Source organism: Lepus europaeus, chromosome 10 (assembly GCF_033115175.1).
Source record: "Lepus europaeus isolate LE1 chromosome 10, mLepTim1.pri, whole genome shotgun sequence".
Taxonomy (NCBI): domain Eukaryota; kingdom Metazoa; phylum Chordata; class Mammalia; order Lagomorpha; family Leporidae; genus Lepus; species Lepus europaeus.
This window is the reverse complement of record NC_084836.1, coordinates 86,876,918-87,008,390: the sequence shown is the minus strand read 5'-3', so window position 1 is coordinate 87,008,390 and position 131,473 is coordinate 86,876,918. Positions and strand designations below refer to the sequence as shown.

Genomic DNA, 131,473 nt, shown 5'->3' with positions numbered 1-131,473 from the left:
TTCAATCTGCACTGTATACTAAGAAGTAAAAAACAAATAAATAAATAAATAAAATATTGCTTACCTCCCACCTTTTATGTGTACTAATGTAGGAAAAAAAAAAATTCTGATTAAATGTGGTATAGGGATTTTTGTGTTGGCCCTAATTTGGTGTAAGAGTTCTCTGAGAAATCTTACATGTGAATCCCAGAGACCATTTTACCTACCCTTCTGTGGCAGTTGAGAATTTTAAAGTAATTCTGCTATGTTGGTTATAAAAGCACTTATATGTCCTTGGACAATTTGTAATAGGCTTATATTAGAGAGGGAAGGTGTGTCACAATGGGTTGAGAATGAATAAAAGTGGGTATGGACAAGTTTATCACTGGGTATTTATTAAGCACCTACTGTGGACAAGGCACTGGGCACCTGGAGATGGGATGGACCTAATTTCTGCCTTCACTGCCCAACCAGTGACCGAGGTGAAGCTGACATTGTGCATTTTGTTGCAACCCAAAGTACTTTGAAAGAGTCCCCCATGTGAAAAGCATTGTGCAAAATAAGGCATGATGATCCTCCAATAAATAAGACAGGTCCTTGACTTCATTCCAGTGGTGTAGGGTAACATAAGCCCTCAACTGAATAGTTCCAGGTAGGTCTGACCAAGAACCTTTCTTCAGGGGAGAGATTACATGCCCTGTGTGTGGTGGAAGGGGTGATATCAGCAAGTCCATTTTTGTCCATTTTTTTCATTCATCCCACCCAATCCAGCAAGCACCACTTTATCCCTGGCACCATTCTAGGTGCTAAGGGTATAATAAGGAAGGAACCCCAGCTGCAGTCAGTTCTGTCTGATTTTTTAAGGGACCCTATAAGGACAGGTCAGCAATTTTGTTGTTGTTTTATCTAAGAAAACTATTATGGGATAGCAAGTTATATGCAACAAGCAGGCAGATGACTATTATGGGCTATTAGTATGTTAGACAGCTAAGGGTTATTAAGCAAGGAATGAAGAATCCTTTATTGCCCATGGTTTCACACCCGAGTCAAGTTGACCTGTTGGAAAAGATTGGTAGCTCTGTCTGGACACTCCTCAGACAGACCTCAGTAGCTGTTTTCTCTTGAATGTTTTTCAGACCTGTTAGGGGCAGTTTGTTTTTAGTAGGTACCTAGTAGCTTACTAATTTAGTTTCCTCCTTTTAATGGCTTTTATGTGTACTAATGTAGGGAAAAAAAAAAAAAAAAACAGTACAAAGAGAAGCCAGAAACAGAAGGTTGTCACTGCTCTTTTGAAAAATTTCTAGAAGACCTTGTGCTAATAACCCTTCTGGGAACCACCAGCCCAGAGCTAATTAAGAATTACAGGCTGAAAATCAAACTTGTGCTTCTGCTGGTTTCATTTGCTGAGGATGCTACTTCCCTAACAAGTCCTGGGTTCTCAGCCCTCTGCCTGCTGCCTCTTTGTGTCCTGATAGGCAGCATATCAGGAAGACAGTTCACTACTTTCCTAACACCATAGAACTTGTGTCTAGATGAGCTGTGAGTGCTTATCCCCCATGTCAAAAAAAGGCTTTTGTATCCCAGATTGGAAAACAAACAACCAAATGAAAAGTCTACACGTTTCCTCTAATACTTTTATAGTTCACTACTATATTTAAGCCATTGCATGTCTAGAATTAATATAAGTTGTAAAGTAATAACTTGGATTTATTTTTTCCAGTGGGGGTTACTCTGTACTGCAATTTTTAATAACCTACCATTTCTCTGTTGATTTGCAGTGCAGTTTTACTTTATGTTTTGGGTTATTTCTGGATGCTATATTTTTTAAGAGTTTTTATGTATGTTTGTATGTATATATTTATTTATTTTAAAGGCAGAGAAAGAGGAAGAGACAGAGAGGAAGAGATCTATCCACTGGTTCACTCCCCAAATGGTCAAGACAGCAGGCAGGGCTGGCCAGGCTGAGGGAAGGAACCAAGAACTCCATCCTGGTCCCCCACATGGATGGCAAGGCCCCAGGTACTTGGACCATCTTCCACTGCCTTCCCAGGTACATTAGCAAAAAGCTTGATCAGAAGCAGAGTAGCCAGGACTAGAATTGGCATTCTAATATATGATACGTCAGTGTTATAGGCAGCAGCTCAACCTGCTATATCACCACACTGACCCCTGGACGATATATTCTGTAACTCAAATGCTTAGTTATCATAGCTTCATATTTTATTGACTAGTGTAGCTATTTCTCTTTTTACAGAATTTTTTTTTTGCTATTCATGTTTATTTTTCCTTATGAATTTTGGAAGCAGCTGGCATAGTCTAAAAAAAATTCTGTTGATATATTTAATATATTGAGAATATTGTCTCAATCTGTTTTCTGTTGCTTTAACAATGTACCTGAGGCTGGATAATTTCTCACAAAGAGATTTATTTAGCTCACAGTTCTAGAAGTCCAAGAGCATGGTACCCGCATCTGCTCAGTTCTGGTGAGGTTCTTAGGACAGATGGCATCAGCAGCGCATATGAGAATGATCATGTGGCAAGACAGAAGGAGAAAGATTCAGGGACCAGGCAAACTTTTGTTATATCAACTCACTTGGGGCCAGTGTAGTGGTGCAGCAGGTTAAGCTGCTGCCTGCAATGCCAGCATCCCATATGAGCACCTGGCTGTTCAACTTCCAATCCAATTCCCTGCTAATGTGCCTAGGAAAGCAGCAAAAGGTGGCCCAAGTACTTAGATCTCTGACACTCATGTGGGAGACCTGGATGGAGTTCCGGGCTCCTGGCTTCGGCTCGACTCAGCTGCAGCAATTTGGGAAGTGAACTAGCAGATGGAAGATCTCTCTCTCTAAATCTGCCTTTCAAATAAATAAATAAATATTTTTAAAAATTCAAAATACAAATATGACAACTCATTATCACAAGAACTAACTAGGGGCCTTATGATAACAGCTGCCTTTGTCTCTTCTGATGGTGATGTCCCCATGATCAAATTCACTTCCACTAAGCCCTACCTCTCAAAAGTTCCACCACCTTTAAACACAACCACACAGGGGACCAAGCCTCCAGCACATGAAGCCTGGGGAAAAAACTACATCCAAGCCATAGCTACCTTATTACCCTTAAAGACTAATTTAGCAAAAATCATCATCTCTGAATTTTGGCATCTTATTCAAACACAAGATACATGTTTCCGTTTATTCTGATTGTGTAGATGATTATTTTAAATTATTATATCTGGGGGCCAGTGTTGTGGCACAGCTGTGTTAAGTCACTGCCTGCAATGCCGGCATTCCATGAGTGCTATTTTGAGTTCTGGCTGCTCCACTTCTTGTCCAACTCCCTGCTAATGTACCTGGGAAGGCAGCAGAAAACGGAGTTCTGAATTCCTGACTGTGGCCTGGCCCAGCCCTGGCTCATGCAGCCATTTGGTGAGTGAACCAGTGGATGGAAGATCTCCCCACCACCACCTCTGCCTTCTAAATAAATACATAAATCTTTTTTAAAAAAATTACCACATCATGGGCCCGGCGCTGTGGCACAGCGGGTTAATGCCCTGGCCTGAAGCACCGGCATCCCATTAGGGCGCCGGTTCTAGTCCCAGCTGCTCCTCTTCCAATCCAGCTCTCTGCTATGGCCTGGGAAAGCAGTGGAAGATGGCCCAAGTCCTTGGGCCCCTGCACAGATGTGGGAGACCCGGAGGAAGCTCCTGACTCCTGGCTTCGGATCAGCGCAGCTCCGCCCGTTGCGACCAATTGAGGAGTGAACCATTGGGTGGAAGACCTCTCTCTGCCTCTCCTCTCTCTGTGTAGCTCTTTCAAATAAATAAATAAATCTTTAAAAAAATCACTACATCACTTCATATGATACTTCTGTGTAATAAGAAATACCTATTTGGTCATCATCTCTGGTTCCTGACACAGAACTAAACACATAATTTTTTTTTTTGGACAGGCAGAGTGGACAGTGAGAGAGAGAGCGACAGAGAGAAAGGTTTTCCTTTGCCGTTCGTTCACCCTCCAATGGCTGCGGGGGCCAGTGCGCTCGGCGTACCATGCTGATCCGCAGCCAGGAGCCAGTTGCTTCTCCTGGTCTCCCATGCGGGTGCAGGGCCCAAGGACTTGGGCCATCCTCCACTGCCTTCTTGGGCCACAGCAGAGAGCTGGACTGGAAGAGGAGCAACCGGGACAGAATCCGGCGCCCCGACCCGGACTAGAACCTGGTGTGCTGGCGCCGCAGGCGGAGGATTAGCCTATTGAGCTGCAGCACCGGCCCTACATAATTTCTTAAAGGAGCTATGAGTGTCTATGTTTTTGGTCTTTGGTCCCAGATCTGGTTCCAAATCCCATGGAATTTGGGTGATAAAACATCTTTTGTTATGATGAGGTGACTCTTGATGGGTTTCTGGAGAGCTTTAAAATGGGAAGCCATGATTGGGAGCTTGGAACTTTTAACCCCACCCCTTAATCTTCCAGGAAAGGGAGGGGCTGGAGAGTAAGTTAATAATTGATTATACATCTGTGATGAACCTGGATAAAAGTCCCTGAAAGAGGAGGTTCAGAGGGCCTCTGGGATGGTGAACATATCCACATGCTGCGAGGATGTTTCACCTCCATTCCACAGGGACATACACTCTGTTTTTGAGACCCTTCCAGACATCACCCCATGTACCTCTTCGTCTGTATTGAAATCGGACAAGACCCCCTAAAATCTATGCTAAAATGTGGCCCCTTAAAGTTCCCTAGAAGTGCTATCCGGGGTGCCACATGTACCACCGGAATTTGGGGTGCCTTGGGATTTCACCACGGGCTTATTACTAAATCCCCGATATTAATAAGCCCAAGAGGGTTCTTGCCTAATATTTAGAGAAGAATTCTAAATACCGGCACAGATAAACGAAGAACAATGGTACGTTTTAAGCTTTTATTTAGTGAGAAAGATGCATAAGGAGAGTGAGAGCTTTATTTAAGAGAGAGAAGTGAATGGGGGTTCATACCGAGCACCAGGAACCAGCCCCGTGGAAGAGCATCTAGGCCAGGAAGCCTAGAGCACATGGCCCGAAGGCCATGCGCCCTGGAGGCGTGGGGCTACAGCAAGCCCCTTCCTAGCAAGACACCAGGGAAAAAGAGCAGGCCGGGCACACTGTGCCCCAGGCTTTTAACCCACCCCAAAGGGGAGTGGTCAATTAACCTGATTGGCTGGTGGGCACCCCGGTACGGCCAGGTAGGGGAATGAGGCCACACAAGGGCGTGGCAAAAGCATCAGGTAGGAGCATGAGGTCACATAGGGGCGTGGTCTTCCAGTTCACAAATCCGATCAACTCCAACCTGTATGCCTGCCTACTTCAAATCCAGACCTTAATCTTAAGGGGATGTTGATGGGCATCGAGTCACCATCTTCTGTAGCTGCTTCCTACTGATTAGGGGCGCAGACCCCGCCTGTTCTCAGTCTGGAAGTCTCTGCCTATCTCATCTAATGAGTTCACTTCACGAGCTGGATATTTCAGTCACTGCTATCCTCAGTGTCTCCTGCATGGTCATCATTATTCTCAGAAGCTGCTGGGTTCTGCTGGGTTATTTTAGATATAAATGAAGGTCCATTGTCACTCTGGAGTGACTGTGGGAGTCCAAAACGTGGCACAATGTCTTTCAACAAGGCTTTAAACACCTCGTGTGCTTTCTCCGTTCGGGTTGGAAAGGCCTCTGTCCATCCTGTAAAAGTAACAATAAAGACTAGAAGGTAGCTGGCGCTGCGGCTCAATAGGCTAATCCTCCGCCTTGCAGCGCCAGCAAGTTCTAGTCCTGGTCGGGGCGCCAGATTCTGTCCTGGTTGCCCCTCTTCCAGGCCAGCTCTCTGCTATGGCCCAGGAGTACAGTGGAGGATGGCCCAAGTGTTTGGGCCCTGCACCCGCATGGGAGACCAGGAGAAGCAACTGGCTCCTGCCTTCGGATCAGCGCGGTGCGCCGGCCGCAGTGCACCGTCTGCAGCGGCCATTGGAGGGTGAACCAATGGCAAAGGAAGACCTTTCTCTCTGTCTCTCTCCCTCTCACTGTCCACTCTGCTTGTCCAAAAAAAAGACTAGAAGGTGCCTATAATTGCTTGTTGGGGGCATATTGTTAAAATCAACCTGCCAATCTTCAGCTGTTTATGTTCCCGCCTCTGCACAGGAGTCAACAGGGGAAGTGGCCTGATGTGGTGAGGGTTATTCTGTAAACATAGTGGCCAAGAGCGAGTCACTTCCTTTATGACCATATTTGGTCCCTTTCCTCCAAAAGCTCGGGAGACCAGTTGTACTAAGGCATCTCTTCCCAAGTGGGTAGAGTTGTGTAATTTTCCATTAAGTGGCCATTGGTAGCATAATTCTGTGATTTAGCATCCACTATCCATTTGCATTTTTAGTATAGCCTCACTGTTGGGCCCATTCATTTTCAGGCTCCGTATAGTGAGATTCCTTAGCTACTTCCACAGATTGACATAATAGGGCCATTTCCAAACTTTCTTGTGTAACTGCTCTATCTGCTAACGCATTTCCCTGGTTAACATAATTATCTCCCTTCTGATGTCCCTTGCAGTGGATGACGGCCACTTCTACAGGCTCCAGTACTGTCTGAAGTAGAGCCAGTATCTCTTTTCCATATTTAACAGGGGTCAGTAAGCCTCTCTCTTTCCAGATTGCTGCGTGTGCATGTAACACAAGGAAAGCATATCTGTAATCTGTATATATATATATATAAACCATTCAGCATCTGGATTTTCCAGGGTCTCATCTCGTAGGTCTGACCTACTATTGTACACCTGCCTAGTTCATTCCCCCCTCAGAGACTCCATCCCCTTAATCCTAATGGGAGATGATGGCCATAACTGCTTCCTGCTCATGAGGGGTGTAGTGCAGGCCCTGCCTATCCAGTGTCTATAAGTCTCTGTCTATCCTGTCTAACAAATTTGCTTTGTGGGTTGGAGCAGTCTGGATCATTGCCAAGGTCTATGTTCCTGGGTAGTCAGGTACTCCCAGAAGTCAAGTTCTAAGGTTTCTGATTGGCTTATAGGAACAGTCAGAAATGTCTTCCGCATTCACCTGTGAAGACTTAAGAGGTAGAAGTTTAGTCCTAATTTCACAGAAGTAGTCATGTTCACTAGCACCTAGTCAGGTCCCTTTTATCTAAGCTGAAACTGATCTGAAGAGGATCTTATGAATGGCTTGCTCAGGAATTTCTAATGTTGGAGTTTTTGTTAAAAACTCCTTGATTCCTTGAAACACCTTTGCAGCTCCCCTGTCCAGCACAGTGTCTATTTCAGAGGCTTTTAAGCAAACACAAGGCTTAGAATCCAGATCCTGGAATCCATAACTCTTGTAGCGACCCTTTTCAGTACAGAGTCTGCATCAGGGCCTCTTTAAAGCTATATACAAAAGTTCGGAATCCAAATCCTGGAATCCAAGTTCCATAGAATCCTGTCATCAGCAATTCCCAATACTGGAGCTTTTATTTAGAAGCTCTTTAGTTCTCTGGAACAACTTTTGCAACTACCCTTTTCAATACGGACTCTGTCTCAGGGCGTCTTTAAAGCTATACACAAAAGCCTGGAATCCAAATCTTGGAACCCAAAGTCCATAGAACTTTGCCATTCCCAGAAATCTCCTCGGCTGTCTTTAAATATCTGACCCTATGTTAACACATACAAGATAGGAATTTCACAGAGAGACATGTATGCAAGGTTTCCCATTTGAGGCACTTACTAAACCTTAAATAAATATCTAAAAACACAGGCAAAGGAGTCTGACACTTAAACATAACTAGACATAACTAGAACTTACGATGCATAATATCACACCATAGAGCAAAGCAAATCTTTGGGATTAAGTTTTTCCGTTAAAGTTACTACTGTAGCTCTTTTGAGAACAAAGGTCCTACATGGGAAGTTAGTACACAGTGACTCCTGTTGTTAATTTAACAATTAACACTCTTACGTGTGACGTCAGTGATGACCTGAGGCTCTTGACATGAGCTGCCTAGGCCATGGAAGCCTTCCGAGCTCCACAAACTCCCTCAGTATTCAGACAAGGCCATAAGCAAAGTGGAAGTTTTCTCCTCCCTCTGGAGAAAAGTCCATCCTTCTTTGATGGCCACTCTTTTCCACTGGGGTCACACCCAGGGAGATTCTCCACGTAGAGACATTTTCTGCACAAGTGTCCTGCCTGGCTTTCCACGCCTGAAATGCTTTTGTGGGCTTTCCAGCCAGACCAGAATGCCTTTAGGGCTGATCTTTAGGTCACTGAGTGTTACTTAAGGCGATTGCCATTCTATGAGTCTGCTGTATGGACTCCTTCCCATGTTGGAGCATTTACTCCTCTTTAACTTTATTAGTAGTAGTAATAAACACTTAATCCTATTGACATGATCACTCTAACACTTAATCCCAGGTATATGATTGCTTTAAAACTTAAGATGTTAGCATTACCATCTACCCCAAGGGGATTTGCGATCCCATAGCAAGTTTAAACTATACACTTAGAAGTCCATAAGAATGCATGTAGAGCTATATAGCTCAACATTCTCTCTCTAGGACCTGAGGAAATAAAAACAGTTCTTCACGAGCTTAATTATTCTTAAGCATTTTACATGGATACATTGTATTAATTATAATTCCTTAATCCCATCTAGTTGAAGGGTCTTCCAATTAATAAGTGTAGATCTTACAGGGAGTCTCCAAATGAGCAGATGTAGAACTACCCATAGTTAAAGTGCTTTGTAACCTGGGGAGACAGGAGGTAAATAGGGCTAAGCTTTCGGCCCAGTTATATCTCTGATATAACTGATATAACCAATAATCTGACATCTCAGAGCTACTGTGCCTATTATAGAGCTTAATGTATATATCGCTCTATTAATCAGGCATGTAGCATGTGGTGGGCCATGGGGGCCGCCATCTTAGGGCGGAGTCTGTTGCCCATCTTTCTGTGAGGGCAGAAGTTCCACCCTCCACGACAGAAGTAGAGTGTCCTGTTTAAAAGCTCCTGCTTCATGACACTAACATGTTTCTAAGCAACCAGACCAGCTCTCCAATTCGAAATTAGCAATTGAAAGCTTGTATGATAAGGCCCAGGGACAAGGAGAAATGTTTTTCTTAGGAGTTTTTCCTCCGTGTAAATCTTTTACCTTTCTTATTACATTGCACTAGCAACATCACCAAAGTCCTTAAAGCCAGAAACAAAAAACAAAAAACAAAAAACAAAAACCATGCCTTCCTTTTTAAAAAGCTACTAACAAAAGAAAAGTGAAAGAAGGAAAAAAAATCTCGTTTATATAGAGAATAATAGAAGAAATCAGTAGGTAGCTTTATCATCAATAACAGTTCCCAGAGATAATCAAGGAAGGCAGGTACAGTATGTTTGCCTTAAGGAGACAAAGGCAAAAGTTTTACTTATCCTTTTTGCTTTGAAGTACTTAAGGTTTCTGATTGGCTTATAGGAACAGTCAGGCAAGTCTTTCGTATTCACCTGTGAAGACTTAAGAGGTAGAAGTTCAATCCTCATTTCACAGAGGTAGTCGTGCTCAATATTCTGGATAATTAAATGTGTATCATTTAATAGACAGGAATTGTACGCAAATGTTTCCCTGAGTTTTGTGAACAATTTTAGAAAATTACCAAACCTGAAGAGGGGCTTGTGGGAGCTCCCAACTTGTAGCCAAGTCAGAGAGAAATGTAACTTGGGACCCACTTCCTATGTTTGGCTCCTATAGTGCAGCCGGTCTTGTGGAGCTGAGCCCTTTTAAGTTGTGGGTTCTAAAGCTAACTCCATGAGAATTAAACTGAACTGGAGGCCGCACCAGTTGGAATCCGGAGAGTTGGAGAATTGGTTGCTGTGGGAAAACCTATTTGTCACACATTTGATGTTAGAAGTGTTCTGTGATGGCTGAGGAAAACAGAATTTGTCTTCCATGCTTTATTTCATATTCTTTTAAAATCCCGTTCCTTTCTTTGGAATTAATTAAGATAGTTTAATTATCTTGTTTGAAAACTCTTAGGAGAGAACTAGGAGTCCTTATCTAATCATTCATTAGTTTATTCACTCATTTAAAAAGTACTTGTGGGGGACCAGCACTGTGGCGCAGTGGGTTAATCCTTTGCCTATGGCGCTGGCATCCCATATGGGCACAAGTTCCAGTCCTGGCTGTTTCTCTTCCGATTCAGCTCTCTGCTATGGTCTGGGAAAGCAGTAGAAGATAGCCCAAGTGTTTAGGCCCCTGAACCCACGTAGGAGATCCGGAAGAAGCTCCTGGCTCCTGGCTTTGGATCAGCCCAACTCCAGCAGTTGCAGCCATTTGAGAAGGAACCAGCAGATGGAAGACTTTTCTCTCTGTCTTTCCCTCTCTCTCTAACTCTACCTCTCAAATAAATAAATACAATCTTTTTTTTTTTTTTAATAAAAAAGAGCTTTAGGTCTTTAAAAAAAATAAAATACTTGTAGGGGACTGGCACTGTGACATAGCAGGTAAAGTCTCTGCTGGTGCTCCTGGGAAGGCAGCTGATGATAGACCAAGTCCTTGGGCCTCTGTACCTAGGTGGAAGACTCAGAAGCTCCTGGCTTGAGACAAGCCCAGCCCTGGCCATTGCAACCATTTGGGGGGGTGGGGAGTGGTGGAATCAGCAAATGGAAGATTTCTCTCTCTGCCTTTCAAATAAATAAATAATTTTTTTTTTTTTGACAGGCAGAGTGGATAGTGAGAGAGAGAGACAGAGAGAAAGGTCTTCCTTTTTGCCGTTGGTTCACCCTCCAATGGCCGCTGCGGCCAGCACATCTCGCTGATCCGAAGCCAGGAGCCAGGTGCTTCTCCTGGTCTCCCATGTGGGTGCAGGGCCCAAGGACTTGGGCCATCCTCCACTGCCTTCCTGGGCCATAGCAGAGAGCTGGCCTGGAAGAGGGGCAACCGGGATAGAATCCGGCGCCCCGACCGGGACTAGAACCTGGTGTGCTGGCGCCGCAAGGTGGAGGATTAGCCTGTTAAGCCACGGTGCCGGCCTTTTTTTTTTTTTTTTAAAGTACTTTTGGCTGATTGTACGCAGGCACATTGTTGGGTGCTAAAGAGAAAATAATGAGCAAATACAAAAAATAAAAGGCCTCTGCTCCCACAGAATGTGCAGTGAAGGGGTAGATAAATAGGTGTTGATTTTATTTCCATCTTGGTTCTTATTTCTGTGTCTTCTGGTGTATCTACATGATCTTTCCTTACACTCTTTCTTGCTTTGGGCTCCCCTAAAGTCACATCCTGAGACAAGTATTTGAGAGCAAGTAGTTTATTTGGAAGGAATGGGATGGTAAGGAGTAAAAGTGGGAGGGAAGGAAGTCAATAAAAATTCTTAAAATGTTATTTTTCATTTACTTGAAAGAGCAATGGGGACAGAAACAGATCTTCCATCTGCTGATTCACTTGGCAAATGCCCACAACAGCTAGGGATGGCCAGTCTGAAACCAGGAGCCTAGAACTCCATCTAGGTCTTGCACATGGGAGCCAAGGGTTCAAGCACTTGAGCTATCATCTGCTACCTCCCAGATGTATTACCAGGAAGCTGGAACAGAAATAGAGTAGCCAGGACTCAAACCAGCACATTGATATAGAATGCAGGTGTCATAATAGTGCCTTAACCTGCTGAACCACAATGCCCACCCTACCAATAAAATTGTAATGACTCTCTGCTGTGGCCAGGGAGTGCAGTGGAGGATGGCCCAAGCCCTTGGGCCCTGCACCCCATGGGAGACCAGGATAAACACCTGGCTCCTGCCATTGGATCAGCGCGGTGCGCCGGCCGCAGCGCGCTACCGCGGCGGCCATTGGAGGGTGAACCAACGGCAAAAGGAAGACCTTTCTCTCTGTCTCTGTCTCTCACTGTCCACTCTGCCTGTCAAAAATAAAAAATAAATAAATAAATAAGTAAATAAATAAATTGTAATGAGATTTCTGCAGTTGACTACTGGAGCTCAATCCTACTAGGTACCCTCTGAGAAATTCTACAGAATATTCTCTGTGAATCAGCCCAGTAGGGGCAAGGCAACTGAGGACTTTCATTGGTTGAGAGCTGCTCTTAGGAGCATTAACTCCTTAGTACTTCTGATCTGCTTTTCTTGTCACCAACAGTGCTCCTGCAGCCAGAGTACATCTTCAGGCAGAGGAATGCAGGGCTTGAGACAGGAAGCCAAGGACAGCAAGGGAAATGTCCCCAGAAGATGCCAGGGACCTTAGAACTGTGCAGAGGGCACATAGGTAGCACACTGATGGTATTTGCTACAAACACTGTCCATCTGGACCAGGGAGCTATCCTTGGGGGCACATAAAAGTGAGTGGCAGGAAGAGAAAGAATGAGAACATCAGAGAGTGTGGAAAGTGAGCACAGCTCAGAGAACATTCAGAATAGTACTGGTTAATAGTATTGATTGATCACAATGCATTCCATTCTGAGATGTAAGTGAATCGCATGGCAAGATTAATGATGTCTTTCAGGGTTTTGCATGCTGATCAGATTTTCTTTATGAAGGTTTGTAACACGACTTTTAACAATATTTTCCCCCAAAAGTTGTAGTGTGTGTGTGGTGTGTGTGTGTGTGTGTGTACCATTCTCAACCCTATAGTTCAGCTGCTGGATGCAGGAAAACAGGGAATTTTCCATACTTGGATTGGGCAGTGGGAAAAACAGCTCTCGTGGACTGGGCTCTGGATTGGAAAGTACAAACAAATCATCAGACTTCTCTTGCATCATGATGGGTCACTCTTCTACCAATTAGTCTCCTACATATTATTATGCAAAAAGAGCATCTTCTCTTTCCAAGATTGGATTTCTAATATCAAAGTTGCCTTCCTATTTCTTTAGAATTGGGAAATACCGGGCTCAGTAATGTAATACAGGGAAAACCCTTCCAAACCACCCCACTATTCAGGTAATGTTCTAAAAGTCACTGATTGGAGACTTGTGGCCTGGAAAACTAATGGCTTTAAAGTTTTTAAATTTGGGGCCAGTGCTGCGGCATAGTGGGTAAAGCCACCACCTGCAGTGTCGGCATCCCATATGGGTGCCAGTTTGAGTCCCTGCTGCTCCACTTCTGATACAGCTTTCTGCTATGGCCTGGGAAAGCAGTGGAAGATGGCCCATGTCCTTGGGCCATCCGGTGGGAAACTTGGAAGAAACTCCTGGCTCCTGGATTCAGATTGGCTCAGCTCCAGCCATTGTAGCCATTTGGGGAGTGAAGCAGCGGATGGAAGACCTCTCTCTCTCTCTCTCCTTCTCTCTGTGTAACTCTTTCAAGTAAATAAATAAATCTTTAATAAATAAAGTTTTTAAATTTTATATTATGTTTTCCTACTTTAAAATATATGATTAGAAAAACCCATCTTTCCACAAACTTTTGCAAGTTTTCTGGCCATGAATATTATCTTCTTTTTTTAAAAAAAAGATTTACTTATTTACCTGAAAGTCAGAGTTACACAGAGAGAGAAGGAGAGGCAGAGAGAGAGAGGTCTTCCATCCGATGGTTCACTCCCCAGATGGCTGCAACAGCCGGAGCTGTGCCGATCCGAAGCCAGGAGCCAGAAGCCTCCTCCAGGTCTCCCACGAGGGTGCAGGGGCCCAAGGGCTTTGGGGCCATCTTGTACTGCCTTCCCAGGCCATAGCAGAGGGTTGGATTGAAGAGGAGCAGCCGGGACTAGAACCGGCACCCACATGGGATGCCAGCGCTTCAGGCCAGGGCGTTAACCCACTGTGCCACAGCGCTGGCCCCCATGAATATTATCTTGACTTTAATTTTTAACAGCCTCAGTAAGGTTTACCCAAAAATTCCTCCAAGTCATTCCAGGCTCTTCTACCCCCTTGGACTGTTCCCCACATCACTTAGCAAAGAGAATACATTGATCTGCTGCTGATGTACTGAAGGTCTCTAAAGAAATTAACTACTAATACAGATAAAGAAAGGTAATAATATTCAACTGCTATCTTTACTCTAGCAAGCAAATCAGACCAGGACAATGACTCCTGAGCAATCTGAATTAATCTTCATGTCAAGAAAGCAGGAAGACTTGAGTTCCTACAATAGCTATGGGGCTTGGGCCCAGCAAACCAACCAACTAAAGATAATGGCCCTACCAGTACAAGGCAGCTGTGACTTGGTAAGTGCACAGGCCTAGAATGATAATGAGTTAGGCTGAGTAATTTACACGTTACACAAAGATCTGAAACCAAGCAGGAAGAGGGATTGATGCTATGGGAAAGAAAGGGAATTGCTTCTTAAAGCCTCACATACATTTCACAATTAAGTGATGTGATTGTCTTAGTTTAGGTTTCCCCAGAAAATGATCATGAGACAAGAATGTGACTGTAAGGAGTTTATTTGGTGGGCTCTCAAGAAATACAGGTAGGAGAGAAGCTAGTCTAGGGTGGTTGACAAGAAAGTTAGAACCATGGGTCACTGTAGAACACGTACCTCTGAGTTTTTCCACCCAAAGCACAAGGGAGTGGGATATTTATCCACAACTCCCGGCAGTCATTGGTTGAGGAATGCTTTACAGGTGGTGGGCATTAATTCTCTGCCCTTCTAATCTGCCATGTAATAAGTAGAATCAGTAGAGAAACTGCTTGGAGAAACAGATGCAGGTGCTTGTAGTTAGCAACTTTGCATGCCAACAATGAGAAGACCTGAGGGGATTGGGGCAGAGTACCTACAACATCTGCAATGATTAGGGACTTTGTTCTGGATACCCCAGTCTTGAATCCAATAAATAAAGCACTGAGTTCTTACCGTGTCCAAGCAGTTTGCCAAGAACCTGGGAAATACATGGCCTCGATCTCAGGAGCTTGCATTGTGTGAAGAGAGAAGACTCCATCATTAGGGACTCTACCATGTTCCAGGCATTTTCCTGGAGTTAGTGTACCTCATCTTCCCAGACACTGAGAGGGGGGATTTTTTTTTTTTATTTATTTTTAGCATAACATCTGAGAGAGAAAGAAGGAGTCTACTAATTCACTCCCTAAGTGTCTGTAACAGCCAGGGCTGGGCTGGCAAGACCCAAACCATGAGCCAAGAACTCCATGTGGGTCTCCCACGTGGGTGGCAAGGACCCAAGCAACATCTGCTGCCTCTCAGGGTATGCATTAGCAGGAAGCTGGATCAGAAGCAGGGGTGGAACTCTATCCCAGGCACTCCACTGTGGGATTCAGACATCTTAAGCAGTGGCTTAATCCACTGTGCCACAACACTGACCTGAGGGGATTCTTCTGTTTTATAGACTTGTCATGTGGCAATCAGATTACTTCTTCAGAGTGGTATAGCCATTAACAGAGTATGATTGAAAGCAGAATTACAGTATCGTAATGCTAGTTGATGAACAGTATCAGCTTCTACAAGAAATTATTACCGAACAAGGTAGGTTCTTGGCCTGATGGGTATAAAGACTAATCTGTGACCCTTCCTTTTGGGAAAAGGAAAGCTTTATTGTGAGGCTGACCAGGAGGTAAAAACCAAATCTGTCTCTCAGATCAGCCTTGGAAAAGAGTTTATTATAGCAACTTTGGGGATGGAGAAGAGAAGAAATAAATATTTGTTGCCTTAAGCCACAAATTTACTGGTAATTTTTAGAGTAGCAATAAAAAGCCAATACACTGTCTCCTCTCAAGGTCATTCGAGGCCACTTCCTTTCCTTGTGTCCTTTTTCTGGTCCTTGGGAAATGGACATTGTTAGTAGACATGCAGCTCCCTCAAAGAGCAGACTATTTTCTCCTGCTCTTGTTATTACTCTCTCCCAGGCTGTAACCTTCACCTCTTTTCATCAAGTTTGTGTGTAATATCCCAATGCACTATGTCTCCCAAACTCCAAGAGCCATAGGTCAAGTTCCCCAAGAGGCTCCCTTATAGCCCTTCTCCTTTGGCTGAAGTAGGGGGTGGGGTTTGACAGAAGGCCCATACGTGAGGAGGTTGGGTCAGCCTGCCACTCCCATCCCAGGCCCAGGATGCCATGAAGAACTGTTGTTCCTTAGAGCTAAATTACAGCTCACAGGGTCATTCCTACAGAACTGATTTGTGCAATGTTTCTCAGGGATCTGTCTGTATTCCTACCTTCCCCCAATTCTCTGTTCTCACCTTAGTTTCGTCTATAGGAGCCAAGAAACCCAGCTTGTCCTCTTGAAAAGGGAGAGGTTGTTATAAGAACATGAAAATGGGTGCTCTTTATATCTCTACCTGAGGACTAGATCATGAGACAACAAGTTGTACGAGTCTAGGTGACCACTTTGCAGCATCCCTTAAGTGGTCCTCTACTATGCAGGAAGTCTGAAGTGGTTCCTCTAGCATCCTAGGGTTCCAAGTCCTGTTCATGTTCTATCATGGGTCAGTGTGGGAAATCTGCAACAGACTTTTGATTTGGATGAGGAAATTTTTTATTTAACAATGATAGTGTGCAGTAAACTGGTTCCCAGGAGCAGGTTTTCCTATAATCCAGGTCCTACTGGTGGTGATTTCTAAGCAAGAAGATGAGCATGACAATAATTAGGTCAATCACAAAAAAATCCCAGTATGGTCCGAGGGTGTTGTCCAGTTTCATCCATTTCCATTTCATTGTGAACTGCTGGTAAGAGACATTTGGTTAAAAAACAAATCCAAGCCTACCACTTGCCTCAGATCCATCATCTCTTCCCAAGCCCACCATAACCACACATCCTCTCCCCCATTCCCCTTGCTTCCCTCAGTCTAGAAGACATGATCTTTACTTGCTTATACCTCCCACAGGGAGCTTAACCTTTAGAATAACCCCAAAGATTTATGGGTTAAATTTCTACATTTTTCAAACTCCAGCTCTTTGTGATATCACTTACCACCTGTCATCTGCTTACCAGTGTCAGATTTTGATGGCAAGAACTATGAACAAGTATATATAGCACATGTTGCTTGACTTAAAACTTCTAACCTAGTATGCGCTGAAAAGAATATCTGTCAAATGAACTTGGTGGTTGTATTACAAAGCTTCAACACATACTCAATATAACAAGCAAAAAATTGCTCTGTGTGGTAAATCTGAGACTTCGAATTCTACCTATCAAAGAAAAGTAGCTCACAAAAAGACTCCCCTGTTGGGTCTTGTCATTTTGAGCCTCAGTGCTGCTCACTGGAGTTCTCAGAGATTTGGGATCTACTCGAGACAAACTTACGTTAAAAAACAGGATGTCTCGGAGGAAATGCATCGTTTCCAGTTTCATGAGGGCAAAGAACACAGGAATGTGAGCATCTGGACTTGTTTCAGCAGCCATGTCATATAATCTCCTGGCCAAGTGAATGTCCTAGAAGTAGAAGAATAGCCCATAGTCAGGTGTAGATTCTTTAAGAACAAGTAAATAGAGACCATTGTTTGAAATATCACTTATATTTGGTACATAGAGTGACTCCCCAAAGATGCTTATTTCCTTGTCCCTGGAACGCATATAAATATGACATGTTTCATGCCAATGGGAATTTAACAAATTTAATTTAAGTAAAAGCCCTTAAAATAAAGAGATAATCCTTGACCCTATATAATCATATGACCTTTAAACAGAGAGGTATGTCAGGGTTTGAGAACAAAAGAAAGACATCCTACACATGGAAGGAACCTTAATTCACCATTGCTAGAGTAGGCCGCATGGAAAGAGTGAGAAGGAACTCAAACAGCCAGCAAGGAAAGGGAACCACAGCCCTAAAACCTCAAGAAACTGAATTCAGTCACCCTAAAGGAGCCTGCAAGTGAATTCTTCCCCATAGCCGCTGGTAACAAATATGGCCATGATTTTAGACTTGTGACACCCTAAGCAGAGAACCCAGCAAACCACTTGGGTTTTTAACCTACAGAAACTAAGATAATTGTGCTGTTTTAAGCCACTAAATTTGTGGTAATTTGTTATGGCAGTCATAAACTCCTAACACAACCTTCAAAAAGCATATTTGGATATCCCCTGACCAGCTCCTACCTGTGATTCCCATGAAAGGGCAGAGGACATCAGTACTTTATAGTACAGTCCCATAAGACAAAAATGTAGTCACTAATAGTCATTTTCGATTTCTAATTATTTTCATAGTACTCATCATACGTGAAGTTACAAAATTTGTTCATTTGTCTATTTCCAGGTCCTTAAAGACAGGACGTGGACTGTGTGTTCACTCATGAATTCTAGGTGCTTACTGAAGTGCATAGTACTTTAATAAACTGTTTTAGGTCTGTAATAAACTGTTAGTACTTTAATCAACTGTTTTAGTTGGTCATTCCAAATGAAAAATATTACTGTATTTTTAGAAATGTTTAAAATTTCATTCCATTATGCCAAGGCAGATAAAAAAAAAAAAAAACTTAGTTTTTACCTTGAACCAACTTATAGTTCGTTTTGTTTGCTTCATATTTGCTCTGTGCCCAAACAATAGTGAAAAGGCTAAGTAGTATCGCTTTTGAAGTCCAGAGTGGGTCCCAGAACTGTGTTTTGCTTGGGTGCCCATGGATTATTTTCAAAAGAAATAGAAGATAAAAAGAGATTTTTCACACTTGGTGGTCATCTAACTTCCTCTGTCTTTCCTGCTCCATCACCCAGGCTTCAACAGTTGTGAATCCTTGAGGCCTGTACTAAACCTGTTTTCCTAGGTTGTGTCTTCTCTCAGCTGTATTCTGCTTGTCATTGCTTAAAAATTTTCCAAAGCTTTGCATCTTGCAAAGTGATTTGTTGGAGAAAGAGGAATGTCCTACCTTAAAATACTTAAAATTCATAAGATTGTTTGGAACAAATCTTCCTGGCAACAGAGAAAATAGGCATTATAAAAACTCTAATTTGTGGGCCGGCGCCATGGCTCAACAGGATAATCCTCCACCTAGTGGCGCCGGCACACCAGGTTCTAGTCCCGGTCGGGGCGCCAGATTCTGTCCCGGTTGCCAGCTCTCTGCTATGGCCCGGGAGTGCAGTGGAGGATGGCCCAAGTATTTGGGCCCTGCACCCTATGGGAGACCAGGAGAAGCACCTGGCTCCTGCCTTCAGATCAGTGCAGTGCGCCGGCCGTGGCGGCCATTGGAGGGTGAACCAACGGAAAAAGGAAGATCTTTCTCTCTGTCTCTCTCTCACTGTCCACTCTGCCTGTCAAAAAAAAAAACAAAACAAAAAAAAACTCTAATTTGTGTCTCTAATTCCAACAAATTTAGTGGGTGTTCATTTGAAAGCACCCTGTGGATTAACATGGGTGTGTCAACCCCATGCATGAAAGGCATATTGACTTGAACAGGACATTCAGGGAAAAGCAGCTTTTGTCGATATCTTACTCAGTCACTTTTAAATGAATAGTTACTCATTTAAATGAATAGTTCCTGTAGACACAAGCATCACAAATCACTTAGTTTATAATAAAAAATAGTGAGATGTACCATTAAAGTGGGATGAACCCAACCACTTGCCCAGAAGACCTCACAATTTGCAGTGATGTGGGGTCAGATGTGAAAGTCTTTAAGATTCCAAGAGAAACTCATGAATGCTCCTGGCTCATTGGGGAAACATATATGTATATAATATATATATATAAACATATTATATATATATAATTTAATTAAAAGGCAGAGAGAAATAGAAGGAGATCTCCCAAATGCCCACAAAAGTGGGGCTGGGCTGAAGCCAGGAGCTGGCATTAGCAGGAATTTGAAGTTGGGAGCAAAGCTGGGCTTTGCACCCAGGCAGTCCATATGGATTGTTAAGTGGCAGACCTGGGACTCAAATCCAGATAGTCTGATTCTGGCCCACTCACTTAAGTGCTAGGCCATAAAAACATACTACTACACAATAATTTATATAACATGTCAGGGCTGGCACTGTGGCACAGCAGGTGAGGCTGCCGCCTGTAGTGCCGGCATCCCTTGTGGGCACCGGTTTGAGTCCCGGCTACTCCACTTCTGATCCAGCTCTCTACTATGGCCTGGGAAAGCAGTGGAAGATGGTCCAAGTCCTTGGACCCCCTGTACCCACATGGGAGACCAAGAGGAAGCTCCTGGCTCCTGGCTTCTGATTGACTCAGCTCCAGCCATTGTGGCCATCTGGGCCATCTGAACCTGTGGATGGAAGACCTCTCTTTCTCTGCCTCTGCCTCTCTGTAACTCTGCCTTTAAAATGAATAAATCGCAAAAAATATTTATATAACATGTCCCAAGTAGTATCTTAACTGGTATACCAAATGCTTGTCCATAGGGTAACACATAAAAAAGAATTTTATTACCATAGAATTCACATTTTTTTAACTTATTTAGTAAAGCTCCCAAATAAGTCAAATAAAAAATTTACTCCTGTTAGTGTTTTGACAATTCCCAGGATTTATTAATTAGGAAGTTCATTGCACACCTAATTCACTTAGATTTAACTCCTGTTTGGTACATTTGAGTTTATTTTGCTTTAAATTAAGTGATTCAAGGGGTCATGTAAACCAATCTACAGTTTTTTCTTAAAAAAAAAAAAAGAATGCTTCCAACTAAAATGTCAGGTGTGCCTGAGTACTGCTCAATGTTCAGATGTTCAAAATAGTTTCTAAAATTCAAAGATGCAGAATTCTCCATAAATAAAGTAGTTTGTTGATGACAATTGTTCAATTGCACAATGCAGAAGTTTTTGAACCCCAAATCTTTGGGAGGCATTATAATTCTCTTTTACCAAGATAGAGTATGTTAACTAAAATGTAGTTTTAAAAATAATTTATTCTTGGTTTTCTTATTATAAATAAATCATGTTAATTAGAGGAAATTTTTGAACAGACAGAACTGAACAAATGAAGCTAAAACCCACCCACAATCCCACTGCACAGAGAAAATCACTGATAATATTTTATATCCATTCTTCCAACATTTATAATGCATATTCATGTGTATATATACTTATAACAATTTATTTATATATTTATTTATTAGAGACAGAGAGAGAGAGAGCAAGCTCTTGTTCACTTCTCAAATGCCTACAACATCCAGTATGGGCCAGTTGAAGCCAGGAGCCTGGTCTCCCAAGTGGGTGGCAGGAACCCAACTACTTGAGCAAATACTGCTGCCACAGGGGTCTATATTAGCAGGAAACTACAGTCAGGAGCTGGACCTGGGGCCTGGTATGTGGCACAGAAGGTTGAGCTGCCTCTGTGATGCCAGCATCCCATGTCAGAGTGAGTCCTGGCTACTCTGCTTCCCATCCAGCTCCCTGCTAATATATCTGGGAAAGCAACAGAAGATGACCAAGTACCTGGGCCTCTGCTAGCCATCTGAGAGACCCAAATGGACTTTGAGGTTCCAGGCATCATTGTGGCCATCTGGGGGGTGAACCAGCAGATGGAAGATCTCTTTCTATGTCTTTGTTGCTCTGCTTTCAAATAAATAAAATAAATCTTAAAAGAAGAAAAAAAAAAAAAAAAGGGAACTGGAGCCAGAATCAAATGCAGGTACTCTGATATGTAACGCAGGCATCTTGACTGCTAAGCTAAACACCCACCTGCATACTTTCAATTTAGGAAATTTTTACTCTGCATAATATTTTGTTTTCTGCTTTCTCTCTCTCTCTCTCTCTCTCTCTCTCTTTTTTTTTTTTTTTTTTTTTTTGATAGGCAGAGTGGACAGTGAGAGAGAGAGACAGAGAGAAAGGTCTTCCTTTTTCCGTTGGTTCACCCTCCAATGGCCACTGCAGCCGGCATACTGCAGCCGGCACACTGCACTGATCCGAAGCCAGGAGCAGGTGCTTCTCCTGGTCTCCCATGCGGGTGCAGGGCCCAAGCACTTGGGCCATCTTCCACTGCACTCCCGGGCCACAGCAGAGAGCTGGACTGGAAGAGGAGCACCGGGACAGAATCCAGCACCCCAACCGGGACTAGAACCTGGGGTGCCGGTGCCGCAGGCGGAGTTTTAACCTATTGAGCTGTGGCGCCGGCCTGTTTTCTGCTTTCTTAACCCAACAATATGTTTCAAGCAGTATGCTATGACCTAAGATGTTCTTCTAGTGTATTTTTTTAAAAGATTTATTTATTTATTTGAGAGATAGAGTTACAGAGAGAGAGGGAGAGACAGAGAAAAAGGTCTTCCATCCACTGGTTCATTCCCCAAATGGCCGCAACAGCCAGAGCTGGACCCATCCAAAGCCAGGAGCCAGGAGCTTCTTCTGGGTCTCCCATGCTGGTGCAGGGGCCCAAGCATTCAGGCCATCTTCCACTGCTTTCCTAGGCCACAAGCAGAGAGCTGGATTGGAAGAGGAGCAGCTGGGACACAAACCTGTGCCCATATGGGATGCCAGTGCCACAGGTAGAGGCTTAACCCACTACACCACAGTGCTGGCCCCTCTTCCAGTGTATTTTTAATGGTTGCAGAGTGAATTACAATAAAGACTCATTAAATACTTATGTGTGCCAGTCTCCACTATTTCGCTATCATTTAATCCTCATGACAATTCTACAGCGCAATTAATCTTGTTAACTCCACTTTAAAGATGAACCGAGATGCACCACTGAAAGGCTGTCACTTCTCCAAATTCATATGACTTATAAGTGACAAACCTGAAACTCCAATCAAGATAGTCTGATTTTAGCTCACTCTCTAAGCACTAAGCCATATACTACAGAGTAATTTACGTAACATGTCTATTTCATTTTTTTCCTGTAATAAATAAAGCTGTGTGGATACAAAGTATTTTTTTGGCCTCCTTGTATTTCTGATTATTTTATTTCATGAAAGATTATGACCATCTCAAAGAAGTGTGTGTTCTGCCCTGCTGTATTTCAGAGGGCCATTTTAACTATAACTTTAGCCTGTATGTTCCAGAAATATCTTTATTCTGGTGTTTAAAACTTCAGCTTTCATACTCCAAAGGTGGTTATACCAGACAAATGAGAAATAAAAATGCTTTGTTCTATAATTACTTTTATTTTTGACAGGCCTATTTATAATTTAATTAATGGATGCAGCTTAGTCTTCAAGATCAAAACAATTTGTTATCTAGTAAGTCTAAATATAAGTTTGAAACTCGTCTCCAAAGGTCAATTTTTACCCATGTTTTGTCTTACTTTAGCTTTCCTAGTTCTAATCTTCAAATATTCATGGTTTCTTCCACTTAAAAAGATCATCATATGTTCCTCATATTCCATGTTAAAGCATTTCAGACAGGACCTTTAGAGTCCTGAGTCCCTCACTTGAATTAATTGTACCTTCTTAACAAATTTATAATCCTTAAAGATAAAAACAGATTTACTTATTTGAAAATAAAAGAGAGAATCTTCATCATCTGGTTCACTCTCCAAATGCCTGGAACAGCTGGGGCTGGTCTAGGCCTAAGCCAAGAGCCAGGAACTCCATCCAGGTCTTTTATAATGGTGGCAGAAACCGACATACTAGGGCCATCTTTCAGTGCCTTTCCAGGCACATTAACAAGAAGCTGGATTGAAAGTACAGGAGGGGCTGGCGCTGTAGTGGATGCCACCTGCAGTGCTGGCATCCCATATGGGCACCGGGTCCAGTTCCAGCTGCTCCACTTCCAATCCAGCTCCCCGTTATGGTCTAGGAAAGCAGTAGAAGATGGCTCAAGTGCTTAGACCCCTGCACTGCTGTGGGAGACTGGAAGAAGCTCCTGGCTTCAGATTGGCGTAGCTCCGGCCATTGTGGCTATCTGGGGAGTAAACCAGCGGATGGAAGACCTCTCTCTCTCTCTCTCTCTCTCTCTGCGTCTGCCTCTCTGTAACTCTGCCTTTCAAATAAATAAATCTTTTAAAAAATTATATATTAATTAAGGTAATGTTAACATCTGTAACAAATAAATCCCCAAATTTCAGTGGCTTACCAGAATAGAATTTTATTTTTCCCTAATTCAATTTTCCAATGTAGGCATTTCTTGTTGGTAGTAAATTTTCTTCATGAGATGACTGAGGGCTCTAAGCTCCTTCCATCACGTGGTTCTGCAACCCTCTAGCCTCTGTGCCTTCAGATGCGTTCATTTAGTGAAAGAGAAAAGAGACTAAGCAGAAGCTCCATCTACCTCTTAGGGGATTTACTCCAGAAAAGACCCCCTTCACTTTTACTGCCACGCTACTGTTGAGAACAAGTCACATGAGTGCATAGGAAGGTGGACAAATCTACGTCCTGATAAGCAGGTGCACTCCAGTACCATAGGCTAACTGATTAAGGATAGAATATTACAAATCTTTGGTGAAAAGAGCCATCTCTGTCAAACATTTAAAGGGTAAAACTAGAACTGGAGACCTTGAGTAGCCTTCACAACAAGCCTGGGTGAGTGGAAATTCAAAACTGAACTAGGGTTTAGACGGGGGAAATGGCCAGGAGATGATGTACAATAGGTTTGGCTCATGATTAAATTTCTGAAGTACTTCTAAATCAATATAAGTTGAAAGGGAGCTATATAACAACTTCTAGGCTGAATGCTTACATTCCTGAAGTAGTTCAGGTCCTTTCCCAGTTCCTCCCCAGGTATTGCTTTGTGTTCCCAGAACAATGACGCAGTCAGTTCTGGCCTGCAGTTTAAGGAGCTCATTGAACTGACATGGTTCTCAGTGACACTCTCAGGATAACTCATCCTAGTAACAACTCATCACCTTGTAACAACTTCCTTTTCTAAAGACAGAGAGAGCAATGACCCATATTTTTACATTGATTTACCAAGAGTTGACTTATGCCTCACTTTCTTCTGCAGAAGTCTTAAATGGAGAACTTATAAAACATGATTCCATATCATCTTCTTTGATTCTTAGAGAAATGCAAATTATATTACACTCATCCTTCTCCATGGTCTGCCTGAGGATTAACTAATAAAGAGGATACTGAAGAGCTTTGTTGAAGGAATGCTTAATTACTTGCTGACAAATACTGGGGTGGCCTATTCTCCTAACCTCTTTGATTTCATTGAAACAAATTTTGGGCTTTTAATTGTCAGGATATCCATTTTAAGAATTAGAAAAGGCAACACCTTCTTGTTAATTTGACTGTGACACAGCAAGGTTAATAAACGTTGCTCCTGGACACTCCATTATTTTTCTAATTGCTAAACAGAAGGAATTAGTAAAGACCAAGAGCAACAGTCCCTAATTAGCAAAACCTAAAATTCTCATATCCAGATCTGCGATTAGGAGCATTTTTAAATGTAAAGAATTTATGTAGGAAAAAAATATGCTTGCAACTTAGAGACTTATCAAAACTGACTGACTGTCCCTGATTAAGTAGGAACCCTGGCAGAAGAGAATAGGAAGATGACCAGAGAGAAGTTCCAAAGTTTTTTTTTTTTTTTTTTCTGAATGTATGAAATGGATGTTTTAATGACTGCTAGTGAACAAAATGCCTAGAAGACAGAAAGATGGTGACTCCAAGGAGGAACACTAACCTTTCTTACATAAGGGGTCAGCTGGGTGCTGACAGGCTGTGTGTCCTTTCCTGCATTGATGGCCACGTGCCCTGTGAGGATGCCTCTTCCCACACCCAGGGACTCATTGCAGTGAGGATGCAGCTGTCAGGGGGCCCTAATCCTTCTTCCATCACATGGGAGTGGGAGCGCTAATGTGAATTTAACACATGGAATGGAGTCATTGTATCCTTTCTATAGACAATGCTTCTCTCACATTATTACGTTTTGCATGGGGAATGATGAATAAAAGCTTTAATCTTGTTGAAACCTTACTTAGCAGTTACTCAAATTCCCTTCTGATCTAAATAACAATCATTCCACACACTGTTTGACTACAAAGCCTTTCCACAAAGGTTCACTCATTTTATCCTCAAAGGCCGGGGCAGAACAGATATCATTAGTTCTGTTTTACTGATGTGGATGACAGAGGGGTCATGGGGTGGCTAAGAAACATGCAAAGAACTGTCCAATTCTGTCCAGTCCCATTCTCCCACAGATTTTACAAACTCACATAGCTCATACCTGCTAAGAAAGGGGAAAATGGACTGGGGATAACAAAAAAGATCAGCCAAAAGGTAGGCTGCAAGAGAGAAGAGGATAGCAGGGACTTCCACCACGGGATGTTTAGTAACTGAATAAGAAGCCATAGGCTGCAGTGTGCACTATTAGCAACTTTCAGTAATTCTCAATTACTAGCACAATTGGAAGAGAGAAGAGAGCATAAAAAGCCAATAATTTCCACATTATTTGGCTCTAGAAATGCAGCCAGGAGGGGCTGGTGTTGTGGTATACCAGGTTAAGCTGCTGCCTGCAATGATGGCATGCCATATGGGAGGTGGGGGAGGAGGAGAAGAAGAAAGAAGGAGAAGAGGGAGGGGAAGAGGGTGGGAATAGGAAGAGGAAATAGAAGAGGAGGAGGAAGAAATGCAGCCAGGAATACAAACTTTGAAGAGAAACATTTTTGAGCACTAAGAATGACTCAAGCAGAACCTATTCTATGCTTCCATCCCCACAAAACATGAGATAGACAAGCTAGGATAGAAATTTTGGTTCCACCATCGATGAGCACTGCAGACTGGACCCATGACTTCTCTGTACTGTGGTTTCCTGATGCATACACTGAGGACAATTATAGGGTTCATCTCATCTCCTAACAACACCTCATTATTGATATTGAATATACTTTTCTCACCATTTCTCATCCCAATACCATCTTCTGCCTAATTATACTCAGTGCCAAAGGGATTTACCCAATATCACCTTGTAGTGTTAACTTTTTCTTAATCTTCTCAAGATTCATTAAGAGAAAAAGGAGATCCATTCTCTTGGGCCTTTCTAGAGGGCCCAGGATAGTATCATGTATATAGTGGGTGTATCCAGTTCCTCCTTGTTACCAAGAATTTGTGAAAATTTGAAAATGTGGAAATTTTAGTGGAAAAAAAGGCCTGGAGGTAGGGCTCACTGGAAAAAGTATGTGCTAGAAAAAGTAGAAACTTATGAATCAAATTAGATTAGACTAGCAGCCTTCTACTCATTAATTACATCTTTGGCAAAAATGCAGAAAACATTATCTACCTCATAGGGTTTATATGAGTGTAAGTAATATAGGTTTGGAGTAGTAGTATGTGTTGGGACATAAGAGAGACTTCAGAAGATGCTGTCTTTTCCTTCCTTCCTCTTCAGGGTTGTGGACTATTCAGCCCATTGGGTAATATAAGACCCATGAAATTATTCGGTCTGGCCCTGCCACGGCAACCACAGATGGGTCTTGAAATTCAACAAATCTGTACCAGGCTTTCAGTTGATAGCTTTGTATGCCTGTGAATGATGTTATAAATATCCAAGAGACCCTTGGTAGGAAAAAGGTTCCCCACCCATGCTCTACATTGATGACATTAATGAAATTTAAAACATTTATAAATTTTCCCTTCCCACACAAGTTTGAACCACTACCAACACAATTACCTTTGTAATACCCAAGCCATGTTCATACATATAGGCCAGATTGAACATGGCTTGTGCACTGTGGTACTTGTCAGCTGCAATGCTGTAATGTGTGGCTGCTGTTTGATAGTCTTTCTTGGTCCCATAGCCATAGTAATGGTAATCTCCAAGTTTTACTCTAGCAAATGCATTACCTGATGGAAATATTTGAAAAAAAAAGTCATAACTCAAATGATTCTTGTATAGTTCCCTGTAAGTCAACCTAATGACCTTTAAAAATTGTGTGTGTGTGTGTAAAAAAAAAAGCCACTCAGAATCCTAGAATCAGACTAGATGTACTTTATGGATTATAAAGTATAACAATGCTAGATAGCTGCCTTTACTGTGGGATAATACCTGTGATACAATACATATGTTCTTAACAAATAATTAGAAATTCTACCTTTTAAATCCATTTTTTTGAAGGTAAGTCAACTCTTGGGAAGTTGGATCATACCCCTGCCACTCTAAGATTTCATTCCTGAAGCTCTACTCTTCTGCATCACCAGTTTCTCCCTCTTTCCCAGACCAAGCCCATCAGTTATTCAAACATGTTCAGGTATTTCCACATACTCTTCAACCCAACCCACGCCAGCTTAGCTTCTGGCAGCTCCCCTGAACCTACTTCCAAGGTATTTGATGACCTCTATTCACCAAATTCATTGGCTACTTCCCTGTCCTCATTTTTTTTGGACTTCTGAGAAGCATTGGAATATTTGGACCCATCTGCCCAAGCACATTCTTCACTTGACACCAATGGCATTACTTTCTTGTGATGTCCCTCTTACTTCATAGGCTTCTGATTTTTAAACTCTTGTCTGACTCCTCTACACAGTTGCTACTTTAAAAAATATTTGTTTATTCATTTATTTATTTGTTCTCATCAGTTCTAAAGTTTGGAATGCCAAGGGCTTGTTCCTAACTCCTTTTTCCCCTTTCATCTTTCTCTTCTCTCTCTCCTCCTCGCTCTCTCTCTTCCTCTATCACTCTCCTCCATCTCAAGGAGACCTTATCTAGTACCATGGATAGTTTTATGTTAATTATTCCTGAATTTATATCTACTGTCCTATCTCTCCTTGAGGCCCAGACTCTTATTTTATTTCTTTATTTATATCTCAAACCTAAAATACCTAATGAGATTTCTTATCATCCTTTACTCCTTCCCTCAAATAAAATCCTCAGTTTCTTCCCTATTTCAACACTAGTACCACCATTATTCGTATACTAAATCTAGGGGAATTAATTCTTAGTTCTTTTTCTCTCACCTTCACTATCCAATTCATAAGCAAATTCCATTGGGTCTACCTCCAAAATACATCTATCTTGACATCTCCACCATCTATTTCAAGCACAGAATATTAAATACCCTTAGATTTTCTTTTTACTATTTTAAATACCTTTGCTAAACTTTTTAAATTAGTATTTGAAAGGCAGAGTAACACACAGAGAGGAAGAGACAGAACTTCCATCTTTTGGTCCATACCCCAAGTGACTACAACAGCCATAACCAGGTCAGATAGAAGTCAAGAACCAGAAACTCCATCTAGGTCAACCACATGGGTGGCAGAAACCCAAGTACTAGAGTCCTCATCTGCTGCCTTCCAGGGTGCACATTAGCAGGAAGCTGGATCAGTAGTGGTGGAGGGGCTGGCATTGTGGCGTAGTGTGTAAGGAAGAGGAGTGAGGAGGAGGAGGAGCAGGAGGAGGAGAAGAACTGAATCCCAGGCACTCTGATATGAGATGTGTGTATCTTAAGTGGTGGCTTAAACTGCTGTGTCATAGTACCCACTCCATAAACTGTTCTATGTCTACTTTCTTTTTCTAAAGATTTAGTGGGGCCAGCACTGTGGAGTAGCAGTGCAGGCATCCCATATGGGTGCTGGTTGGAGTCCTGGCTGCTCCACTTCTGATCCAGCTCCCTGCTGATGTACCTGGGACAGCAGTGGAGGATGGCCCAAATCCATGGGTCCCTGACCCACGTGGGAGACATGGAAGAAGCTCCTGGCTCCTGGCTTCGGATCGGCTCAGCTCCAGCCATGTGGCCATTTGGGGAGTGAACCAGCAGGTATAAGACCTCTCTCTCTCTCTGTCTCTCCCTCTCTTTCTGTAACTCTTTCAAATAAATAATATAAAAATTATTATAAATAATAAAATATTATTAAATAAATTTATAATAAATAAATTTTATTTTATTTATTTGAAAGAGTTACAGAGAGAGAGGGAGAGACAGAAAGAAACAAAGATATAGAGAGAGGTCTTCCATTTGTTGGTTCACTTCCCAAATGGCCACAACCACTGGGGCTGGGCCAGGCTGAAGCCAAGAGTCAGGAGCTTCTTCTGGGTCTCCCACATGGGTGGCAGGGACCCAAATACTTGGGCCATCTTCTGCTGCTTTCCCAGACTGGGAGCTGGATCGGAAGAGAAGTGGTAGAGACTTGAATCAGTGCTCATATGGGATGCTGTTGCTGCAGGCAGTGGTTCAACATGCTGTGACACAACGCTGGCCCTGTATGTCTATTTTTCAATACATCTTCCACTTAATATCCAGGGTGATAATTTTAAAATGTCAAAATCAAATCCCATTATTGCCCTGTGTAAAATCCCCCAATGGCTTCATTTTGCACTTGAAATAAAATCCAGACTCTTTGCCTGACCTACAAGTCATGTTAATCTGTGTCCTGTCTCTTCAACTAACCTCATTGTATGTGCTTTCTTATTTTGTCAGTTATCTCCTAGAGGTCTTGTCTAACTATGTTATCTAAAGTATCTCCTTGGCCCCCATGCTACTAGTCATCTATTCCATCTCCATGTGTTATTACATATCACTATTATCTTGTTTGCTGACTAGTGTATTTTCTCTCTTCCCCATGATGGCTCCATGAGCTCCCTAGGAGCTGCAATTAGGAAAAGAACTTTGAGGTTCTTAATCATTTATATAGTCCAAAAGCTAACATGGTACTTGATAAATATTTATGGAATGAATGGATAGATATGGTAGGAAACTTGGGAAAATGCTTTCCCATGATGTTACATAGTTTAGAATATTACTTTTTAACAAACATGGATATGTCAAATAGGAAGTCATGAGATGTTTTAAAAATGAGATTTTAGTCTTTGGAGGGCACTTAGAATTACCTCTAAGGAGCTCCTTGGATCTGCAATTCCATTTACTAGGAGAATGATGATTGAAAAGATAAGAGGACATTCATGAACTCATTCATCTCTACTGTAGCCAACCCTTCTAGCACAGTTTAGCCTTACTTAGAAAACACAGAAAGTACCTAGTGAGGTATGGTCTGAAGTGTATCATTAAGTGATACAGGACTCCTTTCAAAATTTTCTCCCAATTTGGGCTAGTTCATCACTTATATTCCTATGGGATTTATTTCTCTAGATACTGAAGTTCTTATAATCTTTTAGAATCTCATATTAAAATGCAGATACTTCTAATAGATGTAGTACTATGAGCCATCTTGAGCCATCTTTAGCTGAGAACTAAATTTTGACATAAAATCCTGAAGCTGAGAAAGATATTGGTTATTGGGATTTGCTTCCCGGATTCCTCAAACTGTACAGGTAACTGGGAGCAAAGACTTATAGGGATGGGTTCCAGGAGAGCATCCTGGAGATGCCTGGTGACGTGGGAGGCATGTAGAGCTCTAGGGAGAAGCCCACTCCATCTCTGATTTTGTCCAAAGCTGCCCTCCTTTGACCCTGGATTCCTTCTGGGTCATAACTACAAATGGAAAGGACATTTCTGTGCATTTTCAAGATTTACAGGCTATAAGCAGAATCCTTGAAGTCTCTAAGATGGAAAGCAGTGAAAAAGCTGGTTCGTGTGAGGATTCAGTTCTAGCCTAATGAGGAGGACTAACTGTGGGGCAGGTGGGGATTCTGACAGGCTCCCGAGGGGATCAATTTATAGGGAAGAGATTTGTATTTCAATTCACAGTCACAGTGTGGTGAATGACTCCTGACCATTCAGCACCCTCTTCACAGCAGCAGCTTCTAAAAGGAGCATGACAGTGAATAACTGGAAATTTTCATTATTAGATTTCCTAATCCCAAGTGAGCCACTCAGTAGCCCTATCTTTGGGGATACTAATGCTTAACCTCTCTGGTGACACATAATTATTTTTAGTGGTCTGACTTTTTTATATTGGGGAATTCTGTTTAATATTAAAATCCTCTCATTTTATATGTCTCTTTTCCTCAGTGTAATTTCTACACCATTTCCTGGCTTGGAATAAACCCGCTTTTGTTGCAGTTGAGCTGATTTTCCATGGCTTAGAGATTGCTGGCATTGTTTCCTCACTCCAAATAAGGTCTTTATTGCATTTTAGAAAACACAGACCTTTTTAAAGGGAATTTCTCACTAAAATCACATTGATGGGTTGCTGCTGCATTACCAGCTCTGCTGGATCTCAGAAGGCACCACTGTGACTATTTCCCCTGCCTCATATTAGCATCAGATGAGAATCATTTTTTATCCTATTCACTTCCTGGGAAAAGGGATGATTTGGCCTCATCATGAGATGATTTTAAGAAACCTAATTGGAAACAAAATTGCTTTCTTATTGCAAGAGAGTTCCTCATATATCCAAATGCCAACTGTGACAGCTTTGCAATATCTCTCTGCTTTTAATAATATAATTTTAGGGGAAAAAATAGAAAAGTTACTCAAATGCCATTTTCCATTGCTTTCCCCACCAATGCTGTTTTATATTCACCACACGTGATCCCAATAAGCAGGGCATGAAAAGTCCAAAAAAGGGAGAGAGTATTATCATTTATCTCATTTATTTTTGATTTTAACACTCTAATATTTACATAAAAACATAAAGTTTGTGGTATTAATCAATGTGATTTTCAAAAGAGAAATAAAGTGAGTCTTAGATACATAAATAATTCTCCTATGGGGTGGCCATGTAGTGGAGTAGTTAGCCAACATACTTCATCTTAGGTAAATGATAAATGAAATCAATCTTGAGCTCCTGCTGACTGGTCAGGCAAGGATTTTAGATCTAAAGCATAGTGTTTGCATTGTTTGGGATTGCTCACATTCCATATCAGAGTGCCTATTCCAGCTACTCTATGCTTCTGATCTAGCTTCCTGCTAATGCAACTGGGAGGCAGCTGATGATGGCCAAGTACTTGGGTTCCTGCCACCCATATGGGAGATTTGAGTGAAGTTCTGACATCCTGGGTTTGGCCTGGTCTACCTTCTGGCAGTTGTGGGCATTTGAGGAGTGAATCAGCAGATGGAATACCTCTCTCTCTCTCTCCCCCACCCCCTCCCCCTCTGCTCCCTCCCCCCCTTGCTGTCACTCTGCCTTTCAAATACATAAATAAATAATTCTGTCTATTAACTAATTGAGATATAGGTCACATTTCAGATTATTTCAGTAAACAACTCAGCAAATAACTTAGTAAAGACAGAAAAAAAACAAACAAACAGGTTTCTTGAGTAAAATTGCTGTGTTTCAAAAAACTCCTGGTGCCATAGAGACACAGCCATAGAATAATTCCTGTGGTTTGCTTAGCCAGGGACCTCAAGAATAATGAAGAAAATAAGTTCTTGGAAATGATGTCTAACATTAGTGTAGTTTCAAATGTCAAATGTCACCTACTTGATATTCTGCCCCTTCGTACCTATCTGCCCAGGAACATAGCTGAATCAAATCAGATGAATAGTTCTGGACAGGGAACCAGGTATGTGCTTATTTTTATCTAGGTTCTATACCTTGAATGGCAGCTCGATTCCACAGGAGAAGTGCCATTGGATACATCTTCTCTTTTTCAAGAATTTTAGCCTTTTCTAAAAAAAGGAGACATTCCATTAGTAAGGCTTAAAATGTCTCTGTAGTAAAGTCACATATGCATATGTATGATTGGAAAATTGTAGAGAATTTTAACTTATCTTACTAGATTCCAAAATGAATGCTGAATTGCTTTGAGCTACTTCATACCCCATTTCTGCAAGCAGTGCATACTGAACAAGAGAAGAATCTATATCACCATCCTTATAGGCAAAGTAAGCTGTCAGGAATGTCTCAGCCCAGTGGCCTAGTTCACAGACACCTTTATAAAGCTGTATGTGGGAAGAGAAATCAAGCAGAGTAGTTAGCCAACATACTTCATCTTAAGTAAATGATAAATGAAATCAATCGTCAGCTCCTGCTAGCTGGTCAGGCAAGGATTTTAGGTCTAAAGCATGGTGTTTGCAAATTATTTAGGGTGATGAGTTCATTTTATTCAGAGGCACAAAAATTTTCAGTGCATTTTTTTTTCTTGTGTGGAATTTCCTCAGCTTATTTTAAAGGTTGTGATAAACTTTCTTGGGTTGGAGGCTATCTGGCAGGACAAAAATGTTATCGACTTACATTTTCTTTTTCTTTTTTTTTTTAAGGGCCTTTCTGGGCATTGCTGCTCTGCAAGGGCAAGTTACAAGGCCACAGCTGATGTGAAAGGAGAAAATGAAGGGAAGACAGCGCCTGAGGGTGTAGGTGACATAACCTCAAGGGAGGTGTGCAGAGCTCTACGGGGACAAATGTCAACTGAGCTGAATAGCCCTTATGTAACCAAAAGAGCTTAGCCATACATAATTCATTAGGAAGTTGGCGAAGGAGCAAATCTAAAGATAGATTATTAGCTGGCAGCTTTTGAAATGAGTTTCAGAAGGACCAGATCCCAACACAGAGGTATTTATATTGGTGTGGCGGATATGTTTAATAAATCAATGAAGGGCATTAAGGTCCTAAAAGCATTCTTTTGAAACATGCATCACTGGCTCATGCTGAAAGAATACACTTTCTCCATTTTCATCCAAATCACCAAAAACATAAGGACCTTGCTTTCTGGGAAATGTGGGCTACATCTTCTAGACTACATCAAACCTTTCCTTTCCCAAGTAGCATCTCTCAGTCCCACTAGAAGTGCCAAATTTCTCTGGTGATTTGATTGAAAGCTAAAACAGAGCTCCTTAACTGAATTCTGAGGCAAGCTCTGCCCTTGATGAAAAGTCAAATGCGGGGATTGCAGGGGGGTGCAGGGCAGGGCGGGGATCATTTCCTTTCTCCTTTTCCCAGAGTTACATCACTGTATATCCTCTCTGGAGGATGTCAGCATTCACATTGCAAGCTGGAAGAAAAGAGGTAATATCTATAAAATCAAAGGCACCATCAGTTTAAGATTACTATTACCTCCGCTGTGTGACAAATGAAAAAAGTACTTTAAAAATGGCCCAGTATTTACCTCCACAGCAGTTCTGCATGATCTTAACACTCCTGTTCCTGTTGCATACATCTCCGCCAGATAATAAATGGCGAGGGGCTGCCCACTCTGAGATGCCAGGTAAAAATATTTGAAGGCGAGTTTATAATCCTTCCAGACTCCAGAGCCAGCTGAAAATTAAAGTTATTTTGAGTCACCCCTTATTCATCTTATTTTTTTATGTTATAATATATGGATATAATAGTCATAGTGAATGCCTACTAGCTTAAATAGGATGGGAAAACCAACCCCTAGTAAAGGTGTTCAAAATCCACTATTAGAGGGTGAAAAGTTAAGTTTTGTTATAAGTAAAAATGTGGAAATGTACAATCTTATTTTTCTAAAGAAGATTTATTTATTTATTTGAGGGACCAATAGTGTGCGGTAGCAGGTATGTTGGCATCCCATATGGGCACCAGTTCAGGTTTCATCTGCTCCACTTCCAAAACAGCTCCCTGCTAATGCACCTGGTAAAGCAGAAGAAGATGGTCCAAGTGCTTGGGTCCCTGTACCCTCGTGGGAGGCCTGGAAGTAACTCCTGGCTCCTGGTTTCGAATCAACCAAGATCTGGCTGTTTTGACCATTTGAGGAGGGAACCAGCAGATGAAAGATCTCTCTCTCTCTGACTTTCTCTCTCTCTCTTTCTCCACCATCCCTCCCTCTCTGTAACTGCATTTTTAAATAAATAGATAGCACTTTATTTTTTAAAAAAATATTTATTTATTTATTTGGAAGGCAGAGTTATAAAGAGAGGCAGAAGCAGATCTTGCAACTGCTATTTCACTCCCCAGATGGCTGCAATGGATAGGGCTGAGTCAGGCCAACACCAGGAGCCAGAAAATTCTTTTGGGTAGCAGGGGCCCATACACTTGGTCATCATTGGCTGCTTTTCTTGAGCCATTAGCAGAGAGCAGGATCAGAAGTAGAGCAGCTGGGAAATTGGAGCCTATATAGATTGCCAGCTTTGCAGGTGGTGACTTTACCTGCTATGCTACAATGCTGGCCCTGAAATATATGATCTTTACCCTTTTGGAAAACTAAGAAAAAAAAAAACACTATTCTCATGAAAACATGAGGTTATGTTGAGAAGTTTATGGAATAATGTAGTTAAAAGATAAGTTGATTCTCGTGCCCAAATTTTTGAAAGACATGCATATCTTCCTCATAATAAATTTACTAAAATTAAAAAAAATTTTTTTGAGTGGAGGACAGAGAGAGGTCCCATGTATTTATTAGTTGACTTCCAAAAGACCTCAATGACCCAGGGTAGGCTAAGCTGAAGCCAGGAATCCAGAATTCATTCTACGTCTCCGATGTTGGTGGCAGAAGTCCAACTACTTGAGCTATTACTGCTGCCTCACAGAGTTTGTCTTAGCAGAAAATTATCGTCAGAAGCTACAGCTGGGTATTGAACCCAGGTACTCTGTTATGACACACAGGTATCTTAATTACTAGGTTAAGTGCCCATCCCCCCACAATTTTTGGCAGTACCTTCATTTCTTCAATATGGCATAACTAAAGTAAATGAAAAAGAGATGAAGTAGTGGTCTCTGAGGACCAAAAGATCCCCACTCCACCCCAGGATCATCTGGCCATCTTTGACATATCTCTACACCAGGAGACCAGTTAAGTTCCTTGTAGCTACAACCATGAAGCAGAGAGCAGGCAATCCTAGCTCCAGGAAACCCAATTCTGACCCAACTCATGCTTGGAGCAAGGAGAGGCATTGGCACTGGGTCAGAGAATCACAGACTCCCAGCAGTAGGGATTCTCATCCTATCTCTTCAATACTCCTTTTGTGAGTGAGGCATGTCAGGCACTTCATTTACAAAAGAAAGAAGCTTTCCCTAGATGGTCTTTAAATTCCTTTCCAGCTCTAACATTTGATAGCCTGTTAGAGACAGTGCCATGTAGTGACTAAGAGTAAAACTTTGGAAGCAGATTGCTTGAATTTAGATCTCACTTCCACCAACTATGTGATCTTGGATAAAATATCTGACATCAACATGGCTCAGTCTGCTCATCTATAACCTCAATGTGTTGAGAGGGCTCAATGACTAAAACACAAAAAGATTTAATACATACTATACAGTACTACAGCTCCTATTCTAGAAGTTTGAGAAATCTGATAGATCCTGAGCCCATGACTTGGAATGAACTTGAGGCCCAAGGCCATCTTGGGCACACCCTAACCCCTATGACAGTACAAAACAGATTCTCCTACTAGTCACAATAAACCTTGTCAGCTGGAAGCTGGTATTGTTGTGCAGTGGATTAAGCTGCTGCCTGCAAGTGCAGGCATCCCATATGAGCACAGGTTCAAGTCTTGGCTGCTCCACTATTAAACCAGCTCCCTGCTAATGTGCCTGGGAAGGTAGTGGAGGATGGCCCAGTGCTTGGGCCCAGCTATTCATGTGGGAGACCCAGATGTAGTTTTCAGGCTCCTGACTTCAGCCTGGCTCAACCCTGGCCATTGTGGCCCTTTGGAAAATGAAATAGCTGATAGAATACCTCTCTCTCTTGTTCTGTCTAACTCTGCCTTTGAAATAAATAAATAAATAAATCTTTAAAAAATTGTCAGCTGACCTCTGGGACCAGATTTGATCTCCTTGATGATGCAGTAGGCTGCTGCCCTGGCTCCACCTCTGACATGAAAGACTTGGTGGGGATACTCACGTATGTTCAGGTATGTCCTGATGCTTGTCTTGGCTACACCTTCTCAGTCACCGCAAAGATTATTACAAACCTACATGACTTGCTGAGACTTCCTACTCCAAGTACTCTACCTTTGCTCTCAGAAAGCAACTTTGTACCTACTTGATCATTGAGGAGAACCCTACACTGCCTTTTCTCACTTGTCTCTCTCCAATCCTTCATATTAACATTTGAAGTATGCCTTCCTCCCTTTCTCCAGTTTTCTAGGGTGAGAAATCTCACCTCTTTCTCAAGACTGTTCTCACCTACCTGGGCCCAGTTATATTCTAATATCTTCAACTTTTCCCAGAGCCTCAACCTCTCTTCCTCAATTATAGTTATGCTCTGGTTTTTCACCATCTTAAAGTGAACTCCCACTTTGTTCTTTATCTTCTTCCAGCAGCAATTCCATCTATCTCCTTTTTGAAATAATATTTTTTAAAGATTTATTATTTATTTGAAAGTCAGAGTTATACAGAGAGAGGAGAGGCAGAGGGAGAGAGAGGTCTTCCAACCAATGGTTCACTCCCTAATTGGCCACAATGGCCTGAGCTGCGCCAATCCAAAGCCAGAAGCCAGGAGCGCCGGCCCTGAAATAATATTTTTTATTCATCTGCTTCCTCACACCCTAACCTACCGTCATATGGCTTGTGAATCTTCCATTCACACCCTAACCCACTGTCATATGGTTTGCACTCTATCCAGTCCAGTAACCTCACCAATATTCTCCATATTGCCAAGTCTCATGGATAATGTATCTTTTTTTTCACCCTCTTTTAAAAACTAAGCAAAACAGGGGCCGGTGCCGTGCAGTAGTGGGTAAAGCCGCTGCCTGTTATGCCAGCATCCCATATGGGTGCCGGTTCTAGTTCCGGCTACTCCACTTCCCATCCAGCTCTCTGCTATGTATGGCCTGGGAAAGCAGTAGAAAATGGCCCAAGTCCTTGGGCCCCTGAACCCACGTGGGAGACCAGGAAGAAGCTCCTGGCTCCTGGCTTCAGATCAGCGCAGCTCCGGCTGTTGCAGCCATTTGGATAATAAACCAGTGGATGGAAGACCTCTCTCTCTCTCTCTCTCTCTCTCTGCCTGTCCTCTCTCTGTGTAACTCTGACTTTCAAATAAATAAACCAAACAAAATAAACAAAAAACTTGTTTCTCACTACATTCACAGGGGGCTCATTCATTCACTCTCTTGAAAGTTCTACTTCCTTTGACATTCTTTTTTTTTTTTTTTTGACAGGCAGAGTGGACAATAAGAGAGAGAGAGACAGAGAGAAAGGTCTTCTTTTTCCGTTGGTTCACCCCCCAATGGCCGCTGCGGCCGGCACACTGTGGCCGGCGCACTGCGCTGATCCAAAGCCTGGAGCCAGGTGCTTGTCCTGGTCTCCCATGCGGGTGCAGGGCCCAAGCACCTGGGCCATCCTCCACTGCACTCCCAGGCCATAGCAGACACTCTTAAGATCATTATTTTTCTTAGTGAAATAAGCCAGTCCCAGAAAGACAGATACCTTATGTTGTCCTTGATCCAATGTAACTAATAGAGTACCTAAAAAATAATGTATTGGAGTGAAATGGACATTTTGAGATTCGATGATTGTTTATAGTTCTTGTCTCTTCTGTTGATAAAGCATTTTTTTCTTCATACTATTTGTTGAACTCTTACTTTGTGTAGGGTTAACTCTACAATCATTGTAAACTGAAAATAGATCTTTGTAAAAATTAAGAGTGGGTATGTAAGAAGGAGGAAGAAGAAGAGTTGGAGCCTGGGTGGGAGGGAGGGTGGGGGGGAAGTATCACTATATTCCTAAATCTGTACACATGTAAGACATGAAACTCACATAACTTAAATAAAATTTTAAAACATTTTGGCCAGTGCCGTGGCTTAACAGGCTAATCCTCCGCCTTGCGGCGCCGGCACACCGGGTTCTAGTCCCGGTTGGGGCGCCGGATTCTACCCTGGTTGCCCCTCTTCCAGGCCAGCTCTCTGCTATGGCCCGGGAGTGCAGTGGAGGATGGCCCAAGTGCTTGGGCCCTGCACCCGCATGGGAGACCAGGACAAGCACCTGGCTCCTGGCTTCAGATCGGCACGATGCGCCAGCTGCAGCGGCCATTGGAGGATGAACCAATGGCAAAAAGGAAGACCTTTCTCTCTCTCTCTCTCACTATCCACTCTGCCTGTCAAAAAAAAAAAAAAAAAAAAAGAAAAAGAAAAGAAAAGAAAAAAACTTTTTTTTTTCATGTATTAAACTTTTATTTAATGAATATAAATTTCCAAAGTACAGCTTATGGGTTACAATGGCTTCCCCCCTCCCATAATTTCCCTCCCGCCCGCAACCCTCCCCTTTCCCGCTCCCTCTCCCCTTCCATTCACATCAAGATTCATTTTCAATTCTCTTTATATACAGAAGATCAGTTTAGTATATATTAGGTAAAGATTTCAACAGTTTGCCCCATATAGCAACACAAAGTGAAAAAACTACCGTTGGAGTACTAGTTATAGCATTAAATAACAGTGTACAGCACATTAAAGACAGAGATACTACATAATATTTTTTTAAAATAAATTAATTTTCTATGCCATTTCCAATTTAACACCAGGTTGTTTTTTTTCATTTCCAATTATCTTTATATACAGAAGATCAATTCAGTATATAATTAGTAAAGACCTCATCAGTTTGTACCCACGCAGAAACACAAAGTATAAAAATACTGTTTCAGTACTAGTTATAGCATCACTTCACATTAGACAACACATTAAGGACAGATCCCACATGGGGTGTAAGTACACAGTGACTCCTATTGCTGACTTAACAATTTGACACTCCTGAACAGAAAAAAACATTTTGTAAAAAGATCATTATTTTTTCCTATTCCTCTCACCATTTTTTTCATTCCTTATGATGACTGCTCTTCCTCCACCTATCCTTTCACTAGGACACTGACCACGGCACACTGTTCCTTCCTCCAACACTCTTTCTCTTTTCTCTTTGCAAGCTCAGCTACTCCTACTAGCACCTATACGTTGATGCCTCCCAAACCTTCCTAAGACTGACCTTGTGAGTTTCATATTTGCTTCCAGTTATGTGCACTGAATATCATAGGTAACAAAAACAATCTTTCTTTAACAAGTAAACTTCCTGATTCTGTACCTCCCCGCCCCCTCCTGTCAACTGCTGTTCTTTCCTTTATTCTTCAAATTCCTCTTCAAATTGCTGCTTGTTTTATCTAAACCACTCACAACAGCCCTTTGATTTTTGTTACCAGAGGAGCAAACTTAATAATATGTATGTTACTCTAAATAAGGCAGTCATATTTGTAGCACTTACAGTAGTACATGAAGCCTAATTGGAACTGTGCATTGGGCCATCCTTTCTCTGCAGCTTTCTGAAAGTACTTAAGTGCTTCAGCATAATTCTGCAAGATAATTACACTGTATTATTCAAAGTTCTATGTATAACTCCATGGTAACAATTACCTTCCTTTTTTTTTCCCCAAAAAAAGAGTGTCATCAATGCCCTATGTGATTCAGGCTAATTAAAACAGTATCAGAAATACTATATATTTTATTTTATTATTATGTTAGGTTCTATTAGGAGATAATTATTTCATTTGCACTGTAGATTATGTCTTTTTCTACATTGACAGGTTTTGTTGCACATAAAGGGAAGGTCACTCAAAAGACAAAGGTTAAACTAAGAAGAAAAAATTCTCTATTAATGAATCTTCAGGGGATAAATGATTTCTAAGGTTACTTAGAATCTATGATTCTAAGATATAATTAGCTTTGCTACTCCTATCATTAGCTTGTTCTGTGTGCCTCTGACAAAGATTTTACTGGATTATTTATTCTCTTATCAGATATAATAGTCTAGCAAACCAGGTAATATAGATTAATTCCTTTAAACTAATGAATTACCATGAATTTTACTTTATAAATTGCAAGAAACACATGGAAAAGAAAATTAAATTATTTAACTTACCACAGGAACCCCTTTTCCATAAAAATAGAGAAGACCAAGTCCATGAAGACCAATTGCATTGCCCTAGAAGAGTTTTTAAAATCCAAATAAAGTTCCAGAAGAAATCATAATAAAGAAAACTCTGCTAAATCATTCAAAATACTTGAAATGTACCCAGTAAGAGATTACTCAAAGTAGTTGGCACATTATTCTGACCCTCTCTTGCTTCTCCTTTCACACTTTCATTAACCTCTCTTGACTGGATAGGAGCAGAAGGAAAGGAAAGTGTTATTTTCATTATTTCATCCAACACTTATTTAGTACTTTACTTGTGTGTGACTCCATTGGGCAAAGGTAGGAGGCAAGAAGTAAAAGATGAGTAAACAATGATCCCTGCTTTGGAGAGGTTTTAGATTTCCTAAAGTCACGGCAACTGTGGTAAGTCCTAAAGCAGAAATAGACTGAGTATTATAAGCACCTAGAGGAGGAACATTCAACTGCCCAGAGAGGTTAGGAACTGAAAGGCTTGAGTTGTCAGGGGTAGTGACACTTGAGTTGGGTCTTGAAGGATGAATAGGTGTTTTCACAGGGGAAAGTTAATTCAGACACTTGTTACTTACCTTGTTGAAAGGAGGTTGACATAAATTACCAAATAATATTTTAGGGATTCTTCGTGGGTTTCAATCCAGACATTACAATTAGTTAAAGCTTTATTGGGAGCCGGAACTATGGCACAGTAAGTTAAAGCCCCAGCCTGTAGTGCAGGCATCCCACATGGGTGGCTGGTTCAGGCCTCAGCTGCTTTTCCGATCCAGTTCTCTGCTATGGCCTGGGAAAGCAGTACAAGATGGCCCAAGTCCTTGGGCCCCTCACCTGCTTGGGAGGCTGAGAGGAGACTCCTGGCTCCTGGCTTCAGATCAGCTCAGCTCTGGCTGTTGTGGTCATTTAGAGAGTGAACCAGTGGGATGGAAGACCTCTCTCTATCTCTGTCACTCTTTCAAATAAATAAAATAGTTTCTTTTACAAAGAAAAGCTTTATTGGTATATATTACTTTATTCCATTTTGACTGTTTATAACATCACCCATGTTTTCTTTTTCAGATGCTAAATTATCATGTTTTTCTTTATTTTATTTATTTATATCCACAGGGAGAGACATAAAAATCTTCCATCTGCTGGTTCACTTTCCAAATGTCTGCAACAGCCAGGATTGGATCAGGCCAAATTAAGGAGTTAAGAATTTAATCCAGGTCTCCCACACAGGTGGCAGGGGCCCAAGTGCTTAAGCCATCATTTGGTGTCTTCCAGGGCACACATTAGCAGGAAGCTGTATTGGAAGTGCAGATGGGACTCCAAAAAAGGTTGTGGGCATCCCAAATGATGGCTTAACCTGCTGTTTTCCATATTAGTATTCTGACTATTCTAAGGAAGAGAGTATTTGGCTTATTTATTATTTAACATATCTTTATATTGATATTTAACATATCAATCCTGGATGAAGAATGAACCTTGAAAGTGATTTCTTCAACTGGGAAACTCACTTAAATTTAAAAATATATTTTTAAAATTTATTTGAGGCTGGCGCCGTGGCTCAATAGGCACCAGCACACTGGATTCTAGTCCCGGTTGTGGCGCCGGATTATGTCCTGGTTGCTCCTCTTCCAGTCCAGCTCTCTGCTGTGGCCCTGGAGTGCAGTGGAGGATGGCCCAAGTGCTTGGGTCCTGCACCCTCATGGGAGACCAGGAGAAGCACCTGGCTCCTGGCTTCGGATCAGCATGGTGTGCCGGCCGCAGCGCACTGGCTGCAGCGGCCATTGAAGGGTGAACCAACGGAAAGGGAAGACCTTTCTCTCTGTCTCTCTCTCTCTCTCTCTCATTGTCCACTCTGTCTATCCAAAAATTAAAAAAAAAATTATTTGAGCGGTATAGAGTGTGTGGGAAGGGAGAGAGAGAGAAGAGAGAGTGCATTCTCATTTACTGGCTCACTTCCCAAATACTTCCAACAGCTGGGGCTGAGCCAGGCCATTGCTAGAAGCCAGCAACTGAATTTGGGTCTCCCACATGAGAGCATGAACTCAATTACTGAGCCATCACCTCCCAGGCTTTCTACTGGCAGGAAGCTGGAGTCAGGAGCCTGAGCTGGGTATTGAACCCAGGCACTCCTAAGTGGGATGCAGGCATCTATAACCACCAGGCTAAATGCTCACTCTGGGAAAACTTACTTTTCCCTTCCACATCCTATCATGCCTTTTACCTTGTAGCCACTGAGTAAGGAACCATACCTGGTCACTTTCATTTAGCAAGTTTTATAGGTTTATAGTATTTCCTCAGGAACTTAAATTCTGATAGAAATTTCTTCAAAATTCCTATCATCTAATTTTAGTTATTGTGGAAACAATCAAAGTACTCTTCAGTGACACACAGAAATATCACATAAATGGAGAATATATATTTCAGACTCTTTTTTCAAGGGGCCAGTGATATGGCATAGCAGGTAACAGGGCTGGCATCCCATATGGGCACTGGTTGATATCCCAGTTATTCCACTTTTTTTTTTTAAATTTATTTGACAGCTATAGACAGTGAGAGAGATAGAGACAGAGAGAAAGGTCTTCTTTCCGTTGGTTCACTCCCCAAATAGTCGCTATGGCCGGCACTGCACCGATCTGAAGCCAGGAACCAGGTACTTCTTCCTGGTCTCCCATGTGGATGCAGGTGCCCAAGCACTTGGGCCATCCTCCTCTGCCCTCCTGGGCCACAGCAGAAAGCTGGACTGGAAGAGGAGCAATCGCGACTAGAACCCAGTGTCCATATGGGATGCTGGCACTGCAGGCAGAGGATTAACCAAGTGAGCCACGGCGCCAGCCCCTGCTCCACTTCTGATGCAGCTCCCTGCTAATGTGCCTCGGAAAGCAGCAGAATATGGCCCAAGTGCTTGGGCCCTGGCACCCCTGTGGGAGACCCAGTAGATGCTCCTGGTTTCTGGCTTCAGGATTGGCCCAGCTCCGGCCATTGTGGACATTTGGGTAGTGAAGCAGCAGATGGAAGATTCTCTCTCTCTCTCTCTCTCTCTCTCTCTCTCTCTCTCTTTCTCTTTCTGTAACTTTGCCTTTCAAATAAATAAATAAATAAATCTTAAAAAAAAAAAAAAAACAAACCTGTTTCAAGACTCCAGCTTTTGAGCCTATGCATAGCCAAGGACGCACTATTGTAAGAGTTCTTAAGGACAGTCCATCTGCATTAAAACAGGTAACATAACTCTGCTATCTTCTCTTTTCTCTCTTGACCACTTCTACCTGGGATTTCTAGGAGCCCTGGGTCACTTTTCTCAGGGAGCCATGAGGCCTAGTGTGATGGCTAGTGAGTCTGTCTTCTTCTAATTAGCCTCATTCAGATGTAGAGAAAAATGGAAGGGAAGAGAAGGTGAATGACAGGAGGCAAGGAAGAAGGGAAAGAAGAAGGAGAAAGTGAGAACAGTGGGCACAAACTGCTTTCTCTCTAAGAGAGTGCCAGGGAAACCAAGGGCTCGTTGGATTACTCACCAGCTGCTTAAGGGCCAGTGATTGCGTTTAGAACTCACTAAGGTAGACATGGCCAACTCAGAAACCTCCAGGAGCCATGCAAGTATTATCAGTACTTTAAGCCAGACAATGGAGACAATGGTGAAGATCCTGGTAAACCAAAGAGCAAATGCCCCATTTAAAGGTAATAGCTGTTCCTCATATGGTCAGCTCTTGCTATTTTCCAAGAAAAAAATGGACATACAGATTTTGATGTGAAGGTTACTAATTTAAGATTCAGGCAATGGAACTGGTTCAAATCAATTGGATCCAACATGGTGTCCACACCTGACTGACCTAGCCACATTATACTTTCATTGAAATGCATTAGTACAGTAAAACAAAAACAAAAACAAAAAACACTCCCTCTTGCCCCATGACAGTTTACAATCGACATGGTAACCTATGACATGACAGTATTAAGGAGAGGAAAGAGATGGATCCCTAATTTCTGGCAGTCACCTTTTCCCAGAAATAAAATAAATATTCTGCCTAGAAACTTATGTTTCCTGGCCCCTATAATGTAGAAATCCAACAGCACATAGTGCTGCTGCTCTGTTTGTGGAGTAGTCTGTTCTTTGCCACTTTCTTTAATAAAACTCTCTTGCTTTCAGTTTATTGGCTTACTGAAGCCAAGGACCTTCCTGAGACTGTGGGGGTGTGGGACATGCAGGGTTCCCAACTGGCCTGTGTCACTGGTACTAATATGAAGGGGTCATCAAAAAGCTCCCATGGATGAAAAAACTATACATGGATTCCAAAAATTTTTGCACCAAAATTAACATAAGCCTTTTGAAGTATCCCTATATAATATTAAAACAAATTCAAAAGGCAGCAGTTTATTTTAAAAAGTAGCGAAAGATTATGCGTGAGAAATCTAACAAACTGTACAGAGGACTCAGAGGCCATGTCCACCTAATAATGATCAGAATAATCACTTCAAATACAATTTCAGGATTCTTTCATAAAGGAAGGTAGGTCAGGCTTAGAACATAGGTAGCCCAGATGACTGCCGGTTGCAGAGCCTGAACAACTTGGGATCTGAGCTAATTTATGCACCCAACTTCCTGATGTTATTCCTTTGGGATGATAAATGTTATTTGCCAGATTATATGAGATCTTCCCCTGTTACCTCTTTTTCTGTCTGCTCTCCCTTATCCTCCTAATCTAGTGGTACTACAGATAATTGTCTTGCCAAGCAACAATTTCATGTAAATTACAAGGGAGAGGAGCTGGGTACTATCCTTCTCAGTAATTTACACCACAATAGCAGCAGCTTTGAGGTGCTAGTCATTTATAAATAGGCTCCTAAAGCAGCATGCAGGCTTTTAAAAACTGAGAACAGCTGAAAATATTCCGATTTGAGCACATCTTTACTGCTAGTGTTGCAGTATGAAATTGCGGGACAACAAAATGCTTCCTGTTGTTCAGGAATAGAGTTTATCAAGGCCATTTGCCAACATCAGGCTGATGGGTGTTGGGTTGAGGACATTCTTTGTGCATTAAAGGGATTCAGAGTAGTCTACTAAGTTTTATCATTGAGCCTAACAACAAAGGCCAAGACTTAGAGCTATTACAATCAATCCTCAGTATCCATAGGATATTGGTTCCAGCACCCCTATAGATACTGACATCTGAAGATGCTCAAGTCCCTTATATATATGGCATACTATTTGCATATACTCTAATGCAGTCCTCCTGTGTACTTTATTAAATTAATTCATTTATATATTTGAGAGGCAGAGAAAGGGGGCGGGAGAGAAAGAGGAAGGGAGAGAGACAGAGACAGAGATAGAGGGAGATAGGGCGAGCCAACTCTAATCTGCTGCTTTACTCTTCAAAAGCCAGGGACAAAGTTGGGACCTAGAAATGCAATCCAGTTCTTTCAAATGGGTGGTAGAAACCCAATTACTTATGCCATCACCACTGCCTCCAAGGTTCTCTGCATTGGCAGGAAGTTGGAATCAGGAGCCAGAGCTGGGAATTGAACCCAGGTACTCTGATGTGGGATTGGTGTCATAACCTCTAGGCTAAATGTCTGCTTCCCTCCTGTACACTTTAAATCAAATCCAGAGTATTTATAATACCTAACACAATGCAAATGCTATGTAAATAACTGTTACACCTGAATATTTTCAGGAAAAATGGCACGGAAAAAAGCCTGGAAACATTTGGTACAAACACATTTCTTATTTTTTAAAAAATATTTTCAATATTCAGTTGGTTGAATCCATGGATATAGAACCTATGGATATGGAGGGCCAAGTGTTGTATCGTATCTGTATTCTCTCATAGTTTCAATCTGTTCTGCCTTGGATATGCTTCAAAGTTCTCTCAACCTAACTGGACCAAGAATGAAAAAGGTAAGAGTTGATAGACAGCATCCACTATGCACCAGGTACTGTTGTAATACTTTCTATTCACATTTTTTTTTTTACAGATCCTAACAATAGCAATATCATGCAAATCTTATAGTCCCATTTGTGAGATGGGAAAATTGAGGCACAGAGAAGTTAAATAGTTGGTCCACGGCCACAATGCAGAGCTGACATTCAAGCCAGAGGTTCTGTCTGGATCCGTGGGCACAAATAAATCTCAAAACTGATAGAACTGTGACTGGTGCTACGGCACAGCAGATTAAAGCCCTGACCTCCAGCGCTGGCATACCGTATGGGTGCCAGTTTGAGTTCTGGCTGCTCCACTTCTGATCCAGCTCCCTGCTAATGCTCCTGGGAAAGTTGTGGAAGATGGCACAAGTCCTTGGGCCCTTGCACCCACATGGGAGACCTGGAAGAAGCTCCTGGCTTTGGATTGGCTCAGCTCCTGCCATTGCAGGCATCTGGGGAGTGAACCAGCAGATAGAAGACCTCCTCTCTACCTCTATCTGTAACTCTGCCTTTCAAATAAATAAAATAAATCTTTAAGAAAAAAAAAAACCTAATAGAACTGGATGCAATGAGATAACCCTAGACTTTGATGTTATTTCACAACCCAGCGTACTACTGGCCTGACACCAATTTTTATGAGTGCCTCTCTTGAGACATACTAAACTGACAGAATCCTATGTTGTAAATCATCAGCTTTGATTAACAACTGCCAACAAGGTTTTCTGCTTATGTGTGCCCACCTTATCATGGGTGATGTGGTATTCTGCATGTCCACATAGCCTTCCTCTAACTAGTAGCTTAAAAAGAGGGCCTGTTCGGCAGGCTGACCCCCTGCTCAGTGTCTGGGAGGCTGAAACCTTACTTCCACCTACCGTGCTGTCCTGAGTATAATAAAAGTCTTTTCTGCTATGATTGGCCGTATCTATACCTTTTTCAGACTCTAAAAACCCTAAACCTAACATTTGGTGCCAAACCTGGGAAGGCAATTTTGAGGGGGTTTATCCATGCGGAAACTCCACTTCTCCAATGCACTTTTTAAAAATTTTTTTGACAGTCAGAGTTAGACAGTGAGAGAGAGAGAGAGACAGATAGAAAGGTCTTCCTTTTTCTGTTGGTTCACCCCACAAAAGGCCGCTACTGCTGGAGTGCTGTGGCCGGCGCACTGCGCCGATCCGAAGCCAGGAGCCAGGTGCTTCCTCCTGGTCTCCCATGAGGGTGCAGGGCCCAAGCACTTGGGCCATCCTCCACTGCCTTCCTGGGCCACAGCAGAGAGCTGGACTGGAAAAGGAGCAACCAGGACAGAATCCAGCGCCCCGACTGGGACTAGAACCCGGGGTGCCAGCGCCGCAGGCGGAGGATTAGCCAAGTGAGTCGTGGCACCGGCCTCCAATGCATTTTCAACATACCACACTGGCTAAATTTCTGGGAGACCAAGTGAGCCCTGAGCCCTTCTGAATCTAGTCTGGAGGGCTTTGTATCACCTATGCACCCATCTGAAGTCCTAGCTTGGTCAGGTCTCTCCTCCAGTCTGAGGCACTGGCCCATTCTGGCCTGACCGCTCTCTCTCTCTCGGGATGCCAGGAAGAGACAGTCTAATCCAAAAGATCTGGGGATGCCTGCTTCTCTCCCTCACTCTCTGGGACTTATCTCCACTCTCCACATGTAAATTCACCTTGTCTCATCTGGGACATATCTTTTTCTGTAACTCAGTTTGGCCACAATATAAATTATATAATAATAGTCAGTGACCCAAAAATAGGACCTTTGAATTCCAAATTCTTTGAGATTTAGACAACTTCATCAATCACAATGGAAAATGGTTCAAGGTTCCCTATGTATGGACATTCTTCTATCTCCATAATCGCCCTTCACTCCGTCAGTCTTGCATCACCTATCACATCTCCTTCTCAGGGAAATGATCAAACCTCTAATGTCTGATCCTGACTTTGATCCTGCCATCATGCCCCTCTCCCTCCTCCTCCTCCTCCTTATGCTACCTCAGCACTCAGCTGAGAAATTTTCCTCACCTTCCAAACCTTCTTCTCAGTCCCCTTCTTTCTCCCCGCACTGTCCATTCAAGCTCATAACAGTGGCCCCCAGCTGCTCACTCCCTACTACCCATCCTTATTTTGTCTCACCATGATGTGGCTGGCACAGAAGTTATTGTTAATGTCCAGGTGTCTTTTTACGGATGTAGCTCAAATTAAAATGCTGGGGCTCCTACAGCATGGGTCCTACCCAATACACCAGGAAATTCCTATGCCTTACCTACTCACATGAACTCACCTACCAGAATGTTTATGTTTTAGTTCCTCTTCCATTATATGTGGGGGGGGGGGGGGGAAGGGCCATATCTGGGATGCCACCACTCTCAGTTCTTTTCTGAGATGCCCACCTTGTCTGTGAGATGTATTCTTTCCATTAAAGTATATAACTTTGCTTACCCCAGTTTTAATGACCATACTCTATCTCTCTGGCTGCATATGGAGAGGTGCCCATCCATTCTGACAGATGCCCTACTCCATTAAACCTCACTGCCTTGCTTACTGCCAGTCTGTCTCACATCTAAATTCTTTTTCATGCAAAGACAAAACTTCCATTTCAGCCCTCTCTGATAATATATTTGACAGAGCCAGTCGTAAGAAAACAAGAGCAGTGATAAGTCCTAAGCAACCTCACCCTGAGGAATGCTGCATGTCTGGCCTACTTCTATCCTTTCTCCTGCCTTATCTAGTGGCAACCAAAGTTTCTTTGCCAAAATGTCATGGAGGCTGAAGCTTGCGCACTTTTTCCTTTAAACTAGTCCCTGTGGCCTTTCTCTCCTTTGTCTGCTTTTCATCTTTTGGTCACACCCACTCAGGCACTCCTTTCTCTCTCTGTCTCTGTCTCTCTCCTTCCCATTTGCTACCTCTCCTCATCCAGTCTCAAAGGTCAGGAGTGGCAAGAGGGAGAAGGGGATGTCATATCTATTAGGAAGCAGTCCTAAAATCTTTACTTATCTCCTACCAAAGAATGCCACGTGCCTCATTTCCCCTACCTCTTTTGCCACAATTAGAAAAAACAAACAAAACAAAACAAAAAACACCGACAAAACTGGTCTTAAATGGTTTGTCTTAAACTACTGTTTTTTTTAATCACTCACTAGACCCCCTTGAGGGTCTTATTTTCCAACTACCTCTTAAGACTTTTCTAGATGAACAAAGAGAAACCTCCTGATCTCTTAGATCCAGAGGCTTTACCTTTTCTTGCTTGCTAAATTATAAAAATTCCTTTACCCACCTATTTCAGATACCTCTGCTCTATGACTGGGGCCACTATGTGCCTTGTTAAACTCAGAGCTCCCCAGTCAGCACTGCCCCTTGCTTTATAGGTCCTGAGACCTAAAAAGATGAAGGTCTGTGAAACCCTGCTGTGCTTTCTTTTCTTTTCTTTTTTTTTCTTTTCTTTTCTTTTTGACAGGCAGAGTTAGAACGTGAGAGAGAGAGACAGTGAGAAAGGTCTTCCTTTCCGTTGGTTCACCCCACAAATGGCCGCTGTGGCTGGCACGCTGCGGCCAGCGCTGCGCCGATCTGAAGCCTGGAGCCAAGTGCTTCCTCCTGGTCTCCCATGCGGGTGCAGGGCCCAAGCACTTGGGCCATTCTCCACTGCCTTCCTGGGCCACAGCAGAGAGCTGGACTGGAAGAGGAGCAACCGGGACAGAATCCGGCGCCCCAACCGGGACTAGAACCCCAGGGTGCTGGTGCCACAGGTGGAGGATTAGCCTAGTGAGCCGTGGCGCTGGCCCCACTATGCTTTCTAACATGCTATAAACTGCTAAGTTGGTATTGTAATCATGACTGTTTTAACTCTTTTGCCATCCACAGTGATTCTCTAAAAATATTTATAGTTAGATTAATGGGGCTATGTCTTTTAACATAAACATTGTTGATACTATGCTTGAATGGTTTGTAAGATTTTCCCAAGATTTCTGGGGCTTATAACACTTTGGTAGAGTATTTTATATACCTGTTTTCTACTCAATTTCTCCAAAATTAAAAAACTGCTTTATATGTTGATATCATTTACCAATCTTTTTAATCGAAGTTGCTCTGTGTTTTCTTTTTTTATTTGACAGGTAGAGTTATAGACAGTGAGAGAAAGACAGAGAGAAAGGTCCTTCCTCCGCCGGTTCACTCCCCCAATGGCCACCGCGGCTGGCGCTGCGCTGATCCAAAGCCAGGAGCCGGGTGCTCCCCCCAACCCCAGTCTCCCATGTGGGTGCAGGGACCCAAGCACCTGGCCTATCCTCCACTGCCCTCACGGGCCACAGCAGAGAGCTGGACTGGAAGAGGAGCAACCAGGACTAGTACCTGGCACCCCAACCGGGACTAGAATCCGGGGTGCCGGCGCCACAGGCGGAGGATTAGTCAAGTGAGCCACAGTGCCGGCCACTCTGTGTTTTCATAACTGACCTAGGTAACAAAATTTTTGTGTGTCTTGGGGAAGGTTTCTCATGTTTTCTGTTTTCGTTATTAGGTCCCAATTACCTGAGTAACTGAGTCTTAAAGGAGTTAACATTATCTGCCTATTTAACTGTTGGAGAGATCACTTTAACTCTGATTAGATTTATTTAAAACACTCAGATTACATGAATTATTACCATTTTTTTGATCAAATGATTTACGCCTCTGACAACAGAAGAACACGCAACTTATGTTGTGCTTATATAAAGATCTGATGCTTTGCACTCTAGGGTCAAAGGGACATGATTCCAGAAGCAGATACTTGCTCACTGCTTTATACCAGACATAGCTTGTCCTGCATGTTATGTTGGTTGTGTGATGTGGGGGACAGTGGGGATAAGCACTCTCTCATGTCCAGTGTTTGACTGCAGCTGAAATGTCACTGGGATAGGGATCTGGCTGCCCTCCCTGACTGCACTTCCATCCTTGCTCACCACACTCCCCTGGCTAGTGTTTCAGAGCAGGGTCTGTCCATGTAGACCTACAAGAAGTCTCTACTCCTGGGCAGCACATCCACATCAGGAGTGCAGTTACCTGGCAGCCATGTGAAAGGTGCACACATATCGTTCTGGCTGCACAGCCTTAGACTGAAGAAGAAAGGAAGAAGGAAGGAAGGAAGGAAGGAAGGAAGGAAGGAAGGAAGGAAGGAAGGAAGGAAGGAAGGGAAGAAAGAAAGGAAGGAAGGAAGGAAGGAAGGAAGGAAGGAAGGAAGGGAAAGAGGGAAAGAGAGAAAGAGAGAAAGAGAGAGAGAGAAAGAAAGAAAGAAAGAAAGAAAGGAAGAAAGAAAGAAAGAAAGGAAGGAAGGTAAATGGGCACTTTTGTTCTGCAAAGCCACCAGCTGCTTTCCCTTGCTTAGAGTCAGCCCTCAGCCCCACACATAAAAGTAACAGGAAAGTAGTCCCTACAGGAAATAGCAGACTGCCGCCTTCAGTATACCAATCCCCTTCACAATGCAAGACCTAAATCAGATAAAAGGAGAGATGGGAAACTTCAGATAAATAAACAGACAGACTGATGGTATAAGGTGACTGACATGTTTGATTTTTACCTGAAAGGACACTGTTCGCCTCATGGACACTGTCTCAACTCAGAGAAAAAGAAAATGTCAAAACATCCCATGAATTTCTAGCTCAGGTTTCCTCTGATACTAAATGCTGCTTTACATGATGATCTGCCATCAAAGAGAACCAACAAGTCCATTCTAACCCCAAATAACACCTGTTTTAGATGCATAAAGTCAGGGCATTTGGCAATCAAAATCCTGACAAAAGCTGGCTTCCAAAGAATCCTTGCCCACTCTGCCAAAAACCTGATCTGAGGGGATGGCCTAGGGTCTTTGTTGCCATTGCAGGTAGAACTGTAATAGAGATACCACTCTTTACTAACCTCCTATCAAGGCCAGGCCTCCTCTCGGTTCATCAAGATGAGAGTCAGTGGGGTGCCTTCCTTAGGGAGATTCCCAGCCTCATCATAATTCACAGGGGATCTTTTCCTTTGTGGGACCAATACTTATCTCTGTCTCCTCACTAACTGGACTCTTGTGCTTCTGACCACCACACACATACACACACACACACACCATGCAAATTTTTTTTAAGATTTTATTTATTTGAGAGGTAGAGTTACAGACAGAGAGATGGAGAGACAGAGAGAAAGGTCCTCCTTCTGCTGGCTTACTCCCCAGATGGCCGCAACAGCTGGCGCCATCTTCTACTGCTTTCCTGGGCCATAGCAGAGAGCTGGACAGGAAGAGGGGCAGCCAGGACTAGAACCGGCTCCCACATGGAATGCTGGCGCCTCAGGCGGAGGATTAACCCACTGCACCATGGCGCTGGCCCCCACTCCACCCAATGTTAATGTGGCTCCCAAGAACCAGTCTCTACCAATTTCTCTAACCACAAATATTCACAGTGAAAGAGCTGTCACCCTAATAACTGTCCTAGCCACCTTAGGAATTGCCGCTGAGTGGACATAGGCATAGGATTTGTTCGGATTTGCTGGGCCTTGGGGGCAAAAATAGTTCATTTCAAAACTGACAGAACTGGGTGCAAGTAGATATCCATAGACATTGGTGTTATTTCACAACTCGGTATTCCACTGGCCCAGTACCAACTTTTATGAGTGCCTCTCCTGGGACATACCAAACTGACAGAACCATATCTTATAAATCATTTTTGGCTTCAATTAACAACTGCCAACAAGGCTTTCTGCACAATCAGGCCTACCTTATCATGAGTGATACTGTACTCTGCACATCCGTGTGAACTTTCTCTAACAAGTAGAATAAAAAGGGGCTACTGCCTGCTGTGTGGCAGGCTGATGTCTCACCTCAGATCCTTCACCCACTGAAAACTTATTTCCCCTTACCATGCTGTCCTATCTACAAGAAAAGTCTTTTCTCCCTTGACCAGTTGTCTGTATGCATTGCTTGGACACTAAAAATCCTAAACTAACAAGTTCTATCTCCAAAATTATGTTCTCAATCACCTTGCTATGGCTGCTTCCTTGAAAACCTCTGGCTTGGGCAAGGGAGATTTTGGCCTGTGGTTAAGATCCGACAGGAGAAAACGATATTTCTTGGCTGTCTTTGCCTTGAACTTATTGTATTTATTGATTGAATTTTCCCCTTTCTCTGTCCTCATCTCTTTTATTCTCTATTTCTAAGCTAGATGGTTTTATCTACCTCAGAGGATGGGGGAAGTCGAGTTTCTAAATGGTTTCCTGCTGGCTCCTACTAGGGTAGCATAAGTCACTGCCATTTTTCATTTACCAGGAAGATAAATCATATCTCCCCCAACCCCACATTTATTGTCAATAATACTGGATTTCTCTAGGACACAAAACTCTCTCCAGTCCTATTATCCAGGCTTGGGACAGCAAAGCCAACTCTCTTGGGCTCCAGTCTGCATGTACTAAAAGCCAATTGGTTTTATGTGTTTACAGCAATGCGTTGAGGACATACCTTACTGGCTGCCATAGCAAAGTACTTGAAGGCAGTAGCATTATTTTGTGGTGCAGCAGCATTCCCCTCTAAATACATCTAGGAAAAAAGGAAAAGAGGATGTAACAAACAGGAATTGGAATGTGATAAAAAATGAATTTTTATAAAAGATTTATTTATTTGAAAAGCAGAGTTACAGAGAGAGAGGGAGAGGCAGAGAAAGAAAGAGAGAGAATCTTTTATCCACTAGTTCACTCCCCCAAATGTCTGCAATGGCCAGGGTTGGGCCAGATCAAAGCCAGGTACCTGGAACTCTATTCAAGTCTCCCTTGTAGGTAGCAGGGGCCCAAACACTAATGCCATCTTCTGCTGCTTTCCCAAGTGCATCAGCAGGGAGCTGGATCAGAAGTGGAGCAGCTGGGACTTGAACTAGTGCTAAAATGGAATTCCAGCATCACAGGGGGTAGCTTACCTTGCTGTGCCTCCAATCTGGCCCTAAAAATGTTTTAAAACTACATGGAAGTAAAGGTTGCATACATTATGAATGTACTAAATGCCATTGAATTGTACACTTGAAAATGGTTAATTTTGCTATTTGAATTTCACTTTAATTAAAACGAAAGCAGAAACTAATCTGCTATATACATTCTGAGTGACCTTGCCTAAGGGCCAAAACATGAATCTTATTTGTATTTTCTCCTGTTCTTTCATCTAGATTTTCTTTATATAGCACTTCCGGAAGCAAGGCACTCATCCCCATGGTTACTAATGCAAATTGGCAGAAGGGAGCCAAGTTGGTACTGAGTGGTCTTTAAGAGAGATTCAACATGTCTTTCTAAAAGAACCGTACACAAAGGCTGCCTAACCACCCTAGGGAACCTCTCATCAGAAGTGACAAAGAACAGACTTTGGTCAGCTTGAAGTTGGTTCTCATTCAAGGGGAGAAGGAGATAGGCATTTGGGTCAAGGCCTACTGTGGATGATCCTGTATCTGGCTGGGAGGCTGCCCATGCAGGAGGTTAGCCTGACTGCTGGCAGGATGCAGGAGCCCTAGGCACATTTCCCCCACTCCCCGCCAATCAGGTAAACTGCTCCCGGATGTGGCCCAGGCCCACCTGGAAAGCTACCCTAGCTAAGTGACCTTCAAGCTGATTGGAGAAGCATAGCAGCGCCAATATCGACCTCACCCTACAGAATTAGTATTGCTCTGAATTAGTTATGTCCCCTCTGCCTGCCCTTTAAAAGATGTGCTTGGTTGTTAATAAAGCAGATATGTTTACTGAAACTTGTCTCCAGTGCTTCTTGTTGAAGAGTGCTGTTGCCCCACCATGCTGACAGTGCATGGGCCTCGCGGGTTGAGTCTGTAGCCTATATCAATTTTCAACATATTACTAGCCTGAATCTCCTATTACCGTTTGGGGTAGGGAAGGAGAGGAGCTCACAGGCTCATAGCTACACTCAGCAGAGGAGTCCTGGGCCACTTTCATGGCTGCTTTTGGTGCTCCACCTAGAAGCTGCTGTTGTATGGGACGTCCCAAACTATCATTTCAAGAATACCACCCTCAGGCTGCAGCCAAGTGCTTCCTGAGCTGCTTCCATGAATGAGGACTGCAGTCCTGTCAACACACATTGAATTCCATTAACTGGCATCACTAATTTCTTAGGTTTTTAATATATTAAAAATATTGATCAAGGTGAAGCATGTACCTTTCCGATGAATGCCATGGCATTTGCACTCCCAGCCTTTGCTGCCTTTAAGAAATAGTATAATGCTTTCTAGAGAGAAAAGGAACAGTATTATTGCCAGTCACAAACAAATCCTCAAAATGGCTCTTTGAACCAAATTTCATCATGCAGTAAGTATTCCAAAATATCTACAAAATGTTCATGGAAAAAAAGTAATTGAAAGATAAATTTAGGGGCAGGGCATGGGGCTGTGGCATAGCAGGTAAAACCACTGCCTGCAGTGCTGGCATCCCATATGGGCGGTGGTTTGATTTTCAACTACTCCAGTTCCAATCCAGCTCTCTGCTGTGGCCTGGGAAAGCAGTGGAAGATGGCCCAAGTGCTTGGGCCCCTGCACCTGCATGGGAGACCAGAAAGAAGCTCCAGGCCTCTGACTTAGGACTGGGGTAACTCTGGCTGTTAGGGCCATCTGGAGAGTGAACCAATGGATGGAAGACTATCCTCTCCCCCCCCCTTTCTCTCTCTCTCTGCCTTTCAAATAAATAAATAAATCTTAAAAAATTTTATTTTAGTGTGAAATTTTTGGAAAACCATGAATACTTTTTTCATAATATAAAATTTCCATGCACTTTTGGAAGACCCTTTATGTGTGTTTGTGTATGTGTGTGTGTGTGTGTGTGAGAGACACATATATAACTTTAGAATATTAAGACTTGTTTCTCACATTTGGAAAGACATGAAAGGCATGTGGATTTATGGAATGAGATGAATCCTTGTATAAAGCTAAATAATACATTATTTTGAAAAAGTAGGCTTCTATGTTGACACTTTGCAAGACAGTTTGTATTAGAGCTGCCAGAATTGGTTATGTGGCATCTTAAGGTTTATAAGACAGGGTAAGATCAGACCTGCCCAGCTGCCTGCTGAGACTAGGTCTTTCTGCACAGGTGAGCTTCAAGATTATGCCAAATTAAATTGCAGGAGACTGGCAAAGCCTCTGACTTTGCCTAGGTCATAACATTAAATGAAGTGCTCAGTCTAGAACACTCATAAGGGCTGCTTTTGTTTTTTACTGCCATATTCCCTAGGCCTTGGGCTGGTCTTCCAGAAAGTCTCCTCAGAAACCACATGGCATAATAAAATAAACCAACTAGAACATAACTCTTGCTCTTTAAAAAATGCTCACTAGGATGATGTGTGTATTGCATATCAGGTTAAGGAGTTTTTTGGTATGTGTGGAAAATAGAGGTCATTGGATATTTATGAGTATTAGGGAAGCTAAAATGTCTGGAAAAGTGTAAGTGTACCTTGTTAGGAGAGAGTTGTAGCGATGTGTTATTTACCAAATTAAAGTACATTAATATAAAAATAAAAGTATTTATTATGACTATCTCTACTGAGCCATGACAGCAAATATGTCCCTAGGTAACTATAATTTATGCAAGTAACATTATCTCCTGGCCTTGGTTTGCTCATTCAGAGTCCTCCCCTCTGTGCTCTCAGTGCACTATGTCCTGTCCCTATCTAGGCATTTATCCACTGATTTAATTATCTACATATGTAGTCTCCTCTGATGTTGAATCCTCTGTAGTTAACATAGTGTCTGCCATGCTTAGAGACTCAGGAAATATTCCATAATTGAATGAATGAATGTTTATACATCTCTAGCATAAGGGGGTTGGACTTTAATACCTATGGACCCTTCAGCTCTAGTATTATGATTCTATGAAATCATTTTCAAAATCCAGCTTAGTAATTTAGTTCTCAAATATCCTGCAATAGAGGGCTGGCGCTTTGGCTCACTAGGTTAATCCTCCACCTGCGGCGCCGGCACCCCAGGTTCCAGTCCTGGTTGGGGTGCTAGATACTGTTTTGGCTGCTCCTCTTCCAGTCCAGCTCTCTGCTTGTGGCCCGGGAACGCAGTGGAGGATGGCCCAAGTCCTTGGGCCCTTCACCCGCATGGGAGACCAGGAAGAAGCACCTGGCTCCTGGCTTTGGATCAGCGCAGCGCAACGGCCGTAGTGGCCATTTGGGGGGTGAACCAACAGAAGGAAAACCTTTCTCTCTGTCTCTCTCACTGTCTAACTCTGCCTATCAAAAAAAAAAAAAAATCTCTTTCTCGTTCTCTCTCTCTCTGCCTCTGTGTAACTCTGCCTTTCAAATAAATAAATAAAATTATCTATTCCCCAGATGCAAATAAAACTTCTGGAGTTTCCCTCATCATTCAATATAATGATTCCATAAAGATAAAAAAGAAGTGAGGCTCTCTGTTACACATCACTCCAATGTCATGGCTTTCTTGGCATTTCAATTTTCTTTTTACATTTGTATTTCCTTAATGCTATTTCTCAATTGTAAAAACATTTTAAAAACACAATTTGAAAATATTGTGTAAGCTAATTTGATGGATATGCATGAATCAATCTAAGGTCTTTCAATTAGTTAAGATCAAGCATCCAGTCATCCATCCATCCATCCACCAATCCTTCAAATATTTACTGATCAGCTACCATCAATGATTCTAAGATGTGCATCTTACCCAATCCCATTTTAATCAGAACATTTCTTATTGTCACTGGCATATTATAAATTATATTGGCATTTTTTCTTTCTCAGTAGAACATAAAATAATGGTATGTTTTACCATTGATGGTGCCTTAGGATGAAATATGATTTGTCTCAGACATTATGCTAAGTGAAGTTTTTATTATTTGAATCCACATCTTTATTCTAATGAGCATGATTTTTTTATTGGCTCTAAGCAAATCCTTAATCAGCTTGTAACATTTCCCATAGAATGAAATGCCAAGAAAAATATACTGTTCTAAAAATATTTATGAACACTTTTTTTAAATCCCAGGCTCTGTAAATCATCATGAAGAGGGATGCTATTAGCTCTTTTCTTTTTAATGGGTGGCAGGATAAATAAAGCAGTTACTCTCACTTATTTGATATTATTCATCTGCCAGGTTTAATTTAATTATGTTCTATCCACTTTACTAATATGCACCCAAACACTCTGCTTTCATAATCCAATCCGTTCTAAGCTTGTATATATTTAGAAATGCAAATGACATTAAAATTTATGTGTAGAAAATTCAAGATAATGCAATCAAGAAATACATACACAATACTTTTTTTTTGTGTGTGTGTGTGACAGGCAGAGTTAGACAGTGAGAGAGAGAGAAGGAGAGAAAGGTCTTCCATCTGTTGGTTCACCCCCCAAATGGTCGCTATGGCCGGCACACTGCACCGATCCGAAGCCAGAAGCCAGGTGCTTCCTCCTGGTCTCCCATGCGGGTGAAGGGCCCAAGCACTTGGGCCATCCTCCACTGCCTTTCCGGGCCACAGCAGAGAGCTGGACTGGAAGAGGAGCAACCAGGACAGAACCGGCGCCCCAACCGGGACTAGAACCCAGAATGTGGGTGCCACAGGTGGAGGATTAGTTAGTGAGCCGCGGCGCCAGTCAATACCTTTCAATAATTAAGAATTTGGTTAGGGTGAGGGCAAAACTGTTGTCTTTGATAACAACATATGATAGGGGCTGGCGCTGTGGCACAGTGTGTTAACGTCCTGGCCTGAAGCCCCAGCATCCCATATGGGCGCTGGTTTGAGACCCGGCTGCTCCACTTCCGATCCAGCTCTCTGCCATGGCCTGGGAAAGAAGTAGAAGATAGCCCAAGTCCTTGGGCCTCTGCACCCGCGTGGGAGACCCGGAAAACGCTTCTGGCTCCTGACTTTGGATGGGCGCAGCTCTGGCTGTTGCGGCCAATTAGGGAGTGAACCCGCAGATGGAAGTCTTCTCTCCCTCTTTCTCTCTCTGCCTCTCCTCTCTGTAACTCTCACTTTCAAACAAATAAATAAATCTTTAAAAAAAAAAAAAAAACACATGATAGAGAGACTGATTCAACCCAACAGTGAGGGAGGAGAAGAGGAGGCAAGATAGTTATTTTTGATATTTATATATATTTTAAAATATTTATTTATTGGGGCCAGCACTGTGGTGTAGCAGGCTAAGCCTCCACCTGTGGTGCCAGCATCCCATATGGGTGCTAGTTCGTGTTCCGGCCTCTCCTCTTCCAAACCAGCTCTTACTATAGCCTGGAAAAGCAGTGGAAGATGGCCCTAGTGCTTGGGATCCTGCACCCTTGTAGGAAACTCAGAAGAAGCTCCTGGCTTCAGATCAGACCAGCTCTGGCTATTGCTGACATCTGGGGATTGAACCAGAGGATGGAAGACCTCTATTTCTCCCTCTCTCTGTCTGTAACTCCACCTCTCAAATAAATAAAAATTTTAAAAAGAGGCTTATACTAATATATTTCTTATTTTTTTATTTTTATTTTATTTTTTTTTTTATTTTTGACAGGCAGAGTGGACAGTGAGAGAGAGACAGAGAGAAAGGTCTTCCTTCTTGCCGTTGGTTCACCCTCCAATGGCCGCCATGGCCGGCATGCTGTGGCCGGCGCACTGCGCTGATCTGAAGGCAGGAGCCAGGTGCTTATTCTGGTCTCCCATGGGGTGCAGGGCCCAAGCACTTGGGTCATCCTCCACTGCACTCCCGGGCCACAGCAGAGGGCTGGCCTGGAAGAGGGGCAACCGGGACAGAATCCGGCGCCCTGACCGGGACTAGAATCCAGTGTGCCTGCTCTGCAAGGCGGAGGATTAGCCTATTGAGCCACGGCGCCGGCCCATATACTAATATATTTCTTTAGTGGACTGAAAAATTAGCAGACAAGCTCAAGTGGTGGTTTGCAGGCTGAGGAGCAACGTATGTTTAGGGCTAGCATTCATTCACTCATTTATTCATTCAACAAATACTGGTACCTCACGTTACCAGGCATTTTTTTGAGTTTGGCATTCCTAGTGAATGCCAGACAGACAAGAACTTATATTCTTTGTGGGGACACAAAGATCAACAAAATTCAGGGAGTTATATGGGCCATGAGGAAAATAAACACAGTGTGATAGGGTAAGTGATGAAAGAGTAGAATTGATCAAGAAAATCCTCTCCAAGGAAGTGACAGCTGAAGGAAGAGAAGTCGGACATCAGAAGAGCTGCTGTAATAACCTTTTAGAAATCAGGCTTATCCTTTTATTTTCCCTCTCTTCTACGTGTTTCCCCTGCCACTTCAAGTTGATTCTGGTGCAACTAAACTATAGTGAGTTGCAAAAATGCCATCATACTTTGCAGCTCTGTCCACTGAGAGGCACCCACTCTGTTCCTTCAGGCTTACTGGCCTTGTGACTTGTTATGACCAAAGAAAGCTACTGAAGTGATTTATGAGTTCTGAGCTATGGACTTAAGAGACTTCTGCTCTGTGTTCTCGAAACTTTCCACTGCCATGTGAAAGGCCTGGGTCAATTGCCTGTAATGTAAGACTACACGGAGAGAGGCCCAGTCATCCTAGTCATCACAGAAGAAGCCATGATAAACCAACCAGCACTGGTCAGCACTCCAGCACATGCATTTAAAGCCCAGCTAATCTGAGTTGAGCCTGCCCAGACCAGACTGGCTCAAGCTGAATCTAGCCAAAATTGTTAACTTAAATCTTGAATCAACTAAATGATTGTCATTTTAAGCCACCTATGTTTGGGAATGGCTTGTGGTGCAGACAAAGCTAACTGATGCCTAGTCACTCAGTCTGAGACTTTGACCACAGACCTCCACATGTGTCCGAAATCATTAGGTTGACATACACAGAAAGAATCAGCTTGTCCTTGCCCCACAGAAGGCCTGATAGACTGAGATGGTTCTGAAATCGAAATCTCCTTTTTAAATGGGAAGTAGGAGGCCCACCCAGAAAGTTAGACCTGAAGGAATCTGAGAGTCATGGCAGCCTTTTTTCTTGCTTTATATATATATATATATATATATATATATATATATATATATATATATATATATTAATTAAAAGAGCACAGGTTTTGAATGCTAAGGGTCTGAGTTCAACTTCTGCTTCTTAAACTACCTTACTTCTCAGCTGTGAGCCTTGAAGCAATTTACTTTCTGACTCTAGCCTCAGTTCCTCCTCTGTAAAAAAACAAACCAAATAACACCTCTACGAATGAGCCTGCTGGAATATCCTGAGTGGGCTGTTTGCTGATGATGCCCAGCTGCTGGCTATTGCCACTGGATCACTGGAATGACTCAGTGCCAGTCCTGGGATTGCATTTGGTGTTCATGCGGGCTGGGGCTGATTAGAAGTATTTTGAGGGGTTTTATTACACTGTACAAAGATTCCTGCGTCTTCCCTACAAGCTAAGGTTTGGGTGCCTTTACATCCAAATTTCATGTTTATGGAAAATGAGGAACTCTTCCCAGCTATGTATCCTACAATTAATATGAGAAACTCATGGCAGGCAGAAATCCAACATTGAAGTAATATTGGGAATCCTGCACTTTCCATTAAAGAAGATATGCTCTTTGTTGTGTTTAGGAACTAAAAAAAATAATCTGAAGACCTTCAATTGAATTGCCTTGGGATGCATATGCTGATTTAAATTACTACCTATTTTATTACATTTTATGAAATTAACTTTGACATTTACTTGATGTTTATTGTATCTCATATAAGCTACAAATTATATTACCAAATACACATTCATAAAATAATAATATAAAGTAAACTGGAAGGCAATAACAGATTACTTTTTAAATGTAACAGCTTTACAATGTAGTTATTTCCACCCCTGAGCCGCTGGGACTGTGCTGAAATAGGGTACATGTTCCTTTGAAACAATGAACACTTGTCTCCTATAAAATGGAAGAGCTGCAAACTCATCTTTTAAAAAGAATGCAGTTATTTCCCCAGTAGGTGGTTATTAGGGCCTTAAAACCACAATCAGAATCTAGATAAGAACCCACACCATGACTCTGGCGTCTTACTGAGGAGGCCACCATGTAGGACAAATTTATTTGCTTTTTTTCTCCACTATAAATATGAATGGTTAATTAATCTTCTAATCTCACTGGGATAAGATAAGGTTAAACAAAATGATGTAGAGAAGCTTAGCAAATTTATAAAGATGTTTAATATGTTTTTTAATTACATTAAAGCAGGCTGTCCTCTGATTTAGCCAAACAGGGATGAGGTTGGTCTTCAGGCTCCTCAACATTAAATTAACTCACAGGTGGACTTTCTATTAGCTGGCCTTTGTGGGAGGGCAATGTTCAAGGCTTGCGCTGAGTGTGAGGGTGGGAAAAGGCTAGGTTCTGTTGGAGTATGGGTACTCCACCTGCCCCAAGTGCCCCTCCCTTTGCACTTGAAGACAAGTAGGAACGTGCGCCTTGACATGAACTTTGTTCTTCCTCACCATCTGAGAAGCAGATTGGCCAAGGTAGCAGGGTTGGGCTTTCTCCTAGGGAATTTTCCCACCTCTTCCACTTCTTCCATCTCTCCCACTCTCCACTTTCAGTGCCCTACCAGCCTCCCTCACCCCAACCCTCCCCACTCCATATGACTGAATCTTAAGATTGACTTACGTAGTAGTCCTGATCTAGACCTTTCCTCCCAATTAGATGTAATTGTCCAAGAGATACCTAGGAATGATGATTTTTGAGAATGATTTTAACAGTAGTGTTAATTTAAATAAAGAAAACATGGTGATTTTACTGTAGGATGTTAATTCAGTTTGATAAAGTTGTCATGAACTTGAAAGAAGCAGGGAAACAATCCAGACTATATCTTTTAGTGGCTAATGGGATGCTGCTGGAGTTATGTCTTCCTCAACAGCAGGAATCCTGTCAAGCTGGTGTGCAGGAACGAACACTCAGGCACATAAACCTAAGGGGCCTTCACTCTGACTCTCGGAGGTCACAGGGATGATGCCCCATTCCTGAGAACAGCATATTAAAACTAGCATTTGATGGGGCATTTAGTCTATAAACAAAATGTAAGTTATTTCTAAAATGAAACTTTCAGTAAGAAATGCAAAGAATTTTGTGATTACTATGGTAACTAGCTCTCCATTAGGGTCAGGGACTGCAAGTGGCAGGGGACAAAACAGGAACAGTGCAAAGAAGAAAGGGTTTCTCTTCCCTTATCAGTCCAGGATGGATCACTGCTAATCCCTCTAGGACTCAGAGTGAATCAAGCATCTTATCATTTGCATATTCTAAAAAGTCAATCTTATCTGTATACATTACTTGTATCTGAACATCTCCTCTTTCTGCCAAAAGTTTATAGTATTGGTATATGTCCCAATCCAAAATTTCACTATTGGAACTCAAATTTTCGGGTCTCTCAGTTAGTCTCACTTTTTCCACTGGAATACCTTCATTTTTTTCCAATTTGTCAGCAACTGCAAATAGAAACAGGCCAGAGAATAGCTAGAAAGAACAGGCTGCAAGAGATTAACATTCAGTATAGAGAAAATGTTGTTAGGCTTATTCTCCTTAAATTGTGCAGAAATCTGGTCTATTAGCACAGAGGGATGATCCATAGGAAGTTAAAATTTGCTGACTTTTATTTAGTTATGAGAAAAGTATATGAAACCTAGTTATTCTTTGCAACCCACATAAACATTATTAACTTCTATGCTTATAAGTCTCTACTCAATTATCTTGGCCAAGCAGGCTTAGATAAACAGGAGAGATTTTAGGAGCAGACAATTCATCCTCTCTACCATTGACTTTTTTCTGGGACTGAAACTACAAAGTAAAAGTAATAATAGCTTTTTAAATTTCTTATGGATAATCTGAAGATAATACAAAAATGAGTATATGTTCAAATGTATCTACTAAAGTGTACAGTTCGAAGTATAAACATAGTGATTCTAGTTTCCTTAAGCACATGAAATGACAGTGTATCTTGAATTCGAAAGTAGGGGCCAGCATTGTGGCATAACAGGCTGAACAGCTGCCTGCAATGCCGACATGCCCACTTCTGGTCTAGCTCCCTGCTTATAAATCTGGGAAAGCAATGGAGGATAGCCCAAGTGCTTGGGCCCCTGCAACTACGTGGGAGACGCAGATGAGGCTTCTGGTCCTTGACTTCTGCCTGGCCAGGCACTAGCCATGTGGCCATTTGGGGAATGAAGCTGCTGATGAAACATCTCTCTCTGTCTTTCCCCCTCTCTCTCTGTAACTCTGCCTTTCAAATAGATAATATTTATCTTAAAAAATTCAAAAGTAGTCTTCTCTTTTTCCTTTCCTTAGAACTTAATGGTGACAAAAATATATGTTTAGGTATTTTTATTTTTTAAAGATTTATTTATTTATTTGAAAGGCAGAGTTAGAGAGAAATAGAGAGAGAGGAAAAGACAAGAGATTCTCCATCTTCTGTTTCACTCCCCAAATGGCTGCAACGGCTGGAGCTGGGTTGATCCAAAGCCAGGAGCCAGGAGCTTCTTCTAGGTCTCCCACGTGGGTGCAGGGGCCCAAGCACTTGGGCCATCCTATGCTGTTTTCCCGGCACATCAGCAGGGAGATGGATCAGAAGTGAAGCAGCTGGGACTCAAACCAACACACACATGGGATGCTAGTGCTGCAGGAGCTGGTTTACCCACTGCGCCACAGCACGGGTCCCTACATATTTTTCTGATCAATTAAGTGGACCTTACATTATTCACTTTTGTAAACCTTCTATTTAAAAATTGCTATGTAGTCTGTTTCAGTGATGCTGAAAGTTGAAATGTTATGCACAACTTTGAATATGATTCTAGGAACATATATTAGCCTCACATTCTGTTTTCTGTAGAGAAAGCATAGGATAATAGATAAATGATTGAATTGTTCTTAAATGTAGAGATAGGTTTCTCATGTGTGTGCTTAATATTTATCACCTTAAGAAATTCTAATAAGTCATCCTGTATTCCAAATGTTAGAGGAAGGAGGGGAACTGCTTAGTGTCTGCTGGTTGTATCTTCAGATTCTCAGTTTAAGTAAACAACATCACAAGAAAAGTAAAATAGAAACATTTGGGATATATATTGACAAAAATAAAAGATGAATGAAATGATTTAAAACATTTTTTAAAAATTAAACTTTTGAAAAGTAACTATGAAGGAAACAGAAACTCTCCCTTATAGTACAGTACTAAAACAATTTTACTATAGTAGATGTTAAAAGGATAAATATTTTTATAAATTTATATTGATCGATGTTTATTTTTCTAAATTGTGTGGCAAATCTGTTTGTCTTAAAATATGAGGATTACTCACTATAATCTGCCACTTTCTTGTAATGACTTAGGGCAACTTCACAATTCTGCAGAACATTGATTCCTGACAAATATCTGTACCCCTAAAACACAAGCATATATATTTTTAATATGCAGACAATGTTGTCTTAGAATATTTTGGTCTTAGAATATTAAATTTACAAACCAAAATCATCTGAGACATCATGCTTCCACCAGCACTTCCAAAGGTATAATAGATGAGTGCCTAAAATTAAAAAAAGAAAAATGAAGAAACACATTGGTCATCTAAATTTGAAAATCAAACAAACATTGCTTTTTCACTCTTAGCCTGGGAATAAATCTGGAAGTACTCCAAAATACATTCCAAATATCGGTCTTTTCCTCTGTTAATGTGGCTATCATTTACTGGGAGTTAACCATGTTCTGGAGTTTGGGATAAGGACGTCATATATAATATTTAACCATCAAAAAATCTCACCTTTAGAGAAGAATCCACAATATGATTTTTAAAGAAACTTCTCTCAGAATAATACTAAATTTTTCTTTCGATCTCGTTATTTAATCACCACCCTAGAGTGAACCTGTTTACTTAAAGAGTAGACTCTATTCAATGTCATTTTAAAGAAATTGATTTTGTGCCAGAAGAAAAAATAGAATGATTTTACCTTGGCTTGATCATATTCCATTCCTATTCCATAAGAAGACAAAAATCCTAATGCCTAAAGTGCAAAAGAAACAATAAGGATCAATAAATCAATTTAGTTCAGAATTATTTTCATTTATATTGGTAAGGGACATTTTAAATGTCTGCTCCTTAATAATTGTCATTGTTAATTTATTTCTTATACTGTAACAAAAATACTTTTGTGAAGGCTATAAGAATTTGGCAAAGATCAAAATAGTGGGAGAATTGCCTAACACATGAAAATAGGACAATTCCTACTAAACTTTAGAATAAATAATAAAAAATTATAAACCAATGATGTTTATATGTTTTCCTTACTTGAAAAAAGTTTTCTCCTTCATTAATTTAAAAATTAAATTTGTTTTTTCCTGTTAATATCTTAAAAAATACAATGTAATTGATATAGAATATTCAAACAGCAAGAAGTACAACGAATAAAAAGTGAAAGCCTGATTTCAAAGTAAGAGGTTCAATAGGAAACCCCAGATACATCTTCCACAGAAACATCACTTAACCACAGCATGTGGTCCAAAAAGCCTTCATGAGAATGTCAGAAACAAATTAAGAAGTCATAATACACAAGACTAATGCAAAGTCAAGAACAGAGCATTGAAGTAGGCAGTAGAAGCCATTTATTTTGCACATGGTCACCCATCTTCCAAGTTAGCACCTCTTGACTGTTATTTGGAGGAAAAAAATTCCAAATGATGATTTCTACTAAGGGAGAGAAAGAAGAGCAGAATGTATGTCCAATGGAGAGTGTTACCTGGGTGACTGTGTGTGCGTGTGTGTGTGTGTGGTTTGATTCTGACACAAGTGTGAGCACTGCAATAAACCAGTGTACTCTGGATGCCTGGTGCCTGCTGAGGACAGATGCCCGGTGGCTTATTACTGTACTAGAGATTCTGCAGTGCTAGAGACAAACTCCAGGGAGAGCAAAAGATGATAAACTCTTTTTTTTTTTAGTTAAATAGGAAAGTGCCTACATAAATAGTGCAGAATGAGTCAGTGGTTTGGAAGAAAATTCTAGTGAAAATAGTGGAGCATTCCCTTAAGAAATGCTGCAACAACAATATCTTAATGGTACAGAAGATATCATATTGGAAAAAATGTATCAACTATTCTAATTTGAACTCTGAGGAAATTTTAGGAACAATAACTAATTGCTTTAATTGCTTTGGTTTGTACATTGCAGTTGAGTGGCATGTCTCTTAAATCTTTCAATATATAAGTTTCTTACCCATTTCTTTTCCCTCTGTATTTTTTAAATGAAAAAAGGCATCACTTGTCTTTTCTTTATTAAAGATTTATTTGTTTATTTGAAAGTCAGAGTTACAGAGAGGTAGAGGCAAAAAGAGAGAGAGAGAGAGAGAGAGAAAGAGAGAGAGGTCTTCCATCTGCTGGTTCACTCCCCAAATGGCTGCAATGGCTGGAGCTGGGCTGATCCAAAGCCAGGAGCCAGGAGCTTCTTGAGTCTCCCACGTGGGTGCAGGGGCCCAAGGACTTGAGTTATTTTCCACTGCTTTCCCAGGCCACAGCAGAGAGCTGGATCAGAAGTGAAGCAGCCAGGACTTGAACTAGTGCCCAAATGGGATGCCAGCACTGCAGGCGAAGGCTTTACCACTACACCACAGTGCTGGCCCCAAGTTATTTGTCTTGTAGAGCTATTCTTAGTCTGGATTTTGTTGATTGTAATACTGTATTTTCCCTAATTTGGCAGGTAGAAGAGGCTTGATCGAACTTAATACACCTTGTTTGACAGACAATGTTATGTTTTCCCTCAGGAGGTGCATAATTTCTTCTTCTGTTTTGTGATGTTAACAGACACTCACAACCTTTCCTTGGTTCCACTGATTTATTAGAGTTGGTAAATGATGACATTCTAATTCTATCATTGCATTCTCATTTAGTAGCTGGAATAATCTAGCCAATTGGGAGCTTATTTGAGTTGGCTCCTCAGTTCCTTGGTCATGATCCTATAGAGTTTTATGTTGGCTTCCTTCCTGTTGTGCATAAGATGTTTAGACATCACCTTGTTCAATTCATGTCCCACACCTGGAATTGGACACTTTTCAAGGATACTGGTTCCATTTTAGTGGGAGAAGACTTCAGTTTTTTAACTTTAAAAATAATTCTTTTGGGAGGAGAGGGTTAATATCTAAATTTAACTTAAAAATATTTTTGTCAAACTAATAGATGCATATGTATTAAAAACAAAAATCTGAATGTTTCTGAAGAGCTTATAATGTAAGCATCAGTGCACTGCTTTTCTTCAGACTATTTCTTATTCTTCTCTTTGGAGATAACCATTTTCAATTAGTTTGGCTGTTTTCTTCTGATAATATCCATCATTACAATTCCAGATAAGTTGCTACTAGTTGTTATTAATTTATATACTTCACAGTGACAGATGGTGATTTAGGTCATTTATATCACTTTGTCTCCTCATTGCTGCTCTCCATAGAGTCAAAACACTATTTTTTTTTTATCAGAAGGTAATTGTAAAAGTTTTAGTGTTTCTATTCTTTTATTTTTAAAAGATTTATTTTAGTTATTTGAAAGACAGAGTTACAGAGATAGGGAGAGACAGAGAGAGAGGTCCTCCACCCGCTGGCTCACTCCCCAGATGTATGCAACAGCCAGAGCTGCGCCGATCCGAAGCCAGGAGCCAGGAGCCTCCTCCGGGTTTCCTACACGGGTGCAAGGTCCAAGGACTTGGGCCATCCTCCACTGCTATCCCAGGCCATAGCAGAAAGCTGGATTGGAAGAGGAGCAGCCGGGACTAGAACCGGGGTCCATATAGGATGCTGGTGTCTCAGGCCAGGGCGTTAACCCGATGCGCCACAGTGTCGGCACGGCCCGTGTTTCTAATATTTTTAAGGCTCTACCAAATACAGCTTTATCACTCCTGTCACCATTCTTATGTATGTATTCTTCTGTCACCATTCTTATGTATTCCATATTTTATGTATGATCCTTGGTAATATGCCTTTGTTTCTATCCTTCATATTACTAACAGTATGGTTTTAGCTACTCAACTTATTAATTGATGAAATGCTTGACGAGTACAGGAGTCATGGGCAGAATCCTGAGGAGTACTGTTAAGAGACGTGCTTTTACCTTGACATAAGCCCTTTACAATTAACAATCTCCATTCACCATTATCAAGCACATATTTCTATTTTTCATCTAGTTCGTGATTCATATGTAAGACCTTGTAAAATGTCTCCATAAAATCAAGACACATCAAGGTTCATAATTCAATCAAAATAGAAAATGAAATTTTCAGGGCCGGCACTGTGGCATGGCTTAATGCCCTGGCTTGAAGCATAGGCATCCCATACAGGTGCTGGTTCTAGTCCCGGCTGCTTCTCTTCCGATACAGCTCTCTGCTATGGCCTAGGAAAGCAGTAGAAGATGGCTCAAGTCCTTGGGCCCCTGCACCAACGTGGGAGACCTGAAAGAAGCTCCTGGCTCCTGGCTTCAGATTGCCGCAGCTCCGGCCGTTGGGGCCATCTGGGGAGTGAACCAGCAGATGGAAGACTGACCTCTCTGTCTCTGCCTCTCTCTGTAACTCTTTCAAATAAATAAAATAAAATTTTAAAAAATTGAAAATTTCTAGAACTTTTATTACAATTTCAAAGACAAACAACCGTGTTACTTTTAAAACTAGGATACTGGGGCCTGCGCTGTTACACAGTGGATTAAAGCCCTGGCCTGAAGCGCCGGCATCCCATATGGGCGTTGGTTCTAGTCCCAGTGCTTCTCTTCCGATCCATCTCTTAAAACAAAAAATAGGATACTGACTGTAGAGTTCATTTTCCAAAAGCATAAGAGCACTAATAGGTATTTGGTTAATAAGTATAATTTGTGTCATTTACTGAATACACACACCCAAAGTAAAACTACACACACACACACACACACACACCCCACACACATAGACCTCATACAACTTTTATGATCCTGCCACTTCCTCTTTGGTCTCCAAGTTTCCCTACTTAAGAAATTTCACCTTTAGTCTGTTATTACAAATAGAAGGTGTCTGAAATCCTGGAACTCTGCTAACTCCTGTGTATTTAAAATGGCTAAATTAGCTCTTTTTTAAGGATCAATTTCCATCCAATATTATATTTTTATTTATCTTGCAACTCTTGGCACTTTTTGATTCTGCTCAATTTAGAATATGGTTTAGTATGCAGAAACTTTGACACGACAATAAACACATATACTGATCTTTATATAAGAAAATGAAGACACTGTTCTCTTGGGTTTGGCTTGTGTTTTAGGATGCTTTCGCCAACAGTGTATCATTTTGTGCAGAGCCTAGAATGCTTTCTGGTCTGATCTTCCTGGAGAAATCTTAGGGCTCGTGAAGTTGTGAAGTGGATTGTGTGGGAGTTAAATTTCACTTTTGTAACTAGAAGTGTTCCTCTATATAAAGCTCATTCTAAAAAATAAAGGCTAAAGCCATGATTTTAACAGCCTTGAAAAACCAACCCAAGGTCATTCTTTCTCGTGCTTCATAGAAAAATAACAATGGGTGATTTTGAATCCTTTGGAGAGCTCAATTTTCATTTTATTTTATTATTAATTTTCTTACATTGCTTAAAGCATGCCAGAGTACTAAAAGAAAGGCAAAAAATGTTTGGGCTGTCATGTAATAAATATGCTGATTATTGTTAGCACTGGACTATTCCTTTACACATGGGCATCATAACCTAACAATTTCACAATAATCAGTTTTTAATTGATCTTGTTCTGAGATAAGGGTGAGATGAAATGAGATGGATTATAGAATGATTAAATCTTAACTTAGAAAAGAGAAATGTTGTGAGTCAAGAGAGAAGCTATACAACAGTGATGACATTAATGGCACTTTCAGTATTTTTTAAAGGTCAAGCTTTTGATTCTAAAGTCAACTGGTGTGCTGTGGCTTTTAAGGAGGCATTGTTGTAGCTGGGATTTGAGTGAAAAGAGTTAAGTGTAAAGGATATTATATTGTACTTAGAAGTAAATTACTTGGGTTTCATAATAATTTAAAATTTAAATATTCCTCCTTTTACTTCTTATATAAGAAATTGTTATTACAAAGGAGAAAAATGATTAAGCAATTTTCCTTTAATTATTGTATGAGGTTTGAAAGCACCTGTGATCATTACTTTCAGCTCAAACTGTATACCAAAGAAAAGTATGAAATCAACCCTAATGAGCAACTCAGATACTGTCTGAACTCTTAATACAAAAACAGCATTAACATCAAGAGAAATTCTCTGCACAAGTAATCCTATAATTATCAAAGTAATCATTAGATTGGTAATAAAAATGATTTTTTTTAGAAGTAGCACAGTGCTAACAATAGACCTTCCTTGAAATAGTTCTATAATTCAAGTCTGAAATAAATGGAAAACATGTGAAATCTTTGGGACAGAATTATTCTAAAATCACAAAGCACAGTAAAACAGGAAGCTATTCATATATTTTTACGTTTTACTCATATCAATTATGGTTATTGTTACATGATAGAATGAGTTTTCTGATTTTAAACTAAAAGGGGCTTCAAAAAGCTTGTGTGAAAACAGAATTAAAAGAAATTTATTTTGGTGCAAAAAATTGAAATATATACAGTTTTTTTCAGAACATGCATTTTTCCATGAACTTTTTGAGGATTCTGCATATGTAACCAATGGAGTGCATGCACCAGAGCTGATAATGTTTTCTGATATCAAGGATAATACATACCCACAAACAGAATCTAACAGAAAAGCATTTTTAAAAGAAAATAATAGCTACAAAGCATACCACTTAGAGTTAATCATCACTAAACTAAACTTTAAGGGCCATATAATATGAATGATCAACTTCTTGATTCTTGGCCAAATGAGGTTTAATCCTATCATTTTATTTGGAAAATTAACAGGCAAATTTCCTACTGAGAACATTGCATCCACATTAAGAACAGTGTAAGTTTATCTAATTCTGAATTTCTGTCTCCTGAATGAGAATTAGAGAAATAAAAAATACATTAATTATCTGCCTTCAGGTTGGTAGAATGCTATATCTCACAGCATAACTTGTAGGGTATAATTGCTTGAAATTTCCTCATTTCCACCATTGTCATGAAGATTACTCCATTAATTAATAGTTCTCTTGTACAGAAAGTGCAGCTTCTTTGGAAATCAGTGCAATGAACTGAGCTCATAATCTTAATTGCTTTTGTTCCCCCTACTGAGATTTCCTTCAATTTACTTGGATTTTTGCCAGGAAAGCAATTCAAGGTGTATGTAAAGAAATAATTGTGTCTCCTTTCCCTCATGTGGCTTCCTTTCGTACATCGCCTAAAATTGTGTTTCTTCCCTCTGTTTCTTCAACATCACATTAAAATGTGAATTTTATCCTTTTTGTTTTTCTTCATTACTTTGGGTTTCTTTTTTTTTTATTTTTTATTTTTGACAGGCAGAGTGGACAGTGAGAAAGGTCTTCCTTTTTGCCATTGGTTCACCCTCCAATGGCCGCCGCGGTAGGCGCGCTGCGGCCGGCGCACCGCGCTGATCCGATGGCAGGAGCCAGGTGCTTATTCTGGTCTCCCATGGGGTGCAGGGCCCAAGCACTTGGGCCATCCTCCACTGCACTCCCTGGCCACAGCAGAGAGCTGGCCTGGAAGAGGGGCAACCGGGACAGGATCGGTGCCCCGACCGGGACTAGAACCCGGTGTGCCGGCGCTGCAAGGTGGAGGATTAGCCTAGTGAGCCGCGGCACCGGCCATTACTTTGGGTTTCTATATGGTCTCTGGTATGCCAGGATCCTCCCATCTATTACACTGCAGTGTATAATATTCAATTCTTCTCCAGGATATATTAGGCACCCTCATTCTTATTCTATTACCATCTCTCTCCATCTATCTATCTATCTATCTATCTATCCATCTATCTATCTATACTGTCTCTCATTGTCATTTTCAGTGACATGCAGGATTCTCATATCAGGCTGGCATGAATAGCCAGAGAAGAAAGGTTGTCATCCAGCAGGCTTATTAGAAGACAATTATCAGTATGGCTGGTGGCCAGCCTGGTCCTAACAACCAGACATTGAAACAAGCATTGTTTGTGGCATGAAATAACCTTAACTAGTTGTTCTTTGCATAAGGAAAAATCAACTGAAAAATGATTTTCCATTGGAAGCAGATTTTCCAGAATGATGACAGAAATGATAGTGAACATATAGAATTGAAGCCAGCAAAACAAGATAATTGAATTCAGCTGCAGTGCTGGAGGTTCCGTGCTTATCTAGACATTAACACCATGGTTGCTGGATCATTGAGAGTTTTAGTGAAGGGGAGTGTGAGTGAGGAATAGGGGTGTCTAGGATGTCAGGGAGGGTAGAAGAGGGGGTTGCAGAGGTTTATTTTTTTAAGTGATATTGTAGCATTATATATTGTAGTATTTAAGCATGTCAATAAATAGCATGACTGATTTTTGCATACCAGTTCAATGTCAGCCTTTTGGGTCATAAGTTTGTCCTTACTCATGTTCTGTCTTTTGGTCTTCATTGAGTCAAAACACACATATACTAGATAAATATACCTATTTTATAGATGAGGAATAGAGACTCAGAGAGGAAAGTCACAGGGGTCTCGGAGCTCAGATATGAAGTCAGGACTGACAGATCCCAAAGACAAAGCTTTTGAAACTGAAATCATAACACAACAATATTCATTACTGTTCTCTAACATTTGCTAAGGGCTCTTGCAGATGTTACTTAATCCTTATAGCAACCTTGTGAAAGGTTGTGTATATTACTGTCAATACCTTCTTTCAGATTTGGGTAATCTGAGTTCAGGAGAACTAATTTCTTCAGGGATATTAAAAAACATGAACAAAAGATGGAAGAGTTATTAGACTGCGGAATCTGGACTCATAGGTGCTCAAATGTTCTGAGTTCAGAACACCTGCTCCCTTACCACATGCCATCCCCAAATCTCCAACTTTACATTTCCTATATCATCTCAGCAAGGCTTGATTTCTTCTACAAAGATGGCTGTGATAATATATGGCCAATGGTCATACATTAGAGTCGTTGCCCTCAGCACTGGCTTAGCACTCAGCCTTGAGAGAGAGAGAGAGAGAGAGAGAGAGAGAGAGAGAGAGAGAAAACCTCACACCTGTTGGTTCACTCCCCAAATGTATAGAACAACCAGAGCTGAGCCAAGGTATAGTCAGGAGCCTGGAACTTCATCCAGGTCTCCCATGTGGGTGGTAGGGACTCAGGTACTTGAACCATCAGCATCTGCTGCCTCCCCAGAAACGTTAAGAGGAGCTGGATCAGAAGCAGAACGACCAATATTTGAACCAGACATTCCAATATGGGATGCAAGTGTCACTAGCACAGCATAACCTGAAAGCCACAATGCCCACCCCTGGATATCTTTATTTTCTTCTTCATACTTACTGCATTCTCAGATTTTACTGTGTTGTTACTGTGCATAACTTTCTTTTGTAATCAGGAAAAGAACTGTTTTCATACAAAAAAAAAATAGCAACATGAAATATGCCCTTGCTATAGCATTAAGTGAAAGTAGCCAGAAATATATGGACTTGCATTGAAATTAAGATGTTGTAAAAAAGAGATGCATACAGAAAGAAGTCAAGCAAAAATACAAAGCAATACTAACAGTCCTGAGTCAGGATGGCTGGCATGTGAATGTTATTTAAAAAATTTTTGTTTCCCATGAAATGGTTCTGTGATTCTCAGAATAAAATACATTTATTAATATAGAAAAGGAAACATATTTAGCTTACAAAATATTGACTTGTAAAAATGAGGCAAACAAATCACCTTAAGATAACACATTTGTTTCCATTTTCTTTGTATAGGTGAATATATTTTATATAACATTTATGTTAGGAGTTCAGAGGTCCCTAAGTTTCTCAAAACACACACATACATGGACATGAAATAAGGAAGGTGGTTTAGGGAACAGTTCCATTTTGTTCCATGGGTTTGGAAGTAGAATAATTTACCCAGGGCTCCTGCTGTATTCCTACCACAGCACCACTGTTTCAACACCTCCCTATGTCTGGGTTGGAATACTATTGCTCAATTCCTTTCACATGTTTCTTGTCTGTAGTTATTTCAGGATGTAGTTATTTAAGCTTTCAATTTCTTTCAAAACTCACATTTTGGGCTTTGTAAGATCCTTCTTTAGCCAAGGACTCATATAATTGGATAGCTGCAGTTATGTTTTGCATGCCAAAATTTCCAAACAGCAAAGCATCAGCCATTTTCTCCATAGCTTTCAAGTTTCCCATGTCAGCTGCTTTTGCAAAGAGTTTGTAGGCTCTGTTTCAAAGACATAAAGTTGGAAATTTTTCAAAAATGATGTTTTCCCTTATTTCCTTCATACTACTTCTACCTGGTAGGATCTATTATACTTGAGACTACAGCACTGATTCTCAAGTTTTATAGCATAATAATTGCTCTCCTATAAGTAGGTTGTAAGTGGTATGAAAATTCAGTGATTAAAAATAGAGATGACTTAGGATTACCTTACACTGCATTTTTTTGAGTCCTCGTCAGAAGTCACCTGGACCTAATTTGCAATTGTATAACAAGTAGTGATGGAGAGTCTTGCAAGGTCAAAACATGCGTGAGAGAAAGAGTACTTTTGGGATTTATTTTCACTTTTGTAACTTCCTTTTTTGGTAGCAAGATCAGAAAACATTAACCTCTAACCTGTAACCTTGACTCAAATACTGGAAAAAAACACACAAATCTATTGCTTGCAATTTAGAATAAGCAGGAGGCTAAACTTTATGCATAGTCTATCCATACCGATGCTAAAACAGGCCCCTCTTGGGCAAAGCTGGAGCAGAATAGTCTGGGCAAGAAGAGCCTCAATCATTCAGGTCCTAGATATCAAAACAGAGGATCAGTACTCTCATGGATAAGAGCCGGTGGAAAAACTGGGAGCCAGAGATCAAGAAAGAAATTAGCTGAGGCCAAAGCAAGCTAAGATTCTGGAAACCAGAAGGAAATAAGCGGAAGGTTTCAAAGGCCAATAAAAGCAAGTGCCTTGCACTCTAGGATAGATATCAGGAAGACAGCCTGACACCAGATACAGACCTCCTTGAGTCCTTCAGTTACATGGCTTCCTGCTGAGATGACATGGGCACCAACACAGACCAGGGCACAGAAAGCTGAGATGGGATGTACAGTTATCCCATAGTATATTCAATATATCTAGCATTATATCCAGTCTCAGGAAGCAGCAACAGGCTGCAGAACAAATCCTTCTAGGTACCTTTGATCCTGGGGGCAGGGTGAGCACATGGGTTCCCAAGTTAGGAAACCCAAGGTGATATAAGGTAAAAATCTAGGGCTGGAGAAAGTCGCTGGTTGTTAGATAAGATTAATATCTGGAATGCGATCCAAGAGAAGGAAAAAAAAAAAAAAAAAAAACAGGAGAAACCGGGAAGCAGGGCCAGTTTTCAAAAAGAAAATTCAGTTACGTGTCTGGATAATTTCTAAAGGATCCAGCATGGGCTATGCTAAGGAGGCCCCCTGAGGAGCACAGGATAAATGCTTTTCTAAGGGCATGTCAGCAACTTATCTCCCAACTTTCTTGGTTGAGGGTCCTTAATGAAGGACCAAACTTGGTTGTCACTGAGGTTTCCTTACTGGCTCAGACATGTTTGTGTGTCTTTGACATATGCTTGCATAACTTCTGTACTTTTAACAGTGCTTGCATATTCAAAACTGTCCCCCATTCATACCTAAGAAGAGGCTAACTGGATGAATGACTCTGTCCAGGATGTGGGTGTTGATGAATCAAAAGGGCTAGTATCATTTCTACATTGGAACTGCCTGTCATGCTGAATCCAGAGGGTCTTTGGACTTGATGAGGCATACCAAGTGGGCCCCTGATTTTTTGGGCTCTCCTACTATAAGCAGAGCTCCTCTGAAACCTCATGGATCAGCCACTTCTCATAACTCCATTGTTCTCTCATATAGCTGGGCTAGTTGAGAATTCTCTATTGTTACTCAGTGGGTGCCCTAGTGTGATGACTTCTGCACTGTACTGGATTGTATTTTGGGGGCCTCATTTTACCCCAGTGCCATCATGACAACCCCTAGGGACATTCAAAAGCTTTGGGAAGAGCCAGGTTTGAATCCAGCTTGGAGCCCTGTAGGAACTTTGTGCCTGGCAAACTAGAGGAAAAAGAGGGGGCATGTTTCTCTCTCTCTGACCACCCAGTACTGGCGTTCTATAACTACCTGAGAGAGGGCAGGCAGCATTTTGGACATATATAACCATTGTGCCAGTTTGTGTCAGAACACCCAGGAACCAGCTGAAACGAGATGCTTGAGTCTGGCTGAGAGAACTGATAGGGGGCTGGGTACATGTGACTGCGGGAGCCTTGTAAGCTGGGATTGTGAAAACACTATGGCTATGTGCTAGGGTATAGGGTGTGGCTGGATCTCTGGGCAGTCACTGTGGGCAGCTCTACATGCTCAGGGCTTCCTGACTGAATGGTGAGGATCATTGCTGTGGGATCTGTGCTAACACCGAGGACTGCATGGATCCTTTGTGTAGTACTTGTGGTAGCACAGTTGAATATTGCACCCACTGGGGCTAGCACCCAGCCAGTGGTCACCTTGGAGGAGAGAAAATGAATGTGAAATTATGCCTACAGAGCTGATAAAAACCTCTCCTCTAATAATAAAAAAAAATAAGAGTATATTTAACATACCCAATTTGGGTATCACCTTGGACATTCTCTTCACCCTGGAGCACTGAACAGAACTTCCTGACCACACCCAGCACATGCCTTTGGGTATTCACTAAAAGTGTAGAAACTCCAATAAGCTACAGAGGCATAGTCCAAAGTTAAAAGCCATCAGAGGGAAAACAAAATATATCCACATCCCCACAAATGTCTGAAAAGAAGTGTAGCAATTCAAGAAACAAGAATAAGGAAGACAACATGATGCCCCCAAAGGAACACAACAACACTTTAATACTAGAATGTGAAGATGAAGAGAGTGATGAAATGCTGAAAATGGAATTCCAAAAATTAATCGTAGGATTACTTAGAAGTAATTAGAAGCAAATGCATGAATTAAAGAAATCCAGATGTCACATGAAAGAAATTTTTTCTCATGAAATTCAAATTTTAAAGAGAAATCAAAATGAAATATTAGAAATGAAGGATTCAATAGATAAAAAACTGCAGTGGAAAGCCTTAACAACAGATTCTGTGAGGCAGAAGAAACAATATCTAGGTTAGAAGACAAATCTCTAGAAATTTCACAGTCAGACCAAAAAACAGAAGAATTTAGAAACTTAAAAACAGTGCTAGAGATTTACAAGATACCATCAGTAAAAGTAACATTAAGAAGAAAGTTTATAGCAATTGGCGCCTACATCAAGAAATTGGAAAGGCACCAAATAAATAAGTTATCGATCCAACTCAAGGACCTGGAAAAACAACAGCAAACCAAATCTAAAATTAGTAGGAGAAAAGAAATAATTAAAATTAGAGAAGAAATAAACAAAATTGAAACCAAAAAACAATACAAAAGATTAGCAAAAAGAAAAAAAAATTGACACACCATTGGCCCAGCTAACCAAAAAAAGAGGAAGAAGACCCAAATCAATAAAATTAGAGATGAAAAAGGAACTATAACAACAGACACCACAGAAATAAAAAGGATCATCAGAAATTACTACAAAGAGCTGTATGCCAACAAATCAGGAAATCTAGAAGAAATGGCTAGACTGCTGGACATGTGTAACCAAACTAACTTGAGCAATGAAGACATAGAAAACCTAAACAGGCTGATAACCAAGACAGAAATTTAATCAGTAATAAAGACCCTCCCAGCAAAGAAAAGCCCAGAACCAGATGGCTTCACTGCTAAATTCTACCAGACATTTAAAGAAGTACTAACTCCAATTCTTCTCAAGCTATTCAAAACAATTGAATGGAAAGGAATCTTCCCGAATTCCTTCTATGAAGCCAGCATCACTTTAATTCCTAAACCTGAAAAAGAAACATCAGAGAAAGAAAGGTACAGATCAATTTCTCTGATGAACATAGATACAAAAATCCTCAACAAAATACTAGCTTATTGAACCCAGCAACACATCAGGTGGATCATTCACCAAAACCAACTGGGATTTATCCCTGGTATGCAGGGCTGGTTCAACATTCCCAAATTAATGTGATATACCACATTAATAAACTGAAGAACAAAAACCATATGATTATCTCAACAGATGCAGAGAAAGCATTTGATAAAATACAATATCCTTTCATGATAAAAAATAAGCAAATTGGGTATAGAAGAAACATTCCTCAACACATTCAAGGCAATTTATGAAAAACCCATGGCCAGCATCCTATTGAATGGGGAAAAGTTTGAAGCATTCCCAGCATTCTCACTAAGATTCAGAACCAGACAAGGATGCCCCACTATCACCAGTACTATTCAATATAGTCCTGGAAGTTTCAGCCAGAGCCATTAGGCAAGAAAAAGAAATAAAAGGGATACAAATTGAGAAGGAGGAAGTCAAACTATCCCTATTTGAAGATGCCATGATCCTATATATAGGGGATTCAAAAGACTCCACTAAGAGACTATTGGAACTCATAGAAGAGTTTGGTAAAGTGGAAGGATACAAAATTAGCACACAAAAATCAATAGCCTTTGTATACACAAACAATGCCTCAGCTGAGAAAGAACTTCTAAGATCAATCCCATTCACAATAGCTACAAAATAATTAAATACCTTGGAATAAATTTAACCAAGGACGTCAAAGATCTCTACGATGAGAGTTACAAAGCATTAAAGAAAGAAATTGAAGACACAAAAAAATGAGAAAATCTTCCATGTTCATGGATTGGAAGAATCAATATCATCAAAATGTCCATACTATTGAAAGCAATTTACAGATTCAATGAATTACCAATCAAAATACCAATGACATTTTTTCTCAGATATAGAAAAAACAATGCTGAAATTCATATGGAAACACAGGAGATCCAGAATAGCTAAAGCAATCTTATGTAACAAAAACAAAGCCAGAGGCATCACAATACCAGATTTCAAGATATACTAGAGCACAATTATAAACAAAACAGCCTGGTATTGGCACAAAAATAGATGGATAGAACAACGGAATAGAATAGGATAGAAACACCAGAAATCAATCCATGCATCCACAACTAACTTATCTTTGACAAAGGAGCTAAAATCAATCCTTGGAGCAAGAACAGCTTCTTCAACAAATGGTGCTGAGAAAACTGGATCTCCACATGCAGAAGTTTGAAGCAAGACCCCTACCCTACACCTTATACAAAAATCCACTCAAAATGGACCAAAGACCTAAATCTACAACCCAATACCATCAAATTATTAGTGAACATTGGGGGTACTCTGAAAGACATTGGCATAAACAAAGACTTCTTGTAAAAGATCCCAGAGGCACAGGCAATCAAAGCCAAAATTGACAAATGAGATTACATTAAATTGAGAAGTTTCTGTACTGCAAAAGAAATACTCAACAAAGTGAAGAGGCAACCGAGAGAATGGGAGAAATTATTTGCAACCTATGCAACTGATAAAGGATTAATACCCAGAATATACAAAGTACTCAATAAATTCTACAACAACAAAACAAAAAACCCAGTTAAGAAATGGATAAAGGACTTAAACAGGCATTTTCCAAAAGAGGAAATCCAAATGGTTAATAGAAGAAAAAATGTTCAGGATCACTAGCCATCAGGAATATGCAAATCAAAACCACAATGAGGTTTCACCTCACCTCCATTAGAATGGCTTTCATACAGAAATCAGCAAAAAACAAATGCTGGTGAAGCTATGGGGAAAAAGGTAATCTAATCTACTGTTGATGGGAATGTAAACTGGTACAGCCACTGTGCAATACAGTATGAAGCTACCTCATAAATTTGAATATAGACCTATGTTATGACCCAGCTAATTTACCCAAGGGAAATGAAATCAGCATAGGAAAGAATTATCTGTACCCCATGTTTATTGTAGCTGAGTTCACAATAGCCAAGATATGGAATCAATCCAAATGTCTGTCAACTGAAGACTGGATAAAAAAATCATGGGATATGTACACCATGGAATACTACAGCAGTAAAAAAAAATGAAATCTTGTCATTTGCAACAAAATGGGTGCAACTGGAAACCATTATACTTAGTGAAATAAGCTAATCCCAAAAGGCTAAATACCATATATTCTCCCTGACCTGTGGTAACTGAGAGTATTTAAAAGGTAATTAGAAGTGAAATTGATACTTTTCGAGATGTGATAACTTTGAACAGTCCTTGTCTCAACTGTTGAGGAACAGTTTTTTTTTTTCAAGAATTTGCTAAACTCTGTACTTATATTGTATATTGTTAATCTTATGCATATAAAATTAATTGAAAATAGATCTTATTAAGCAAATAAAAGATTTCTGCATTAAGAAAAATAAAGTACCTAGAGTAATAACTAGTAAAAAGTAGTTGCTGACATTGTTATAATATGGATGACAGCTGAGTGACCCTTATCCTCTATATTCATACTCAGAGACTTTGGGTTTTAAAAATATTTCATATATTCTGTTGCTGCTGTGTCTAGAACTGGCTACTACTGTTCTATTATGTCTAATGTGCCTACACATTGTGAAAGCAAGAGATGTCTCCCTGCAGGAGGTTTAGGGCCCATTCTTTCTACTATTGGCTCAAAAACTTTTGTTCTCTTTGCTCTCCTATCTTCCACTTATGAATTATGAGATTGGAGATAGAAAAAAAAAACAACTTATTACCTGATCACTATGTCTCAGGAACTGTTCTAAGAGCTTGATTGACTATTGTTTAGAGGGCAAAGAAGTTTAGTAACCTGCCAAGATCACCCAGTTAAGTGATAGAGTTAAGATTCAATCCCATGTTTAACTAGAGCCTTCAAATTGTGCTCCTCTACTGGGTGGGAGAAGATATTTCTGTGTCCCTTTAGACAAAGTAGATGAATGAAAAGAGAAACAACAGACATGGGTTAAGTCCATGTGGCCCCAGTGTGGTCTCCCCTCAGCTGTGTATTCTACTTACCTCACTTTAATATCTTTGAATCTTTGTTTATGACTTTTTAAAGAGAAAAAATGAATTTCTTCTTACCTCAAAAGACTGTTCTGGGAATAAAATGAAACCACATATATGAAAGTGCATTGAAAACCATAAGGTTCTGTACAAATGATCAGTTATGCAGAAGCAGCCTTTTAAATTCAAATAACACTTTTTATTTCATTTAAATTATCTAGGAAATTAAAGCCCGAACAATATTTTTGCTTGAGTGCTCAAGATCAGTACCTCAATTCTGCTTTTCACATAAGATGTAGGGATGCCAATCTCATACACACTTCTCTTTGTTTAGGTTAATATATATCATTTGATCCTTTTAAAAACAAATCTTATGGATGAATAGGGTCATTTATTATACCAATAAACTATTAATAAGAAAAAAAATTAATTTTTCCCCCTCAATGTGGAAGTTTAAGTTGGCTAAGGTAACTTGATAAAGACTTACTCTGCTTTTTGTTTTTGGCTTTTAGACTGCTGGAGAATCTTGATGCCCATCTTAAATAGCTCATCGCCTTCATCTGTGATATTATCCTTTGCTTGATTTCTTACTAAACATGAACAAACAAGGACAATTGTGAACATATTTCTATGTTTTATATTTTCAAAATCATGTGTTGGCATAATATGGTGGAACATTAGTTTGGGTTTTGCTCTACTTATTTTTTAGCCTCTGCATTTCAAGAAGCACATTTGATGTTATTCCCTAGCTCAGGGGCATGGATAGGTCAGAAGGCAGACTTTGCCTTCTCCTGTCTTTTGTGAAACAGTTTGGAGGACAGAGAAAATAAAGAGATGCTTCTCATAGTAGGAGGGAAAGGGATATTCCCAGTTTTGGATAGAGATGCAAAATCTGCAAGCAAAAAGCAAGATGCCTGGTATATCCCAGAAGCAGGATCCTAAGCACCATCCTCTTGGTCCTGAGTGGCAACAACTCCATTGTTTGAGCATGGTTCATAAACCTCAGAACGATAAGATTCTAAGAGCACATAAGGACATGAGCAACAGGCAACTCCAAGATGACCAGTGTGCACTTAGGAGTGAATCAGAGAATGTTCTCGAAAATGTTGTTGTACATAAGGCTTTTCTCCCTCCCTAGAACCTAAGACCTTGGAGAAGACACAGAGAACGCCAATAATAACTTACTTTGTGGGATGAGGGCTCAAAATCTGTTTCACAGGATTTAAGGAAAATAAAGACATGGAAAGGAATTAAAACTGCTACAATACTGATATTTCCCAAACCTTTATAAATACTGCACAATTTTTAAATCACTGCTGTTTGGAGGAAGAGTCAGACTATAGCTTCTCTCCACTCAAAACACACACACACACACACAGAGCCTTGCATATCACAATGACTTTTAAAGTCTATTGTAATACTCAGTGAAATCTCTGAATAGGCAAACCACACCTAAAACCATTTCAAAAGAAAAGCATTATGGATTTAATACCTCATTAAAAACCACAATAACTTTAAGTGGCTCTTGTTTTTCATCTTTCTTCTCAAGCTATCAGGGTTACCCAATTTCTTTTTTTAAATAAATAAAATTTTAGCAGATAAACTTAAAAGTCAACTAAAAATTATTTGAATGTTTCAAGTTATCCAATCAATTTAGTAAAATCAGACACTTTTAACATCTAATTTCTACTTTGAGTTATAAATTATCTATACTTATGATTAAAGGGAGGAGAATAATGTAAAATATCTACCACTAAAATCTGTGTGTGGAATAGCTATTGCTTCTATCAACATGTTTTCAAAAAGTGAAAGCCGGCGCCGCGGCTCACTAGGCTAATCCTCCGCCTAGCGGTGCCGGCACACCGGGTTCTAGTCCTGGTTGGGGCGCCGGTTCTGTCCCGGCTGCCCCTCTTCCAGGCCAGCTCTCTGCTGTGGCCCAGGAGTGCAGTGGAGGATGACCCAAGTCCTTGGGCCCTGCACCCCATGGGAGACCAGGAGAAGCACCTGGCTCCTGCCTTTGGATCAGCGTGGTGCGCCAGCCACAGCGCGCCTACCGCGGCGGCCATTGGAAGGTGAACCAACGGCAAAAGGAAGACCTTTCTCTCTGTCTCTCTCTCACTGTCCACTCTGCCTGTCAAAAAAAAAAAAAAAAAAAGTGAAAATAAATTTTGAAAAGTTATCTTGATATGTATACATGAGTATCAATTTAGCCTACAAATTCCTACTCATAACTTACTTTTATTTGTAGTTTTCTTTTAGATTCCTACATGTATTGAAATAATTTTTTTTACTATTAACAGTTCTCAACTAGCAGATAGTATTATCTGAATGATGATTTAATTTTCTTTTTTATAGTTTAATGATTTCCAAATTTGGGAAAAGCAAAATCAGGAAATGATTTGCAGAGACCACCACTCTGGACTTGAGGAAGAGAGCCTTCTGGAGTCTGGAGCCATTGGAATTCCCAGCCAATGACTGGCCATTCTTAGTTCTGTTCCAATGGGAGCTTTATTTAGTCTCACTTGAGAAAAATATTTGGGGATGAGTCTCAGGAATAAAAGAGTAGGGAGCAGCGATGCCAGATTACTATTTAAGATAGTGGAAAATGCTCCAATTAGATGAATTTATGTTTCACTGTTTGTTTGTCAGATACACAATTTATAGAGAATTCTTGACATTTTGTGACTTTTGTTCTTATTGTTGACTGAAACAATTAGAGGATGTTTGGAAAATCCAAGTTAAAGTTTATTCAGCTAGTCAAATTGAGCATTTAAACCTGTAAACAAAGAGCCAAATGTTTGAGTTGTTCATTCTTCAGCCCTGAGTTTGGTTACAGGTTTTTACAAGGTGAGTCAGTTTTAAAACAATACAAATTGATATGTGGTTATCACACTGAAAATTGAATCCATTATTGGAAACTTAAGAATATCAGGAAGGTTAACAGATTTCATTATTGGTTAAGGAGGTATATTACATTCCCACAATCATTCCCATATTCTATGTGATATCTGTGCAGGTTGGGCAAAAAAAATGGAATCATTAATTTCCCCACAGATGTTGTCCTAACATACAAAGTACTCCTGGTTAAGGCTGAGTAGAAGTTTCCTTGGTCAGGGTTAGAGTTTCTTGAAAGGTCATGTTACCTAGAACCACCTGCAAGACATCTTCACAATATGGACAGTATTCTGGCTGACTCAGCCATCTGTAGTTACCATTCCACTATTAAGTCCACGTTATCATTACTTCAGATATAACTAGATGCTGTTATGATCTGAATTGTTGTCCCCAACCTCCAAAACTGAAATCCCAGCTCTCAGTATTTCAGAATGCAACTTTACTTGGAAATTAAGTTAGTTTTAAAGGGTAATTAAGTTAAAATGATATTGTTTAGTGAGGCCCTAATCCAATACGACCAGTGTCCTTTCAGGAAAAGGAAGCGATACCAGAGATGCACACCCATACAGAAAAAAGACCATGTGAAGATGTAGGGAGGAGGTGGCCATGTACTAGCCAAGAAAAGAGGATTTAGGATGAACCTAAACCTGCCAACACTTTGATCTTAGGCTTCAGAACCGTAAAAAAAAAAATCATGTCTGTTTAAGCAATTCAGTCTGTGATATTTTGTTATAACAGCTTTAGAAAACTAATAGAGATTCACTCTGGATTACATGGAAAAAAATTCTCCCTGCCTCTTCTTCCTGTGGGAAAGAATATGCCTAAACTCAGCTTCCCCTCAGATTAGGGGTACCTTTTAAATGCATGATGGAATGTAATTTCCTGTGAGACCCAAGATCTCCATGTGCTGAATATCTGACTGTCATAAATAGCTGGGTGCTTAAGTAGCCCTCAAGGCCCTTCCTCACGATTATTCTCTAAGCAGTCAGTATAACAAATAGACTTGGACCCAGATATCCTCTCTGTGGGAATACAGAACAACTGGGGATCTATGTCTTCTCTTATTGCTTCTTCAATTGTGAATTTTCCTAATTAAATCTATTCCTTAATACATATCATTTGTCATTGTGTAATTCATGAAGAATTATCTTGTTTAATAATTACTAGAAGGAAATCTTTGGGACAAAAAGGATCCACTTGCTTTTTTTCAGATGCTAGTGAGAAAGAAGAGAGAAAAGGACAACTTGTTTCCTATCATTCATTTACTCATTGACTTATTCACTCAAATCAAAATGTACTGAATACCTTATCATGTATTAGATACAGTTTTAGATACTGTTATTAATGAAATGATCTAGGCATTATTTCAGTCTGGCAGTAGAGACAGATTTGTTTCCAGAAAATTATAATGCCATGGGATAGGCATACATTTGATATGTAATATAATATGATATAGAATGACACTGTAGCATCCTGGCAGGGGAGAAAGACTTGTTTCCATACCATTACAGTACCATGGGATAGGCATGTATATAATATAATATAATATAATATAATATAATATAATATAATATAATATAATATGGAATGGCACTGTGTGAGTACTCTATAAACAACAGAAGCCTAATGTGATTGACTTAAGCAAAGGAACTTATTGAGAGACTTGAAAGCTCACGGAATCTCTGGAGTGAGGCCAGAACTAAGTCATTTTTAGAGGCAGAGAAGCAGATGCTACTATTTAGATGGACTGAAAGTCACTGTGCTCCAGACTCCATGGAGAACAAATCTGATGGACCTGGTTTGGGATAACAGGGCTTCTCATTACATTCCTGTAAGAAAATATAAATTGGGGAAGACCTCATTCCTCAAAAGGAATTTGATGATGAGAAAGGTAAAAGGAATAACGAAAGGCCTCAAACAATAAATGATCAGTGCAGGCACCTTCTTCTAGCTAAGTGAAATGAAGACATCTTTTATTGAAGTGACATTTTAAATAATTCTTCAAATGTAGGTAGAAATTTATTAGATCAAGAAGGTGAAAGTGGCATTCCATTTGGAGAAAACTGCTTATGCGAATGAAACATGGGTGTGAAAGGATGGGCAGTGTGGATTGAGTGAAGAATGAGATTTTTTTTTTTTTTTTACTTTTGACAGGCAGAGTAGATAGTGAGAGAGAGAGACAGAGAGAAAGGTCTTCCTTTTGCCGTTGATTCACCCTCCAATGGCCACTGCGGCTGGCACATCTCACTGATCCGAAGCCAGGAGCCAGGTGCTTCTCCTGGTCTCCCATGCAGGTGCAGGGCCCAAGCACCTGGGCCATCCTCCACTGCACTCCCGGGCCATAGCAGAGAGCTGGCCTGGAAGAGGGGCCACTGGGATAGAATCTGGCACCCCGACCGGGACTAGAACCCGGTGTGCCGGTGCCACTAGGCGGAGGATTAGCCTTTTGAGCCACGGCGCTGGCCAAGAATTTTTTTTTTTTAAAGATTGATTTATTTGAAAGGCAGAGTTACATAGAGGAAGAGGAAGAGGCAGTGAGACAGAGCAAGAGTGAGAGGGAGATATATTTTCCATCCACTGGTTCACTCCCAAAAACCACAATGGCCAGGGCTGAGCCAGGTCAAAGTCAGGAGCGGAACTTCATCAAGGTCTCCCATGTAGGTCAGGGACCCAAGTACTTGGGCTATTGTTGGCTTGCTTTCCCAGTCACAATAGCAGGGAGCTGGATCATAAGTGGAGCAGCCAGGACTCAAACCAGCACCCATATGGGATGCTGGCATTGCCAGTGGTGGCTTAACCCACTGTACTACAGTGGGTTAAGAAGAATGAGAATCTGAGAAACATAGTTGGTCATGCAGTCCAGATTGTCTGTCAAAGTGACTCTAAGTGTACTGAAGCATGGTGAGCGAGTGGGATGAGAAATTATTATAAAGGTGAATACAAGTTTGGTAGAAGAAAGAGAGTGGCAAGAGGGCCCTCTGAGCTGAGATAATTATTTTAGAGCTCAAAATCATATTGGTGAAATGAGTCACTCTGGAGAAACTGAGACAATAGTGATTGATTTGAGAATGTTCAGCAAGGTCTTTAACAGGTAATTTAGCAACTGGACAGGATGGTGGTAGCATGTAGTTTTTGACTAACTGATGTGTAGACATAATAGCCCAGCCCCCTTGCTCCAGAGGACAATCCTCTAGTGCAATCCACTTTTCAAGGTTCTAATTTTCTTCTGAAACCCTATCTCTACTCAGCATTTTCCCTTGCCCTATGCTGCACTGTACTTCATGTTTCATGACAAAATCTAAAACCTTAACATTCAAATTAGACACAAAGAAATAAAGACTATAGAAATCATCCAGAAAAATAAAAGAAAAAGAATAATGAATTCATTAATTTGAATCTTATTATATTTACATCATGAGTTACGTAAGGGACCAATGAGAATAAAAGGAATTAAAAATTGAGCTAGGGGATGATTATCTTTTAGTCTGAATAAACCCAGATGTGATCACCACTAAAATGATACAAACAAATAAAAATAAGAAATTCTTTCCCCCTACAGAAAATATTTCCTACAGACTATTGGATTCCTCACATATAATTTCATATTTAATATAAACCAACTTCCACTTCTGATTTACAGAATAATGTATCAGAAGAGCTCTTCATATTTGCCCTTATGTGTTCTAGGAAGAAGTAATTCTAGATAAAGGGGGAGAAAAACGATCCGTTATAAAAATAACCTTCCTTCCAAGAAAGAATGACTCAGCAAAGGTTTAGTCAAATAAAGATGTGGTCAATTCAAATACACTTGAATAACAGCACAGATACAATAATCAAGTTTATTCATGCTGTCAGCAAATCATTGTTCTCAAACATAAATATCTACAGTGGTATTGCTAGAAAATGGTAGACAAATTGTAATGTAAGTAGAAAAATTTCTCTCTTCAAACATCTACAAAACAAAATTTGAAATAACAAGGGGATGACGATGTGGTATAGTGGGCTAAGCCTACACCTGCAGCACCAGCAGCCCATATGGGGCCTGGTTCTAGTCCTGGCTTCACCTCTTCTGATCCAGCTCTCTGATATGCCCTGTGAAAGCAGTAGAGGATGGTCCTAGTGCTTGGGCCCCTACACCCACATAGGAGACCTGGAAGAGGCTCCTGGTTCTTGGCTTAGGATTGGGTTGTCTAAGCTCTGGCTATTGTGGCCATTTGGGGAGTGAATCAGAAAATGGAAGACCTCTCTCTCTCTCTCTCTCCATATATACATATATATATATATATATATATTTACTGTCATACTTAGACAGTCTTTATTCCTTCATTAATTTATTCTTTTTTATTTTTTATTTTTATTTTTTTTTAACTTTTATTTAATGAATATAAATTTCCAGTGTACAGCTTATGGATTACAATGGCTTCCCCCTCCCATAACTTCCCTCCCACCCGCAACCCTCCCCTCTCCCGCTCCCTCTCCCCTTCCATTTGCATCAAGATTCATTTTCAATTCTCTTTATATACAGAAGATCAATTTAGTATAAAGATTTCAACAGTTTGCACCCACATAGAAACACAAAGTGAAACATACTGTTTGAGTACTAGTTATAGCATTAAATCACAATGGACAGCACATTAAGGACAGAGATCCCACATGAGGAGCAAGTGCACAGTGACTCCTGTTGTTGACCCAACAAATTGACACTCTAGTTTATGGCGCCAGTAACCATCCTAGGCTGTCGTCGTGAGTTGCCAAGGCTATGGAAGCCTTCCAAGTTTGCCGACTCTGATCATATTTAGACAAGGTCATAAAAGACAGAGTGAGGATAGTAACCAATGATCCTAAGAGTGGCATTTACCAGGTTTGAACAATTATACAGCATTAAGAGGGGAGGAGGACCATCAGTACACACAGGTTGGGAGTAGAGCCATTGGTGGTAGAGTAGAGGTTATGATTACAAAGGAATGAGGCCCAAGTGCACTAGACAGGGCCTAGAACAAAGGACAGAGTCATTATTAGAGGAGCTAAGAAAGGTGCTGTCTAAGCTACAATTAAGTTTTCTGTTTGAGAGGCAAATAGAACCTGATAGAAGGGGCTTGATAATAATCTGGTGGGCTTTAGGCCTTATAAATTCAGAGGCCCAGACCTATCTATCTCTTCACATGGGGTATATCCTAAGGGAGGTGTGAACCTCCTAGGGGAAGGCACTCTGTTGACTCTCATTACTTGGCTGGCCTGGGAGGAGAGCTGGCCAGGTAAAGGCAGGTGGCATCTCTAACAAGAAATTTACAGTTCTGCCTGCAATGTTGCTGACCCTACTTGACCATCCCCTCAGCTGCAGTGGTCACTTTGGAAGTTGGGCTGAGTGAAGGGCTTTTCAGCTTAGAGCCAATAAGATCTGTGGCTCTGACCTGGGCATCCTTCGACTCCAGGGCAGGTCCATTTCCAGTGATCCAACTCTTGGCAGAGCTGCCAGGGCTCTTCACAAGCTGACTTCTGCTGAAGCCCAGGCTTACCACATTGAAAGCCACTGCAGTGGACTGGCCTGTTGGGTCTCCTTGAGGGCAGATCACTGTACAGATCAGCCATTAATAGGCCTGCCACCCATTGCTTCTGATGCCTAGCTTTCTTTTCCTCCTGGTTTGTGTTAAAGCAGACCAGAGGATGCAAGTCAAGGGAGTGCCGAAGTCCCATCTCTAATCTTCGGTGGCCTGAACTACAAGTCTATAGTCACAGGCATGTTCTGTAGTAGTTTTTCTAAGGTAGACAATGCCCATGAGGAAAACTATATTCTCACTTTAAAACTTTCTTTCCCTTTTGTCTGAAAGGGAGGCTTTTTCTACTTACTGTATACTTCGCTGATGGCGAAGTGAATCTAGCTATGAGATTATTATTTAAGTTCTTATTTTGGCTATGCTATTGCAGAAAAATGTTAGCCATCTCTTTTATAAGGTCTAAAGATTAAATTGTGCATCCTACAGATTCCTTCATAATAGAATTAGTTTCCTACCTTGAAGAGAATAGAGAAATGAAAGAACAAGTTGGGCTTAGAATAGAGAAATGAGGGAGCAAGTCCTAGATCGCTTGCTGACAATAGCAATATCACATGAATACTTAGCAGACCGTTTCAACCATTAGATAACAACTTAAGGAAACATTTACCAGAAGGTCCAATGCCTTCTATAAATTTTAAGAATCATGTATTTGAAAACACCTCTTAAATATCTAACATGGTGTAGTTTGTTTAGCCAGTAAACTTAAGCACAACCATCTAAAATGTTTTTAGTTTCTTTCTACCAACACGTTTAAAACATATGATACACAGATTCAGGTCCCACAAATTAAAATGTATCTTTGATTGATTTTAGCAGCTTAAATTTATGGACAATCTTATCTATAAGCCATTTAAAATAAAACTCTTAATAAAATTTCCCCATGTGGACATACAATATGTACACACATATAATATAGCATAATAGACCAATATAGCAATTTTAATAATAGCTTTTAAAATCTTTAACTCTTTTTGTAGATTGCCAATTGATTTGAATTGCTTTTTGTTTTTAGTAACCTCAGTTAACCATACTTTCTCTCAGTTGGTACTGTTAATACATTATTGGCTTCATCTGTTTACAGAGCCATCCCAAAGTACTGAATACAATAGAAGTGGCTGGAAAAAGTCCATAGGAACCTATAGGAGGACAGCTAAACACAGAACCAACAACGCTTTAGTTTTATGAGCAGCAGATCATATATAACTGTGGATGACAAAAGACTTTAAGTCGTCATGTTTAAAATTATAAACTCATCAACCAACAAGAGGCACTTGCTTACTTCACAGTATTTTTGAAAGCACCTGTTGATTTTACAAGTATTTAACCCTTTAAGCCTCTGGGGCTTTCTCATTAAGATAACTATCATGTCTAGTAACACAAGATCATTAGACTTTTTAATTCTCAAACATTTGTATTAATAGCATTTTCCATTATAGAAACTTAAAGTCTGGTACCACATCACATCTTGACAGTACTTCTAATATAATCCAAATAGACTGATTAGTTGGTGTCTCTATAAGATGAGAGACATAGGTCCTTCGATTTTTTCAGTTGGGCCCAAACTGGAAAAACCAAAGTCCAGGATTTACTGGAAATTTTAGAGACCAGATTGTTTGAAACTTTGATTTTTTGAATGCCTGTCAAGAATGCCAAGAAGGCTCAAAATCCAAAATATCTGGTTGAAATAAGATTCCTTAAAATCATGACATAACATAGACCAAATTTGATCATTGTTACAAGGTGATTATTCAAATCTTTGAAAAAAGCACATATTTAAATAACCCATAGCTCTTAATAAAAATTCAGCTGTTTTTGAACAATTAGAATTTAACAGACATCAAGAGAACATAATAGATTACTTTAACACATTGCTTTAACAGAGCATCAGAGTTTAATTCTATGTCAAAGAGAAATTGAGCTTCCTGTGATCTTTTGCTGTGAGGTTTCCTTCCTTTACCTTCTTTCATATTGGTGATCATGTTTCTGTGTGTAAGACATCTTTAAGCATCTTTTGTAGGGCAGGATGAGAGGCAACAAATTCTTTCAGTTTCTGTTTGCTATGAAAAGTCTTAATTTCACCTTCATTCACAAATGAGAGCTTTGCAGGATATAGTATTCTGGGCTGGCAGTTTTTCTCTCTTAGTACCTGGGCTATGTCTCGCCATTCCCTTCTAGCTTGTAGGGTTTCTGATGAGAAGTCTGCTGTGAGTCTAATTGGAGATCCTCTAAGAGTGATCTGACGTTTCTCTCTTGCACATTTTATGATCTTTTCTTTATGTTTCACTGTGGTGAGTTTGATTACAATGTGTCGTGGTGAGGATCTCTTTTGGTCATGTTTATTAGGGGTTCTATAAGCTTCCTGTACTAAGATGCCTCTGTCCTTCTCCAAACCTGGGAAATTTTCTGCTAGTATCTCACTGAAAATGCCTTCTAATCCTTTCTCCCTCTCCATGCCTTCAGGAACTCCTAGAACCCGAATGTTGGGTTTTTTAATAGTATCCTGTAGATTCCCGACAATATTTTTTAGATTTCTAATTTCTTCTTCTTTTCTTTGGTTTGCCTGTTTCCTTTCCTGTTCTCTGTCTTCTAAGTCTGATATTCTCTCTTCTGCTTCGCCCATTCTGTTTTTAAGGCTCTCTAATGTGTTTGTCATTTGATCTATTGAACTCTTCATTTCATTATGATTTCTAGTCACTATCAGAGTTTCTTGTTCCACTAGTTGTTTCATTTCATTTTGATTCCTCCTTAATATTTCACTTTCACGAGAGAGATTTTCTATCTTGTCCATGAAGGATTTCTGTAGTTCAAGAATTTGTTTTTGAGAACTTCTTAATGATCTTATCAATTTTTTGAGATCCGCTTCTTGCATTTCTTCGATCTCATCATCTTCATAATCTTGAATTGGGGTGTCTTTTTCATTTGGGGGCATCATAGTTTCTTCCTTGTTCTTGTTAGCTTGGTTTTTGCGTTTGTTGTTTGGCATGTTGGAGATATTTGGTTTCTTCACTGTGGTGTTTTTTCTTGTTACACTATGGCTCTATATTAAGTGGACTGTCTGCTTTCAGTGGAGCCTTAGAGGCTTGAGATGAGTGTGGACTGAGAGCTGTGTTTGGTTCCTCAGGTTTGAGGGTGTGTCAAAGATGACACTCCCAGGTTAGGTGTGGTAAATCTCTCTTTCTTTTTTTGATTCAAAAGGGAAGTAATTCCGCACAGCTGAATGTAATTGGAGGTAGTTAGCAGGCAAATGATATACCCACAGGAGCCAGAGATCGGAAGCTCTTTCCCAAGGACCACACAGGGAATCTCTGCTGCCCTCAGTGTGGGCTCCAATTCTCCTGCAGTCTCCCACTGGGTTGCCAAGTTAGATGCTAATCTCCTGTTATTTCACCCCTCCCCCCAGAGTCAGGTCTTTCTGCTAGGCTCAGGGCTGGTGCAGACCTGAGGTCGCCCTGCTTATGACGTATGTCCAAAATGGCGCCTGCTCTGTCTTGCTCGCCTTTGAGAGGTGAGCGGAGAGAGAGAAACTTGTGTCCGTATCAGTCACTTTTTAAATTTTTTTTCTCTCTCTTCTAGTTAGCCTGGTGAACTTTTCCCCACGGAGTTTCAAGCCTCGTTCCCTCTAGCTTCCTCTTTCCGCTTGCCTGCTGGTATCTCGGGCTATGGAGGTTCGGCTCACCTTGCGTTCCAGCGCTGGTGCGTTGAGTCTGCCGCTGGTGTCCCGAACTTGGGCTCCCACGCTCTCCACGCAGGTCCACTGTGAATCACTAGTTCCGGAAGAGTTTCGTCTGCTGTTTCATCCCCTACTCTTCCTTGACCCTGCAGTATCTCCACTTACGTTAAACTTTCTCCCCCCCCCCCCCCCCCGGACTAAGTGTGCTCCCTGCCTATTCCGCCATCTTCAATTTATTCTTTTTTAAAATTTATTTATTAATTTGAAAGAGTTACGGAGACAGAGAGAAAGAGAGGCCTTCCATCCACTGGTTCACTCCCATGGCCACAATGGCTGCAGCTGGGCCCATCTGAAGTCAGGAGGCAAGAACTTCCTCCAGGTCTCCCACATGGTCTCCCACTGCTTTCCCAGGCCATAGCAGAGAGCTAGATCAGAAGTGGAGCAGCCAGACTCAAACCAGCACCCATATGGGACGCCAGCACCACAGGCAGCAGCTTTACTTGCTGTGCCACAGCACGGGCCCCAGCCTTTCTCTCTGTCTTCCCCTCTCTCTGTTTGTAACTCCACCTCTCAAATAAATGAATAAAATCTTTAATAAAAAAAACCTCTTAACAAGAAGAAATATTGTTCATAAAACAAGTGAAGAGGGCCGGCGCCGTGGCTTAACAGGCTAATCCTCCGCCTACGGCGCCGGCACACCGGGTTCTAGTCCTGGTTGGGGTGCCAGATTCTATCCTGGTTGCCCCTCTTCCAGGCCAGCTCTCTGCTATGGCCCGGGAAGGCAGTGGAGGAAGGCCCAAGTGCTTGGGCCCTGCACCCGCATGGGAGACCATAAGCACCTGGCTCCTGGCTTCGGATCAGCGAGATATGCCGGCCACAGTGGCCGTTGGAGGGTGAACCAACAGCAAAAAGGAAGAACTTTCTCTCTGTCTCTCTCTCTCACTATCCACTCTGCCTGTCAAAACAAAACAAAACAAAACAAAAAACAAAAACAAACAAACAAAAAAACAAGTGAAGAATCAAAAGCAATAGGAAGAATTAGTTGTTGAAGTTACAGTGATAAAATATCTTGAGGGAAAATGAGTGCTCCATTTTAAAAAAGGCAATGGATGCAAAAGCATTGTGCTCAACTATAAAACACTTTTCAAGTGTGCTCTAAAAATGTAAAGGTTCATTATTTTTATGTAGTACATATATAGTATATTGAAGAGATAATGCTGAATTTGGAGTTAAAAGATCTAGATTTACTTCCTAACCTTATGCAGAAAGAATTTTAGTCAATTTAATGCAGCATTCTAACTATGAGACAGAAACACTCTCAGGCATAGCAAGGAATTTGGGGTAAAGGGACAACTACTGCAAACGTATAGTTTCTGTTTTCAGAATGTAGGGGAATATATTCATAGTCTAGAAATTATAGCTAGTTGTTAATTTCCTCAACAGATTATTATACATGGTTCATGAATCTTCAGTTAATAAAATGTGATCACTGAGAATTAGGAAGGATTTTTGAGAACAACACCATTTCTGTTTTCTGAAGGACTTTTAGGTATGGGTAATAGCATTTTTATAGAACACATATTCCTTTTTTAAAAAAGATTTATTTATTTATTTGCAAGGCAGAGTTACACAGAGAGAGAAGAGGGAGAGAGAGAGAGAGAGAGAGAGAGAGAGAGAGAGATCTTCCATCCGCTGGTTCACTCTCCAATTGGCTGCAACTTCTGGAGCTGTGCTGATCCGAAGCCAGGAGCCAGGTGCTTCTTCCAGGTCTTCCATGCGGGTCCAGGAGCCCAAGCACTTAGGCCATCCTCCACTGCCCTCCCGGGCCACAGCAGAGAGCTGGAGTGGAAGAGGAGCAACCGGGACTAGAACTTGGTGCCCATATGGGATGCCGGTGCCGCAGGCGGAGGATTAACCAAGTGAGCCACGGCTCCGGCCAGGAACTGCTGATCTTAAAATATCAGCTGAGATTCCCCCAAATTTGTACTTTCATTGGCTTCTCTATTTTTTAAATTATTTTTTTCTTCAAAAGGTAGAGTGACACACACACACACAGAGAGAGAGAGAAAGAGAGAAAGAGAGGGAGAGAGAGAGAGAGAGAGAGAGAAACACACACACCTTTCATCCACTGGGTCATCCTCTAATGCCTGCAACACCTGGGGTTTGGCCAGGCTGAAGCCAGAAGCCCAGAACTCCATCAGGGTCTCCCACATGGGTGGCAGGAACTTAGGTCATCATCTGGCATCTTCTCAGGCACATTAGAAGAAAGCTGGACACGGTTGCCCCTCTTCCAGGCCAGCTCTCTGCTGTGGCCAGGGAGTGCAGTGGAGGATGGCCCAAGTGCTTGGGCCCTGCACCCCATGGGAGACCAGGAAAGCACCTGGCTCCTGCCATCGGAACAGCGCGGTGCGCCGGCCACAGCGCGCCTACCGCGGCGGCCATTGGAGGGTGAACCAATGGCAAAAAGGAAGACCTTTCTCTCTATCTCCCTCTATTGTCCACTCTGCCTGTCAAAAAAAAAAAAAAAAAGAAGAAGAAAGCTGGATTGGAAGTGGAACAGCCAAGACTTAAAATGACACTGTGACATGGGATCCTGCCTTGCAAGTGGTGGCTTAATCCACTGTGCCATAACATCTATCTCCAGCTTCTCAGTTTGGCATAGACATTCATCATCTCTCTAGCTGCTCATAGCTGTTCTCTCCACATTTCTTGTCCCATTGCTTTCATCTCATTCTTCAACAAAACTACCCCCTCTGGGTTGGCTGAGCAATTTCTTTCCATCCTTGAATGTTTGGCATCAGCTGAAGTTGGGCTTCTATGTGGGGATGGAAGTGGGAGCAGGAGGCAGTCTGCCTACATTCCATAGGCAAATACTTATTAAGGCAGCTTCCCAAACACAGGCAGTGCACAGTGCACAGGGTATTGTGGTAGTTTTCTAAACCACATCACAAGAAAATTCTAAGCTGGTTGATCAGTGGGCAAATAAAACTCTAGGGATTTGTTCTGAATTACTGTGGGCTCCAGGCTGTAAATTTTTTCCTGTCTCACTAACTTTTCTGATAAGAACTTGGATAAAAGATTGGAAAGTATATGGTTGACAAAATTTTGAATAACAGAAAATTATGAGAGAATAGCTAATGAACTGATTGATGTAATTGATAGGTTTAAATAATGAGTCCAAAATGAGCACAGTGAAATTTAACAGGCATCAGAGTAAAATGTTACATTGAGATTCAAAAATTTAGATGCATGTGTAAAGATTAGGAGGTTCCTGGATGTGATAGTTAATTTTATGTTTCAACTTGGCTTGCCTGCAGTTCCTGGTTATTCAATCAAATACTAATCTAGTTGTTGTTATAAAGGGATTTAGTGGATGTGTGAAATCATATGATCAAAAGGAGATTATCCCAGATAATCTGAGGTGACCTGATTCAATCAGTTGCAAGCCTTTAATAATGGAATTGAAGTTTCCCTAGGGAATAAAAAAATTTTACATTTGGAAAGTAACTTCAGTTCAACCCAGAGAGCTCTACCTTGCTCTTTCTGGCTGCCTGCTTTATAGCTTTTTGCCTTGCTCAGCCAGGCCCCATAATCATGTAAGCCAATACATTGCAATAAACCCATATATTACTGGTTCCTCTTTTTTTCTGGCTGAACCCTGGCTGATACACACAATAATTTAGGGATATTAGGTGAGAAATGCTTCAATTTCCTCTGAGTTAGTTTTGCCATCAATTTGAGGTGGTGCCAAACCAGCACGGCCTTAGAAACAATATGCACAAGTCTTCATGTTCAGTAGAGTAGGCAAAGATTCATATGGGGCAGTCCATTTCAGGATTGTTGTATCCCACTCCAACTGCCATAACACAGACTTACACGAAGACCACTATCAGGAAGGTTTAAGGTAAGTTAAGAACTTTATAAGAAAGAGTTGTATAAATAATATCATAAGCTGTCTTGTATGACATAGTGAACCTAACCATGGGTAATTAAGCAGGAACTGGTGTCATCTGCCAGGAATACTACATTAAATGATGTAAAAAGTTTCCTTTTTATTCTATGATTCTATAAGTTTATTTCTGATAACTATACCTCTATGGTATATCAGTAAAAGTCCTTTACCCTTTTAGTTCATGCCATTACATGTATTGCATATCTTCTGACAGCATTTCAAGATCTACTGCAGGCTATTCTGTGCTCCAGGATTCTAAGCCATATGGGCGACATCAGTGAACTTTCTTGCTCTCCAGTTTCTGTCTAGGCTTGACTGAAAGGCTCCAGCAGGAGGTATGAAAGGCAGGCAGAGAATGAGGTAGGAACCCTCTCTGGGTGTTTTTTTTTTTTTTTTTTTTTTTTTTTTTTTTTTTTTTGACAGGCATTGTGGATAGTGAGAGACAGAGAGAAAGGTCTTCTTTTTTGCCGTTGGTTCACCCTCCAGTGGCCGCTGCAGCCGGCGCATCGTGCTGATCCGAAGCCAGGAGCCAGGTGCTTCTCCTGGTCTCCCATGCGGGTGCAGGGCCCAAGCACTTGGGCCATCCTCCACTGCCTTCCCGGGCCACAGCAGAGAGCTGGCCTGGAAGAGGGGCAACTGGGATAGAATCCGGTGCCCCAACAGGGACTAGAACTCGATGTGCTGGCGCCGCAGGCGGAGGATTAGCCTGTTAAGCCACGGCGCCGGCCTTGTGTGTTTTGTTTTTGTTTTTGTTTTTGCCCAAGTTATTCTTCTGCTAGAGAGCTTTCTTTGCATACCTTCTGCTCATTCCAGGAGCCACTACTACCCTGTACCCTCTAGGACCGAATTGCGGTGATGCCATTGTTTTCACTTGCCTAGGAGAAACTCTGCAGTTTCTCTAAATCCTGTCTATACATCTAGAAATAGTCCCTTCATTAATTCTTCTCAAATGACTCAATTTAAAGGTGTAATTTGTTTCTTCTCAAAACTTTAACGGATAATTCAATCAGCTAAGCATGTCAATATTTCTATGTTCTGTGTAGAGCCAACTCTTCAAATGAGTTGCCCAGACTTTTAGGATAAATGTGTGCATGTGGGCAGGGGTTGGGGGTAGAAATGTCCTTCAAAATAGTAAGATTTAAAAAATGTAAAAATCTTTGTCAAAAAAAGATTCTAGTAAAAATAATTGAGACTAATGTCCTCCTCTGGAATCACATAGTTCTCAATTTCTATCTATTGTTCTTATTTGCAGCAATCATTTTTTCTTTTCTTCTTTCAGAAGGATATATTTTCTAATTTACATAAATTTTCATAATGGATATTATGACTACTTAGAGAAAAGGCTTCTCAAATGTTCTTGGAACACATACAGAACAGATATGTATATATTTCCTGGAGGTCTGGAGGACAGCAAGACATTTCTTTGAAGTCTTCAGTTTGATAATTAAAAATTTTGAAGTTTACTACATATACTATAGCTGTTCTAAAATAAAGATGTTTTCTATTACTTGTTATTGTCATTTTCAATAAATTTGGTACTCAAGGAATTGCAATGTTTTGACCATATAATTAAATATTTCCCCAAAATTGTTTTGAAAAGCATGGAATAAAAATTTTCTTATATTTTCAACTTACTATTATAAGAGTTCGAGGACTTTGGTACTAGATCATTGTTCAAAACCCAATTGCTTTATGGAGTATCAGTTTTGTGATGCTAAGCAAATTGCTTTATTTCTCTGGGCTTCCAGTTTCACATTTACAGAATGGAGAAAGTAGTAACCTATAACCTATTTTAAGTTGGATAAAACACTTAATGTAAAAAATGCTCAATTAGGTTATTGCATATTATCATTAGGTATAACATAATCACTTCCATGTAAGGAAAAACAATCTCATTTGAAGGGTGACATTGCTTACGCTTTTAAAATGCAGGCACTTTCTTAAAAATCTGTTTCTACATTATCTGCCAAATTAATTAAACTTTTCATTTCTTCTTTCCAGTCTATTTACTGATGTTCACCCCAACATTGAATGCTTACATATAGTGGGATACTACTTAGTCCACCTGCGAACTTTGTTCCCACCCCTTGTATGCTTACAAAATGTCAGGAGTGCTTGTTTCCAAATCTTTTTGTGCCAGTTGTACTATTATTATAATTATGTAATTTAAACAATATGCAAAATGATTAACTATAAGCCATGGCGGCCAACTGGGGAGTGAACCAGTGGATAGAAGACCTCTCTCTCTCTGCCTCTCCTTCTCTGTGTGTGTGTGTAACTCTGCCTTGCAAATAAATAAATAAATAAGTAACTGGGGAGTGAACCAGTGCCTCTCCTTCGCTCTCTCTCTCTCTCTCTCTCTCTCTCTCTCTCTGTGTGTGTGTGTGTGTGTGACTCTGCCTTGCAAATAAATAAATAAATCTAAGGCAAGTTACAGAGAGAGAGACAGAGAGAGAGAGAGAGAGAGGTCTTCCATCTGATGGTTCACTCTCCAATTGGCCACAACGGCCAGAGCTGCACAGATCCAAAGCCAGGAGCCAGGAGCATCTTTTGGGTCTTCCACATGGGCGCATGGGCCCAAGGACTTGGGCCATCTTCCACTGCTTTCCCAGGCCATAGCAGAGAGCTGGATCGGAAGTGGGGCAGCTGGGTCTTGAACCGGCACCCATATGGGATGCCAGTGCTTCAGGCCAGGACGTTAACCCGATGGGCCACAGCACTGGCCATAAATATATATATTTTTAAAAAGGCACCATCTTACTTTTGATTCTTGTTAAAAGTATTGGGGTTTCCATTAGAATAGCTGATATGCTATATCTACATACTTTTGGAGAGACTTTTTTCCCATGAGATATTATTATCAATCTTGCCTATTATCATCAATACAATTTGTGAATCTATAACAGGAGGCAAAAGTTGACAAAATTAACACTTTTATGTGTATAAATATTTATAACTATATTCTAAGACTTCTCAGCAAGCAGCTCTAAAATTTGATTTTAGATTACATGAAGTCATTTAAATTTTACATGTGGGAGAGTTTCCAACTTACACTGGTTTTTATTTTTCTTCAAGAGATCTTTATTTTGAATTCCTCTTATTCTTATTTTATGTTGATTCTTCTTTTTTTCTAAGATATATTCTCTTCTACTGGTTATTTTACTCAATTTTTTTCTTTCCAATTTACGTGATAAAAATGGTTTGATTTCATTCATTGGTACCTGAAAAAAAGATTTTGTTTATTTTGTTTATTTGTAACCTTTTAAAATAAAACAACAGGAAAATGAAAAATTCATATATTCATGACAAAAATACAAACTTAATGCAATGAATCTAATTATTGCCTTTTTTCCAAATCAAAATGACAGATGGTTTATTTCACTTTAGTGATCCAAACATTTTACAAAGAAAAATCTTTCAAAGCAATTATACTGTCATCTGAACTGTACAGCCAAGCATTAAAAGCAAATGTTATAAATAACATAGTAGGAGAATTTAACCAGTTTACTCTTGCACTGGTAAGTTGTCATGGTAATATCAGTTGTGTGAGCTAAAAAAAAATGTTGATACTGCCTTACACATTACAACAAATTTATGGAAAAGGAAAGTACAGAAAATCTTGTAAGTGGCTATAAGGACAATTTAAAAATAATCTTTCCCTAAAGTACTTTTCAGGAGTTATATAATTAACCTATTTTAATTAGGGCAATGAATTTCTGAGTAGTAGAAAAACATGCAGATTTTAAGAGAGAAAATTAAAAAGTGTTATAAAGGTAAATATTCATGATTTATATGTATTTTTTCAGGGTAAATTATATTTGAAAGGTAATAAATTTTCCTTCATTTGCCAATTATTTGTCCAAGAAAAGTCAAGATTTTTATGAGTTTTTTGCCTATTCTTTTTCAGTATTACAAAACTGCCTCTATCCAAGACCAATTTATGGAATACTTAAATCCTTTCTATGTAGTAGCAAAGACAATATAGCAGTCTCAGAATCAACCCTTGGGACATTCGGATCTGGCTAAAAGGTCCATGAGAGTCTCACAGGCATAGAAAGCCATGACACGGTGGCAAAAAACAATCTAAATGAAAGACCCTGGTGAACAAGACCCCAGCAGAAGGAACAGGCCATCAAGGAGAGAGGCGCCTTTCTCTGAAGGGAGGAAGGAACCTCCACTGTGACACAGCCTTGACTAAACAAGTTCAGAATCAGTGAACTCAAGGGACTTCCATAGCCTAGACAGCTCATAGCAAGAGTCTTGGGTGATTGCTGACATCATAAATAAGAGTGCCAATTGTTAAATCAACAACGGGAGTCACTGGGTACATGCTCCCCACGTAGGATCTCTGTCCTTAATGTATTTTACTATGAAACTTAAAAACACTACTAGTCGAACAATACCCTATACCTTGTGCGGTTGTGTGAGTGCAGCCTGTTGAAATCCTTGCTTAGTATATACTAAGTTGATCTTCAGTATATGAAGGTAATTAAAAATGAAACTCGATAAAGGGCAGGATAGGAGAGGGAGAGGGGAGGGCCACAGGAGGGAGGGAGGTTGGGGGGGAAGCCACAACAATACGAAAGTTGCACTTTGTAAATTCACATTTATGAAATTAAAAAAAAAAAAGACAATATAGCAGTGACCCAGGGGCCAAAACACACACAGACATAGAGCCATGTAATGACTTTTTTTTTTTTTTGACAGGCAGACTGGACAGTGAGAGAGAGACAGAGAGAAAGGCCTTCCTTTTGCCGTTGGTTCACCCTCCAATGGCCACCGCGGTAGGCACGCTGCGGCCGGCGCACGGCGCTGATCCGATGGCAGGAGCCAGGTGCTTCTCCTGGTCTCCCATGGGGTGCAGGGCCCAAGGACTTGGGCTATCCTCTGCTGCACTCCCTGGCCACAGCAGAGAGCTGGCCTGGAAGAGGGGCAACCAGGACAGGATCGGTGCCCCGACCGGGACTAGAACCCGGTGTGCTGGCGCCGCAAGGCGGAGGATTAGCCTAGTGAGCCGCGGCGCCGGCCCATGTAATGACTTTTTAAAAACAGCTTTAAGAAAATATAATTCACATAGCCTAAATTAACCCATTTAAAGTATACAATTCAATGTTGTTTAGAATATTCACAGGTTTGTACAAGTATAACCACATTCAATTTTAGAATGTTTTTATCATGTCAAGAAAAAATTATAAATCCTTTAGATATTACCTTCCCTATGTCCCCTTCCTTATTCCCAATCCAAGCAATCAATGTTTTGTCTCTATAGATTTCCCTGTGCTGGACTTTCATATGAATGCATTTATACTGTGTGTGTGTGTGTGAGAGAGAGAGAGAGAGAGAGAGAGAAAATTATAAATCCTTTAGCTGTTACCTTCCCTATGTCCCCTTCCATATTCCCAATTCCAAGCAACCAATGTTTTGTCTCTATAGATTTCCCTGTGCTGGACTTTCATATGAACGCAATTATACTGTGTGTGTGTGTGTGTGTGTGTAAGAGAGAGAGAGAGAGACAGACAGACAGACAGACAGACTGGCTTCTTTGACTTAGCATTGTATTTTCAGGGTTGGCTCAAGTTGTAGTGCATATCACCATTTCATTTCTTCTTATGACTAAATAATATTTCTTGCATAGATAAACTACATTTTACTTATAATTCATTCACTGATAGACATTTGGGTTGTTTCAATTTTTGGCTATTGTGAGTAATATTGCCATGAATATCTGTGTGTATGTCTCGGTGAGGACATCTAAGGACTTGCAGTGTGATTCTTCTTATTGTACAGTTGATAAATTTAGCAAATAAAAATATAAGATGCCAGTTAAATTTGAATTTGAGATAAGTGGTGAATTTTTTTAGTACATGTCACAAATACTGCATGTTAATATATAAAACCATAATATATAATGTCTAGAAATCAACAAGTAAGTGATTATGTCAGTCATTCAGGGACCCCGGTAGAAAGATGCTTCAACATGTTGATACCAACATGTTGGGTCTCCCTTAACATCAATATCTAGAAGATAAAAAGGGAAAGAGCATGGATGGTCATGTGCAGAAAGAGTGTTCTGCTTATCTTTAGTTTGCTTTATTTGGTCTGTTTTGTTTTTTCTTCTTTAATAGGCCAGACTTGGAAGTGGCACATAGTACTTTCAACTATTTTACATTGGCTAAACCAGTCACTTGGCTACACTTCCTGAATTGCATAGCCAAGCATTAAAAGCTAAATGTTATAAATAAAATAGTAGGAGAATTTAACTGGTTTAACCAGGAAAACATAATTCACTTAGATATTTGGAATATAAAAATATGGACTTTGATGAGTGTCCTTCATTCTCTGGTCTAGGAGGATTATTATATATTATTGTCATTAAAAGATATTTAACTTTTCACTCAAAAATAACTAGCATTAAGGTTGAGTAGGCAGTGCAAGCTTCTGCAGACAGCAGTGTTTCCTGAATTTGGTTTTTTCTCTAAGTCAGTGGGAGTGGGCAGAACAACAGCCAGCTGTAGCAAGTGTTAGAAAGCTTGGAAGACAGAGAAGGTCTCTATTGCTGTTAAGGTCATCAAAGGATTATATAGTTCTTTTTTATTTTTTAAAATTTTATTTTATATACAAATTTCATATATATAGACATAGGAACATAATGATACTTCCCATCGCATCCTCCTTCCTGCCCATGCTCCAACCCTTATTCGTTCTTCTTCTCCTATTCCCACTGCTAATTTTTATGAAGATCTATTTTCAGTTCTCTGACTTCCAAATAAATAAATAAAAAGAATTAAACATCTTAAAAAAGGAATTTAATTACAAGACTGCAGTCTACAGCCCAGCAATGTGGGGGGGTGAGGGGAGGAGAGAGAGAGAGAGAGAGAGGTTTATAATTGTGGGTTCACTCTCCAAATACTCACAATGACTGCGGCTGGGCTGGGGCTGGGGCTGGGGCTGAGGCTGAGACTGAGACTAAAAGCCAGGAATGAAATCCAGATTTCCCATGATTTCCCATGTTAGTGTCAGGAACCCAATTACTTGAGCCATCACCAGTGGTTTCCCAAAGTTCTGCATTTATAGGAAGCTGAGCTGCGGAACAAACCTAGGTATGATATGGGTGTCTTAAATACTAGGATAACCACCTACTGCAATTTCATGCTTTTTAGCTAGACCAGATGAGTGGATGAAGTCTAATCACAGGGTTAGAGAAGAATGGAGGTAGGAGAGATCTTGGAGGAAATCAAAGTCTCCCACTAATCCATCCTTGCCATAATATCTTCAAATTGTTCAACTACAGTGTTTATGGAAAACAACATGTATTTGCCTAAGAGTAAGAGGGTGTCATGTTTGGTATGTAACAGGAAGTGAACATCATTTCTTGGAAATGATAGAAAGAAGTTGGTACTCAAAATATCCTACAAAGGTACCAGAATTATTCAGTGGGAAATGATAGTTTTTTAAACAAAATATGCTGGGAAAATTGGATATCCACATATGAAAGAATGAAGTGAGACCTTACACTATTTATAAGTTAACTCAAATGCAGCAGACATATCTGTAACACCTAAACCTACGAAACTCTGACTTCATATTGGTAATCATTTCTTGGATATGACCCTAAAAGCATGGGCAATATGTACTCCTATAACTCAACAACAACCAAAAATTTTAAGTAGAAATGAGCAAGAGACTTGAATAGTCATTTCTCTAAACAGGATAGACAAATGTCGAAAAAGCACATGAAAATATGCTCAGCATCAGTAAAATAAAAAACACCATAGCATACCATCTCATATCCATCAGGATGCCTACCATAAAAAACAAAAAGAAAACAAAAAAATTACAGACAAAAGTATTGGAGAAATTGGAATTCTTTTGTACTGTTGGTGGGAGAGGGGTGCAGTAACTTTGGAAAACACATGGCAGTTCCATTTTAAAAACTGGAATTGCCATATGATCTAACAAGTCCACTTTTGATTGTATACCCAAAATAATTGAAAGCAGGGCTTTGAAGAGATATTTGTACACTTGTGTTTATAGCAGCATTATTTACAATAGCGAAAAGGGAGAGGCAACCCAGTGTGTATTGATGGATCAATGAATAAACAAAATGTGGTAACACATAATTCAGTCTTAAAAGGAAGAAAACTGTGATACATGGATGGACTTTGAAGGCATTATGGTACATGAAATGAGTCAATCACTAAAAGAAAAATATTGCAGGAAGATTCTACTTATGTGAAGTACCTGTAGCAATCAAATTCATAGAGACTAAAAGTAGAATGTTATCTGTGAGGGGTTAGGAGATGGGAGAAATGGAGAGTTATTGTATAATAGGTATAGAGTTTCAGTTTTGCAAGATAAACTGTCTACAAACAAGTTGCCATGGAACATTTCCACCTAAATGTTGTCATAAAATTAAGTGGTTTTTGTTTTTGTGTTTTTTGTTTTTTGTTTGTTTGTTTTTTTTTTTTGCTAGTTCCCAATATCCTGGAATCTCTTAGAATACTTTTTGGTTTCCTTTTATGCCTAGGCTACACATAGGTGGGGTCCTTTCTCATATTTACAATATAGGTCTTATCTACCAGCTGCTGGACATTGGGAGGATACTCATGAATCTGAGTAGTATCTTAATCTCAAGTGGTAAAGGGATTCAGAAGTGGGGCAGGGACTGCATAACACAAGATCCCAAGAGCCCAAAAGGGAAAAAGCAGAATAATCTGATGAAACCAATGCCCCTCAGTCTCTATCTGCCCAAGGACAAATTATGAGATTTAGGTGAAGCTCACTTTTTTACTGCTGATAGTAATCTCATTGCTAATTATAGGATGTGGTAATTACAGTAATAGGGGAGGCACTAAATTTGAGGGACTTAGAAAATAGAGAAAAGTTTTTAATTTATATAAACGTTTTCTTCACAGTTTACTTCTTGAATCTGTATTGAGGTTTTATTCATTAATTCAATTAACATCTATTGAGAGCCTGCTATGTACTAGGAATTGTTCTAATTGTTGGAGATAACAACGATGAACAATTCAAACCAAAATCCTTGTCCTCATGCAGTTTATATTTTATCGGAGGGAGAGTGACAGCAAGGAATATATTGTATTTTACATGATGAGAATTCTGAGGGGAAAAATATAGCAGGGAAGGGAGATAGTCAAAGCTGTTACAGTAGGGTTTTTTAGATGGAATGGTTACAGATTTAGAAGGTGTCAAAGGAAGGATCCTTTGAAAAGAAGACATTTGAACAAAGATCTGAAGGAGGGAAGGAGGGAAGGGAAGGGAGCCACATAGATATCCAGGTACAAGGGTGTTCCAAGCAGAGATTAGAAAAGTGGGAGCCGGTGCCGCAGCTCAATAGGCTAATCCTCCACCTTGTGGCGCCGGCATACCAGGTTCTAGTTCTGGTCGGGGCACCAGATTCTGTCCCGGTTGCCCCTCTTCCAGTCCAGCTCTCTGCTGTGGCCCGGGAGTGCAGTGGAGCATGGCCCAAGTCCTTGGGCCCTGCACCCGCATGGGAGACCAGGAAAAGCACCTGGCTCCTGCCTTCAGATCAGCGCAGTGCGCCAGCTGCAGCAGCCATTGGAGGGTGAACCAACGAAAAAGGAAGACCTTTCTCTCTCTCTCTCTCTCTCTCTCTCTCTCACTGTCCACTCTGCCTGTCAAAAATAAAAAAAAAAGAAAAAGAAAAGAAAAGTGGGTATATGCCTGTGGCTCCTGAGAACATCGCTGAGCCCAGAATGTCTAGAATGGTGTACGAGAGACAATAGTAGCAGATGGTATCAGAGAAAAAGAACAAACCAACCAACCAACAAACCAGTGTGGCCAGACCACACATCCCACCCACTGAGCAAGACATTGCAATGACTTCAACTTTACTCTGTGTGAGATGGAAAGCCACCAAAGGATTTCAAGTAAAGGAGTGACTGGAAATGACTTGCATTTACAGAATTACCTACCCCTACTACTGATGTCAGAAGACATCAGGAGGTTAATAAAATTTAATAAGCATCTTTGACTCTATAAGCCAGATTGGTCTCTGCCTTTTATGCTTTAATATTTAGGGTCTCAGGCAGACTACCACTTAGGAGAAGATTGACGCCTGAGAATAGTCTTATCTTCTCACAGTAGATTGAGTAAATGTTTACTGAATTTTCAAAACAATAAGAGCAGAAACAAGTTAATAATTACCTGTTTAAGAAATTCTGAGCATGTTGACTAAATACTAAGAGTTTATATAGCATGTTTTTTCTTGGAAAATACAATGATTTATTAAAAATATTTACCTGTGTGGTGATATTTCTCTGTTTTTGTCCCTTATTGTATTTTTCTGCTTCAATATCTGCAATATAGAAAACATTTCTATAAAACTTAAAATATTTTAAAGTTTCTTGTTAGAAAATTACTAGAAAACATTTAGAAGTATAAGAATGACAGCTAGAAACAGTTTATAATTTAAAGTTACTAATAATGTGTTAAAAATAATTCCTTCACTGATAATTTTTAAAGGTACAATGTGGTACAAAAGATAATCTAAATATTTCAATCAGGCACTCTGAAACTGAGTTCATATGAAAGGGTTTCACAATATAGAGCTAATTTTAATAGTGAAAAATTTTCTGAGCTACAATTATCTATGTAAATAAATGCCACTTATAAATTGAATACATTTAAACATAAAAGAGAGAATAATCTTTTATATTTTATAGGCTCATCCATATGTCACAGAGATACCAGAACTGATATAATTGAATGATTTAAGCATCTGAGAAATGTAGACTAGTATAATTAAATTGGGCTTTGAAATTTGAGAAAATAATTTTCAGTGAATTTTTAATGAATACATTTTGAATGAATCTTTTATACATTATATAGAATATAGAATACAAACGTAGTAAAGTGTGTTTAATTTTTGCACAGTGCTTGAAATTTCTTAACTTACATATTTAGAAAAACAAGTCTTTGAAGACCTGATATAATAGGATAATACATTATGGTTTGTCAACTTTAGTATAGTACTAGAATTGTTAATTGTCACTTACTATAAACTGATTTATAATGCATTATAAAAATTATTTTATATATTTTGCTAAATAAAGCATGCATGCATATGCTACATTCACATTTTATAGACTAAAGAATTTGAGTCAGGACAAAATATATAGTAGTAAAAATTTTATATTTCCAAGAGGTTATAAGCTTATATGGTTATGAGTAGTTCATGAATGCTGGGAGTCAGGGTAATGGCTCAAGAAATTGGGTTCTTGTCACTTACGTGGAAGAAGTGGATTGCATTCTTGGCTTCAGCGTTGGCCCAGCCTTGGCTGGGCATAAGGGCATTTGGAAGGTGAATCAGCAGGTGGTGAGATCTGTCTGTTGTCTCTTTCTGTTTGTCTCTTTTTTTTTTTTTTAAATCAAAACGTTAGGAAAGAGGTCACAAGTTCTTTGTTACCTCTCACGTTGTATGTATTATTTGACACATTTTATTCTTTCCCTTACTGATAAGCTTTAGTATTAGGCAGCAGCCTCACAATTCTATGTTCTGTTTACTGTGGAAGCCAGCCCTTACAGAAACTTATGTCAGATTGTTTGATACTTAAGTGTCCTGTGAAGCTAGAGAAATAACCAACAAATTCTAAATAAAAATGCAAGAAATGCATGGTAACAAATATATTAATATCCCTATGCTTAAAGTTTATACATAGTTGATATAATTGTATACATTAGATTGCTCCTCAAGTCCACAATATCTTCTAGAATATGTTATCGCAAATGAAACTATTTCTGAGTTTGTCAAATGATCAGCTGGGGATGATGGATACTCATTATCAGAGATAGCACATGTATTTTTAAAAAATATTTATTTTATTTATTTGAAAGACAGTTACAGTGAGAGGTAGAGACAATGAGAGAGGTCTTCCATCCGCTGGTTCACTTCCCCAGATGGCCCCAATGGCCGGAGCTGTGCCAATCCAAAGCCAGGAGCCAGGAGCTTCTTCCAGGTATCCCACGTGGGTGCAGGGGCCCAAGGACTTGGGCCATATCCTGCTATCCCAGGCCATAGCAGAGAGCTGGATCGGAAGAGGAGCAGGTGGGACTAGAACCGGTACCCATATGGGATGCTGGCGCTTCAGGCCAGGTTGTTAACTTGCTGCACCACAGTGCCAGCCCCAAGCATGTGGATTTTTAAAATAGACTTATTTGTTTATTTGAAAGTCAAGGTTAGAGAGAGGGAGGGAGGAAAGGAGGAAGAGAGGGAGAAGAGAGAAGGAAAGGGGAAGAGAAAGGAAGAGACAGAGAGAGAGAGAGAGAGAGAGAGAGAGAGAGAGAGAAAGAAAGAAAGAAAACTCCTTCATTTACTGGTTCATTCCCAGATGGCTGCAATGGCCAGGACTGAGCAAGGCTGAAGTCAAGAGTCAGGAGCTTCATCCAGGTCTCCCATTGGGTGGCAGAGGCCCAAATACTTGGGCCATTTTCCACTGCTTTTCCTAGGCCTTAGCAGACATTTGGATCAGAAGCAGAGCAGCTGGGACATGAACCTGCACCCAAGTGGGATGCTGGCCCCAACCATGTGGACTTTAAGTTAAATAGGCCTAAGTCCTAGTTTTGATTTTGTACATCTTTCATTAACTTGCTATGATAATCAAATGAGATTATCTAATTATTTAGCACAGGTTTTTTTTTTTTTTTTAAGATTTATTTATTTATTTGAAAATCAGTTACACACAGAGAGAAGGAGAGGCAGAGAGAGAGAGGTCTTCCATCAGCTGGTTCACTCTCCAACTGGCCGCAAAGCTGGAGCTGTGCTGATCTGAAGCTAGGAGCTAGGAGCTTCTTCCAGGTCTTCCAGGTGAGTGCAGGGGCCCAAGGACTTGTGCCATCTTCTACTGCTTTCCCAGGCCATAGAAGAGAGCTGGATTGGAAGTGGAGCAGCCGGAACTCAAACTGGTACCCATATGGGATGCTGGCACAGCAGTTGGGTTTACCCACTACCTACATTGCCAGCCCCAGCACAGTACTTAAAACATATTCATGGTTTCATAAATGTTAGCTAGGTACTTTTAATTGTATAGTTTAATTGTTACATGAGATCTGTTAGTTTAGAGGACTTCAGATGCTTCCTTTTTTAAATTTTGTTTAATTTTTCTTTAACTTTTATTTAACAAATATAAATTTCCAAAGTACAGCTTTTGGATTACATTGGCTTTTTCCCCCCATAACTTCCCTCTCACCCGCAACCTTCCCATCTCCCATTCCCTTTCCCATTCCATTCACATCAAGATTCATTTTCAATTTTCTTTATATACAGAAGGCCAATTTAGTATATATTAAGTAAAGATTTCAACAGTTTGCACCCACACAGACACACAAAGCGTAAAGTACTGTTTGAGTACTAGCTATAGCAATAATTTACATTGTACAACACGTTATGGACAGAGATCCTACATGGGGAGTAAGTGCACAGTGACTCCTGTTGTTGACTTAACAATTGACACACTTGTTTATGGTGTCAGTAAGCACCCTAGGCTCTTATCATGGGTTGCCAAGACTATGGAAGCCTTTTGAGTTTGCCAATTCTGATCTTATTTAGACAAGGTCATAGTCAAAGTGGAAGTTCTCTCCTCCCTTCAGAGAAAGGTACCTCCTTCTTTAATAGCCCGTTCTTTCCATTGGGATCTCACTCGTAGAGATATTTCATTTAGGGTTTTTTTTTTTGTTTTTTTTTTTTTTGACAGAGTGTCTTGGCTTTCCATGCCTAAAATACTCTCATGGGCTCTTCAGCCAGATCTGAATATGCCTTAAGGGCTGATTCTGAGGCCAGAGTGCTGTTTAGGACAACTTCAGATGCTTTCAAGACAGTATTACCCTCCAGCTCATAAATCAAATTTGTTAGATGAGATAGACAGAGACTTCCAGACCCAGGACAGGCAGGGCCAGCACTACAGCCCTCATAAGCATGAAGCAGCTACAGAAGATATGATGACTCTACACCTTTCAACATCCCTTAGGATTAAGAAAATGAGTCTCTGAGGGGAGAATGATGTAGGCAAGTATAGAGGATAAAACTGATTAAATATGTGAGCTGGGAGACCACATCTTCACTACACACCTGTGTGATCTTATGCATCTACCTGACCACACCTGTACGGCCGCCTGTCAATCAGACAAATTAACCACTCCCCTTTGAAAGTGGATTAAATGCCTGGAACACGTTGGGTGTGGCCCGTTTTCCATTTGCCCTTCTTTTTCCTCCCTGCCCTTGATCCCCTTGTTTCCCCTACACCTTTGGGGTTCATGGCCTTTGGGCTACCCAATCCATGCTTTCCGGCTTGCATGCTCCTCCATGTGGCTGGATTTTGGCCTGCTCTCTGCTCAGTATGAATCCAGATTTCCCTTTCTCTTTTAGATAGATTCCTCACTCTCCTATGCATTTCTCTCACTAAATAAAAAGCTTAAAAATTTAAGAAAAAAAGATAGTATTACATAAAAACTACTAGTTTAAAAGAACTATGGCTAACAAAACATCATTGCAGACCTCATATATGATTAGAATTTATTAATGTTTTGCCTATAATGTGCCTTAAGTCTCAATTACAAATGTTTTATAAAAACAAATTACTTAGTCTAATTATATCTGTTTATTAGAAATTAGATAATGTGACCAAAATTATAGTCACAGTAAATGTCTAATAAATTTTAAAAACCATTATCAAACTAGAAAAAATAAACTGGAAAAAGAAGATGCCCATTATTACATTTCCCAAAAGTAAACAGAAAAATGTTAGAGTTAGTATTCACAGAACATCCCGACACAAGTAAGAAGTGCGAAGTGCCATGTGTATTTGAGCGAGAGAAGAAAATTACAGATAATAAGTTGGATAAAGTTTATATTATATGTGTACACTGGACCAGAAAATCAAACTGTCAATGGTCAAAGAGTAACATGAAAATTACAGGGCTAAAAGCAGTTATCAAAGGTAGTATAAGTGTAGATAAAAGAATTAGTGAAATGGGAGGAGATTTAAGAGCATAACTGAAGGAATAAACTATTCAGTAGCTTAAAACATAAAAAGAAGATAAGGGCAATTGGACATTATTTCCAGCAAAATATGCACAAGCCAAAACAGTTCTGAAACTTATAAAAATGTGACTATTTTCTAAATTTCAGGTTTTTTAGTTTTGAACTGAAGAAATTAAGTTTTGATTGGCTATTGGAATAAACATTCTATTTCAAATAAAATGTTTCAGAATACTTTTTTAGAAAATATTTATTTATTAACTTGAAGAGCAGAAAGAGAGAGAGGGAGGGAGGGAGGAAAGGCGGAAGGAAGGGAGAGAGACATATATATATACACACACACACACACACATATATCTACACACACACATACAGAGAGAGAGAGAGAGAGAGAGAGAGAGAGAGAGAGAAAATCTTCCACTCACTGGTTACTGGTTCACTTCTCAAACAGCCTCAGCAGCCAGGAATGGGTCAGGCCAAAGCCAGGAGCCAGGAACCTCATCGGGTCTTCCATGTGGTGGCAGGAACACAAGCACTTAAGCCATCATCAGCTGCCTTCCAGGCACATTAGCAGAGAGTTGGGTGTGAAGTAGGGTAGTGTTGGTGCTCTGATATGGGATGTAGGCATCACAAGCAGAAGTTTAATCTGACTGTGCCACACAATGCCTGCTTCATTGCATAATACTTCACAGTGGCTGATTTTCAAGTAATGGAGAACCATTGGTGATGGCTGGAGAGCTATTATAGCAGTGTCTCATCAGTTCTCCATATGTGAATGCTAAAATTGCTACAGATTCCACACAGATTCCAGCACTCCTTTTTTTTTTTAAAGATTTATTTATTTATTTGAAATGCAGAGTTACAGAGAGGCAGAGGGAGAGAGAGAGAGAGAGAGAGAGAGAGAGAGAGAGTCTTCCATCTGCTGGTTCATTCCCTAGATGGCCATAATGGCCAGAGCTATGCTGATCCAAAGCCAGGAGCCAGGAGCTTCTTCTGGGTCTCTCACGGAGGTGCAGGAGCCCAAGCACTTGGGCCATCTTCCACTGCTATCTCAGGCCATAGTAGAGAGCTGGATCAGAAGTAGAGCAGCTGGGACTTGTAATGGCACCCATATGGGATGCCAGTGCTGCAGGCAGTAACTTAATCTGCTCCACCACAGCACCAGCCCTCCAGCACTCCTTTGAAAAGCATAACCCATCAGGTGCAGAGAGAAACCATCAGATCCACTTACATGAGATGAAAAAAAAAACTTTTTAATTTCTATTTTTGTATTTGTTTTAACTGTTAATATATCTAATATATCAGTAGTATATCATCATGATTAATCAATAAAAAATCAAAATAATGGAATGTTTCATCAAAAAATTTGATGTGTAGTCTTGAAAATGGACCAAAGTTTAATTGAACTCTAGAATTATAGCTAAAGCTATTGACAGATTCTGTATATACTTAACTTCCAGTCTTTACAACAACCCAATAAGATAGCAAGCACAGAATATTTGTGTTCTTATTTTCCTGATTAGGAAACTGTCCAAGGTCACATGTCACAATAGGATTCAAACACAGATCTAACTCCAGAACACTCTTTTTTTCCACCTCACTGTTCCAGACTTTACCAAAGGATTTGCAATAAATTGATTTTAAGTGGCAAACTTCTATAATGATATAAGCTGTATTTTCTTTGCAAAAATTTGACTTGTCACAAACACTTGGGGGACACATCTATTTTCACAGTATGAAATATGCTATTTTATATACACTAGAGCTTTGATTTATTAACATACTCTCTCCCTCATTGAACTAGGAGAATTTTGAAGTAGTAAAGAAGCCGTTACCGCTACTACTGCTCACTGCATCTATAAGAATTCTATTTGTGACTTTTGGGTTACAGACTGAACCCCATCAGATTAATAGAAAAAAACCTACAAAGTTTTAAAAAATGCAGTGTTGAAAAAAATACCTCTAGTAAGGAGTAAACAGATTGTGGTAGTTCAAAATGAAAAACCGCCTCTGGGCCCCCATCTTTCTATGTGTAGGAAGTAGGATGAGAAAGTTACTCAGCCACCAAGATGGGACATTTTTCATGGTAAAGGGATAACTGAGAGGGCAGAGACAAGACCCTAGAGGGTATTGATAAAAGCCAAGGAGAGCAACAATTTAGGGGACCACTCTCAGAGGCTAAAACTGGACCCTAACAGATGAACATTGCCTAGCCTTGGAATAGAGGAACCTGCCAACATGTGCCTGGCTGGAATTCCAAACTGCCATGAACCAGTGATGAATTTGTTTCCTTTCTTGTTTTGGTCAGTAATATCTATTTCTCCAGTGCACATTGGGTATGTGAAAGAAATGGGAACAGGGAACCTGGATTTTTAGTTAACAGGTTTCTAAATCAAAGTACTGTATGTAAGAAACCATACTGACATCCTGAGCTGATATAGGCCAAATATTATGGATTCTGGGCTTGATGCTATGACAGGATCAGACTTGGGCAATCTTTTGAGGGTAATAATCATGTGGGAGAAATGTGAGGCATGGAGACCTAAGGGTTACAACAACAACCTCCAAGGAATCACAACTATGTGTTCACAACCCTTTAGAACGTGACTTTGCCCAATCTTTTAAGGAGGCTATTTTCTCAACTGCTTAAATCTGGGCTGCTCTTGTGACTTGTTTTGACCAACAAAAATGTGGCATGTTATATGATTCAAAGTGAGTTCTTAGGCCTTGCAGCCCCTTTTATCCTCTTGGGAAGATGCATTGAGGCCACCATGTCTTGAAGAAGCCAAAGAAACGAACTACGCGCAGCGAGGGCCATAGCCATCCCAGCCGCTTTCTCTGATGACCAGCTGAGTGAAGTGACATGAATAAATTCAGATGAGACTTGCAGAAAAACCACCCAATTTGCAGAATTATAAGGAGTAATAAGTCACTGTTGTTTCAGTTTGTTAAGTTTTGAGTTGTTTGTTAATGCAGCAATTGATAACTGAGATGATTCTATTATTTTAGCCAATTAGGACTCCTTAGAATTATTGATTCCAAGAAGCTATTTAATTTGACCCAATTTAGTACTAATAGTACTACAATAAATCATATAGAATGTATTCATAGCATTGAGAAAAAGATTAGAGAAATAATGTATAAAAACATTGCCTTCATCATAGATTTTTCTCAGATCTACTTTCTCATGAGAGGCTCAGTATACGTTAACTCTAGGCATTACCATTCATTTCCTCAATACAGACTCATCCCTTCCTTGCCTAAATGTAACCTCTCCACATGACTTCACTTTGTAGGACTATTATTCACTTCTTGCTGACCCATACTTTGACTTTATCATTCTCCCCTATATTCTATCTGCCTATCTTCTGAAATATATCTTTATTAAAAACCTGAGGCTAGATTTGAACTTAAGAGTAACTATTTGACAGCACAGAAACAGTTCAGCTGCAGACACCCACCTCCAACCCCAAAATGCAGCTTGCTCTCTTTCAAGGAACACTTTTTAAACTTGTGTTGTGCCCTGCGACCTCTGCTTTTTAATCACTCATTTTTCTAATTTCAAGCCTTGAATTCTAGCTTTGAACTTTTCTACATACAGAACTACTCTTTCAAAGGTCAGTAACCCTCAACATTTCATGCCTGCATTCATATAATAGCCTTCTAACAGATTGTCATGATTATTTTAATATTAACCTAACTTTGTTTAAATTTAACTGAAAAGTGATCCCTGTTAAATATAAGAGTGGGAATAAGAGAGGGAGGAGATGTACAGTTCAGCACATGTTCACTCAGACTTACCCCTAATGGTAGAGCTAGAAATGTACCAAGGGATTCCAAATCAATCCCATCAAGGTGGCATATACCAATGCCATCTTACTAGTCAGTGATCAGTTTCAGTTCATAATTGATCACAATGATAGGATTAAGTGTCAAAGGGATCACATAAACAAGACTAGTGTCTGCTAATACTAACTGAAAGAATTAAAAAGGAGAGAATGACCCAACATGGGAAGCGGGATACACAGCAGACTCAAAGAATGGCAGATGCCCTAAACAGCACTCTGGCCTCAGAATCAGTCCTTAAGGCATTCAGATCTGGCTAAAAAGCCCATGAAAGTTTCTCATGCATGGAAAGTCAAGACACTCTGGCAAAAACAAAACAAAACAAAACAAAACAAACAAAACCTAAATGAAAGATCTCTGTGAGTGAGATCCCAGCAGAAAGAAAGAAAGAATGGGCCATCAAAGAAGGAGGTACCTTTCTCTGAAGGGAGGAGAGAACTTCCACTTTGATTATGGCTTTGTCTAAATAAGGTTGGAGTTGGTGAACTCAAGAGGCTTCCATAGCCTTGGCAGCTCATGACAAGAGCCTAGGGTGACTACTGATGCCATAAACAAGAGTGTCAATTGTTAAATCAACAACAGGAGTCACTGTGCACTTACTCCCCATGTAGGATCTCTGTCCATAATGTGTTGTACAATGTAAATTATTGCTATAGCTAGTACTCAAACAGTACTTTATGCTTTGTGTTTCTGTGTGGGTGCAAACTGTTGAAATATTTACTTAGTATATACCAAGTTGATTATCTTTTTTTTTAAAATTTATTTTGACAGGTAGAGTTATAGACAATGAGAGAGAGACAGAGACAGAGAGAAAGGTCTTTCTTCCGCTGGTTCACTCCCCAAATGGCCGTCACTGCTGGCGCGGCGCCGATCCGAAGCCAGGAGCCAGGTGTTTCTTCCTGGTCTCCCACATGGATGTAGGGCCCAAGCGCTTGGGCCATCCTCCACTGCCTTTCCGGGCCACAGCAGAGAGCTGGACTGGAAGAGAAGCAGCCGGGACTAGAACCCAGAGCCCATATGGGATGCCAGTGCTGCAGGTGGAGTGAGCCAAGTGAGCCACGGCGCCAGACCCCTGATTATCTATATATAAAAATAATTGAAAAGGAATCTTGATGAAGAATGGAATGGGGGAGGGAGTGGCAGATGGGACGGTTGTGGGTAGGAGGGAGATTATGGGGGGAAAAGCCGCTATAATCCAAAATTTGTTCTTTTGAAATGTATATTTATTAAATAAAAGTTAAAAAATATTAACTTAACTTAAAAACTACCCTCAGAATAATTTCCCTTAAGTATGGCTTCTATATATCTGCATAAAAACCTATAGGTTCCCATTGTTTATTGGATAAAAACAAAATCCTTCTGTTGAGTTTCAGTTTCCTTCACACCAGATTTAACTATAAATGAACAAACAACTCTGCTACTCCCCTAAGGCCTTACCATTCTTTATAAAGGACAAATTTCTTCTCTGCTTCATATCCCTGACAGGATGAGGGTGATGCCAATTATTACTCCTGGATGAGGTTCCATTCTGTATGCACTGAAAACAGATTGGTCCCCTAGAAACAAATCCAAATAATCTCTTCTTCCTGAGTTAGGAATTATTGAAATTTGATTGCTTCTTGGCCTTTTGGCTAAGATCAAGTGTAGGAATTATTGATTTGAAAATTTTCTTCTTCTATTTCTATAATTTCAACAATTCCTACTGAAAAGACTAAAAATTATTGAAATTTCTAATAAAATAAATATGATTTTAAGTCCTTTATTAATTTGACTCCTGATATGCTTAGCTTTTTTTTTTTTTTTGACAGGCAGAGTTAGACAGTGAGAGGCTTAGCTTTGACATCATCAAGAGCAATATTTAGAAACAACTTTTCATGTCTCCTTCCTTAACTCTATGAACTTGGGTAAATTATTTAACTTTTTCGAGCCTCAGTTTTCTATAAAGTGGGAATAGTAATACCATGTCTATGTCTCAGATTACATGTGAAAGCTGAATAGAATTAAAGTATAAAATTTTCAGTGTTTTGCCAAATTCATGGGCAATAAACAATGTTCAGATCTCCATTCCTTTCCCAAAGACCTATCTTTAAAAAACAAGTGGCATTAGCAACTATGAAGAAGATATTTCTCTTTTTTTTTTTTTTTTTTTTTTGACAGGCAGAGTGGATAGTGAGAGAGAGAGACAGACAGAGAGAAGGGTCTTCCTTTTTGCCGTTGGTTCACCCTCCAATGGCTGCTGCGGCTGGCGCATCTCACTGATCCGAAGCCAGGAGCCAGGTACTTCTCCTGGTCTCCCACGTGGGTGCAGGGCCCAAGCACTTGGGCCATCCTCCACTGCCTTCCCGGGCCACTGCAGAGAGCTGGCCTGGAAGAGGGGCAGCTGAGATAGAATCCGGCGCCCCAACCGGGACTAGAACCTGGTGTGCCGGCGCCGCAAGGCGGAGGATTAGCCTGTTAAGCCACGGCGCCGGCCAGATATTTCTCTAATTGAAATAAAATGAAGAAGCTATACAATGTAAGTACTGGAAGAAGCAGCTCCTGTAAAATTTTATTTTCCCTAGATTTTTCTCATTCTGATCACTGCTGCTACGTTTCCTTTCAAATTCTTTTCCTTGGTCACTCTTGCTGCATTTGAAATTGCCTGATATTTTCAAAATATATTTAATAATCCAAAGGAACAACAACAGCTACAACAAAGCACACACAGTCCAGTATACTGACAGATCTCTGTTTTTAATATCTCAACTACATTCTCCCTGATCTTAGCTCATTCCTTTTCCTGGTGAAATCTCACAAAGAACTTTCTCAACTCCCTATTAGAGTTAAGTGTCACCTTATTTTCCACCACAGGTCAAGAATACCAATCCAACTCTGCCACTCCCCTAAGGCCTTACCATTCTTTATAAAGGACAAATTTCTTCTCTGCTTCATATCCCTGACAGGGTGAGGGTGATGTCAATTATTACTCCTGGATGAGGTTCCATTCTGTATGCACTGAAAACAGATTGGTCCCCTAGAAACCGGTCTCATTCCTACAAAAATGGTAACATCTACACATCAAGAATTGCATCCACAGCTTGTAGAAGGAGCTATTCCATTCTATCTGAATAGGAATGATTTACAATCATTATTTCTACATAATTAGACCATACTTGGATTTTTATCAAGGCTTCTAAATACAAGTATAAAAGAAATTGATAATGATGAAAATACTAATACACATCAATAACTTCATCAGTACAATTTTGATGTATTTTATGTTTGCTAATAGACTAATGATTTAGTTAAAAAATTAGTATAGTAATATAGATGTTTTGAACAGTCCAAACAAGTGTTAGTATCTTGAAAAGGTAAGTATTTTATAATCTATTCTCTCCCTCTCAATTTCTTTCTTGAAGTTCAAAAAGGGTAAAACTTGCATAAAAAGTTACTGGAGGACTAAGCTAACAGTGAGTGAACAGTTCTTTTCCTTACTTAATTTCATGAGTTTTAACTGAACAGAAAAGACTGAATAATTCAGCATTGCTGAGCATGTTTCTTCTAGAAGAATAATTACCTCCTGTAGATGCAAGTAGAGCTTAACAGCAACTTTGAAGGATACTTGGATAATTTATGCAATGTGCCTGGCATGTGCCCAGCACATAGGAAGTTCTTATTAGATGTTATTTTTATTATTAATTTTTCATTACATATGAAATAATTTGGGAGATTGAAAATTACAAATAGGAAAGTATGGTAGAATACCTTTGGCAATAACCAATGACTTTTTTCTGGTATTTCCTACTGCCTGGTAATTTTCCCAGTCAGTGAATTGTTTGCTGCTTAAGAAAAAAAATGACATAGTAAAAATAAAGGAATAAATATTTTCTTGACTTTTAGAGTGAAAAAAATTGACTTACAACCTGAAAAAAAGAATGGATACAGAAAACCTAGTATACAACATCAAGGTACTGCAAGGCTTTCTGTTCTCCTTTCCCCAAATGAGCAAACATACCTTGGACTGGAAGTGGGGAAGAGAGTTGGGGCAAGGTGTAATAAGAAGTTTATACTATGATAGTTTGAAATAGAAATTAAACTCCATTATTAAAAAATAAAGTTGTACTTCTACCACACTTGAGTTTGTGGAATAAAATTTTTAATGGACACATTAATTACTTAGTTAATTACATGCATACAAAGTATGAAAGCTCTGTTAATAACGTAAATTGTGATTTGTCTTCTAGAAGTACAACAGTACAGTTTTTAGGGACACACAAAATACCTTTAGCCAAAAGGCTGAAACTTTGCAAGTGGTAGTTTACATTTAGGGTTTTAATAGAGGAGAAACAAAACACTTGCTTAGCTGTCACCAACTAGTACAGAAGTACCTGAAATATGGTTAAATGGGCAGCAGAGTGGCCTGGATATATTCCTACGATCTCTAAGTCCTAATTTCCCTCAAATATATCATTACTTGTCAACAACCCTCTCCACAAGATTACCTCTCCTCTCCAATTTTCTGTCCCTGTCAAGAGGGTCATTACTCTCCCAAGCTTAAAATCTTGGATCATTTTTACTCTATGTAGTCCAGTGTCTCCACGGCCAAGCACAACATTGTTTTGTTTTGCTTTGAATTGTACTGTTGTGGATGAAGAGTAGGAAGAATTTCTCCTGAGAACTAGATACAAAAGTGCTTGACATAGACTAGGCACTTAGTAATGTTCATTTAATTTCTCCTGTTTGGCAATTTAAGTCACCCTGTAATCTGACATTATATTTTCTTAGTCAATTTATTTCCCACTATACTCAGCTTTTACTGAGTGGTGGTATTTTCTTTCCCCATTTGTATAGTCTGCTCATTCTTATACCCAAGTGCTTCACTTTATGTACTTCTTCTAATTTGGGATGCCCTTCCTTTTTATTCCCCTAAAATCCAAATGTTGTTCATCCTTCCAGGACATACCTGCACTGTTTCAATATAGGGACCTACTGCCAAGCACAGTCTTTGCCCTATAATAAACTCTTTTTTAAAATTTATTTATTTGAAAGTCATAGTTACACAGAGAGAGGAAAGGCAGAGAGAGAGAGAGAGAGAGAGAGAGAGAGAGAGAGAGAGGTCTTCCACTGAAGACTCCCCAGTTGGCTGCAATGGCTGGAGCTGCGTCTATCTGAAGCCAGGAGCCAGGAGCCCCTTCCGTGCCTCCCATGTGGGTTCAGGGGCCCAAGAACTTAGGCCATCTTCCACTGCTATCCTAGGCAATAGCAGAGAGCTGGATTGGAAGAGGAGCAGCTGGACTAGAACTGGCGCCCACTTTGTATGAGGAAGAAAAAGAAAAAGAGAAAAAGAAGAAAAAAAACCCCAAAACAATAAACATAAAAACAAAACAAAAACTGTTCCTTAACAGTCCAGACAAGGGCTGTTCAAAGTCATTGCATCTTGAAGGTAATTTTTTTAGTAATTTAATGATCTTTAAAGAACCTAAGAATGATACATTTTTTTGGACAGGCAGAGTGGACAGTGAGAGAGAGAGAGAGACAGAGAGAAAGGTCTTCCTTTTTCTGTTGGTTCACCCCCCAATGACTGGAAGAGGAGCAACTGGGACAGAATCTGGTGCCCCGGCTGGGACTAGAACCTGGGGTGCCGACGCTGCAGGCGGAGGATTAGCCTATTGAGCCATGGCGCTGACCGAATGATACATCTTTTGTGAGCACTAAGACTTATGAGCACTAAGACTAACTTATGAGACACAAGAATATCCTCCACTTAATACACTAAAATGAAGTAAATTTTTGAGAACAATTTTAATATTAAGTCTCATAATATAATTCTTTGAGGACAGAGGTCCTGCATGTGAAGTTAGTGCACAGTGACTCTTGTTGCTTATCTAACAGTTAACACTCTTGTGTATGATGTCAGTGATCAACCGAGGCTCTTAACATGAGCTTCTTGGGGTATCGAAGCCTTTTGGAGCCACAAACTCCTTCAGTATTTTGACAAGGCCACAGGCAAAGTAGAAGCTCTCCCTTTACTTCAGAGGAAAGTACATCTTTTCTTGGTAGCTGCTTCTTTCCACTGGGGTCTCAATCAGAGGTCCCTTATGTAGAACATTTTTTTTGCCACAATGTCTTGGCTTTCCATGCCTGAAATGCTCTCCTAGGCTTTTCATCCAGACCAGAATACCTTAAGGGTTGATTCTGAGGTCAGAGTGCTACATAAGGCGATTATCATTCTATGACTCTGCTGTATGGACTGCTTCCCATGTTGGAGCATTCATTCATTTTTAATTCTATCTATTATTATTATCAAACACTAAGTCCTATTTGTATGACCACTTTAACATTTGATCCTATCTATATGATCACTTTAACACTTAATCCTATCCATATGATCTCTATAACACTTAAAATAGTATTTTTACCACCCAGCTTAAGGGGAGTTGGGGGTCCCATGGCAAGTTTTTAAGCTGTACCCTTAGAAGTAAGTCTGTAGGAATGTATGCAGAACTATACTGCTTTACAGTTACAAACTTCATGCATTTCACAATTACAACTTTAGGATCATGGTGATTCTTCTTTCTGTGCCCACCTCCCCCCCTCCCCCCACAGTCCCACCTCCTTCCTGTTCCCTCTCTTATTCTCACTCTTATTTTTAACTAAGATCTATTTTAAATTAACTTTATACACAAATGGTTAACTCTATATTAAGTAAAGAGTTCAATGATTAATATGGAAGAAAAAAAATAAGTAAAATAGGATAAAATAAAATAAAAACAAGGAAAAAAAACCCAAAACTGTTCCTCAACGGTCAAGGCAAGGGCTGTTCAAAGTCACTGCTTCTCAAAGTGTCAATTTCACTTCTAAAAATTGCCTTTTAGGTGCTTTATTAGTTATCACAGGTCAGGGAAACATATAGTATTTGTCCCTTTGGGACTGGCTTATTTCAGTAAGTATGATGTTTTCCATTTCATCCATTTTGTTGCAAATGACCGGATTTTTTTTTTTTTTTTGTACTGCTGTAGAGTATTCCATGGTGTACCTATCCCATATTTTATCCAGTCTTCAGCTGATAGGCATTTGTGTTGTTTCCATGTCTTTGCTATTGTGAACTGAGCTGTGATAAACATGGAGGTACAGATAGCTTTTTTATATGCTAATTTCATTTCCCTTGGGTAAATTCACAGGAGTGGGATGGCTGGGTCAAATGGTAGGTCTATCTGCATTGATGGACTTTACATCCACACTGCTTCACCATTAGGACATTATAAATTTGGAAATGAACTGACTGGGTTTACAGTGCTGCTAAGTTTACTTTTATTTATGTACATGTGACTGATTAAACCAAGAGAAGTAACTGAAAAATTACTTTAGGAAATCTGATCTAGATGATTTGTCCTCGATTAGAAGAATTTGTTTTAAAAACAAGTTTAGAATTCTTGAAGCTATTAGATGTGTGTCCTTTCATTACCAGAGCATCTATTTTCAAGGATAAGGAATTGTGACTTATCAGAAGAGCAAGGAAACAGGAGTCAGATGTCTTAATTCTAGTCTTAGTTCCATTTGTTAATAGATGTACTAATTCATTTTGGGAAAGCATTAATGTTTACCATTTCTTCTTCATTGACATAAATGACTGTAGAATCACAAAGTATCAATTGGTATTATTATCATAAAACTTGGAATGGTTGAAAATATTATGTAAATAATTGATGCAATAGGAATTAAAACTGGCAGAAATTCAAAGACAGCCTATTGGGACAAGCATTGTGGTGTAGTGGGTTAAGCTGTGGCCTGGGTATCCCATATTAGAGTTTCAGTTTGAGTACTGGCTGATCTGATTCTTGTCAGTCTCCTTGCTAATGCACCTGGAAAGGTGGTGGAAGATGGGCCAAGTACTTGAGCTCCAGGCATCCATGTAGGAGACTCTAATGGAGTTCCCAGCTCCTGGCTTTGGCCTGGAGCCGTCCCGGCTGCTGTGGCCATTTGTAGAGTAAACCAACAGATGGAAGATGTCTTTTTCTCTCTCTCTATCACTGGTCTTTCAACTAAATAAAATAAATCTTTAAAAAAAAAAATCAATATTTCGGGGCCGGTGCTGTGGCGCAGCTGGTTAACGCCCTGGCCTGAAGCGCCGGCATCCCACATGGGCGTTGGTTCTAGTCCCGGCTGCTCCTCTTCTGATCCAGCTCTCTGCTATGACCTGGGATAGCAGTAAGAAGATGGCCCAAGTCCTTGGGCCCCTGCACCCACGTGAGAGACCCAGAAGAAGCTCCTAGCTCCTGGCTTGGGATCAGTGCAGCTCTGTCCGTTGTGGGGAGTGAACCAGTGGATGGAAGACCTTTTTCTCTGTCTCTGCCTCTCTCTGTAACTCTTTCAAATAAAGAAAAAAAAAATCAATATTTACCTGTACTATTAACAAATAAAGGAAATAACTATGTATAAGCTCTCTAAAGTTTTTAACTTCATCAGTAGTCTGCTAAATTTTTATATAATCATATAAATATATATTTATGGGGTCAAGCAGAGTGGAGTAGCCGGTTATGCTTCCACCTGGGATGCATGCATCCTATATTAGAGTACCTAGGATTGGGGCTGGCATTGTGGTGTAGTGGATTAAGCCATGGCCTGCGATGCTGGAATCCCAAATAGGCATTGATTCATGTCTGGGCTGTTCCACTTCCAAACCAGCTCCTTGCTAATGTGCCTGGGAAAGCAGCAGAAGATGGCTCAAGGGCTTGGGTCTCTGTACTCATGTGGGAGGCCTGGAAGAAGCTCCTGGCTTCTAGCTTCGGCCTGGCCTAGCCCCAGCAGTTTGCAGTCATTTTTTGGAGTGTGAACATGGGAGATCTTGCTCTAACTCTGCCTTTCAAATAAATAAAAATATCTTAAAAAAAAAAAAAAAAGAGTCCCTGGGATTGAGTCTCACACATACTTCAGATCTGGCTCCCTGCTAATGCACACTCTTGGAGACAGTACCTGGATCCCTTGCCATCCATGTGGCCTTACCTTTGTTCTCGCCCACCCTGGTTGTTGTGGGCTTTTGGGGAATGAGTCAGCAGATGGGAGATCTCTTTTTCAATCTGTCACTATGCCTTTCAAATATTAAAAATTATTTAAAAATGAGTATGTAATATTAAAATATATAGTAACTATAATACTATAAGCATATGAGGTAATGTTAAACAGACATTGACTGTGGAGGTAAGAAATTAGTCTGTATTTATATGGAGGAATTTCTTGTCAATAAACATGTTATTGAGGATTTCTGACATATGGCAAAATAAAATCCAGATTCTTCAGGTTGGAGAAGAGTTGTTTCTCCAAACAGTATTACCATTTAATCACTAAAAATGGATAAACATTTATGATATTTTAAATTATTTTGCTATTACAAACAATATCGTAGTTGATAACCTTGAGCATGTTTCCTATGAAATGTATGAGGGTTTGCTAGGGTAGACAATAAGAAATTGACTTGTTCATTTGAGAAGTGATTTGCCCACTTTATATTAATATTTAATTCCAAATTGGCATTTCCCCAAACTATTCTGATTATCCTTTCCTGCACAACACATTTTAATATTCATTTTTCCTCACCTTAACCAAACTATTGAACAGTAGAGGTCTTAAATTCTAATGCTGTTAAAATTAGCAATACTTTCCTTATAATTTTTTTGTGTGTGTTTTGGTCAAGGCTTTCTTTTTTTAAAAGCTAATATTTTATTTTATTTGAAAGGCAGAGAGAGAGAGAACGAGAGAGAAGAAGAGACAGAAATTTCACATCTGCTGGATCACTCCCTGTACCCTACAATGGCTGGGGCTGGGTTAGGCTGAAGAGGGACACAGGAAGTCAATCTTGGTCTTCTACAGGGGTGGTAGGACACAAGTATTTGAGCTGTCACCTGCTGCCTCACAGGGTTCACATTAAGCAGGAAGTTGTAATCTGGAGCAGAGCTGGGACTCAAACCCAGGCACTCTGATATGAAATGCAGGCATCCCAAGAGACATGTTAATTGCTTCATCAAATGCCCATATGAAAAAGGTTTTCTTATCAAGCATTTAAGTATATATTCTCCTGTATTTATTTATTTATTTATTTTTGACAGGCAGAGTAGACAGTGAGAGAGAGAGACAGAGAGAAAGGTCTTCCTTCTTCCTTTACCGTTGGTTCACTCTCCAATGGCCGCTGCGGCAGGTGCACCGCGCTGATCCAAAGGCAGGAGCCAGGTGCTTATCCTGGTCTCCCATGTGGGTGCAGGGCCCAAGGACTTGGGCCATCCTCCACTGCACTTCTGGGCCACAGAGATAGCTGGACTGGAAGAGGGGCAACCGAGACAGAATCTGGCGCCCAGACCGGGACTAGAACCCAGGGTGCCTGCACTGCTAGGCGGAGGATTAGCCTATTGAGCTGAGGCGCTGGCCCTCCTGTATTTCTTTAAACTAGTTTTATAGGTTTTTTTTTTTTTTTTTTTTTACTGCTTGCATTTTAAATCCACCTGAAATTATTTTCTAGTGACTGATATGAAGTAAGATCTAACATTTTCCCCTAAATGAAGGGAAGTTTTGTTTGTTGCATTCATTATAGTCTATCTCTTACTCACTGAATTGAAAAACTTCCTTTTGGGTAATATCTTCACATTCATACATTGGTCAGTTATTGAATTTTAGGTTGTATTTTCTTGATCTATTTGTCCATTCTGCCAATATCCTTACTGGGGTAGATTTGTAATTGCATATAATATTATCTGGTTGAACAAGAGCCTCTCTGTGCAGGGATGCACACATGCATGCACATATACTCTCAGTTCCTTTTCTCAAACTGATGTGTAGTGTACTTTTATAGATGAATTTTAAAGTAAGCTTGTCGTATTCATTTGGAAGTCTGTTGATATTTTGGCTGGGACTGCATTGGATTTACATGTTGATTTACAAAGATCTGGCACTTTTACAATATTTAGATGGATTTAGATGTATAGCTTTAATTTATTCAAGTTTTTTGTTTAATCCTCTTCAGAAAAATTTCATCACTATTCATATATGTCTTCTTCCATCTTTATTAAATTTATTCCTAGCTATTTCCATTTTATAATATCTACTGCTACACCGAAAGTTATTTTTAAATGAATTTTTGGTATTTATATTAAAATTAAAACAAACATTTATTTAGATAATCATCAGTTTCAAAGGTTTCTTTGCTTCCATTGATTTTTGGTCTTCCTATGGGATTCATTTTTTATTTTGCTGGAGCATGTCTTCTAGCCATTATTTCAGCTAGGGCTGATGGGTGATAAATTTTCTAAATCCATTCATGTCTGAAATGTATCATTTTGTCATTCTGCTTGTCTGATAGTTTGTCAGGTTACAGAATTCTAAGTTCAAAATCATTTTCATCTTGGTACTTAGAAAATATTGCTGCACTGTCTTCTTAAACTCAATGCTATTGCTGAGTTGGAAGTCAACATGACACTCTTTTCTTTTGTTTGTATGTCTTTTCTCTCTGGAAGCTTTTTGGATTTTTCTTATTATCCATGAAGTGCTAGAATTTTCTAAGAGTGGGTCATTTCTCAGTCTTCTTGTTTGATATTCAGTGGACTTAATCTGAAGACTTGAGGTATTTTTCAGACTCTAGAATTTTCTGATTTCTTTATTTTTCCTCTCAGTTCTATTTTCTCCTTCTGGGATCCTGTGAAGTGATCTGAAACTTCTGGATGGATCCCAAGTCTCTTAACCTTAGTTAAGGGACTTCTATCTCCTATCAATTTGCATTGTGATCTGAGAGAATGTCAATGTTACTCTTCAATCTTGAGAGTTTTATTTTTACTATCAGATATTTCATTTCCAAATATTTCATCTTTTATTAAAGTCTGCTCTTGCTTTATGGATATAATAACTTCCCTAAATACATATTTTGATGATAATTTTATGTTTTAAAGTCTTCTTTGGGCTATGAATTCTGTTTTGTTACTGATGTGTATAAGTGTAGGGAGTTTTTTATTTTGTGTTGTTAGTTTTCCTCCAATATTTGGTGATTCTTTATTGTACTCAAATTGGGCTTGAGTTTTCCCCGTTTACCTATGAATGCTATTGCTAATCACATGAACTTTCCACCAGTGATATTTATGGGTATTGCTGGATATGTTTTTTTTTGTTTGTTTGTTTTTTTTGACAGGTAGAGTTATAGACAGTGATAGAGAGACAGAAAGGTCTTCCTTCCATTGGTTCACTCCCTAAATGGCCGCTACAGTCAGCGCTGCACCAATCCAAAGCCAGGAGCCAGGTGTTTCTTCCTGGTCTCCCATGCAGGTGCAGGGGCCCAAGCACTTGGGCCATCCTTTACTGCCTTCCCGGCCCACAGCAGAGAGCTAGACTGGAAGAGAAGCAACTGGGACTAGCACCCGGTGCCCATATGTGATGCCAGCGCCGCAGGCGGAGGATTAACCAAGTGAGCCCCTGGATATGGGTTTGATAGGAGATAGTCTTCAGTGAATAGAGGTTTTCTGAATATCACTAGGTAGGCATTTGCAGCTGTACCCAGTATCTTTGGCCCAAATCTCCCCAAAATGCTCTCACTTGGATGTTTCAACACACAAGACTTGTCTCTATGATAGTGTGAAAACTAATACACAATCAATAGAATCTATATTTTCAATTTTTGAATTTTCATCTTTTTCTGGGCTAGTGATATGCACTATTATACCCTCTAGTGTTGCTGGGCAGTAGAAGCAAGCTTTTAAGTAGCATGACATTATTGAGGTTAATCCCAGTTGCAGAACATATCTTTGTTCTTTGTACTTTGTTTTCATGATGGAATAAAATGTACATACATACAACAATTTGTTTATCTACTTATCCTTTGATCACCATTTATGCTGTTTCCACATTTTGCTATAATGAATAATGATTCCATAGACATTTGTGAACAAATTGCTGTGTGGATGTATACATATAAATTATAAAATATATATATGATTTCTTAGGTTTATACTTAGTAATGGAATTAATGTGTCATACTGTAAATATATTTAGCTTTTTGAGGAATAATATTGTTTTCCACAGTGGCTATGTCATTTTATATTCTGACCAGCAAGGTATGAGACTTTCTATTTCTTCATGTTCTTGTCAAAACTTCTTATTTTCCATTTTTAAAATTATAATCACCCTATTTGCTGTGACATGGTATCTCACTTGAGGTTTTGGCTTGCTCTTCCTGAATGACCAGTGACATCGAACACACTTCATGTACTTAGCCATTTCTGTATCTTCTGATAAATGT

At 40.3% G+C, this 131,473-nt stretch overlaps 1 protein-coding gene across 1 annotated transcript; it reads right to left on the bottom strand.

The window, feature by feature from the left end:
- Positions 1 to 16,457: 16,457 nt before the first annotated feature.
- Positions 16,458 to 85,547, bottom strand: SEL1L2 (SEL1L2 adaptor subunit of SYVN1 ubiquitin ligase). Its single transcript, XM_062202274.1, has 19 exons — positions 85,527 to 85,547; positions 84,804 to 84,859; positions 83,778 to 83,876; positions 76,356 to 76,518; positions 67,160 to 67,213; positions 66,679 to 66,738; positions 66,514 to 66,595; positions 64,499 to 64,653; positions 63,836 to 63,892; positions 56,374 to 56,442; positions 54,688 to 54,765; positions 41,298 to 41,360; positions 40,644 to 40,731; positions 34,606 to 34,754; positions 33,277 to 33,442; positions 33,095 to 33,169; positions 27,334 to 27,506; positions 17,161 to 17,289; positions 16,458 to 16,577 (listed from the first exon to the last, which is right to left on the bottom strand). Exons 2-19 carry the CDS (start codon positions 84,824 to 84,826, stop codon positions 16,458 to 16,460), a joined length of 1,803 nt encoding a protein of 600 aa, XP_062058258.1. The 5' UTR covers positions 84,827 to 84,859; positions 85,527 to 85,547.
- Between the last annotated feature and the right edge of the window lie 45,926 nt (positions 85,548 to 131,473).

Coding starts and splice junctions, on each gene's coding strand:
- SEL1L2 (XM_062202274.1), bottom strand. CDS start 84,826: ATGAAAAACAAGAGCCACTTAAA. Junction 34,755..40,643: donor ATTAGGCTTCATGTACTACT/GTAAGTGCTACA, acceptor TTTAATTTTCAG/CTGGCTCTGGAGTCTGGAAG. Junction 16,578..17,160: donor GAGACATCCTGTTTTTTAAC/GTAAGTTTGTCT, acceptor TCTTACCAGCAG/TTCACAATGAAATGGAAATG.